Below are 144,179 nucleotides of genomic sequence, written 5' to 3'. Positions count from 1 at the left end.
TGTCATTTCCGAAAGTTCATGCACCCTGAAATCAAACCTATTTTGACAAATTACTGACAAGCAACATCCTCCAATCTGACATTTTTGCTTCATTCTGCCAAATCGGTGATTTTTGTATTTCAAAAAGGTGGTTTTTAAAGTTATTTCAAGATTGTAAACATTCAAGAATGTGTTTAAGGGTTAATAAAATCGCAATGTTCCATCTCGAGCTAAATTAAGAAATGTTAATATACAACGATGAGCCAAAACATTATCACAGGTGATGCGAATAACGTTGATAAACTCCTAACAAGGCCACATGTCAAGGTCTGGGTAGATTAGATGGTATGTGAACAATCAGTTCTCATAGTCAACGTGTTGAATGCAGGAGAAATGGGCAGGAGTAAAGACCTGAGCGACTTTGACAAGGGACAAATTGTTATGGCCAGATGACTGGGTCAGAGCATCTCTGAAACGGCAAGGCGTGTGGAGTGCTCCCGGTCAGCAGTAGCGAGTACCTACCAACAGTGGTCCGAGGAGGGACAAACCACAAACCAGCAACAGGGTGTTGGGCGCCAAAGGCTCATTGATGCGCGAGGGCAACAAAGGCTAACACATCAGGTCCAAACCAACAGAAGGCCTACTGTGGCACAAGTTACAGAAAATTTTAATGATGGTTAAGGGAGGAATGTGTCACAACACACAGTGCATCGCACCCTGCTGCGTATGGGGCTGCATAGTCGCAGACCGGTCAGAGTGCCCATGATGACACCTGTCAACTGTCGAAAGCACCTACAATGGGCACGTGAGCATCGGAACTGGACCTTGGAGCAGTTAAAGAAGGTCGTCGGGCCCGATGAATCCCGTATTCTTTTACATCACATGGATGGCCATGTATGTGTGCGCCATTTACCTGGGGAAGTGATGGCACCAGGAAGCACTGTGGGAAGATGTCAAGCCAGTGGAGGAAGTGTGATGCTCTGCTGGGAAACTCTGGGTTCGGTCATTCATGTGAACATCAATTTGACATGTGCCACCTACCTAATGTAGGGCTTTACTGGTCAGTGTTACTATCAGAAATAATTAATAATTATTTCTGTAGTTATTAATCAATATTTAAATTAATTAATTGGATCTAACTCATTAAAACCTCATATAGGACTCCAGTAAATGTAGTGTGCTACGTTTAGGAGCAAGGTTGGTTATTAGCAATAATGAATAATTATCAAAGATAATTATTAATTATTAAAATCAATAGAACATTGATGAGAATCAATGTTAGCTTTTTTTTTAATCCTTTAAAATCAACACTTATCAATTGTTAACATCGATGAAACATTAAAATTAACACTAGCTTATTGATCATTCTAATTCAATCAAAGATAATTATCAATTATCAAAAATCAATAGAATATTAATAAGGATTAACATTGACGGGGCACCACCCTGAAATCAGGGACTAATAACCGAATATTAAAACAGTCTCAATATTAGATTGTTTTCTTAGGAAAATCGACATCCGAAGAATATCGATTTTCGAATAAAAAAAACAATGAATGAAGGTTTGAATCCGAGCACTGACATCCCGTCAGCACGACACAGGCGTATGCAAAACAAACCAAAACACTTCTCTTTGTAATATAACAAAGTTTATTTATGCAGTAATATCAATTAATAATTAATACAATGCAGTCAATAAACTTCCGACTTACAACTACAAACTAAACAGTGATATGATTAGATATGGAAATAAAAATAATCCTACACCACAAGGTGTGTGTGTGACAGTGTGTGTGTGTGTGTGTGTGTGTGTGTCAGTGTGGTTAGTGAGAGAGAGAGAGAGAGAGAGATGATTAAGTGACAGCCCAAAAGCTGATTTCGCTATAGCTGGAGATGAAGCAGCCGTGTTCATCACTCAGAGACGCGGTTTTACCAGCGGGGCTCGTAAAAGTCCCTTGTTATTTGACTCTTTAATGGATGAACTCAGTTGCTGTCTCACCCGCGATGGCGAAAATGCACAACAGTCCAATTTGGTTGGACTACAATACAGCAAAACAAATTCGTGATAATTAATACCCTGAGTATTAATAATTAGCGGACATGGCGGTCCGTAAACTGTACAAGCAAAAACCTTGAAACACAAGAATAACACGCTATAATATTCTATCTCTGCCCAGACGTAAACCTCTTACTTGAATCGCATGAGGACACATGTAGAATGTGTTTTCCTCCGTTAACTCTGACCTGGTTCCTTGAGGCTCGGGTGATGACTAGAGCCGTTTCCTCGCGCTGTCGGCGGCCGGTACGGCTGTTGATTCTCAGAGGGCGGTACGGCTGTTGATTCTCGGCGGGCTGGCGGAGAACTCAGAAATGTCGACTTGATTGAAGATGGAAGAGAAATCTTTAATCTCTTCACTTCTGTAGGCCAACGGATGAAGATGCGAATTGCTCGGCGGTCTCCTTCGGATCCGTTAGAGTGTTTGGTTGAACACAGAGTAATCTCAACTCGTCCAGCGAGATGGAGATTGTATGGCTACAGTTTCAAGTCGGACATTACTTCCTTATGCCACGAGGTTACACCGGAGAGCAGCAAAAAGCTACGTCCGTATTCGGTGAACGAAGTAGCCGGAAGCCACTTTGGAAGCATTTCAGAATTATTTGAAGTCCTGATGATGTCATGTTTGAGGGACGTTCTGTTGTGTGCCTCATCCAATAGGAGTTGAGAGCTCAATCCTTTAGAGGGCAAGGCTTCATGGATCTGTAGTCTGTTTTGGACTCCCTTTGTTTGATTTTGGCGCGATTTTTATCAGTAAGATTTACGACTTAGAAGGTGGGGGTTTAAGTTATGTTTTTACGACTGTGTTAGGCCTGCCTTTGTCTTCTATCTGAATACATGAGGCCCAACACTAATCATCGTTGAAGACCAGGTATACCCCTTTATGGCAATGGTATTCCCTAATGCCTGTGGCCTCTTTCAGCAGGAGAATGCACCCTGCCACACATTGTTCGGGAATGGCTTGAGGAACATGATGAATATTTCAAGGTTTTGCTCTGGCCTTCCCCAGATCTCAATCTGATTGAGCATCAGTGGTATGTACTGGACCAACATGTCTGATCCATGGCTGCTCTACCTCGCAACTTACAGGACTTGAAGAATCTGCTGCTAATGTCTTGGTATCAGATACCACAGAACACCTTCTAGTAGAGTCCAAGCCTCAGCGGGTCAGCACTGTTTTAGCGGCAAGCGTATTAGGCAGGTGAAACACAGGGCTGATGACTGGTTGAAAGGCATCCTTGTAAAGAAAGACGATAAAAAACGTAAAACTTAAAAATAAAGTTACTGGATATCTGCTGATATGTTAAGAAAATGTCCTATTGTCATAAAAGTTGGCATCAGTTTTTCATTTTTAAAGTCATTGTTTACACATAAGTTAATAAGGGACACAAAAGACAACAATTTTGTGGAATGGCCACTTTGCATTTATTCAAACATGTTTACCTTTACTTATGGCGCTTTTGATAGCACATTGCATGAACAGCCTCACAGACACAGCTGATGGTCCCTTTGATATCCAGGAAGTAATTGGGTTCACATTAACAGTGGTGAGTGTGATAAAAGTCTTTCTAGCAAGTCAGTCCACTGTCGGCAATCTTTGGAACACTCTTGGGAAGCTACAGTATTTCCAGTCAAGACAGTGCAGCTTCTATCAACTTGAATGGGGAAAGACCTTAAAAATGGTTGCTCAAGATTACAATAAATAAACATATCTCAAATCAGAAGTAAAATTGGACAATACTAGAATCATAAATTGTGCTTCCTTACCTCAGATTATGCACGAAAAAAAAAAAAAAACATTCCCGCAATTTTCCCGGCTTGTATAGCTAATGCACATCCACATTCTTGAGTTGATTGACAGGCAATGTCTGTATATAAAAGGTGATTGGCTCTTTTACCTGTAAGGCGGGGCTTCCTTTTCTACATCCATTGACCTTCAGGAGTTCCAATTTCTCCCATTCATTTTAATAAAAGTGTCCCATCTCTGCTAAATAGTCTCTGGTGTGATTCAGAGGTTGCATTTTCCCTCTGAGATTATATTTTTACTCCATTGATGTTTAGGTTTAGGGGTTAGGGGTTTGGCTGTAGAGTTAATAAATTAGGCATTTTCTATTTACTGTTTTACATAATTTACAACTAAAACATTACAACATTTCACCCAGAAACTGGAGCTCACATTTTCCCATGTGTTTACAAACACTTCCAGCTTTAGCCATTGGGGGCAGTGGTTTAAATTTCAGTAAGCACAAACCGATTTCAGCAGAAGAACTTTCGACCTCCTGTCACAGAATTAAAAGTGCGATTTGTCTGCACTGAAAGTACAATGTATTATACCCTGTAGCTTTAGAAGACCACAAAAGCTACAGCTGTCATCTCACATCAGGAAGATGAGCAAATTATGATCTGATCACCAAACCCAGACAACTTTCAGTTCCACTTTGACACGCAGATGTTATGATCAGAATTTGGATCCATCCTGCATCATGTGAACAGTAAAGCCTGCCTGTGGTGAAATGTGGTGAATGCCATATCATGAGTGTTATTCCTGACCAAGCATGTCCCTATATACTCTATAGTCCATATGCCACAGTCTGCAAGATAATGCACCACATCACTAAGCACATGGAAGATACATAAGTAAATGCAAAAAATAAAATGCAACTAACCATATACGTATAATTATGATTATAATAGTAAAATAAATATGCTTATCAACTGTTAAAAGGTAGAGAAAATGCTTCCTATACAGTATCTTTTGTTGTTGACAACAAATGTTGTTCGTCTAGTCAAACTCTACTGTATTCTGGTGCAAATTCAGTCACTTGATAAAAGCTGACAGATGCCACGTCTGATATGCACTCACCCTTGAAAACTATGAAAAAAAGTTAATAAATAAATAAAATAAAATAAAATAAGACAGACAGATATAATTAAATACAGGTTCACCTGTAGTGGATGTAAACATGGTTTGTTCGAACCACAATGTGTTTGATGTGCTGAATTATTGGCTGCTGAGAGCATGAAACCATTGAAATTCAAGCAACATTTAGTTAGAAACCAAGACTGTCAATTCTCCAATTCAGCCTGTCATGTCATATGAACAACTTTGCATTTTTTTGAGCCTGTGTTGTTTATGATGGCATTGATCATTTTTAAAGTTTGATTTTAAGAACATTTTTTGTTTACTTTTGTTAAATAAACAATTTTGGTAGTGAGTTTTGTCACCACTAGATGTTCTTTTTTAAATCTAGTTCTTGAAACAAAACCAGTTGAGAACTACTGGTCTAAAGCTCATTTCAAAAACATGACAGTGACTTTAGTTTATCCCAGTGGCCTGTGCATAGGTTTCAAACCAAGAGAGCACCTTGCAGCATAAACATGTCAAAATGGTGTATGGTCCACTTACTCTACATTGAAAATAGCATCAGCATGAGCATCAGAGATGTCACACTGAAAAGCAAGTTGTTACACCAAAAACTGTAAAAAAGCATACTGTCGACAGTCACTTTTTCCTTCAGCACAGATGTCGGCAGATTATTGACAACAAATGTGTTGCGTCCTCTGTGCTACTAGCTTTCAAAAAGGAATGAAGTTTGCATTGATTTGCAGTGACAGTACAGCCACCTCAGGCTAAGCTACTGGAGACTGCTTGACCTGAAAATACAACACAGCTGTGTACTCTTTGATTCTGTGAATGCCCTTGCTTTTGCATCTTGATAATGGTAAATTGGTAAAAAATAAAAAATAATTTATTATTTTTTTTCAAGTAAACAAGCATTCCAGGATATATGCTTCCAGTAGTGCTTAAAGACATTTAAATATGTTCATCCAAGCTCTTTGTGACTTTAAAGTGAAAAATCCCATTTATTGCCTGCTTTTTTGCAATAACATATAAACCTTAGACAGACCTACCATGGTGGCTAAGCAATAGTATAGCCTCTGTAGAAGCCAGTGAGGCAAGTCAGCGGGATTTTAACGTAAATAAAAAAATCTTAATCAAAATGTCTAATTCCCAAATTTCCAATGAAAAACTAAATTCCCCATAATCCTGAAGAGATATCCACCAATCAGAGAAGTTTTGAACAGGAATTACAGCAAAAGAGCCGTACTCGAGACATCCCCTACACTCTCAAACTTCTTATGTGACAACTATATGCATATTTTCGAAAATATTTGCTACAAATTAGAAATAAAAACTTGTAGTAAAAATACATTGTATTTTACACATATAATTAATTACATTCAGTCTATGGGTTTATATTGTACTGTTGTTTATGATTTGATTATGTAATTTGCAATGCTTTAAGGAATTACTAGTTTTTGCCTCATAAAATATGTTAAGTACTCAGTCTTAAACCATGGGTGACACTGAGAGGAGGATTTCCCCCCAAGAAAGTGTAACAGTACCCAGCAAATTAGCCTATTCAGAAAGGCAAGAAACATCACTATCATGCTAAATCAAATGCAACATTTGCATAACATTAACTAATTCAATTTACAAGCTTGTTCAGGCACAATCAATTTGTGCAGTAACTCAACTTATAGAGCGCTGCACTTGTGATGTAAAGGATTGTGGTATGAGTCCTGTAGAGCACGCAGGTTGACACAGTGTCATAGAAGCAAATTGAAGTTGTTGCTTCATCCACTGTGTTTTTCATGTCACATTTGCTTTTATGACATTATCGGATAGGTTTAGGTTATAGGTTTAGGGTAGGGAGGTCGGTTTTGTTGATTTTGATCCAATAGAGCAGAGGTACTAAATTACATTTCCAAGAGGTCCGGTCTCTACATTTCCTTCCCAGCAAAGGTCTGAATAGTATGTAGCTTACATGGTGTCAGTAGTTATATGGCTAGGAAATTATGTATCTTTTTTAATAGTTTTTATAACTTGCCATGTTGACAGCAGTAGTACTTTGTAAACTCTGGGTCCCAGAGAATAGTACTTTGGGGCCCAGAGACCCCAGAGACCACTTCATCAGTCGAGGGCACTTGGATGTGAACATTAAAAGATAAGATCAACAGTTTGTTTTGAAGCTGAATGACAGCAGTCCAGTTTTGTTGAAACTGGAAACTTGAAAATGTTTGTTATTTTTACATTCAGAATCTATACCTATGTATGGGACAGATAAAATACTGTGGGTTCAGGGGTGTCCCCTGAGAGAAAATATATAAATCGATCCCGGAGAATAGCATGAGCCTCCACATGCGGAGTCTCCGCAGTGTCATGCACAACGAACCATGTGATAAGATGCACGGATTGACGGTCTCAGAAGCAGAGGCAACTGAGACTTGTCCTCTGCCACCCGGACTGAGGTGAGTAGCCGCGCCACCATGAGGACCTACTAAGTAGTGGAAATTGGGCCTTCCAAATTGGGAGAAAAGGGGATACATTTAAAAAAATAAAAATAAAAAATAAATAAAAAACCTCACCTGTTTGGGACTAAATTTAACTCGCTTTTAGCGCCACACAGTGGACATTTTACATCGGAACTACTGCAATATGTGTAAGAAGCCACGTTACGTAATTTTCATGACTCACATTTTCACCTCAAATTCAATGGTGCCTGTTCTTCCAGGCCTTGAACTTATTTAGCCATATGCTTCCTGGATCGTCATTTCAGAAACATTTGTGAATGGTGAAATTCCACTCTGGAATCTGTTGTAGAAGTTGAAAGCATGTGCTCACACAAGAACCGCATGTAACAGAAAGTCTGCCTGCCTTATGATAAAGCCATTGTATATTTATCTTCTGGAATTTGTTCCAATACAGGCCTGGCCAAGGTAACCATCACATATTCACACTACAATCTTCACAGTGTGCTCGCAAGCTTTCAAACTCAGAAATTCCTGCAGCATACCATGTGTACCAGACATAACATGCATTCTGATTAGGGATGTGCCAGAAGCCAAATACCTTATTTGGAAAGGCAAGAATAATGACTTAAAATGAATAACGGATTCATCAGATTAATATTTTTTTTTAAATATTCGTATGACTGATTATCTAAGAGGCACAAGGATAAAGCGACATTTTAAATAAATATATCCAAAATTACAACGAATTTATGAATCTGTGCAGCCAATATTTCTAAAGTGAAAAAAATGTGCATGGTGTGATTTCAGATCGGATGGGCACGGTCTCTGTTAATTGTGCGTGTCTGGAGCTTATCAAGTGTAACATTAATTAAGATACGACATCATATACACTTTCCACTTCTTGAAATGTCTGTGTTAATGTATCACACAATTCACACATGATTCTCATGTAAACTCAGCAAAAAAGAAACGTCCCTTTTTCAGGACACTGCATTTTAAAGATAATTTTGTAAAAATCCAAATAACTTTACAGATCTTTATTGTAAATGATTTAAACAATGTTTTCCATGTTTGTTCAATGAACATAAACAATTAATGAACATGTACCTGTGGAACGGTCTTAAGACACTAACAGCTTACAGACGGTAGGCAATTAAGGTCACAGTTATAAAAACTTAGGACACTAAAGAGACCTTTCTACTGACTCTGAAAAACACCAAAAGAAAGATGCCCAGGGTCCCTGCTCACCTGTGGGACAGGTACAGGATGACAACAACAACTGCCTGAGTTACACCAGTAACGCACAATCCCTCCATCAGTGCTCAGACTGTCCGCAATAGGCTGAGAGAGGCTGGACTGAGGGCTTGTAGGCCTGTTGTAAGGCAGGTCCTTTCCAGACATCACCGGCAACAATGTCGCCTGTGGACACAGACCCACCTTCACTGGACCAGAAAGGACTGGCAAAAAGTGCTCTTCACTGACGATAACAATAATTGTTATTATTATTATTATTATTATTATTATTAGGCTATTATTGTGAAAAGGCATATACAAGGCATGTTTTATTAATAGAAACTATAACTGTAAGAGTGATACCTAAAAATGGGTGTTTAATTTAGTTTTGCTGCACTTCTGGTTTAAGCCCTGCACACACCTGGTTCTATCCGAATACAGAGACAGATACAGATCATTTTATCATATGAACAGATACAGATACAAATATAGATATAGATAACGGCTCCGCTGCACACCCCTAATTCTGATGCTAGTGCTGCTCAAATGGAATGAACAGAACACCTGAAAATTGAAGAAGTGAGAGAAAAACCTCAGATGAAAAAGACAGAGAAGACCTGTGCCCAAACACTGATGTGCTTTCAAATATGTTTGTTATTGTTTATCATTACATTTTCAGGTAACAATGTTTTTCAGGTGAATATAAGTCAGGGGTTTTTATGAGTAAAACGTACCTCCCTAACCTAAAAATTTAACCTAAACCTAAAGAACAGTTTTAAAAAATCAAATGAGTGAACAAAAAAAAGACAAAAAAAACAAAACAAAAGTATAGTTAAGGGTTCATAATGAGGTTCATTAATAGCTAAATTTACAAATCCATTATCGATCATTGATAAGTGGTGAATTTCATGGAATACTTGTCAAATAGTGAGCCAATTTACCTCACATGTTATAAATGCTTAATGACACTTATTCAGCATTAGTAAACTATGAAAATCTACCTTAATGTAAAGTGGACACATATGAATAATTTATTAGGGAGTTGCCAACATTAGAAACCGGTACATAAAGTTCATTTTAGTTTAATATTCAACAGGCTTTATTATAATGATTTAAGCTGTGAATAAGCGTGAAGACCTGAAAAGTGTTTTGCAGAGGAATTTAGGTAACTGGGACTAGTTAAGTTGGGACACTCTGAGTAGCACCATTCTTTTGACATCAATGTGACATGGAAACTGACAACATAAGTGAGTCAAGACATTACAATAATGGATATAAACACAGCGCGGACTGTAAAAAAATGACAAAATCCCTCATTTTAATCTCACTATATTTATTTATTTATTTATTTTTTGCTGCATTGTGACATAAATCATGAATATTATGCATTTTTATGTTTTTGATTAATGTAAGTAGGATTAAGTGTATTTATTAAGAATTTCTATCATGTAAGTTAAAACGCTTATTATTTAGCAAGTATTGCATGAAAGTCTGCCTTTATTAATGTTGTTATAACCACATATCAATGATTTATAATGCTTAATGACTTATTCATGACTCATTAGTCCTTAATTAACCTCTTAAAGGAATATGCTGGGTTTAATACAAGTTAATCTCAATGAACAGCATTTGTGGCATAATGTTGATTACAACAAAAATGTAGTTTTACTTGCCCCTCCTTTTCTTTAAAAAAAAAAAAGAAAACTGCATTCCAGTGAGGCACTTACAATGGAAGTGAATGGGGCCAATCCATAAACATTAAAATACTCACAGTATAGCCACAAGACATAAACAATATGAGTGATAACATGATTTTAGTGTGAAAATCACTTAATAATCTTTTCTGTGTAAAGTTATAGCCAGTTTTACAACTTTGTTGCAATGATGATGTAATGTCAACAAACCCTAAAACAACTGTAAAAATGATGATTTAAACAACTTTACAGCTCAAATAATACACAAGTCTTCACTTTTCTGGCTTTAAGCCCTCCAAGAATTGGCCTCATTCACTTCCATTGTAAGTGCCTCACTGTAACCTTTATTTTATTTATTTATTTTATTTTTTTTAAAGAAAAGGACAGATGAGCCGAAATTATTTGTTGTGCTAATCAACATTATGCCACAAATGCTGATTGAGCTTAACTTGTATTGAACCCGGAATATACATTTAATAAATCCTTAACAAATGGAACATTCATGTAACGTGTTACCAATTCATAGTTACGTATATGCTCAAATATATAATGATCATTCAAAAAAGATAGATGGATGGATAGATGGGAAGGTAGATGCAGAACATTACACAATTTACATGCTATTCACAGTATATATTAGAATAAATACACAAATTTAAATACACATATTTTATACATATGTAATATTTAAAAAAAAATAAGAAGTTCATTTAGTATACTGTCTTCCTGGTATCCCTTTCATTTCACAAGGAATGAAATAAGGTTGCTTTTCTGAGTAAAATATTCTTTGTCATATAGCAGGATTTTTCATTAGTAATACAGGGAAGACCTGCGTATCAAATTACTGCTGAGTTTAAACCAAAATGCTCATTCGATATCTGTGAACAATGGCCAGTCAGTGTCTGAATCTCCAGACTTCGCCTGTAACAACCTAAAATTCTTCCCTGGCAGAATGTTCCTGAACAATTTGCTCTGCATCCTCCCAAAATGCATAATGCATCTGTGATGTATTTTTAAGACACCCCACTGTGTAATTCTGCACTCAGAAACAATGCGCACAGTGATCAGCGTTATATAACACAACCCTTGTGTTCTGTTTTAGAGGGGGGCTTTGTTTTGGAAATCGAACTGAAAAAGCGGCAGGTTCCACTGTCTAAAGCGCTCTTGATGTCTCTTGAGCTGCCTCTGCCCCCCTCCGCAGTGCAGTCTTACTTACAGAGACGACCCACATTCCCTAATCCTCTGTATTGTTCTACTGTGCTGCCGAATTATAGGAGGCACCGGTCTGAAACAATGGCGAGCCAAATTTCTCATATAAAGGAGACCAAACAATTTTTTTTATTTTTTTTTTTTATTTTTATCTCTGTGCAACCGGAAATCCTGCCCCAGATGACGTGACATCACTCACAGGAGAACTCATTATACACTAGCTACTCTTCAACGCAGTAAAGCTCATACATTCTTTGTCAAGATTGCAACCTGCAGTTCTGAGAACACAGCCCAGTGTTTTAATTTCAAATTAAAAGTTTAAAGGATCATTCCTGTTATGCACTTCTGCATCATTTGAAGTTTTTCTATTAGACTTTTCAGAAAAATGCTCTGGCCAAGCTTAGGTAGTTCAGCTTTATTAATCAACCTAGTCTCATAGACTGAACATTATTATAATAATATTTTTGCAAACTAACTTTTACATGCCAAATTATAAGTTTCTCTGCAGTTTCCGGGTGAAATGAACACTAGACAACTGTGTGTCTTATTTACTTTCAGACAAGTCACGAGAACTACGGCTGTTTATGACTTTATAAACACGTATTTTTCGCACTATTACTCACACACATCTTTACAATAATGCATCTTTTTTTAAAAACAATACATTTTAATGCTTGTATTACTGACTCGCCTACATTTACACACTTATTCCAAAGTGGTTACCTTGCATGGTAGATTGTTGGACTTTAGACTCGGAAGACCTCGGTCGAGACCAGTCAAATGACACATCAGACAAAAGTGTCATCAAAGCGGAACGAGATGTTGTGGTTGCTTCAAAAAAATGTGTTTTTCGTATCGTATTTCATTTTACAACACTATCTGTTAGGTTTAGGTGATGGTTTAGGGTAAGGATGTCTGTTTTGTTTACCTCTTAATTTCTTTTTTTTAAACTATTGATTAGGTTTAGGTTAAAGTTTTAGGTTAGGGAGGTATGTTTTACTCAATAAAACCTCCAACCTATACTCACCTGAAAAACCTGCTCTGATTTTGACACCATTTCACTCACTTTTGCACTAGGAAACTGCAGCTAAACATGTAATGAAGCATGCGATTTCATTTGCAAACATGTTGCCACTGTCACGTAATGTTCAAGAGATCAGGCTGTTATTAATTGTAACTTGATTACTTATACAGTATACACAATGGAAAGACAATAACAGGAAACATAAATAAAGAGCAAACAGTGAGGGATTGACCATTAGCTTAACTGAGGGTGGCAAACTGACATTCATTTTGATATTTTTTAACCACTTTCAATATCATACTGACTTCTGCAATTTTATCAAACAGTATGGACTGTTTTAAAGTGAGACAATACAACTAATAGAACAAAACATTACAGAATTCATTAAATGAATTTCAAATACTTTCTCAAGTTTGTGCTGTTGTTTTCTCCACCAAAAATGATGCCACATCCTAGAGGATGGTATTATTAAGGATTTGGCTTTTCTTAATTTACTCTTAAATGCGTGGGAGTTTCACCAAACATTAATACATACCTCGGGTCTTTAGCGACCCATAACGTACATCTATCACAAATGGATCTACAAAATGCCCACATAGTGTAACATTGTCAAGGGTGTCCGCCATTTTGTAGGAGTGTCTGAATTCTGAGTGAGCCACTCGTTCCCTACTTTTTGTTCACTCATTTTTACCCACAATGCACTCTAATTTCGAGTGTACCTTTGGTTAATTGCACATAATTCACCACGGGGAAGAGTACAAGCTGTGATTTTACTGCTTCCTTCACTCCTGCAATGTTTTATTTCATGCTGAATGTATTAAATTACTTTTTGACAAATCATTACTTGATTAAAATAACAACATATAGAGAGGCAAAAAATACAGATACAATTTAAAATATACTCTTTATTTATATTTATACAGAATTTTGCAATTAGGCTGAAGAATTCTTTATTTAATAAATATAGGTTGGAGGCCTCACGCCCCTCGCTGTGCACGCACAGAAATGCTGTTTGTTCGTGCTCCAGTTGTCAATCACGCGAACGGCAGAGCAAAAGGCATTTACATTTAACTTGGATGTTTTCATGGATTTATACAGTTAATCAGCCTGAAGTAGCTGTGATAGTTGCCAGTGCAAGGGTGCGGGGTAAATGCGTAAATACTGCTCATGACATGCAGGACAAAGCGCACTGATATATTGCTGCACTGATTTTAAAATGTACACTTAAAAACTGTCATAAGAGCCCAGTTACAAAATCACCCTGAAAATGACCATCACATTACACAGAAAAGCCCTCGTTAGCATTAGAGCCACAACTTACCTCAGCGTGCTGCCTTAAGTTGGAGTTGCAGTATTAATCTTGAAATATCCGCTTGTCTTGGTGTTAAATGAAGGCATTGCATGACAAAACTATTAGGCGGAGCCCAGGGAGGCTCGACAAAGGCAGCCAGAGCCAAGGAAGGCGGAGCCATGGGACGGCTCGAGAGGCAGAGCCATGGAGGGTGGAGCCGAGGGAAGTTCAATGAGCAGAGCCAGGGAAGGCGGAGCCATGGGAGGCTCGAGGGATGAAGCCGTGGAAGGCTCAAGGGACGAAGCCATGGAAGGCGAAGCCATGGAAGCTTAAACGGCGGAGCCGTGGAAGGAGGCTTGAGGCGCAGAGCCAGGAGATACCTGAGGGGCAGAGCCAAGGAAGGCGGAGCCATGGGCTGCTCAAGGGGCGGAGCCACAGAAAGTGGAGCCACGGGAGGTTCGAGGAGCAGAGCCAGGGTAGGTTCGAGAAGCGGAGCGAGGGAAAGCGGAGCCATGGAAGGCTCAAGGGACGAGGTCGTGGGAGGTGGAGCCATGGGAGGCTTGGAGCAAGGAGCCATGGAAGGCTTGGAGCAAGGAGCCATGGAAGGCTTGGAGCAAGGAGCCATGGAAGGCTTGGAGCAAGGAGCCGTGGAAGACTTGGAGCAAGGAGCCGTGGAAGGCTTGGACAAAGGAGCCGTTAGTGACTGGGAACTGACTTTCATGGTCGTGAGCACTGGCAGCGAATGGAGAATGACCTCCGTGGTCGTGAGCACTAGCAGCAACTGGGGAATGACCTCCGTGGTCGTGAGCACAGGCAGCGACTGGGGAGCGATCTCCGTGGTCGTGAGCACTGGCAGCGACTTGCGAGTAACCTTCATGGTGTTGAGCACTGGCAGCGACTGGGGAGCAACCTCCATGGTCATGAGCACTGGCAGCGACTGGGGAATGACCTCCATGGTCGTGAGCACTGGCAGCAACTGTGGAGTGACCTCCGTGGTCGTGAGCACTGGCAGCGACTGGGGAGCAGCCTCCGTGGTCGTGAGCGCTGGCAGCGACTGGGAAGCGATCTCCGTTGGTCGTAAGCACTGGCAGCGACCTCCATGGTCGTGAGCACTGGCAGCGACTGAGGAATGACCTCTGTGGACGTGAGCACTGGCAGTGACTGTGGAGTGACCTCCATGGTCGTGAGCACTGGCAGGGACTGGGGAGTGACCTCCATGGTCATGAGCGCTGGCAGCGACTGGGAAGCGATCTCCGTTGGACGTGAGCACTGGCAGTGACTGGGGAGTGACCTCCATGGTTGTGAGCACTGGCAGCGACTGGGGAGTGACCTCCGTGGTCGTGAGCATTGGCAGCGACTGGGGAGTGACCTCCGTGGTCATGAGCACTGACAGCGACTGGGGAGCGACCTCCGTGGTCGTGAGCACTGGCAGCGACTGGGGAATGGACAAGAGGTGTAACAAACAGGTGAGGCAATTCCCCAAACAGGGAAATATAACAATATGCAGATGAAGGGAAAACTCACAAAGTCTTTTGGTCTTTACAGGAAACATAAACGAAACAGGAGAATCCAAATGCTGGGGAACAAACGGAGGATGAACCAACACTAAACTCTGACGAGGGGAACAATGACAGGTAAGTATATAATTACAGGTAAGTCTAGACAAACTAGGGAGTCCGTAGTCTCCGGGAAAACATTGACAATGAGAACAGACAAATGACTAAGTGTGAGAGCGGGGTTTTTATGCAGTCCTTGATTAATCACTGATGATGTGCAGGTGCGTGTGATCAACTCAGGGGAGAGTGAGCGCTGTGTGGAGTGAGGGAGAGGGAGCAGAGTGTAGCGTGAGAGAGGGAGTCCAGTGGATCCGTGACACCACCTCTGCCGTTCACTTATAAAAAAAAATAAAAAAATTAAAAATATAGTAATTAGTAATTTAGTAATTGTATTTATTTATCACACATTATACATTTGCACATATACAGTGAAATTCTTTTTTTCACATATCCCAGCTAAGCTGGGGTCAGAGTGCAGGGTTAGCCATGATATGGCGCCCCTGGAGCAGATAGGGTCAAGGGCCTTGCTCAAGGGCCCAACAGTGGCATCTTGGCAGTACTGGGGCTTGAACCCCTGACCATCTAGCCAGTAACCCAGAGCCTTAACCGCCAAGACACCACTGCCCCTATTTTATTTATTTTTTTAATATATATTATATATATTCTTGTTGCACTCTAATCTGTTTTGGATACTACTATTCGGATGCTAGTGAAACTTTGTAATGCAGCCCTTTTTTGTACCACTGACTCCTTAAGATGAATCGCTTATGATGTATTATTCCACTTTTGTATGTCGCTTTGGATAAAAAAGCCTTTGCCAAATGAATAAATGTAAATGTAAAAATTTAAATGTATATTAAAATTAACAGCATAACAGCAATGACCCTAAACTGTCTGGTATTAGTTTTATTTCTGCATATACAGTACCGTTGTGACTGATTCAAGAATTATTTCTGTTACTGTAAAGTCATTAATACACTGATCACCACCGCATGTTTTCACTCTTCAAAGCATTCCTTTACACATCACAAGGGAAATTAGCTTAATGAAAGTAATAAAGCTCACAGTAATAATGCAGTTATTGTCTCGGGAAGAAAATCTGCATATGTGGTTCCGAGCATCAATATATCGCACTGAAGCAGTTCTGTCATTAGGACATGGACATGCATGCATCTCTAAATTGATTTTTGAAGCATGCAAGCTCCTGCAAAACAAATGATGAGAATATTGTGTCCTAAACAGTACTTTGAAAGTTTTCTTGAAATGGGGAGACTGGGGCTAGTTGTCACACTTTTTTTTCCAGTGAATATTTCTCAGGATAGGTTTATTTTACTGTATGGGTATGTGCACTGATGAACCAAAACATTATGACTACCTGCCTAATATGCTTTTGGTCCTCTGCGTGCAGCCAAAACAGCGCAGAACCACTGAGGAATGGACTCTACAAGAAGAAGGTGTCCTGTTGTATCTGGCATCAGGACATTAGCAGCAGATCCTTTAAGTCCTGTAAGTTGTGAAGTGGAGCCGCCGTGGATCGGACTTGGTTGGTTGGTTCAGCACATCCCACAGATGCTCAATCGGATTGAGATCTGGGGAATTTGGAGGCCATGGCAACACCTTGAACTCTTCATCATGTTGCTCAAACCATTCCCAAACAATGTGTGCAGTGTGGCAGGACGCATTATCCTGCTGAAAGAGGCCATTGCCATCAGGGAATACCATTGCCATGCAGGGGTGTACCTGGTCTGTAATGATGTTTAGGCAGGTGGCACGTGTCAAATTGACGTCCACATGAATGGCCGGATCCAGGGTTTCCCAGCAAAACATTGTCCAGAACATCACACTCCCTCCACCGGCTTGTCATCTTCCCACAGTGCATCCTGGTGCCATCACTTCCCCAGGTAAACGGCGTACACATACAAGGCTGTCCACATGATGTAAAAGAAAACGCCACTCATCGGACCTGGCGACCTTCTTCCACTCCTCCAAGGTCCAGTTCCGTCGCTCGCTTGGCCATTGTAGGCGCTTTCAACGGTAGACAGGGGTCATGGGCACTCTTACGCAGCCCCATATGCAGCAGGGTGCGATGCACTGTGTGTTGTGACACATTCCTCCCATATCTATCATTAAAAAATGTTGTGACTTGTACCACAGTAAACCTTCTGTCGGTTCGGACCAGAGGGGATAGCCTTCATTGCCCTCGTGCATCGATGAGCCTTGGGGGCCCAACACCCTGTTGCCGGTTTGTGGTTTGTCCCTCCTCAGACCACTGTTGGTAGGTACTCACCACTGCTGACTGGGAGCATCCACAAGCCTTGCCATTTCAGAGATGCTCTGACCCAGTCATAGAGTATTAACAATCTGACCCTTGTAAAAGTCACTCAGGTCTTTACTCTTGCCCATTTCTCCTGCATTCAACACGTTGACTACGAGAACAGATTGTTCACTTACCATCTAATCTCCCCAGACCTTGACATGTGGCCTTGTTAGGAGATGATCAACGTTATTCGCTTCACCTGTGGGTGGTCATAATCTTAAAGTCTTGGCTTAAAAAAAATTATTTTGAACATTTTCACTGTTATTACCCAGGAAAAAAAAAGACAGATCCATGAACACTGTTTATAGCAGTGCATGTAGTCATCCTATGGTGTAATTTGTCACAATAGGAACCTGTCATTTAATATCTGTTATTTAGTTTTCAGTGAAATTTACCATAAAAAGCAAAGCAATTAAGTGATGATAAAAATTTAAATTTTAAACTATACAAAATATATATTTACCCTTCAGAAGACAAAAAGTATGTGTAATTTTGGGTTGTCTAACGTTTCTGGAACATGCCCAGAGTTAATGTAATGAACTGCACATGTGATTACTCTGCAAGGACACTATCATTCTGATTAGAAGCCTAAGAACAATAGGAACTCTAATTGTAGAATACTAATTGCTGGTTCATTGCTAGTGTACAATGTAATGCATTTCCCAGAAACTCAATTAATCACTGACAAAATAAGAGCTCTAAACAGCTCTTATTTAAAGGGAATAAAGAGGCCAGTGATATGATCTGTAATTACTGCAAATTAAAAGTAAGCTTTGGTATATGCAAAGCTTCATAAGAAAAAGTCATGTTATTGACATACAGAAAATGCTGACTGCTCTGTAGTACCAGCTAAAATAGATTTATATGCTAATATAAAAAATCGGCCAGTTACAAAGTTTCTGACTCACACATTGTGATTGTGCCATACAAAATCTAGTGCTGTTAGCATAAGCAAAGTAATAAGGTTAATGAAATGCAACCCCTAATGCTTCTTAAATGCTTCCAAACACAAACCATACAAGCTCAGACAGATGGAGTGAGAAACAAAGTTTGTGAGATCAGGGGGTTAACCTTATTACTCAGTAGCATACTACAAAAATAATGTTCAGATCATAGTGGAGAGAATGCTGTTTCTTTTTATGCTGTGATTTTAAGAATAAATATTGGAAACAGTGGCTGTACCGTTAAAGAGAGAACGGCTCAAGTTACTGCTGCAAGGTAAGACATTTCTGTTATTGAAAGATGTGGCAGTGCCAACTGTATCGCACCCTGCAGTAATGCCGGTAAGTAAACCATTTATTTATAATCTTTTATTTTATATATATATATATATATATATATATATATATATATATATATATATATATATATATATATATATATATACACGTCTGTGCGTGTGCGTGTTTTCCCCTTTTGGAATGAGTAGTACTTTTATATACTTATATTTAAGCATTTTTCTTTTATTACTGTATACACAGATCCTAATTTTTCCAATATTTCCTACATTACAAATAATAGCCTATTCTGTTTTATTTCTCACAAAAAGGACCATGGCATTACAATGTTTTAGACATACTGATAAATAAAAGACCAGAAATAAATGGTTTACTTACCGGTGTTACTGTAGGGTGCAATACAGTTGGCACTGTCGCATCTTTCAATAAAAGAAACATCTCACCTTGCAGCAGTAACTTGAGCCATTCTCTCTTTAACAGTACAGTTAATTTCCTTTCATATTAATGTAATCGGGGGTCATGAAATGTTCCTTGAGGTTAGCTTATAATGTTATCAAAGTTTTTTGCACAAAAACGGTCCAATTTTTGAAAAACATGATAATTTTCCATCCTCATTCTGACCCTCTTTCAGAAACGTTAGCTTTTAAAACTTGAAAGAAATCACCCACTGTTCTCATTGCATCAGAAAAATAGTATCTATGTGAATCTTTGTATCTTTGAATTGAATCTTTGTGACACCTGCGCTAAAAACTATCTAGACGCAGTGAAACAACTGAAACAGAGTGCAGGTGTCTCTACATGCATTTTGAAACTTGAAGTTCCTTTTAACTTGGCACAGTGTCTAAAGTTGTGCCGGCCTTGCACGAGACACTGAAACAATGGTAAAACAGAGCAGATACACGCAAAAACACGTTCGGTGTGAATGGCCCCTATCTCATCCGTTCGTGTATGTCTGTGGGTGAGAGCACGTGCGTGAAACAAATTAGCTAGAACTGTTTCTTTTTTAATTAATTAAAAACCCAAACCCACAGTGTGTTTTTATTATACAGTTACCTCTAATATGTCTAAATATCAAGGAAAATCTGATTCTCCATTTCATGACCCCTTTAATATTTAGGACCTTATACCAATAATGTGGCAGAACCAGTAGTACAATGATGGTACCAAGAAAGTAATAACATAGTTCTGAATGGTTACCATTGTAGCCTACATTTTCAAACCATGGTAATTCCATTGTATTTTTCTGAAAGTGATTAGTCTAATGGCTTATTCACTTAAAAAAGTAAACTGGTTTTGGCTGAATTTATGACAATACTCTACAAAAGACATATTGAATTTCTATCTACACTAAAGTGAGAAAATTAATCATTTTTTTCAAGGGCCCTTCCACAAGACTTTTAGCATAGTGTACATTCATACAGTAATGGTGCCATGTTCCTTTCAAAGTACCTACTTCAAAGGCTCTGCCCTTCGGAGTGAGCAGGGCATAGGGATGATCACTTTCGATTGGAATTCGCTCCAATCTGCTGTAGTGCACACTGTTAAAGGCACCTCCTCCTCTGCCTAATGCTTCTGCGTTTTACAAGGAAATATCACATTATTACTGTTATTGTGAGATTATTAAGAGATTTTAATTTTGTTTTATTTAATCATTTTATTTTTAGTAATAAAATAGATAGATTTGTGAATGAAAGGAGTAGGGGTTTGTGCCCCAGCTTTCTTCTTCTGTGCACGCCACTGATTGGAAAGCTGTCCAAAGTTCAATGGTACCCTTGGGTGACCAAAAGCAATTTTATATATAGCCTATAGAAATAAAACTTGCTGTTGTACTTCTTTGAAGCTTTAGTAATAATGTTAAAAATGATAAGATTAAAAAAAACAAAAAAAACAAACAAAAAAAAAAAATCTAGTTGTATTTTTCAAAAATATACTCTCCCCCTGGGTTATTCTCACTCTCACAAACTGTCAGTGCAACATAAACACTAATATTACTGTGTCCACCTTTAAGACACGGTATACTTGCATTTCAACTGAGTTAATCTATTGAACAACCCAAATATCCAGAGTAATCAAATTGCTTTTTACATTGCAGTTTGCCAAATGAACATGCAAAGATTTTTCTTTAATTATTATTTTTTATTTTTATTTTTAATTTTTCAAAAATTGGGAACTTTTTACATTAATCTCCCCCTTTGTTAAGGCTGTATAAAGGGGCTCATTAATGTGTAATAAGTCATTTACAAACGCATTATAAATCATTTTTATGCATTTATAATAACATGTATAAAATGCCAACTTTAATGCAATACTTGCCAAATAGTAAGCATTTACAGTGGCAATAAAAAGTATGTGAACCCTTTGCAATTACCTGCATTTATGTATAAATGTGTCTTAAAATCTGGTCTGATCTTTATCTAAGTTACAATAATGAACAAACACAGTATGTTTTAACTAATAACACACAAATTATTGTATTGTTCTTTTACATATTGAACACATCATTCAATCATTCAAAAATTCACACTGTAGGTTGTAAAAAGTATGTGAACCCCTAGGCTAATGACGTCAAGAAAAGCTAATTAGAGTCAGGAGTTGTCAAATCTGGAATCCAATTAATGAAGCAAGATTGGAGGTGTGGGTTAGAGCTACTTTGACTTATAAAAATCACTCAAATATTTTGAGTTTGCTATTTAAAAGAGATCTCAGAAGACCTACCATCAAGAATTGTTGCTTGGAAAGATGGAAATGGTTACAAAGTTATCTCGAAGAGCTTAGATATTCATCTGTCCACAGTTAGACAATTTGTCTATAAATGGAGACGATTTAGTACTGTGGCTACTCTCCCTAGAAGTGGCCATCCAGCCAAGATGACTCAAAGGGCACACCATAGAATGCTCAATGAGGTAAAAAAAAACCCTAGAATGACAGCTAAAGACTTGAATGAATCACTGGAACTGGTTAACATCTCTGTTCACGAGTCTACTGTATGGAAAACATTTAACAGGCCGCTACTTTACAACAAAAACATTGCTGCGTGCCTGAAGTTTGCCAAATTCCACCTTGACACTCCAAAACGCTACTGGAAAAATGTTTTGTGGACTGATGAATCTAAGGTTAAATTGTTCGGGAAGAACACACAGCACTGCATATGTCATAAAAAGGAACCACATACCAACATGAAAACATCATCCCAACGGTGAAGTACGGTGGAGGGAGCATCATGATTTGGGGCTTCTTTGCTGCTTCGGGGCCTAGACCGTTTGCCATCATCAAGGGAAAAATGACTTCCCAAGTTTATCAAGATATCCTGAAGGATAATGTCAGGGTGGCTGTGCGCCAGCTGAAGCTCAATAGAAGTAAGGTGATGCAGCAGGACAATGACCCTAAACATCAAAGTAAATATATTACAGAATGGCTTCAAAAAAAGAAAATCCACCTTTTGGAGTGGCCCAGTCAGAGCCCAGACCTTAACCCAATAGAGATGCTGTGAAATGACCTCAAGAGAGCCGTTCACACCAGACATCCTAAGAATATGGCTGATCTGAAGCAGTTCTGTAAGGAAGAATGGTCCAAAATTCCTTCTGAACGTTGTGCAGGTCTAGTCCCCAGCTACAGGAAATGCTTGATTGAGGTTATTGCTGCCAAAGGCGGATCAACCATTAATTAAATCCAAGGGTTCACTTACTTTTTCAACAGAACTGTGAATGTTTAATGAGACGTGTTCAATAACGACATGAAAGATTATAATTGTTTGTATGTTGTTAGCTTAAGCAAATTGTGTTTGTCTATACATGTGTCTTTGATGAAGATGAGATCACATTTTATGACCAATTAATGCAGAAAATGGAAAATTTCCTAAGGGTTCACATAATTTTTTCTTGCCACTGTAACTTATATGTTGTAAAAGCTTATAAATATACTTATACTTACATTAATCAAAAACACAAAATACAAAAATTATGATATGTTTCAAGCATTAAAAATCGACTATTATAGTGAAATTAAAAGAAGGGATTATGTCATTTTGCTACAGTCTGCTTTGTGTTTATATTCATTCGTGTCCATTTTACATTAAAATAGATTTTGATAGGTTAGTTGTATTGAATAAGTGTAGGCAGTTATGACATGTGAGATAAAATGGTTCATTATTTGGCAAGCATTGCATGATCCATTTTATGCATGTTGTAATAACCACATATAAATTATTTATTATGCATTTGTAAATGGCTTATTAGCCGTTAATATACTCTCTGGTACTACAGTAGATGTAGCTGCATTGTTGAAGGTCTTTGTTGCAGCATTACAAAGTTAAGAGGCAACATTGTGTCAGTATGTCATTTAAGGGAAACATAATAAGGAAAACATTGTGTCAGTATGTCATTTTAGATTGTCTGGCAGGCAAAAATCAATGATCAATTTCAGACAAGCGTTACATGTGCGAGTGGCGTCCAACTAAATCGGCACATTCACATGAAGCACAAAATGCTTTGCCAGCTGATCGAAGTCTGTCTTACACAACAGTCTGACTGACACCATCAACCAAACCTGTCAAGTACTGTGCTGGAAAAGACTCCTTAGAACAAGCTACACTTGTTGATGTGATTTATCAATTGCTGGTCCTTGACCATACTGTGCTGTATGTCTCTTTAAAACCATACTATCATTTATCAAGTGACTTTGCTAGTATTGCTTGTTTAAGCATATTTTTGACATTTTTAAGGATGTAGACCTGTAAAATGGAGAGCTTAAAGGTGAAGTGTGTCATTTTTAAGCCATGCTTTCCAGCAGAAATCTGACAAATGTTCTAATAGGCACAATTTATAATTTCATGAAATGTAAGTAGAGACCATACTATATCCTTAATACTGCAGCTGGCACCTCAAAACATTTTAGTCAGGTCTCTATGATTTTCCATTACCTTTAATTCACTCTTCATGCTCAGACCAAACACCTAATGATCAACTAAAGTAAAGGCGGTCATTAGGTGCAGCTCTGCAGTTGGTGAGAGCTGAGCACCTGGTGTGGGGGCCCTTTGTTCCTGGAGCATGAGTGCTGTCAGATTGGAGGGGCTGTAACCATGGGAGATTGCACGTAATGGGCGCCAAGCCAGGCCAGACATGAGGACAGCTTTTTCACTGGAAGACCTGGTTAGAGCTTACTCGAGGTGGCCTCGGTGAGTGTTGGCTGGGCGGAGTGGTGCACTCCTGAAGGCACTGCTGTTAATTTCACTCCACTGGGTGTGGTCAGCTCAGGACATGGAGTGTTCTGTTTTCTCCAGCACCAAGACCAACTATAATCAGTAGTAGCCTAAACATGGTTTATGTCTGACTTTATAGCTGCATTCCAATTCTGTAGGGTCTCTACTAAGGGTGTGCAGCGGAGCCATTATCTGTACTTGTATCTGTATCTGTTCATATGACAAAATTATCTGTATCTGTCTCTGTATTTGGATAGAACCGGGTGTGGGTGGGGCTTAAACAAGAAGTGTGTCAAAATTAAATGAAACAATTTCTCTTACATTTATAGTTTCTATTAATAAAATATGCCTTGTATATGCCTTTTCATAATGTTAAATTTCCATAGCGCCTTACCAGAGTTCAAGAACACAACATTTTCAAATTTAGCACAGTTTAAAGAAGAAGAAGAAGAAGAAAAGGATGTTTCAGTTTCTTCATTTTACATAAGGAGGAATATTCCGAATAGATGAATACTCTATGAAGCATTTAAACCTTTAAGGAGCATTTTAACTTTTTTCAGAATAAAGTCTTAATCAGATAATTTCCTTAATCGCTGATGTGAATATAAATGTGGTCAACTTTAAAAAAGATAGACAAGCTATGACGTGAAATCACTTCAGGTCAGGACTTTAACATCACACTCAAGAAAATCATATATTTTGACATTTTTTAATGGAACTTAAAGAAAATTGTTTTTAAGGCAAATAACAAGGCAAGTAACCCTAAGAAAACGTACTGACATTCATGACTCAAAAATTGATAAAAAATAAAATAAAGTAAAATAAAACAAGTTTGAAGCCTTTTTTATAATTATTAAGTTGTGTACACATGTATATTTAAGGTGCAAGAAAAGTACTTACTCATTTTGTCATTATTTTTTTTTCTTTTTTATAAAATGCCAAAAAAATAATAATAATAATAATAATACAAAAATAACCTTATTTATCAATGATCCATATTATATACATTTAAATAATAAGATCCACAGTCAAATTATATCTTTAAATTATAATAAAATATTCAAACCCCCTAAATTTAGTGATAAATTAGTGTATATAAATATAGGTGTTACTTGGTTAATATCCATATGTGCTAATCTTTTTAACTGTTATGTTACTCATTGTCATAATACTTGCAATGGCTTTATATTTGCACATACTGCCTAGTTAACACTCATGAGGTGAAATAAGCTGAATAAAAACAGCAAAGCCTTGACTTTTCACTGTGCTTATTTTAGCCAAACTTCACATACTGAGGAGTTTTACCATGATTTATGGGTATTTTCATTTTCACTTCCTGTGTCCTGATGTACACTTGTTCCCTTCATACTGAGCATGAACGGTCCCGAGAATTTGCAATCTCACTTAAGTACCCTCTAAAGTCAAATTCATAGGGTAATATCCTTTGATTGGAACATACCCAACATCAGCTGGAGTTCAGTACAGTAGATTAATTCATTACTCCAATCAAGAACAGGTGCTCATCAAATTCCACTGATGCAAACAGGAAAAGCAGGAGGGCAAAGCATGACTAGTCCTGCTGGTATGAAATGACATCTTAACACAGATATTTTGCTGCAAAACTAAATTAATTGTTTTAGCACTTAAAATAGACCAAGAATTTACATAAGAAACCTATTCGAATAAATGGGAAAAGAACATAAAGGGGTTTTCATACCAGGGGAAATCATACCTGCATTATATTTGGCTACCATATGGTCAATCAAATATGAAATGCAAATTATCTGTATAAGATGAATCATGCATAATTTATTTGGACTCATGCATGCCCAGTACAACATCTAAACACTGTGCTTTATGAAAGCACCTTTGCTGATGAAAACAGATTTACTGTATGTAACAACACTCAAACAAGGGAAAACATATTTACATGTTCTTTTGATGAAATGTTCATTCAGCTCATTTTTCTCAAATGGCTTGTTTACCTTAAGTTATTCACCTGAAAATCCTCGTCTTGCTACTTGAATAAGGATTTGATATTATAGTAATTAGGTTACTCATGGGTAGTTTTCCGTTTTAGCCCATCATTTCTTAATTTCATAATTAGGCCATGGTTGTAATTTAAGGTTCAGATGCAATTCATAGGTTGTAACCGTGCAGCCTGACAGTATGGCTTCATTTCAGAGAGCAACCTTAAGAATATTTCATTTTAATTCATTGCGCTCTAGTCTACTAGAATCTCAATACAATTTCCTGCAGTAACAATATATTCATTATTTTATACCCTGATATTAATACCTTGATTTCCCACGATCATGGAAACAACATGATTACATGGGAAATCGACATCTTAGTTCCAAATGTTTTGCCACCCATATTCAGACCCAACTTGCCAAATTCCGGATTAGCGCGAGCATGTGGTGAATGTTCATGCCCCCAAAATTCAAGTAGGTATAGCTGCAGACCGGAGATCACCAAATGGGGGCGTAATCTCCAAAAGAGGGCGGAGTTACTCCAAAAGGGGTGAGGTTACTCCAAAAGGGGGTTGCATCAACTCCAAAAAGGGGTGTCACTTCCACAAACGGTAAAGGTTAGGGAAAGGGTTAGGGAAAGGGTTAGGTTAGGTTAGGTTAAATTAGGTTAAGTTAAGTTAGGTTAGGTTAGGAGCTCCCTACAGTATAATCTTTGCTGGCAGTTTTGGAGCTCTGCCTGCAGCTATATCCCTCTCAAAAAATTGCCCGCACTGTGCCTTTTGACATCACATCATAGATATTAGGCTACATTTACAAAGAAGTGGGGAAAAAGCTGTTTTGGTTTCTGTACTGAGGCTAGAAAAGTCATGAAAAATAACATTACATTACAAAAGTCATGGGCAAGTCACTGAAATGTTAAATTAAACTTTACAAGAAGGTGTTTTACATTAACATAACTTAATGCATTAGGCATCATGAACTGGACAATGAACAAAAATTAAGATTAATAAATGCTTTAAAAAAAATAATGCTAATTTATAAATATAATTTTTTTTACAGTCCATTTCAGTTCATAATGCATCTAATTTTAATATATACAGTGTTGCCAAAAAGTATGTACACCCCATGAAAAGTTTTTTCCTTTCTCAACTTACATACGCATATAGTTAACTATTTGGTGATGGGTAAAGTTGATATGATTTAACAAATAACAATAAACATTTTACTTTGAGATCTTTTATTCAATGCAAATATCTACAGAAATCCACTTGTTTTGTGTGTAAAAAAATAAGCACAACCCCTTAATTAACTGTAGTAGCTGCTATTGACCCCTTTCGCTGAAATAACTTTTCGTAGGTGTTTCTTATAATTGTCTACCAGTCGCTTACATCAACTAGAAGAAACTTTTGCCCATTCCTCCATGCATAATTTCTTTATGGCCACACATTCTCCTCAAGGACTCTTTGGTATATTGTGTAATTCATGGTTGACATTATGATGGCCCTGAAGCAGCAAAACAGCCCCAAACCATAACACTCCCAACCACCTTCACAGTTGCTATGAGGTTCTTTTTCTCAAATGCAGAGTCTGTTTTTTGACAAACATGATGTTTGAGGCTGTGGCCAAACAACACCACCTTTGACTCATCTGTCTAGAGCAGTGGTTCTCAACCAGGGGGTTGGGACCCACTAGGGGGCCTCAGCACACTTCCAGGGGGGCCTCAAGATCTCTTAATATTATTTAAAATATGATAAATTATTAAATTTCTATATAATTATTATAATTCAACTTACTGAAAATGCTAAAAATGTAATAACTCCCTTCAACAGCTTCCTTTTTATGAAGAATATACAGTTCTAGACATTTCTGGAATCACACATTTTAAGAAAATATCTTATAATAGATATATCTTATAATATAAATATCTAATATAATAGCCAACATGAAGTCATGTGCTGTTGTAGGTGTTGGATGGCAAACTTCAGTCTTGCCTTGACATTCTGTTTTGAAAGCACAGGCTTCTTCCTTGCTGACCTCTCATGATCAGATTTTTGCATTCTCTTTCTATTAGTTGAATGGCGCACATACATATTGACTGTTGTCAGAGCTGCCTGTAGATCCATTGATGACACCCAATGGTTCTTTGAGACTTCCTGAAGCATCTTGTTCTCTGTTCTTGGGGTGTATTTGGTGGGACGGTCCTGTCTGGACAGACTGCCAGTGGACAAAATGCTTCTCCATTTGTAGATTATTTACAGTATCTAGAGTGAAATTGTGTATTTTAAATATTTTGGAAATGGCTTTGAATCTCTTTCCAGACCCATTGGACCTCATTCCTTCTGAGGGGTTCAGGAAGCTCTTTTGATCTTGGCATGAAGGTAACATGTACTTCAATGCTTAAAACAAAACCAGACTAGGTGATTAAGGTTTATATAAAGTATGTCCTTACTTTTTGACAATGTTCCACTAATTTGCACGTGGTTGTAATTTTAGGTATTTGATCTAGTGATAAAAGTAGAGGTGTCCTAACTTTTTCCAGTCGAGAAATTATCATTTATTTAAGCTCTACAATTTGTAAAACAATTTATATTCCAAGTGTCTTATGTTCCCTATCTGTCACTCACTCTATGTTATGTCGATGTAGGGTCGCGCTTGGGAGCCCCAAACACCTCTGATATATGAAAAAATGCCAATGAGAATTGGTGAGTGGAATTTGTATGCCACTTCCCCGGACATATGGGTATAAAAGGAGCCAGCTTGCAACCACTCATTCAGATTTGTTCTTCGGAGCCGAGCAGTGTTGAAGAAATCCACCAGCGTTCCATTCACCTCTGAAAGCAAAAGTGTAAAAACGGCTGTTGGATATACAACGCATTACAGTGGGTTCTCCCTTTCTCACACAGATAAGTGCAGAGGACCCCCCTGTGCGCTTCAGCAGCAAAAGAATACGTTTTCTCTAAAAGAGTGAGCACTGACGGAGAGCATATTTTTAAAGATGCCTTTCCGTTTATGTGCAGCTCCTGGGTGTGGTCGTTATCTCTCTCCCTCTGATGGCCACGATCACTGTCTCATGTCCCCCCGCCCGAGGCGAACCCCGGTTCATCCTCTCTGAGCGGGGTCACACGGTGCTGTGGGCAGCCGGTGCTGGCAAGGGAAGTGACCTCCGGCGTGACCACGGCCGCACTGCATCTTCTCTCCTACGTGCACCTGGCCGCCGATGCACACCGCCCCCGTAGTTATGCTGAGACAGCGTTCGTGGGTGGCTCATGATCTCACTTCGAGTTTCGGCCATGACAACGTTGTGATCACGGCTTTGTTTCTTTCATAGAAAGAAAGCCACTCCAGCCACTCCCCATCCTGGTCCTTCTGCTTATATGCACAAGGCCGTGGTGGTTAGCACTAGGGGTGATTTGGGGGATTTAATGGGAGCATTTAATGGGAGCGAATCTCCACGGATCTCCCATTCCCCAGCATGCTCGTTTCCACCGGTCGAGTTCATGGATGGCTCATTCGGGGCTCAGGAGGAGGATGAGCTCTCGATGGCAGTATTGGAGAGCGGGCTGCTACAGTCAGACGTGGAGGAATCGGCGGGGCTCCCACCTTCGGGTGTGGTCACCCAGTCTGAGGCCGACACGGAGCTGGCGGCCATGCTTGCCCGGGCTGCCACGAGCATCGGGCTCGAGTGGAACCCTCCACCCTGTCCTGAGCCCTTGCAGCTCGATGACTGGTTCCTGGGCACAGAGCGCCACTCAGAGCCACGCTCCACCCCAGTTCAATTCTTCCTGGAGGTGCATGAGGAACTAGCAAAGTCATGGCAGGCACGTGGTACTCCCTGGTCGAGGCCCCCCTTGGCACGGACGCACTAGCACACAGCTGGCCCTGGCGGCTGCACAAGTATGCGCTTGTGGTCCTGCTGGGCCTACAGAGAGCCCCGTTTGAGCCCCTGGAGTCAGTCGAGCTAAAGGCCCTCTCATTGAAGATGGCCCTCCTGACTGCGCTCACTTCCATCAAGAGGGTTGGAGACCTGCAGGCGTTCTCTGCCAGCGATACGTGCCTAGAGTTCGGTCCGGCATACTCTCACGTGATCCTGAGACCCCGGCCGGGCTATGTGCCCAAGGTTCCCACTACCCCTTTTAGGGATCAGGTGGTGAACCTGCAAGCACTGCCCCGGGAGGAGGCAGACCCAGCCTTGTCGTTGCTGTGTCCAGTACATGCTTTGCATGTTTACTTGGACCGCACAGAGAGCTTTAGATGCTCTGAGCAGCTCTTTGTCTGTTTTGGGGGACAGCAGAAGGGGATGGCTGTCTCCACACAGAGGACTGCCCACTGGATCATGGATGCCATCACTTTGGCATACCAGGCCCAAGGCACGCCATCCCCCCTGGGAGTATGAGCACACTCCACTAGGAGTGTGGCATCCTCCTTGGCCCTGACAAATGGCGCCTCTCTAACAGACATCTGTAGAGCAGTGGGCTGGGTGACACCCAATACCTTGCGAGATTTTACAATCTCCAGGTTGAGCCAGTTTCGTCCCATGTGTTAGCAGGTACGAACAGGTAAGTATGCGGTCAGCTGGCCGGGTGTACTGCTTGCACACAGTGCCTTTCCCCTCCCCGAGCGGAAAACATGCACTTTTTTCATCCATGTGAGTTCCCGGGACCAGTGAACCCTGGATGTCTTTCCTCCTCAGCACCTGCGGCAGGTGAATTCGGCGGAGGAATTCGATGCCAGGCCCAGTACTTGCATTAGTATGCCCTGTCAGGTCAGCCCCTGTAATGGGATAGGTGCTCCATATGTGGTGGTTCCCTGTCGGTAACCCCATGTGACATATTTTCCACTTTCGGTTTCCCTGATGGAAAACCTGTGTCTTCCCTTGGGCAGAGCCTGCTCTGCCACCAGTCGCCACGTTTGTAGAGTTCCTCCCTTCTGGCTAGGACCTACCACAGGGCTTCATTCCATTTGTGGTACTTACTGGTTGGTTAGTCCATGTGATGTATTGTCCACATGTTAACCTCCCCTTCGGGCAGGATGTGGTCTCCACGGTGTCTTTTCCCCGTGGGAAAAAAGAACACCTTCCCCGACACGAATACATATGAATTTTCATTTTTGTGGGAGAAAAAGAAGAGAAAAGGCCGAAGCGGCTGGTGTGGCCTGTTCCCATTGTAAGTATGTCTTGTCACACACCCCCCCCCTCCCCCTTGTGGTACGAGGGACCATGCGACATACGTGGGGCATTGGGAAGGTTACAATGGGGCTGGGTGCACTTGCTACTAGGCACGCAGTGGCCTGCCTGCACCTGCACCGCCGATCCACGTAACACAGTTCAGCAGGTTGTGGCATTTTGTATAGGGACTCCTAGTGTCACTACATCGACATAACATCGAGTGAGTGACAGATAGGGAACGTCTTGGTTACTGTTGTAACCTCCGTTCCCTGATGGAGGGAACGAGACATTGTGTCCCTCCTGCCACAACACTGAACTACCCGCTGAAATGGCCGGGATTCTGTCTCGGCTCCTCAGCGCAAACCTGAATGAGTGGTTGCAAGCTGGCTCCTTTTATACCCATATGTCCGGGGGAGTGGCATACAGTTTCCACTTGCCAATTCTCATTCTCATTGTTTGGGGCTCCCAAGGGCAACCCCTAATGTCACTACATTGACGCAACGTCTCATTCCCTCCATCAGGGAACAGAGGTTACAACAGTAACCAAGATGTTATATTGCCTTTTATCTGTTAACAATGGTGAAATGCCAATCATGTTTTAAAGGAATATTCCAGATTCAGTACAAGTTAAGCTCAATCAGCAGCATTTGTGGCATAATGATGATTACCACAACATTTAATTTAGACTTGTCCCTCCTTTTCTTTAAAAAGAGCAAAAATTTGGCACTTGCAATTGAAATAAATGGGGCCAATCCGTAAACATTAATATACTAACCACTATACATTATACGCGTTAACGAGATTTATATCCTAACCTTTTCTGTGTAAAACTTAAAACTTTGTTGCCATGACGACAAAAAAAGTTTTTGAAATTGATGACTTGGACCAAATAATAATGAAAGCAGCCAATAAGTGCCCAACATAGATGGGAACAGGCAAAGGGTGACTACTTTGAAGATGCTAAAATATATAACAGTTTTGATTTATTTTGGATTTTGTTCATAATTCCCACAGTTCCATTTACGTTATTCCATGGTTTTGATGACTTTACTATTATTCTAAAATGTGATAAAAAATTATAATATAGAATGAGTAAGTGTTTCAAAACTTTTGACCGGGACTGTATATATATATATATATATATATATATATATATATATATATATATATATATATATATATATATATATATATATATATATATTTTGACATTAATTAAAATTATACTGTATATTGACATTAACCATCATTCTTTAGGACTATCTTATATACAGAAGAGAATAGTTCGTTTAAGCCTACTTGCTTTTAAGGCCTAGAGTAAAGAATAAAACTGAATATTTTATGTTTATTTAATTATTCAACCAACCAACAGTATTTCTGACAGCAAAAACTAGGCAACAAGTATGGTATTACCAACAGGGAAATTCAGTTAACAGTGACACTGAGCAGAAAGCTTACATATAACCAGTTTTGACAGAGCAGATCAGCATCGGACGATTAGATAAAAAGAAAATTGGAGATCAGTATCGGATGTTTAGTGAGTCATGGAAGTGGACTGTGGCTGCAGAGCTCTTTTGGTGCACTTTGTTGGCTGCGATTCTCTGATTTGTGGAACTGTCTCTGCTTGAATTCTGCTATTAAACCTGAATAAAAAACAAAAAACAAAATTAAAATATAGATGAAATAACAGACTGATGTCTTCAACAGAAGATCTATTAACAACCTCAGAGCCTTATGGTCAGTTTAAAGTTATCATTAAAAAAATTTTAATTCCCCTATGGAGAAAATGAATTAGGTTTTTTACTTCCAGAATCAGACTCTTTCGCTGTATTGCAATTAATTTCATGTTCATTTTGTGAATTTTCATTTTCCCCCTAAAAGTTCAGCCTTGGGTAAATTGATAGAATCCTCTTAAACGAGTTGAAAACTGCATCAAAGTGACTTTTGAATATTGTATGTATATGGTACAAGAGTGATGATTTGGTGGTGCAGGATAAGAGTGCTCTTTCCTTATGATAGTGTGTTGTTCAGTGACCTCCCAATGTTATTATTGATGAAAGCATTCTCTGTAACGGTGAGCAGTGGATTTAGCTTTTGGGGGACCAGAAATTTAAACTACCTGCAAGGGACTCAGGTTTCTGGCATATTTCCAATAGCATTCTGGGATCAAATCCTGTGGAACTCATGAGGACTGTGCATCACTGAACCACTGTTGATTAATTTCAATTGCTTTGAAATGCAGTTTGAAAGCTACTTGTGCTGCACTCAAAATACATTTGTGGACTGGACCAAAACTGTGCAAAAAAAAAAAAAAGACACTGATGTTATGAATTTAAGATGCTCTCCAGGTCAACATGAGCCATGACATGGCTTTTTCTCTGAAGCAGTAAGTGACTGCCTTATGAATGGTCAGGGTGATTTCATTCATATTCATATGTAAAGAGCACACATACATTTTCGTACATTTGGAGAGACACTGAAACATACAATATCAACATTTTGACAATATCTAAAGGTTGAAAAGTTATGCTGCTGCAATCGATCTGTGTTTACCAAAAATCAAATCACTGCCCCCAGTGGCCAAAGCTGGAAGTTTTGTTGAGTTGAAATTTCCACAAGGTGGTGTCAAAAGCAAGTTGTGTTTTTATTTGTAAATGTTGTAATACAGTCAACAGGAATGCACATTTTATTAACTCTACCCCTAAATCTAACCATCAGTAACTATGTAATTTTAGAGCAAAAATGCAACCTCCGAATTGTGCTCACTGTTGTTTGTGAACGCGATTACTTCCTGTTTTGTTTTTACAGGTCCAGAACCTGTTTACATTTTAGATGTTGCCAATACATTGATACTGTACGTTTCAGTGTCTATACAAACATACAAAAAATGTATGAGTGCTAAAACCATACTTAGCATACAAATATATATGAATACTAATGAGATCATGCTTGAATATTAGGTCTTATGAAACATTACGTCACTGTGTTACCTATAACAGATTCATTTTAAGGATTTAATGAGGATGCTATAACCATTTTGCATCTCGTTCTGTTAAGTGTATTGTCAAACTATACTCCTTTCATTATATGTTCATAATTCCAGTCATTATCTTCTCATTTTCTAAGTTTGCTTGAGTGCAAGCATAGCTTGGGGCAAGAATGGACCTTTTGAAATCAGCTCTCTTTATGTAGTTAAGGAGGGAAAGTCCATCATTTGGGGATTTCATGTGATTAATGAAAGTTTTTGTGGTGTGTCACGATGGTAATTGAGATACGGAGAGACAGATGATTGTCATACACACCTGGAGTTTGGATTTAGAGAAGTGCTTGAGTGATCAAAAGTCTGTTCTGAGAATTCACAGGAATGCCAGTAGAAATAGTAAACATTGTCATTCAGGAATCTGATGTATTTCCATGCAGGACAACACGTGACAAATAAAAATATTTCATGTTTAACAAAGTGCAGGTGTAAAGCTAAATGCATACTCCATAACTCAGTAATATGTGTAGTTGTAATGTGTCATTGTCTTACAAAGTGGGCAATCTGTGAAACTACATATAAATCTCATCCTAATTTTGTTAACTTCAGCCTTCAAATCATGTTTAACCCTTTTATGGTCTTTAATCCTTTTTGACCGGAATCACTTTTGCTGATTTAATAAAATACAAAAAAAATACATAAATAAATAAATAAAATAAAATTCTGAGTGGGACAAGACTTGGTGACTTTTCCTCCACTTGTCATCTGAACATAAAAAATTTTCTTGGCCATGATTCGATTCGTAAAAAAAAAAAAAAAAAAAGTGACACCTTTTGTTTTTGTGGTCAAAATTGACCAACCATTGAAAATGAATGGTAAAGACAATAACACAGAGAATTATTTGTATTTTTTTTATCTGTCAAATACAATCAATAAATCAGCCACAGTGCAGAAAAACACACTCACAGAAATTAAAGGGTGCGACCATAAAACATCCAGAGTGCAAAACATACACACCCACTCACAACACACACACACTTACACACACAAAAAAATGTAACTGGTGAGACTATAACACAATATTTTTTTATAAATAAATAAAACCCAATAAATCAGCCACAATGCTAAACACACTGAGAAATGAGGGGGTGAGACAATAACACACCCACAATGCAGAACGAACAAACACGCACACACACAGAAATAAATGGGTGAGACAGGAGGCAGAACACATAACATAACACACACACACACACACGCACACACACACAAATCCATCTGCAAGGCACATGCCATCATAACTACACAATGCCATGGGTGCATGAATACATAAAGACATTGCATTATTCTTTACTGTTCTTACTGTTTTTTATTGTTTACTGTTTGTTCTTTTTAATGCATTTTTGTTGTTCATTATTGCTGTTCACCTCGAAGACTTGAAAATGTTTGCCAAATACATTTTTACTTAGAAAGATTGAAACTGCAAAATGTTTAGTCTGATTCTTCTGTTTTTATACTCTAATTGAATTTTTAAAATGTTGCAGTTCATTTCTATAAACTGCAAAAATTGATACTTCAAATCAATTTTAAAATGCTAAACTTTGACTAATAATAGTTTGATAATGTCTAAATATATATCAAAATGTATAACTTAGGATACATTTTTTTTTTTTTTTTTACAAGCAATCACACTTTACAGTAGGTGGCTGCATAGAACACAGTGCAGCCATCTACTGGCTATTATTATCACAACATGATTTTCAAGTCATGTTATTTATATTTTGTTCATCAGATGGCAGCAATCTGCCTCCAATATATTTCACATTCTCATTTTTTCTTCATGTTTCAACCTATCCACCTTATTTTTCAGCAAAACTATGACACCACCATTATCAACCTTGAATGTGGACCACATCTGGTATCAGCCATTTCCAGCTATTTTAACGATACAAAACTACTACATTATGCTGCTTTATATCACAGGCTGGCAATAAATGTCAACATATTATTATTATTAATTATGATTTTCATAAACTCATTGGTTTTGAGCACATATAGTTTTACCGTATATCGCATTTTGCCATCATTTAATCACACACTGTTGTACTGGCTGAAAGAATGAAATCAGACGCTGACACGGATAGTCCTCTGACACACCTCCACAAACTTTACACAACCAGCAGAGGGAAGAAAGATGCTGGGAAAATGTTGCTTCAACTTTCGTTGCACCAAAACTGCATCTTATTTCATCTTGGCAAAATAATAAATGCATTTTACTCTCCATTCTTGTCAGAGAGCATTCTCTCTTTCTTAGTGGTGTATAGTAAAAGGACACGCAGATCAGCATTCAGCATGGCTTATGAAACATCGCCTTTGTAAATAAATTTAAAAAAGGCATCATCGGAGGTTATGCAGGTACATATGAACAGAGGTTTACATGGAGACAAGAAACACTACATCGTCACGATCTCGGTAAATAAATAATTTATTACCATCTCTTCAATACAACAACACACGGCAACAAGTGAATGATTTTCTTACTCTTTTACTATAAATGCTGACATTAGAAAATTATCTAACCTTCTAGTTATTTACACTGTGGTCAATGCCAGTGGGACTTTCTCACATTCGCTGGAAATACAGCCGCTGCTTACTTCCGCATTGCAAAATAAGGTGGATAGAAGTGTAGGCTTTTACTGTACTAAAGTTTCATAAATCTGCTTATTTGCATATGCAACTTAATGGTAAAATTGAGAAGTTTACATGTAAAATAAATCCCAAAAGAAGTGCATAATTTTATTGTTATTACTTCAGGGAAGAAGAAAGGGAATCATTATAATCATATGATTTTATTTTAAAAGTTACACCAAAGGTGTGGCTCATTTATGAAGACCATAGGAGGGTTACAGTAATGTAGCCTACCTTCCTGATATGTCAGTAAAAACACATAAAGCTATTAGCTTGTTTAAGTTAAACAGCTCACACATAAAATATGACCTACATTTAAAAGCAGTAGTACACCCCAAAATTACATTCTGGCATTATTTACTCACCGTTATGTTCCAAACTCGTATGAATTTCTTTCTTGGAAAACAAAGGAAAATTCTTCACCAAATAATTAAAGTGAATAGTGACTCAGGGCTGTCAAGCTCCATAAAGGACAAAAAACACCATAACACCAGTTGTATCGACTACTTTATTTATTTATTTTTCTTCTGTGTTGTGTAATAACAGAATTTGTATTTTTGGATGGACTATTTTAACCTTAAAGTGTGCTCAGAATCGGAAATGAACCCTGGCAACCTCAATTCCACAGCACTTCTGCACATTACTAAAGAAAATTAGGGTAAAATGGTCCCAAAACATGTCTAAAAATAACTGACAACACCAGACAGGTACTCAAAACCTCAGAGACCCAAAACCTCATGAATATCAGAATCTCAAGTAATAATGGGAAGCCTGAAATCAACAAGTTCGAGTGACTGTGGTCAACTCAAGTAAAGCTATTAATTAGATCCCCAAGACTTCCAATCTTACTGATATATTAATTAAATAAAGACGTTATGCTTAACTGTCCTATATGTCCTGTCCTAACTTGTTCCTGTTTCAATAGGAAACATGTCAACACAGGGAAGAAACAGACTGATCTTGCAGGAAATCAGCGTCAGGAGGTCGAATTTGTTGACTGCAAAAAACTGTCTTTGCTTTCTGAATTTCCAAACTGCCCCCCAGTGTCCGAAGCTAAAACTACATTTGAACGTATGAGCACAACCCTGCACAAGCACAAGACTTGAGTAAACATTATCTGAGTAGTAATTACAAAAATATACTTCCAACTAACCCAAACCCTAAACCTAATTTGTGCAAGGTGGCCACCTGAGACCCCCGTCCAGCGCCTGTAGGGTTATGTCGTCTCTGGCGACTAAGGCCTGTGGTGCCGCGGGACAGGCCACCTCCACCCTGCACGCCATGGCTCTCCTGCAAGTGCACCAAGCCAAGGTGCTAAGAGAACTGCATGAGGGTAGTTCTGACCCGGGATTGATGCAGGTTCTGCGCTCGGCGACTGACCTCGCTCTCTGCGCGACGAAGGTCACAGCGCAGTCTCTCAGGCAGGCGATGTCCACCCTGGTGGTCCAGGAGCGCCACCTATGGCTCAACCTGGTCGAGATGAGAGAGGCTGATAAGGCATGGTTCCTTGACGCCCCCATTTCCCAGGTCAGCCTGTGCAGCAACACCGTTGAGGACTTCGCCCAGCAGTTCTCGGCGGTGAAGCAGACAGAGGCTATACAGCACATCAAGACCCCCCACCCCATCTGCTCGTCACCAAGGGTGTCTTCCTGTAGCAACAGCAATATATCAGTGACACCCCCCTGACATAGACATTTATGGCCCCCAGTCGGTTAACAAATTCCACTCTTTTTGGGGAGAAAAAAGAGGAAAAGAGGCCACGGCTGGGCTAGCCTGTCCCTATTTGTTGGGGGAGGTTACACGATGGCCTGGTGCGCTGGCTTCGAGGCACACAGCGGTCTGCCCGTCTTGCACCGCCAGTCCACGTAACACTGTTCAGCTAGTTGTGGCGTTTTTTTACAGGGACTCCTAGTGTCACTACATCGACACAACGTCGAGTGCGTGACAGATAGGGAACGTCCTGGTTACTTTCGTAACCTCCGTTCCCTGATGGAGGGAACGAGACATTGTGTTCCTCTTGCCACAACACTGAACTACCCACTGAAATGGCAGGGACCTTGTCTCGGCTCCTCAGCACAAAACCTGAATGAGTGGTTGCATACCATCTCCTTTTATACCCGTATGTCCAGGGGAGTGGCATGCAAATTCCACTCGCCAATTCCCATTGGCCTTTTTACAAAAAACAGAGGTGTTTGGGGCTCCCAAGAGTGACCCCTAGTGTCACTACATTGACACAACGTCTCGTTCCTTCCATCAGGGAACGGAGGTTACAAAAGTAACCAGGACATTATTAGCTTGTAGTGTAGCTAACTACTTTTTTGAAGAGTAGCTTGACTCTAATTTAGCTACTTTAATTAATTATTAGCTTTTAGCTTGGGAAGCTACAGTTTCAAAGAACTTTCCCAACACTGTGGTGTTGGAATTCGGAACTAACATGCAGATTTCTCGAGAGATCATGTTGAAAGAAACTGTGCTTTTTCAATTCACTTAATTAGGTTTTTAAGTCCTAAAAGTTCTTGAAAACTTCTCTTGGTTGGACCAACCGTCTTAGCTAGCATGCTACGTATGTCCTTCGCATTTTTTCTAGAAATATTTGAAAACATATTTGTGTTCACATCCTAACATGCCATAGCACATTTATTTTTATATCTTATCTCTATAACATCTTGAAACATTCACTAATGCAATTGGTACCGACATATCTGCTATGATGAAAGCCATGACTGCTCTTTCTGCTACAACATCGTTCGTTAATTTCACGAACAGTGTATGAAAATTTTGACAGCAAACGAAGCAAAGGCCGGACGTAAAACTGAGTTCTTTAAGATGTAAGTATTTTAATGCATTTTGTGCTTTCAGATGTCCACACCGAATGCACATAAACCCTTCCGTTTGATAGAATAAGTGCTACATGCGCAGGAGAGCTGTGAGAATTCAGGCAGTAAGAGAAGAGGGAAAAAGTTTGAAGGCAACTTTTATTTTTCTTAATAAAAATGTGGAGTAGTGTGAACAGCATTTACACACTCATTTTAGTCTTCTTGTGTTTATAAGGATCTTGACATTTTCTGTTGGCACGGCTTTCTGTTTTTGCTCAGTTCAGTAGAAGCCAGCACATCTTCAAAGCATGCTCACCCACTCTCAGATTATCTGTGAGTGAAAATGTCTTGTGCAGTCAGCAATGATAACAATAGCAAACTTTCTTTACTTCAAAGTATTCTCACATTCTTTTATGTATTATGTATGTATTAAGTACATTTGTGTTGTGGGGTCTCAGGAGGTTCATCAATGAGTTATATATACTTCTTCAATTTGCGTGCTGGTTATTCAGAATGCATTTAGTAGGAAATCGAACCTTTCTCAATGATGCTCTTGTGTGTTGCTTGACTGTGACCTCTGAAACAAAGAACTTGAGTATGAATATGGTGTGAATATGCCATGGAATTAACTTGTCAACTAGGTCTGGGTAATATACTGAGTATTCACAATTCTGCTGGCAATATAAAAGCAACATTGTCAAGCCCCTGATTTAAAGCTGAAGTGTATAATATCTGCGCCACTTGTATCACCAAACCGGAATTGCAAAAGTAATGACTGTTTTCTAACAGATTTCACAAATACTTCCCCCCTCAGTCCTGCCTCAAACAGGGAATGACATCTCTGATGCAACAAAGGGTGTTTCTCAGTGCTAAGAATGAAGAGAATGGACTTGGGTTCTTATGAAGACTAGTCTTGCCAAGCTACCTTGGAAGAACGAACTCGGAAGGAGGATGTAGAACGCATCTATTGCGAGCTTTGAGATGTACTGTGATCATCCTGTTGCAAAATTGCCCATCCCAGCGCATTTGTAGCCAGTGAGAGAACCACCTGTATTATCACACACCAGTGAAGGTATTATTATTTCACACCAGTTAGGTTTTGCAGGACTGCTGGCATGATGAAAGAATGAAATCTGTTAAGACTCATTTCCTCCATGTGTTAATTACAAACAACAATTTTTGACAGAGGATGACAATTCTCATGAGCCATCAGACCTACAAAAGTTTAAAGCAGGAATTTCTTGATGGTAAATGTATGGTAAAAGATGGTACATGATAAATGCCCTTCGTCTGCCACCATAGCGCCTCTTTGACTTCTGAGACTTCAGATGGGTTCTTGCCCACAAGTCACCATCCAATGCATCCTCGATACTCAGCCTGATCAAGAACACATCTGGGTAATTTTATGTATTCTCAGTACTTGCATTCTTGAATATTGGAATTGAACTTCAGCAGTGGATGATGATGTCGACGAGAAGTCCAGGAGAACATAAGAACACTTCAGTCAGGACCACTTCCATGAAATTAATACTTAACTTGAATACTTGAATACAGTTGAAGTCAGAAGTTTACATACACTTAGGTTGAAGTCATTAAAACAAATTTTTTAACCACTCCACAGATTTAATATTAGCAAACTATAGTTTTGGCAAGTCATTTAGGACATCTACTTTGTGCATGACACAAGTAATTTTTCCAACAATTGCATATAGACAGATTGTTTCACTTTAATTGACTATATCACAATTCCATTGGGTCAGTAGTTTACATACACTTAGTTAACTGGGCCATTAAGCAGCTTGGAAAATTCCAGAAAATGATGTCAAGCCTTTAGGCAAATATCCAGTTAGCTTCTGATAGGAGGTGTACTGAATTGAAGGTGTACCTGTGGATGTATGTTAAGGCCTACCTTCAAACTCAGTGCCTCTTTGCTTGACATCATGGGAAAATCAAAATAAATCAGCCAAGACCTCAGAAAAAAAATTGTGGACCTCCACAAATCTGGTTAATCCTTGGGAGCAATTTCCAAATGCCTGTATGTACCACATTCATCTGTACAAACAATAGTACGCAAGTATAAACACCATGGGACCATGCAGCCATCATACTGCTCAGGAAAGAGACGCATTCTGTCTCCAAGAGATGAATGTAGTTTGGTGCGAAAAGTGCAAATCAATCCCAGAACAAAAGCAAAGGACCTTGTGAAGATGCTGGAGGAATCAGGTAGACAAGTATCTATATCCACAGTAAAGCAAGTCCTATATCGACATAACCTGAAAGGCTACTCAGCAAGGAAGAAGCCACTGCTCCAAAACCGCCATAAAAATGTCAGACTACAGTTTGCAAGTGCACATAGGGACAAATATCTTACTTTTTGGAGAAATGTCCTCTGGTCTAATAAAACAAAAATTGAACTATTTGGCCATAATGACCATCGTTATGTTTGGAGGAAAAAGGGTGAGTCTTGCCAGCCGAAGAACACCATCCTAACTGTGAAGCATGGGGGTGGCAGCATCATGTTGTGGGGGTGCTTTGCTGCAGGAGGGACTGGTGCACTTCACAAAGTAGATGGCATCATGAGTAAGGAGAATTATGTGGATATATTGAAGCAACATCTCAAGACATCAGCCAGGAAGTTAAAGCTCAGTCACATATGGGTCTTCCAAATGGACAATGACCCCAAGCATACCTCCAAAATTGTGGCAAAATGGCTTAAGAACAACAAAGTCAAAGTATTGGAGTGGTCATCACAAAGCCCTGACCTCAATCCAATAAAAAAATTGTGGGCAGAATTGAAAAAGCTTGTGCGAGCAAGGAGGCCTACAAACCTGACTCAGTTACACCAGTTCTGTCTGGAGGAATGGGGCAAAATTCCATCAGCTCATTGTGAGAAGCTTGTGGAAGGCTCCCCAAAAAGTTTGACCCAAGTTAAACAATTTAAAGGCAATGCTATCAAAGACTAACAAAGTGTATGTAAACTTCTGACCCACTGGGAATGTGATGAAAGTAATAAAAGCTGAAATAAATAATTCTCTCTACTACTATTCTGACATTTCACATTCTTAAAATAAAGTAGTGATCCTAACTGACCTAAGTCAGGGAATGTTTTCTACGATTAAATGTCAGGAATTGTGAAAAACTGAGTTTAAATCTGTTTGGCTAAGGTGTATGTATACTTCTGTCTTCCACTGAAGCAATCTGTTGGTGTTGGCAGTATGGTTTTGTTCTATCAGAAAATACTCTGGATTATTGGGAATAATACAAACATAGAAATACTTCTATAATTTGGTGGATATTTGCTTGAACCATCAGATCCTGCTGGAAGCGATGACGGCAGGGGAGCGGACCTCCGCCCAGGACGGGACCTAAACTGGTGTTGATGGGATGGAGGGGGGTGAAAACAATGGAAGTATGCCAACAATGAGAGACAGATGAGTGGGCTTATAAAGCGGAGGCTGTATTGTGATGCCTGATAGAATGAATCCCAAGATCTTCCTGCTATAACTATGCTTGCACTTACATTTCAAGGCGAACTTTCCGCTCAGAGCAGGGAGTGCAGTGCATTACGCTCTGTGAATTCACTCAGTTCCTCACATTAAGCTCTTGTATGGTTTGGAATACTTCTATAGTGCATTTTTATCATTTATTGGAAACAATTATTGTGACTGTTCTTGTATCTGCTTGTTATGTATTTTATATTGTTGAGAATTGGTTAGGTTTAGGTGTATGGGTGGGGTTAGGTGCTCAAAAAAATCTATATAATATTGTGAAGTAAATCAAATTATTGTGACTAAATTTACCTGTCTTTTACCTGTTTTATATTGATGATAATTGGTTAGGTTTAGGAATGGGGTTGGGTTGGGTTGGGTTGGGGGATTCAACATATCAGTATGATTGTACAATGTAGCTACACTAATATATTTATAAGTATAATACAACATATTGTGGTTAAACACGCAACTGCTCTAGGCTTGCGTACCACAGTGGGAAAGAGTAGCCGACTCTGATTCAACAATAATCACTCATCAGTATTCACGGAAGTCCCTTTGTGGCATTTTACATATTGCTATGTATTACTATGTATTGCATCTACACTTTCATGCATATAAATGAAATAATATGAAATATCATAAATACTGTATCTTCATTGTGTTCTTTTAGAAAAAATAAAACATGGAAAACATGCTTTGATTATGTTTAGTTCTCTAGTTCTTAAAGTTTTTAAACATTTTTGATAACAAACCTATTACAATGGCTGTTTTCAGAGCAGATACATAAATATCAAAAGGCTGACGTCAGCCGATATATTGTATATACACTCACTGAGCACTTTATTAGGAACACTATGGTCCTAATAAAGTGCCGGATGTGGTCTTCTGCTATTGTAGCCCATCCACCTCAAGGTTCAACTTGTGCATTCTGAGATGCTATTCTTCTCACTACAATTGTACAGAGTGGTTATCTGAGTTACCGTAGCCTTTCTGTCAGCTCGAACCAGTCAGGCCATTCTCCGTTGACCTCTCTCATCAACAAGGCATTTCCATCCACAGAACTGCCACTTACTGGATGCTTTTTATTTTTGGCACCATTCTGAGTAATCTCTAGAGACTGTTGTGCATGACAATCCCAGGAGATCAGCAGGTACAGAAATACTCAAACCAGCCCATCTGGCACCAACAATCATGCCACAGTCTAAATCACTGAGATCACATTTTTCCCCATTCTGATGGTCGATGCGAACATTAACTGAAACTCCTGACCCGTATCTAAATGATTTTATGCACTGCACTGCTGTAACACGACTGGCTGATTAGATAATCACATGAATAAGTAGGTGTACAGGTGTACCTAATAAAGTGGTCAGTGAGTATATATACTGTATAGTTACAGTATGTTGTTCATGATGCATAGTTTTGTGGTTTGCCTTTCAGTGGCAATTCAATGGCATGTTTGAAATGCAATATTAGCTTACACTGTATACTGCCTAATATTATTTTAATATAGTAAAACAGTAACAAGCAACACAAGGTTCCATTTGTTAACCCAGTAAGATTTCAAACAGTAATATGCTACATGGTTGTTAAATTACCTTATACACATTGCATATGGAGTGGTATCCAGTAATGTTTTTTGTTGTTGTTGTTTTTGTTTTTTAACTAAAGTGGTTATTTTGCCTTTTTAATTCAATTTTGTTAAAATGTCTTAACTTTTAGAAGACTAATCAAATAATGACACATCATAGGTCATGTAGGTCAGATGTAGTAGGTCATCCTGGTAGAGAAAACTGCTCTACCGTACTGTGCACAGTATGTCTAGTATGCTATTCCAAACAGCCAAAGTGTAAAACTGAGCCCTGTTATCTGTTGTTGTGTCATTTTTTTTTTTTTTTTTTTTCATTAGGGTGACAGCAGGTTGCAGAGGTTTCATAATAGGACACTAGTGCCACCATGTGGTGTTCTTTCTTAAAGATTCATGCTTCGTGGTCAGGCTGTAGTTATAGCACTCATTGGTCAGCAACAGGAAGTACAACAATATCAATCTATTAGAATTCAGAGCAGATAATCAATCATGCAGGAATGGCATTTCCAAGCTGGTATAGTCAATACTCTTCTGTTGGATAACATTATTTATCACCACAATGAGCCTTGTGACTTTATTGAGATTGTGAGTTGCCATAGAAATGTGCGAGTTCAAAGCAAATAATTCCACTGATTAAATTTTCATGTTTTAATTAGTCACATTTATAACCAAAACAAGTTCAAGTTCCTACATTTTAATTATTCCAATCACATTCTGATTGAACTGAAATAATTAGTCAAGTTATTTCATCAGAAAAATTAAAACATTCTTACTGCTTCTTTGTATTAAAAAGTGAATTCATTAACCATTATAGGAGGAGCTACATGGAAAGCATTATCAGGACACAGCTTCAGCTATTTGCCCCAAAATGTATTTCAAAACTTAAGCAAAACTTAAAAACGTATGTCACTGTGTAAGATAACAATATCAAAGCAAGTGCCATTTATTTTAAAGCACAAGCAAACTTAAAAAAAAGAAAAAAGAAGTAAAATGATAAAACAATAGATATACTGTTCAAAATGAAGACAAAAAGTATTTAGACACTTTCTGGTTGTTAAAGTCATCGCATTTTTTTGCATTTGACACTTGATTCAGTGTTGTGATATCTAATGCAGTTTCATTCAGACAAGTGTGATTTAAGTGTGCAAATGCTTTTCGTCTTCATTTTGAACAATGTTGAGATCACAGATGTAATTATTAGTCCTAAAATGTAATAAAGGCTCTAAATGTAATAAAGCCCTAAATTTAATAACCTTTGGTCCTAAACTTAATAAAGACCTGAAATGTAATAAATGTTGGTCATAAATGCAATAAAGGCCCTAATTGTAATAATTCTTACATTTTTCACGAGTGAGCATTTAACAGAACCAAAAATAACCCTTAATAAATTTAGGACCAAGTATTTGCATTTAGGGCCTCTATTACCAACCTAGTCTCGTCCAAAGTTACTATATTTAGGGCCTTTATTACATTTAGGATATAATATTATTACATTCAGGGCCTTTATTACATATACGACTAGTTTTACATTTGTGCCCTTTACTACTGTATATCTATTGTTTATTTTTATTTTTTTTTTTATTTTTTTTTTTTATTATTTTTTTTTTATTTCAAACATAACAAAGGTCCTTTTGTGAAAAGTGTGCTTGTGCTATCTTTCTTAAAAATAAATGCCACTTGATTTGAATATGTTGTTATCTAATGCAGTGACATTCAAAATGGCTCAAGTGTCTAAATACATTTTGGGGCCACTGTAAATCAAGTGTATTAATTTCAAAAGAGAGCAAAAATGGGTTCTGTACTGTATGGAGAGTTGCCAGGCAATCTGAATTGCAACTCAGGCATTGTGGTGAATTAGGAAGTGCTGGTGCATGCTTGGCAGCAAAGCACCTCAATCTAGGTGTTCCATATACATGCAATGATTTGTGAAGTACAACTGGCCCAAGAGGCGAAGAAAAGTGCTGATGCATTTCAGATTGGCCGGCTTCTCTAATCGCATTCATATTTTACTATCAATGTGTGTGTTTGTGCTTGTGTGTGATGGAAACGCAGAAACGACACAGAAAAGTGATTTCTACCTCTTTTATTAACACAAAACCAGGGGAAAAAGAGTAGAGGTTGAGAGGATATTTATCTAGTGTGCTGATGGGCTCGTGTGGCCGCCGCTGGGGGTTAAGTGGAGGTCCTGCTCTCTCAGACCATCCATCCACCCAGAAAACAAAAGCTTTCAGTTCCACTAGCTAATTGAAAGAGCAGCTCTTGAAGGGATAGTTCACCCAAATAAAGAAAGTTTTGTCATTATAACACCATAAAAAAAACTGTAAAAGTAGTCCTTGTGACTTGAGTAATATATTCCAAGTGTTCTGAAGCCATACGATAGTGTCAACCTAGTCTCACAGAATGAAAGTTACTATAACTACATTTTTGCAAACTGACTTTTACGTGCCGCATTCAACGTTTCGTTGCAGTCTCCTGGTGAAATTAGCACGTTAGAGGAGCTACAACAACTGTGCATTTTATTTACTTACACAGAAATCACGAGTACAACAGCTGATTATGACTTTAAAAACACTTATTTTTCACTCTATTACTGGCACTCTATTCAATGATATTGAAACACTTTACTCTAAAGCATCACTTGAAAAAACAATACATTTTAACGCTTGTATTACAGACTCACCTACATTTACACACTTATTCCAGTATGATTAGCTTGCACGGTAGCTCACCTGATAGAGTGTTGGACTTTGGACTCAAAAGACTGTAGCTTGAGCCCAGCGAAGCACATAAATTGACACGTGATCCGAAAGTGTAATAGAAGCGATATAAAATTACGTGGTTGCTACATTAAATGTGCTTTTCATGTCGCATTTACTTTTTGGACACTATTGGTTAAGTTTAGGTGTTAGGGCAGGGGTGGGGAACCCTGCTCCTGGAGGGCCACTGTCCTGCAGAGATTAGCTCCAATCTAATCAAACACACTTGCCCTTAATTTTTTCAAGTAATCCTGGAGACCTTGATTAGTTTGCTCAGGTTTGTTTGATTAGGGTTGGCGCTAAAGTCTGCAGGACAGTGTCCCTCCCTATAAGATAATTTTTTTTAGGTGAACTATGCCTTTAAAACAGATATGTACTAAACTAATATCAAAGCTTTTTCTCCATGCACCTCCGGGGAGAGAGAGACAAATTCATTAGAGGCCCACTCAACCTAGGCAACCCAGATGACAAACTGTTTCACACATTTTCTCGTAGCACTTAATATAACTTGCCCCACCCACCCTAACACATACTTCCCACTCTCTTTCGTACTAGACAGTTGCTCATTTTGACATGAAGATGCATCTTTGGTGAAAAATGCTATCTACTTTTCAATTATTTCCATTATTACCTGACTCACACTACAGTTTAATAACAATGCTTGCAAGGCAGCACTATATTGATATTCCTCAAACATTATGGTTAGGGTTTTTTCTAAACCTCTAACCCTAACTTTTAAACTTCTGCAGCCAAAAGAGCACAACAGTGCCTGCCTACATTTTCAGCTGTTGTGGCTCTAGAAGTTTTTTTCCCATTAATTTTTTCCATGGGGATTTCATAAAAGAGTTGTAATGGTGCGGTCAAATTTACCGTAATCTTAATGAGAATCCGTGCAATCGTGTATTTTGTGCAATGGACTTCTGGTGGTGAAGAATTTCCCCTTGCTGATTTCGGGTGCAGATCAAGTTTGATGAACTTTGACTGACGATTTTGCCATGTTGACCAATAGGAAGTTGTTTGGTTTGGCATTGACCTCTCTGTGGGTGCTGCTTTTTACGGATTACCATTGAGATGACTGTATTTCGCCCGCAGAATTTTGCCGTGCGAAGGTAAATGTGACCTCGCCTTAAGCCATGAACCAAACCAACCAGCTCCAAGATGAATCACATTACACACTATGATTTGAAGCAAAAATATTTGAAAATCGGACAAAAAAACAAAGTTGACTGTGTGCTAAAAGTCTTTAATGAGGGGATGACCTACAATCCCATGAAGCAGTGCGAATGACCTAGTCGAAATAAAAACGATAGACTCACCTAAACTATTACTATAGTACTATACTAAACTACTCACTATAAAACTATTGATTTAAAGTTTTTTATCATAAGTATAGAATCAATATATTTAACATTTATTGCAAAGTATACAGATATATACTATACACAAGTAGTTTGAGCGTTTAGGGAGACCGATTCAATTGAGTCATTCACAGTGCGTAATGGGAGTCAATGGTCACTGCAGAGCTCTTTTGGTGCACTTTGTTGGCAGTGATTCTCTAATTAGTGGTGCTTTCTCTTCAGGATCAAGGTTAGTATAGTTCTTCACTAGGAATTTTACTATTAAAACATTATTTTTTTTTTTAAACACATTTTGAAATAACATGGACTAATTGTGTCAACAGAAGCATATACCATTGATTAACAACCTCAGATCTCACAGTATGTCTGTCTTTAAATGTTTATAAGTAATTGTTAAAAATCTGTTCCCCTATGGAGAATTTCACTTCTGAAACCAGACTTTTATTCTCTATTTCTGACAGCGATGATGTCATCATAACACTGAATGTGACTGATCTTCGTTCTTGAATCTATTTGCATTCTGAATGGTGACTGGTCTTGTCTTCCTTTCAAATATTTAAAGCTGAAGTGTGTAATTCAGTTGCCACTTCATAATGATAGTTCTCAAACCAGGTTTTCCGAGTACTACCCCCTTCTTTCATTGGATGAACAGATAGTTTTGCCTCAAACTCATGACATTGGTTCAGCCATTGTTGCAATATCAGGCTGGTCAGGGTGCTCAAACAGAGCCATTTGATAGAGCCAAAATGTTTACACTTTTCGGGGATATCAGCCTTCAGATGACTTATTGACTGTATAGGTGTCTCTCTTACTCTGCTGCAATTAAAGAAAGTATTTTAACGTAGAATTACCTTTTTACCATTTATAACAGAACAGCAACTATGTGCAGATTCCTGCAGTCACTATAAACAAGACCTATACCGAGTGTCATTACCGCAATAAGGCTGCTCTGATGTGGCATTTCATTTACACAGAACCAAAACCGAAAACCTTACTTACCTAAACTTACCTAAAACTTTGACACTATTCTTTTGCTGCCTTGCAAGCATTGCTGTTTCCTTTAGGGGATGCAAATCTAGTCATTTCTATGCTGTCAGGGCGATTGGGAGGAAAGCACAAGGGCGTTACTTCTTCCTGGTAGGGGTGGGGGATTTCATGCCGCGGGGTGGGGTGGGTGATTTGCCATTCTGGGCTGGGGCTGGAGACTTGGTGGAAGCAGAAGCAGGGGTGGGGCTGGCAGCCATGGAAGTGGGAATTGCAATCGGACCCGTGGGAGGCACGATTCTTATGGGCGAGACGGAGGGTTTTACTTCTGGAATCTTGTCGCCGTGTTTGTACACACTGACAACGATGTCCACTGACTCGCCACCGTACTTGTTCTGCACGGTCATGGTGTACTTGCCGGAGTCTTCGAGAGACACGCCTTTGATGGTGAGGCTGGCGAACTTGCCAGAGTCTAAGGCGATGACGTACTGATCGCTGGGCTCGACATCATGGTCGTTCTTTGACCAGCTAACCAGAGGTTTAGGGTCACCGCAGACTGTGCAGGTCAAGCTCAGGGTCTAAATAAAGATGAAGGAGAAATAAAGATTTTCTTACAGTTCCAACAGTCATGGAAAATCTAAAAATATCAGAGAATTTATAAATTGGGATTTACAGAACTAGAAAATTAATATTTCCTCTCTATTCACTTTCAAGACCCAGCTGAAAATGTATCCATTTGCAGTACACACAGTTTTTTTTATGTATCTTGTATTGTTTATCATGTTATGAAATTTATTTATGAAATGTACTTATTGTACAGCAACCTTGAGCTTTGGGAAAGGCACTATATAAATAAAACTTACATTTATGCATTTGGCAGATGCTTTTATCCAAAGTGACTCACTTATTACAGGGACAATCCCCCTGGAGCAACCTGGAGTTAAGTGCCTTGCTCAAAGACACAATGGTGATGGCTGTGGGAATTGAACCAGCAACCTTCTGATTACCAGTTATGTGCTTTAGCCCACTATACCACCACCACTCCTCCTTCAGAACTACTTATTCTTCTTGGAAAAGTCCTTGATATTGAAGTCATGAAAATTTATATAGTGGATATATTTTCTAAAATAGCTTAAAAAAATTATAATTGGCTAGAAACTGCTCTTTGTGAGTGCAACTGCTATAAATGTGTTAAAAATCCATGTCCAGTAATCACAACCAGCTTGGAAAGTCATTAAAATTCATTGGTCAAAAAGAGTGGGAACCCTTTAAACATACAGTGGGGTTCAAAAGTACATTTTTCTACTTCAACAGTTGTTGTTGTTTTATTTTTTATAACAAATTGAATTTCAAAATCTTAAACTTCACAATGAATTTTGCTTTCATGACAGCATGCGTTAGAGCTGACTTGAGCCCTCTTGTGAAGGCGCATACTGCTGCTTACTGGATACGATGATTTATAGTTAAAAAGTACTTAAATATTGATCTTTTTCACACCAAAATCGATCGTATCACTTTAGAAGACATTCATTTAACCACTGGAGTCGTATGGATGACGTTAATGCTGATTGTCTGTGCTTTTTGGAGCATCAAAAATCGTGTTACCATCCACTTCCATTATAAGGACCTACTGAGCAGAGATATTTTTCTATTTTTCTTCAAATGTGTTCTGCTGAAGAAAGGAAGTCATATACATCTGGATGGCATGAGGGTGAGTAAATTATGAGAGAATTTTCATTTTTGTGTGAACTATTCCTTTAAGTTACGGTTCGGATGATCCGATCACACGGGGTCTAAAACGTTTTGCGATCGATTTTAGAAACCACATACGAATGTTCTCAAAAATGAATGTGTCCACATCACATTTGAGGTGTAAACGCTAATCCATCCTATATGCGTCCCGGCAGCAGTGAGGCACCACCCCTCACCTGTCAATCAACCACTGCGCTTAAACAAGAGTTTAAACTTTGCAGGTTACGAGGAGCTTTTAAAGGAAATAACTGTCTGATCGGAAAATTGTGACCACAAATTTATATACACGTAAAATTGACAGTCACGTAAAAAGTCTTAAAGGCACAGCAGCAGTGAAATAGAGATGAAAATCAAAATTAGTAATTTTGTGCACATTTTTTTTTTATTATTATTTAGAAAAACTGAATTAAAAAAAATATATGACCCTTTTAAGAATTTTATATTGACACTCCTTAAAAATATTAAGAGCTTCTCCATGACAGCTACTTTAATAATCCTCTGTTTTCAGATTTATATTCTGCCAAAGGTGGCTCATGTGGACTTTTTAGGGAGGGGAATGGCTCTCTAAAAAGTAATAAAAACAGTATGCTTTAACCCCTGTGGGAGCTCTCACTGGAAAACCACAGTGTACATGACCTCTGCAGTGAATGTGAAAGGTCTCCTCTCCCAAATAGGTTCACCTCATCTTGCCTGTAATGGATCTGAGAGCCAGTGACCTGCTTTGTTTATTTGATCTCAAAGAGAATAGGATGTTGGATATTTCCGGAATGAACTATTCAGACGAGTCATAATCCCACCACTCTCCTTTCAAAGGCAGAATGGAGCATATTCCCTGAGCTGGTTTCAAACTGTTTCCCAGCAATGGATTATGAGGAAGTAGACAATGGACATGGATCTCAAGAAGCAGAGGAGTATGACGCCCTCCAGCACACACTCCCAAGGCTCAAGAGGAGAACCGTGGAACAACACTCACCAGCATGTATGCCTGAAGCACCACAGATCACTCATGCAACGGCTGCAGTGCTACAAGGACGATTTCAAGAATGTTTCAATACAAGTTAAGCTCTATTCACAGCAATTATGGCAAAATTTTGATGATCCCAGAAAATAATTTTGACTTGTCCCCTAAACTGTGGTTTGTTTAAAAAAAAAAAAATTTGCAGTTACAGTAAGGCACTTACGGTATTCAGTAAGTTATTAGGGCTAGTTTTACGAAGGGTTTAAGCAGAAATTTGAAGCTCATATGTGCTCGTAAACATTTATTATTTGAGCACTAAAGTTGTCTAAATCATCCCTTTTAAAGTGAGACTACTATTCTAGGGGCATGAACCTCTGGTTATGCACTACATCCAGTTACAGTCTGGAACTTACAATGGATGTCTATGGGGCCAGCATTCTAGAAGGCTTAAAAGAAAAAATGTGAAGCTTGTTTATTTGTGAAAGCAATTCTTTTGTAAAAACAAGTTTTATTTGGGCTGTAAAGTTGTCTAAATTGTGCTTTTGAAGTGGGACTGTTTTTCTAGGCGCAGGAACTCCTGGTTATACATAACAGACCGATACAGTCTGGCACTTACAATGGAAGTCTATGGGGCCAAAATTCTGGAGTGTTTAAAAGCAGAAATGTGAAGCTTGTATATTTGTGAAAGCAATTCTTTTGTAAAAATAAGTATTATTTGAGCTGTAAAGTTGTCTAAATTGTGCTTTTGAAGTGGGACTATTTTTCTAAGAGCATGAACTCCATGAATGCAATTCAGACCGTTACAGTCTGGCAATTACACTGGGAGTTTATGAGCAAGCGTTCTGGAAGGTTTACAAGCAGAAATATAAAGCTTGTATATTTGTGAAAACATGTATTATTTGAATTGTAAATTTGTCTAAATTGCCCTTTTGGCCCCGTTTCCACCTGGTATAAGGTGCGTCTCAGGTGATCCGATCACATGTAGTCAGGTGATACACATCACTGTTTACACCTGGTCACTTAAATGCGTCTCCTGTGACCACTTGTGTTCGGATTTGGAGGGGAGGGTCTCTGTTTCATGAGGACATACATCAATCACTCTGTCAGTGTGTTACTGCATGATTATAATGCACAACAAAGTCAGAAAATACTTTTTTAATCAATATGTTTTGTTATAATGTATATGAATGTAAAAAGGAAAATATAAACCTTAGGTCCTGAAACTGTTCATCACTATTATTTCACACCTTTGTCTTCACTAGTTCATTTTAAATTATTCTGCAGCTCGACAAATTAATTTCTAAATGTGCAAATATTCCATAATAGTCTCTTAATTAATATGAGGTAATTAAAGCAGCATAAATAATAATTATAAAATAATTAGCAAAATGCTGATTTAAAACTATTTCATGTCATATTCCCATTTTGGTGGTGAGTATTGAACATGATTTTCTTCAAAAAGAAAGTCAGATCATTATCCTATTTCTTTATGCATTCTGATGTATTTTTCACTATGTTAAGACACATGCTGAGCTTAAAACAAACCTTCTTTTCCATGATTGTTACAACGTCAGGAAGACCACCAACAACTTTCCCACGATCTGAAAATGAAAACATTATGAAGTTAAATTCAGGAACATAATTACATATCAATGAAGGCCCCCAGAGTGTTGGGAGTGATTGAGCATACTTACTCTTTTCAGCATATGCTTCAACTCTGAAGGGCAGGAGAAGAACAACATTATTATTGAGTTCATTAGCAGACCTTCATATTTTACCCAAACACTGACATGCAGCACACATGCTTTGCACTGCTAAACACTGAGGATGTGGAGAGACTTCTTCCATGCAGCAAAACCATATATATACTTTTTAATTTAAATTTTGAAAGGAAGAAAATACATTTCTGATATCTACGTACATTTTAGATACACATAGAACTAGAACAAACGTAACTTCCTAAACTTCTTTTATGTGAGTGTAAAGTACAGTTGTGTTGAAAAATATTGGCACCCTTGGTAAATGTGAGCAAAGAAGGCTGTGAAAAATATGTCTTTATTGTTTATCCTTTTGATCTTTCATTCAAAATATTCACAAAAATCTATCCTCTAATGGATATCAAACAATTGCAAACGCAACATAAGTTTTATCCAAAAAAAATAATAATAAATAAATAAAAATACTATTATTTTTGTCAAATTTATGTGTGGCACAATTATTGGCACCCTTTTATTCAATACTTTGTGCAACCTCCCTTTGCCAAGATAACAGCTCTGAGTCTTCTCTTATAATGCCTAATGGGGTTGGAGAACACATGGCAAGGGATCTGAGACCATTCCTCTGAACAGAATCTCTCCAAATCCTTCAAATTCAGAGGTCCACGCTGGTGGACTCTCCTCTTCAGTTCACCCCACAGGTTTTCTATCAGATTCAGGTCAGGGGACTGGGATGGCCAAGGCAGGACCTTGATTTTGTGGTCAGTGAACCATTTTTGTGTTGATTTTGATGTTTTGGATCATTGTCCTGCTGGAAGATCCAACCACAGCCCATTTTAAGCTTTCTGACAGAGGCAGTCAGGTTTTTATTTTTTTATCTGTTGGTATTTGATAGAGTCCGTGATGCCATGTATCCAAACAAGATGTCCAGGACCTCTGGCAGAAAAACAGCCCCATAACATTAAATATACGGCATATTTAAACGTGGGCATTGGGTACTTTTCCATTTGGCTACCTCTCTGTGTGCGCCAAACCCATATCTGGTGTTTGCTGCCAAAAAGCTCTATTTTTGTTTCATCTGGCCATAGAACCTGGTCGCATTTGAAGTTCCAGTAGTTTCTGGCAAACTGAAGACACTTGAGTTTGTTGTTGGATGGGAGTAGAGGCTTTTTTCATGAAACCCTCTCAAACAATTTATTGTGATGTAGGGGACGTCTGATTGTAGTTTTGGAGACTTTCCGACCCCAAGACCCAACTAATTTCTGCAATTTTCCATCATCATCTTCACTGTGCGCAGAGACAATATAGACACACGTCCTCTTTCAGGCTGATTTGTAACATCTCCATTTGATTGGAACTTCTTAATTATTGTGCTGATGGTGAAAATGGGTATTTTCAATGCTTTAGCTATTTTCTTATAGCCACTTCCCATTTTGTGAAGCTCAACACTCTTTTTCCGCACATCAGAATTTATTCTTTGGTCTTACCCATTGTGATGGATGAATAAAGGAATTTGGCTTGTGTTACCTCATATTTATACCCCTATGAAACAGGAAGTCATGGCTGAACAATTTCATGTTCCTAGTCACCCAGGTGTACTAAAAAAAAAAAAAAAAAAAAAAAATATATATATATATATATATATATATATATATATATATATATATATATATATATATATACTGTATATATATGAATGGGAATATACTTCAGATACATTTTACTCATAACAATTTCTAGGGGTGCCAATAATTTTGGCTAATGTGTTTTGGAGAAAAATATTTATCAGCCTTTTTTGCTCATATTTATCAAGGGTGCCAATGTTTTTGGCCACAACTGTAGCAACAGCATAAGTTGATTTATTTTAGAATATTATATGAAAAGTTCAAATGTTTTAATTTAATATTTAAGCCATGAAAATCATTTTACTTAAGATAATATTAGCAAACAATGCAGAGCTGTACACTTACTTTTTAAGGTGTAAATATTCATTAGCACAATTTTACATTTATTAGCACACAGAAGAGTGTGTCCAAAATTGTTTTATTGTTATAAAAAATTATGTAATTCTATTTTATATTTATATTTATATTTTTATTATTTACTAATACAATTTACTACTACTACGATTTTGATAAAATTTCATATTTCTTAATGATTTATTTGATATGATTCATCTCAAGATAATGGTGCAGCAATGCCCTTGGAATTTCCTTGACTGGGCATTTGCCTTCACCACCACAGAATATGTATTTCCTTATTTCCAGCTATGTAAATAATAATAATAAAAAATAAAACTTTGATTTTTAATAATTTTATTAGCATATTAATTGTATAGACCACTGAAAAACTCACTGCATCTGTCAAACCATTTCATGGGGTCTTTAAGCATCTGCCACATGAATAAATGTAGTTGTGAGTTAGTGTAAATGAGTAGATATAATGTACCAAAAACAGTCAAAACAGTGGGAAAAGGCAATACAAGGGTTTTATTCTGAAATGTATTTTTAAATACATTTTGGACAATATATTAATATATATTGTTTTTAAAATATATACAAAATGGTCAAAATACATCAGTAAAAATTGTCTAAATATTTATATAAATATGTTTTAAAATATATATTAGCAATATTTCCCTGATACATTTTTGTCCATTTTTGTATATATAAAAAACACACAAAAAACTGCCGTATGGGGTTGTTTTAGATGCAACAGTTCTCTTACTTGAGTCTCTGGAATTCTGCATAGGCATTCTCGTAGACTACGAGGGGAAAACACAGAAAAGAGGAATAAAAGTTAAAGCAGATAAAACAAAAATACAATATAAAAAAAAAGGAAAACTGCGCAGGCTCTCTCTGCTCTCCACTTCTTGTCCCGGAGGCACATGGCATAAAAAGAAAATCGTGTCTCATTATTTTAATAGCATTGTTTTCCTGCATTGCTGGAAATAGCTCTCCTTCCCCTACTCATGACTGTCACCATTCGGCAAATCGCATGACCCCTCACACCAGCCCTTGATTATGTTTGTCATCAAACGGTCTGTTGTCTATCTGCCAGTATCTGTATCGTAGAATAACTTTGATACTATAACAGCGTAGTTTCATCCCTGGATTTCCCTAAATACATGACCTGTGTGTGCCGCTGCAACAATGGTCTTTACTTTCAATTATATAAAGCAATATTCAATGTCAACAGGAAAATACATGGAACAGGCCATGTTCCGGGTGCCCATGTAGGTAATAACAAATTTGGTGCAAAGCTAGTTTTCTTTTTTTGTTATTTTGATCTTCTTTTTAAGCGAAAGGTGAGCTGTCTCTCATGACATTCTTTTAGCTGCCTCCAGCGTTGATTTTGTGCTTGTCATTAATGCTGATAATGGAGGTGATTTGGAGAACTATTTGAGAGGCGTTTGAAAATATTCATTTGATAATCCATGAACTTCAAATTTAATTGGGTTTAACTTTTTTATTTTGTGCCAAAACAGTCATTATTTAATTTATTTTGATAATTTTTCCACCCTTACTTTGATTCTTCGAATTAAACAGGCAGTTTGTTGCTGCTGTGCCTTTAAGACTTCTTTGTAAACGCCCTCTTCACATGTGGAATGAGATACAACGCTTTGTTGAGCTTACACAACCACAGGTTTATTGCCGAGTCCTATAAATGCCCATTAATATATCCTTCAATAACAGCATCTTTGTAGCTCAGTGTGTAGAGTTGACTTTCTTTCTTATGCGGAACACAAAAGGAACTTTTAATGAATATCCAGGTCTGTCTTTTCAATACAATGACAGTTCATAATGCCTCACTTTAAAGCATAAAAAAGGAAATAAAGATCACAAGGTAGTCCATGTGATTAGTGCATCATATTTCAAGCCTTCTGAAGGCACATTAAATTTAAGTCATTTTTCAGCTAAAACCTTGACATCCTTAAGAAAGTCATAAGAGTTTGGAAAGACATAAAAGTGAGTAAATTCTGATTTTGCATTTTGATTCACCATTCCTTTAAACACTTCAGGATTTTAACAGATTAGGGAATGACCAGTTAGAAGACAATCTCTGGACAACCTTACCTTGTCCAGAGAGGTCAAGGGTACGAGCGTGTGTCTTCTCAGGATCCACAATCTCAATGGTGTACATCCCTTTATCCTTATCAGTAGGCTCAACTATCTCCAAAGTGGCCATCGCTGGATTCCCACCAATTCGCATCCTGTCTGATGTGGTGATTTTAGATTCCCTTTAAGAACAAAGAGCAAAGTGATGCCATGTGCTGCATTTAATTGTTAGGAGACATGTAAGGCATGACAAAATCAGCGCAGCACATGCAATAAAAGGCACGTTCAATAGAGCACAACAGTGACCGCCCACTTTTTCAGCCATATTGATTCTGGAATTTTCTCCATAGGCATTTCAAACAACTTGTTAATAAATAGAGTTTTAAGCCATGAACTAAACTAACCAAATCTAAGATAAATCACATCATTTGATTCCAAACAAAAAGTAGTTAAAAATCACCAAAAAAATAAATAAATAAAAATGCAAAAAAAAAAAAAATACAAAACTACAAAACTGTCGGGGGCCTGGGTAGCTCAGCGAGTATTGACGCTAACTACCACCCCTGGAGTCACGAGTTCGAATTCAGGGCGTGCTGAGTGACTCCAGCCAGATCTCCTAAGCAACCAAATTGGCCCGGTTGCTAGGGAGGGTAGAGTCACATGGGGTAAACTCCTCGTGGTCACGATTAGTGGTTCTTGCTCTCAATGGGGCACATGGTAAGTTGTGCGTGGATTGCGGAGAGCAGCATAAGCCTTCACATGTGGAGTCTCCATTGTCGGGCCTCATGTATTCAGATAGAAGACAAAGGCAGGTCTAACACAGTCGTAAAAACCTAACTCAAGCCCCCACATTCCAAGTCGTAAATTATACTGATAAAAATCACGTACAAAGGGAGTCCAAAACAGACTACAAATCCCATGAAGCCTTGCTCACTAAAGGATCGAACTCTCAACTCCTATTGGATGAGGCACACAACAGAACATCCCTCAAACATGACATCATCAGGAGTTGAAATACCTCTGAAATGCTTCCAGGATTTGCTTCCAGCAACTTTGTTCGTCCTGTATAGATGCAGTTCATCGCTGTTCTCCTCATGTAAGTATGCTCATGCAACCTCATGGCACAAGGAAGTAACGTCCGACTTGAAACTGTGGCCATAAAATCTCCATCTCGCTGGACGAGTTGAGATTACTCTGTGTTCAACCGAACACTCTAATGGATCCGAAGGAGACCGCCGAGCAATTCACATCTTCATCCGTTTGCCTACAGAAGTGAAGAGATTAAAGATTTCTCTTCCATCTTCAATCAAGTCGACATTTCTGAGCTCTCCGCCAGCCCGCCGAGAATCAACAGCCGTACTGCCTGCTGACAGAGCGAGGAAATGGCCTCTCGTCATCACCCGAGCCTCAAGGAACTGGGTCAGAGTTAAAGGACGGAGGAAAACACATTCTACCTGTGTCCTCATGCCAAGTAAGAGGTTTACGTCTGGGCAGAGATAGAATATTATAGTGTGTTATTCTTGTGTTTCAAGGTTTTTGCTTGTACAGTTTACGGACCGCCATGTCCGCTCATTATTAATACTCAGGGTATTAATTATCACAAATTTGTTTTGCTGTATTGTGGTCCAACCAAATTGGACTATTGTGCAATTTCGCCATCGCGGGTGAGACAGGTAAACTGAGTTCATCCATTAAAGAGTCAAAGTACGCGGGACTGTTTACGAGCCGTCCACCGCGTCTCTGAGCGATGAACTAACAGCTGCTTTCTCTCCCACGATCGCGAAATCAGCTTTAAGGCCGTCACTTCTCTCTCTCTCGTACTAACCACACATACACACACGCACGCGACCCCTCACGAACATACTGGCACACATTTTTGGCTCGTAGATAGCTTAAATGCTAAAGCCCAGCTTTGTCCCTAAGCTATCGTACAAGCGGATACACGCGGTAACTGGTAGACGCCATTGACTGGTTTCTCTCCGCCCCCATTCGTGGTCATAGTCCCTGGCCGGAAGTCTTGCGTGACATACTGTCCATGAGAGTCACGTCCACCATTTTGTGCACGTCCCTCCTTACACACACACACACTGTCACATGCACACCTTATGTGTTATAGGATTATTTTAGTTTCCATATCTAATCATATCACTGTTTAGTTTGTAGTTGTAAGTCGGAAGTTTATTGACTGCATTGTATTAATTATTAATTAATATTACTGCATAAATAAACTTTGTTTATATTACAAAGAGAAGTGTTTTGGTTTGTTTTGCATATGCCTGTGTCATGCTGACGGGATGTCAGTGCTCGGATTCAAACCTTCATTCATTGTTTTTTTCCCGAAAATCGATATTCTTCGGATGTCGATTTTCCTAAGAAAACAATCTAATATTGAGACTGTTTTACTATCTGGTTATTAGTCCCTGATTCCAGGGTGGTGCCCCATCAATGTTAATCCTTATTAATATTCTGTTGATTTTTGATAATTGATAATTATCTTTGATGATTGTTGAATTTGAATGATCAATAAGCCAGTGTTAATTTTAATTAATGTTTCATCGATGTTAACAATTAAGGATTATCTTTGATAATTGTTGATTTAAAGCATTAAAAAAACTAACATTGATTCTCAGCAATGTTCTATTGATTTTAATAATTAATAATTATCTTTGATAATTATTAATTATTGCCAATAACCAAACTTGCTCCTAAACGTAGCACACTACATTTACTGGAGCCCCATGTGAGGTTTTCATGAGTTAGATTCAATTAATTAATTTAAATATTAATTAATAACTAAAGAAATAATTATTAATTATTTCTGATAGTAACACTGATCTAAACAACCAGTAAAGCCCTACACCGTGGTATCATGCACAACGAGCCACGTGATAAGATGCGCGGATTGACTGTCTCAGAAGCGGAGGCAACTGAGACTTGTCCTTCACCACCCGGATTGAGGTGAGTAACCGTGCCACCACAAGGACCTACTAAGCAGTGGGAACTGGGCATTCCAAATTGGGAGAAAAAGGGGAATAAAAAAATAAATAAAAAAACTACAAAACAGTCTAGTTAAATTATTTACAAGGGAATGGACTACTAATCCCAAGAAGCATAGGAGTGTAAAGATGTATTTTTCAAAGAAATTTCGATGCATCGATTACGGAATTTAAGAATCGATTATCATTACTATATTAATACCCAATGTGACGTCTCATATTAGACAAACCTTTTCGCAATAGACACAGAGTGGAGCCGGCGAGATTGAAGAGAAAGAAAGCACTCTTTGAAATACAGAAAAGTTATGCTGCTGAGTTCACCACGCGAGCCTACATAAGATAAAATGGATAAATTGATGAATGCTGACGAGTTCGCCTATCTGTGTCATTATTCAAACACTGTACACATCCATTTGACCAAAGTAAGTTCATTGTTGTTGCCTTCTTCCCCTATTATGATATATTATATTAATATTGCTTTATATCTACATAACGTGTTATTCCTCCGTAAAACATTTTAACCACGAATAGAAATTAGCTTAAATAAATGTGACTGGTGGGCAGACATTGGCTGTGAACGAAAAAACACTCACTTGTTCATCCATTCTCTTTATAGTGAATGTTACAGAATATAGGGAATAGGGAGCGATTTCAGACAGTTCGGAAGGGAACTAACCAGGGCTGCGTTTCCCAAAAGCATCGCAAAGCTTAAGTTGATCGTAGAGACCATTGATGGCAATGGTTTCAATGGTCTACTTAGGCTTACGATGCTTTTGGGAAACGCAGCCCAGTTCATTCCAGTCACCTGTGACTGGTCAATGACACGCGGCAGCCGCAAAACTTTAAAACATTTTTATCTTTTGTGGTGTGTCGCAAACAGGTGAAGGTGCCTCCATTTAGCCCCCTGGTGCCTTTCTCCCTATCCCAAGAAGAATAGGGAACTCACGGTTACCACATCCCGTGTATAACCACCTTTACACACTACTAATAGATTCATACATATTCATTCTATGACCCTGCTCAATTTAAACATGGATCTTATATGCCTGCACATGACATTTCATCTTTAATTACTGGTTCAATAAATCTTAATGTTATTTGATATGCAAATCTATTACACTTATTTCATGGTTTATCGTCTGTTTGTGTGTGTTTGCATTAAGTCATTATGTTAATAGTTATAAATAGTTCTAAAATAATCAAATCCTGACACAATTTTAGATTTTGCGATGCATCGTAATCGAATCAGTATCACAGCGAATCGTTACACCCATAAAGAAGCACTGTGAATGATATAATCAAATCATAAACTATGATAAGTATTAATTGATTATAACTATACAACTAATTTGTTGTAAATTGTTCATTTATATGGGTGTTTCTTCAACTTCAGCCGCTTTTAGCATTGTGGATGTTTAGAAAGTAAAGTCTCCCTAAAACATATTTAACACTCTTCTATAATTTGTCTTCTAACAATATCCAACATTGTACTGTATGTACTGTACATGCATCACATGAGATTTATGTCATTTTTTGTCATGAAAATTCCTATCACATTGTCATTTCCAGCACATCTCAAATTCTGTATTGTGTTTAATGGGATTCTGTGGTGAAAATGACGCTGATGGAATTGACATTTTTAATGTTTCTGAAAAAAAAAGTGTTCACACTTTTTGCATAATTTGGCAAAATTACAGCTCAACTGGAAATGACGACCATTAAAAATATTCTGCACACAAGAGATACAGTATTTACCTTGATTTTCTTTGTTTTCTTCAAACATTCATTGTCTCAAATTTCATCTTAAGTATGCTCTTCACTTTTGTTGACTTGGTTAACAAGTAGACTAAGTTTTGAAAAAAAATGAATTATAAATTATATAATTATATAAATATTCTTTGGTGTGGTGGAAATGATGCCACAACTGAAGGACAGCCGTAATTTTTAAAATATTTACAGAAATCATTTTCACACACTTAATATTGAAATGCTTTGTTTATATCTTGGTTTCAAACATGATTCAAACTATCAAATGTAATAATTTGTATTTTTATAATGGATTTTCATAGTTTAATGTTAAAAGTCTGGGTCTGGGACATGGCTAAAATAGTAAAAATCTATACATAAAAGGGATTTGCAAAAATTTTCCAATCCGGTTTTAATGAAACCATATAAGAAGAAAAAAAGTTGAAATCTGTTTGTTTTAATAAAAAGCAACCCCTGAGGCATGAAATTGCCCAAAAGTTCACCCATTTACAAATATACAATAGTGTATAGGGAGATCGACTGGATTACGTAATTCACAATGGTGTCTCAGTGGTCGCTGCAGATTTTTTTGCTGCTGTTTCTGTTTCAATGATAACAGCGACTTCTGTCATTGGTAGATACTGCTTTAGTATTATGGGTAATGTAGTTCTTTGCTGAGATTCACCATTTCAATGTTTTTTTGTATATAAAGTTGAAATCACACTGACTTGTGGCTTCTACAAAATCATTTCATCACTTAACAATCTCTGAGCTCATAGCAGGTCAGTTTGGGAAGGTTTACGCGTTAGTGCTAATATCATAAAAAATCTATTTCTCAATGAAGAAAATAAATGTGTTTTTTACTCGATTCCAAATCCAAACACTTTTTAAGCTCAATTGTTTGTTCATTTTCCCAAAGAGAGTAAATGCTCTCAAAATGTTAAACATACCGCTTTTTTTTTAAAGTGGGTGTATCAAATTAGCATGTCCCTGGTGTAAAATTAGACACGGCGGGTGTTTTCTTTTTGTGTTGCCACTGAATGTCGAATTACCCCTGCATTAATACCTTCTCTGTGTGTGATTCAGAACGTGCACCGGGGGAGGACAGACCCAAAGTAGCACTTCAAAATGCTAATACAGGGATTTGAGAACCGATGCGTGCAGGAAAAGGCTTTTCTCACAGCATTCGTATTTCACATGTTACTGCATCACCTCCAGGACAGAGCACTGGCTAACTACAAATCACAATGATTTGTTTTGTGTTGACAACAGAGCAAATAACAAGGCATATTCTCTGTTCCTGTCATTTCCTGTAGTTAAAAAATCATTCATTTTTTACACCTCACTCTATAGCAACATAATTATACACCAAAATCTGATAATTATGCATGCAGTACACATGCAGTTGTTATGCCACCGTACATAAAGAAGAATGTGCATTTTATTTGCACGGGTATTTGTCTCATTTTATGTTCAAGGAAATCTTTTCAAGAGAGAGTGGATCGTGTGCTTACTTCTGTTTCCACTGGATGTTCATCTCCTCTGTGTAATATTTCATATGGCACTGAAGCATAATGCCCTCTGCAGTGCTCTGAATAGACAGCTCAGCGGCACTGGATCCTGGTTAGGGACAAGTGAGTAGTTTTATTATTAGTAGTAGTATTTCTTTTCATATTTTTTATTTATTTATTTTGGATGAAAGAAGCTTTAAATTGAGCAGATCAAATTGATTTGGTACAACAGAAATTGAGCACATGTGATAAAAGAGTAAAAATCTGTGAATCTCATGAAACATGTCAAAAACATGTCCAGGTCATATTTCACCCCAAAATCAAAAGAAAGAAAGAAGAAATGTTAACATTTTACAAAACGTTCCATTCGTTGACATTAGTAATGCATTAGGTATCATGAACAAACAATGAACAATATTTTTTTTACAGCATTTATTCATCTTTGTTAATATCTGTTAATAAAAATACAATTGTTCATTTTTAGTTCATGTTAGTTCATAGTGCATTGACTAATGTTAACTAATACAACTTTTGATTTTAAAATTAATTACTATATGTTGAAATTAACATTAACTGAGATTAATAAATGCTGTAAAAGTATTGTTCATTATTAGTTTATGTTAACTAATGTTGTTAAATAATGTTAACAAATGGAACCTTATTGTAAAGTGTTACCAAAAAAAATTATATAATTGTTAAAGAAAATGAAACTTATTTTAGGCATTTATTTCATGACAGTTAAGTTTAAAAAATGTGAAAACTGTTTTAACAAGACTTTATAGAAATCCACAGTGTTTAAAGTGTGTGAAGTTGAACATATATATGTTTGTTCAACTTCACACACTTTAAACACTGTGGATATATATATATATATATATACAGTGGCAATAAAAAGTATGTGAACCCTTTGGAATTAGCTGTTTTTTGTTTTGTTTTTTTTGCATTAATTTGTCATAAAATGTGATCTCATCTTCATTAAAGTCACAAGTATAGACAAACACAACGTGCTTAAGCTAACAACACACAAACAATTACAATATTTCATGTCTTTATTGAACACATACCATTAAACATTCACAGTGCTGTGGAAAAAGTAAGTTGAACCCTTGGATTTAATAACTGGCTGATCCTCCTTTGGCAGCAATAACCTCAACCAAGTGTTTCCGGTAGCTGCGTATTAGACCTGCACAACGTTCAGAAGGAATTTTGGACCATTCTTTCTTACAGATCTGCTTCAGCTCAGCCATATTCTTAGGATATCTGGTGTGAACGGCTCTCTTAAGGTCATTCCACAGCATCTCTATTGGGTTAAGGTTTGGGCTGTAAATGGGCCACTTTTTTGAAGCCATTCTGTAGTGGATTTACTTTGATGTTTATGGTCATTGTCCTGCTGCATCACCCAACTTCTACTGAGCTTCAGCTGGCAAACAGCCACCTTGACATTATCCTGTAGGATATCTTGATAAACTTGGGAATTCATTTTTCCCTCGTTGATGGTAAGCGGTCCAGGCCCCAAAACAGCAAAGAAACCCCAAATCATGATGCTCCCTCCACCATACTTTACCATTGGGATGATGTTTTAATGTTGGTATGCAGTGCCCTTTTTGCACCATACGTAGTGCTGTGTGTTCTTCCCAAACAATTCAACCTTAGTTTCATCAGTCCACAAAACATTTTCCCAGTAGCCTTGTGGAGTGTCAAGGTGGTCTTTGGCAAACTCCGGGCATGCAGCAATGTTTTTGTGAGAAAGCAGTGGCTTACTTCATGATGTCCTGCCATGGACACCTAGCCTTTTTAATGTTTTCCATATAGTAAACTCACGAACAGAGATGTTAATCAGTTCCAGTGATTCCTTCAAGTCTTTAGCTGTCACTCTAGGGTTCTTTTTTGACCTCACTAAACATTCTGCAGTGTGCCCTTTGAGTCATCTTGGCTGGACGGCCACTTCTAGGGAGAGTAGCCACAGTACTAAATCGTCTCCATTTATAGACAGTTTTTTAACTGTGGACAGATGAATATCTAAGCTCTTAGAGATAACTTTGTAACACTTTCCAGCTTTATGCAAAGCAACAGTTCTTGATCGTAGGTCTTCTGAGATCTCTTTTTTTGTGAGGCATGGTCCATGTCAGCATTCTTAAGATTCTTTATTAAAAAAATTTTTTGTTTTTCTTTAGATTTGGGGGTGAATGAGACCTGGATGGACATTTTTATGAGATTCGTGAATTCGTGAAATCCTGTTGATTTCAAATCTATTGGTGGTAACACAATGAAAGACACGTGTCATATGTTATACATACCAGAGATATGAGACAGCTCATTAATGATGTCATCAAAAGCTGTGGGTGAGAAAAAGAGTTCTAATTTTGCAGAACATTTTGTGTATACGTTTACATGTTTCTATTTTTGATAACACAAGAGACGTTACCTTTCCCAGAAATATCAATTTGTGACACATCCTGGCCTCTGTCATCTGTGATGGTTGCTTTATATAGTCCCACATCCTTCTTGGAGAACTAGAAGATCAAGGAAGAGAAAAATACAACATTTCACAAAAAAAGGCCACCATAGTGATGCTTTTTATAGAGTAAAACCAGCGGAATAGATTCAGTGCTTCATTGTCTTGGAAGTAAATTATAGCTATTTCATATAGTTTTGTAATTTTACAAAAATGACAAGGAATAGCCAACATTACATAAAATGACTACGCCAACTCCAATTGCTTCAGAACCTCTGGTTGAAATCATTTGGGTGTCATATATTCTAAAGGTTATTTCTCATGAATCAACTGTTCTTCTGGTTATTTCTCATAGCACTATATGACACCAAGAGCCATTCTAACAAATACTGTATAATTTTGTCATACATCAAGTCTCTGTTTTTATGGAGGTTGTAGACCATGGTTGTACAAGCTACAATATGGAACAGTGAAAAGACTAATTACCCTTAACAGTCCAGAAGGCATTATGTCTTTTCTTTGAAATAACCTTAGCCATGGTATTTAGTGCTAAGTATGCTTCGATACACTTCTAAAAAATGGTAATGCAAATGTTATTCTGAACCTCTATGAGTTTTTGTTACAGATTATTATTTTTTTTTTTTTTTTATGTGCTGGCATTCTAAAATGTGAATTCGAACTGTCAACCCTCAAAATGCCAAACAACAGCTTAATGTGAGGAACAAACAAAAAAGTAAGTTGTAAGTTACAAAGTAATGAAAGTAATGTTAAAAAATCCTGCCCTTCACCGAAGCTCTTAAAGGACTAAAACATTGTATGTGTGGAGGTCATTTGACACCAAATACCACTGATTTCTGTCCTGTGACCAAACATCAAAGATGTTAATGGTACCATTTTTTGAAGATTTTCAGTAAATAATGACTTAAAGGGTCATGAAACCCAAAAACAAATTTATTTGAGATGTGAACAGGATACAGGATGCACATCACTGAAAACAATGAGAGCACACATGAAGTTTATTGTAAAAGTTGTTTTTTTTTTTTTTTTTTTTTTTAATGAGCCATTTCATTCTTCCGGTTTCAAAAGGAAAGTTGAAGCAATGTCACAAAAATTAGGTGTATGCTTGAACTCCGAGTTATTATTGGTAGGACAGCACAAAACGAGTACTTTTAGTAAACTTGCATGGTTCTTTTTAGCCATTTTTGAGCTTGTTGGACCATTCACTTGCAATATAAGGAGAGGAGTATTCAGGATATTATTCAAAAATGTACCTTTTGTGTTCCACGAAAAAAGATAAAGGTGGTGGACAAGGCTGATAACCGATTAATCGGCCGATAGCTTTTAAAATCGATTTATAGAATGTTAATAAAACATTTCTTAGTCTTTCCTAAGGAGGCTACAAGTTACCAAATGAACAGAATCCCAGATTAAGTTTATTGTTCAACCAAAATCCCAATAATAACTAGAAAAAAATAAAGATTTGGTGCATAACACGGCACGTTTAGCAATAAACATGCCTGGAATACACGTACTTAGTTCAGGGACTCTTATTTTGAAAGATTGAAAGTTTTTATTTATTTATTTTTTTTAATTATTATTATTCACAATATATGAAGTTGGAGACACTGACGTGACATGTTTCTGTAAAGTCGCTTGTTTCTTTAAATGCCCTTGCTCCAATTTAGAACCCTTGATTATCTAATTTAATAACAAAATATGCAATGAAGTGAAGACATGAATATTTAAAAAAAAACAAAAAAAAAAACGGCATAGATTTGGACCAATACTTCCAAAAAGCAACTATCGGCACAGATTAATCTGTAAAACCGATACATCAGTCTACCTCTAGTTTTTGGTATTTGTTCATCACGAAACAAACAAGACTTATATATATGATATTATGACATTATGTATATAAAAAAGGAATTAAGTATGGTGAGGATCATAACTACCGCTGCTAGAGTGCTCATTCTGAGCAGTCTGTGATCAGAGTCTCTTTTTTATTCAACTTAATTTTTAAATAGACTGGGATGCTGGTGTTCTGAAAATGCATGCAGTACCGTACTTCAAACTCCAACTGTTGTTTTGCCCTAACATTGGCAAAAAGGTCTAAACCCATGATGAATTTGCATCTAGCAGTGCAACAAGAAATTTCGCTTTAGTTACAGTTTTCAACAAAGGTCAAAATAAAGGAGGAGAAGCGCTGTAAAAAATAAAAGACAGCAATTACCACAGTAGGTAATCTGCTTTATAATTTTTACCGATGTTGCTACTTACAGTGCAATTATTAGAAAGACAGACCCCCCCTGGAGCAACCTGGATTTAAGTGCCTTGCCCAAGGACACAATGGTGGTGGCTGTGGGGATCAAGCCAGCAACCTTCTGCTTACCAGTTCTGTGCTTTAGCCCACTACACCGATTTTGATTCAAACAAGTGACTCAAGTCTTTTCAACCCATTTACCAAAAAGATTCATTCAGATTTGTTCATTGATTCGTATGTTGGCCATTTCTGCAAATAATGCCTTTGCGCCAGTAGATAGCACCAAATAACCGTCTTTTACATTTTGAACGAATAATTCACACACAGAGTCATTCACGACCAGAACAAGTCTAATTATCCTTTATTATTACATGGCTGTCTGGAATACTCGATTCTGATTGGTAAATGGTGCCACCTAGTGGTCTGATATTGATCTGTAACAACCGCACCTTCACGTATCAGACCACTCATCCAGATTCTGTGATCCTTCTCTCCTGCTTCTCGGATCACTATGCGATCTCTACCAGTAAGCAATAAAATAATTTCAACTCAAATCAATGTTTCAATGTCCATTTATTTGTTTATTTGGTAAGTAGTCTTGTAATAGCCTGAATAATGTGAATACAGATGGTCATTTTCAACAGAACTCAGACGCAAACCGGAGGTTGATTTCAGCTGTTCAGCGATTTATTTCTTCTCAAATTAAATAATTTCAACGCAAATCAATATTTTATGACCATGTATTTATTGATTTATTTGTTTGTTTAGTAGCCATGTAATAAGCGGGAAAATATACTGTCAGCCAGTTTTTATCGCAAAATATACCCCTGACAGTACATTATCCCTTACTTAAAATTTGTGTGTCTACAATTTTTCTACAAGAGTCTTCAACACTGCAGAGTGTTTAAGCATCATAAGCGTTTCCTTACAAAGAATATCTATCATATTGTGAACTGCTGAGCACAACTTTTTTATAAAGCTATACAAAAAAGACAACAATAGTAGCCTAAAAAATAATTATGATTTTCAATAAAGTCCATATGTCATTGTAATGGATGAATTATTTTATTAATAATTACTTTGGCCCCTTTTGTTGTTAAACGAGATTGCCGAACTGAACAAACGACTTGCCACATCCTCTCGTTCAGCCAATCAGGAGATTCTCATTCATTAACGAGTGTATCAGTACATTCGGTTTGTTCACAAACAAGATATCTTTTTCATTCAGAATCAAATGACAAACTATTAGTTCAGTAAAGGGGGTATTCGTTCAGTGGGTCAAACCAATGATTTCATCCTTCACAGCCCGCACTCGAATGTTATTGGCTCATGCTATAGTCAGACTTTAAAAGCAGGACAAAGTAAAACAAATGGAATTTGCATGTCTACAAATGTATGAAGACACTTACCATAACTGTTTTCGTCACAAATGACAAGAAAACAGGTCTTATTTTTCATATAATTTGTCAAATGCTGGTGTCCACTTTTATCAAGTCCAAGAAAAGCCTAAATATGTACACTGACTGTGCACCAAAGCACAACATTTCCATTTGTTATTCATGTAATTGTAACTGTATGATCTTCAGTCATTTTTCACATTCATAAATTGCATACCTATAAACTTGACTAAGTGAATTTCACCCCTTTCTCTCCTTGTTGAACACGACTGACTCACATGTTGAACTGAACGAACGACTTGCCTCCACTCATTCAGTCACTCAGCAGATACTCGTTCATAAACAAGATGACTGAGTGATTCATTCATTTAGTTCACTAAACAGTATACAAGCACATTCAGTTTGTTCATGAACGAGACATCTCATCTCGTTCAGACTCAAATGACTGATTCGACTGGTTCTGTCAGTGAAGGGGCATATTCGTTTAGTGGGTCAAACCAATGATAAGTCTGTCTTTAAAGGCACAAAAAGCCACCAAAGTGCTGAGTTCCAATAGGGATAGACATCAGTGAACAAGAAATATGAGTGCATGGAGGTGAACGAGAATTTTTCGATTACTTAAAAGATTCCCGAAGGAAACATATTTGATTTCCTCTGGGAAAACTAGTCCCGCCCGAATATAGCTTATCCCTTTAAGACAAGTGCTCACCTGAGTGATGGGGAACTTGCAGACTCCTGAGCTCAAGTCAGCAGGCACATCAGGGATCACCTCCACATCGTTCTTGTACCACTGGAACACAGACTCCTTCTTCAAATTAGCCACCTGAAGAGGATCGGAAAGAGGAAGCAAGAAAACACATCAGTACATCATCAGTCAGTCTGAGACATTCAATATGATAGAAAAAAGAAATTATTGGCTTAAACAATGCAAATTTCACTTGCCTTGCAGACAAGAGTGACAGAGGCATTATCCGCAACACTGACGGACAGAAACTCCATGAAATGAGGCCCTGTGGAACGAGGTATGAACATGAGTGTGCACTGAAGTGGAAATACTCAATTTGGAAAATTTGAGAAACTACAGCTTTACTATAGTAACTCCAAGGTTAATTTGTGTTACTCATGGTTTCTGCCAAAAACAAAAAAAAAACTAACCATGGTTTCACTTTAGTAAATCTGCAGTGACCATTTTTTTGTGGTAAGAACCGTGGTTTTAAAAACCATGGTGCATGTACCACAAAATAACCATGGTGTTACTATAGTAAAACTTACCATGTTTTTTCACAGATTATGATTTTTCTTATTGTTTTGGTTTTCCTGTATTATTACTATGATATTATCACAAAAATCATGGCTATATGGTTACTTTAGTAAAACCATGGTAAATGCTGTGGTTATGGTTTGACTACAAATAGCATACTTAAACTATGTATTAAAACAATTATTAATTTAGGGATGGATAAAGGTATTGCAAAACATTTTGCGAGGGAATGCAAAACTATTACAGAAAATAAATTCCCTCTCTGTCCTCTAAGGGGCTCTGTAATTTTCCTATTATGTCTGTCATTAATACTACCATTATTTGCATAGGCCCAATAATATGCAAAATTGTTCATGTATTTCAGTGTTAAAATGTGATTTATTTGTTTGTCATTTGTACAATAAACAATTTTGCATGCTAATGTTGGGTCATCACTTGATGCCCAATGTAAGATCTGGGTACTGAAGCAAAACCAGTTGAGAAAAAAGTAATACCAAGAATGCATTACCAAACCACAGGGTCTAATTCGAGTTTATTTCAACAGCTACATCAACATCATGTAGAGAGCAGTACCCTCTTTCACGCGAATGTACTCCCTCCTTTGGTATTCCGCCTCGGCCAGTGCTGCCTTGAAGGCTGAAACAGGAAAACAAAGCAGGAACCATGAGAGGTCAGTGAGTAGAGTTCAAGAGAAAAGCACAATATCCCAGATGAGAGCTGTAAAAGCCCTGGAGCGACGCTGGCACTCACCGTCTCCGATCAACACCAGAGAGGACTGGGCCTTGCCTCTGCCATCTTGAATCTGCACGGTGAAAGTGCCCTCGCTGTCCTCTGTGAAATGGTCCATTACCATCTCAATAATGCCAGTAGCTGCATCGTGACTCATTTTAGTTTGCTGCGAAAAAGCCAGAGAGGTAAACATATCTCTCCTGGGCTTTTCTGAGGAGACTTACACAAATGGAACAGAGACACAGCAGATGGTGGTATCGCAAAGGAGATGAATCAGTTTATTTGTATTAGTTATGTTTTCTAGCATGCCGGTGTTTGGAAAAGTTCACCCAAAAATGATGACATAATTTCCATTTTTTGGGTGAACTTTAATATAAACCGTTGATGTAAAACTTCAATGTAGCGTTCCCTGATTTGTGTTTTTTAAATAGTGAAAGCTGTGGCTGTCTGTGCCATTTCATTTAACAGTTGTTTACCTCACAGTTGACAAGCTCCTTGTTATTGGCAAAGAATTTGTACGTCACAGCAGAGGAGATGCCTTCAGCTTGCAGCCAGAAGCGCATACGGCCTCGCTCGAGAATCTTATAGGCCAGTTCGGTCTTCAGAGGAATAACTGCAACAAGAGAGAGAGGTGACACATGATGAGCTGACATATCGCCTTGTGTGTTGTCACAGTTCATACCCTATATCAAAATCTTAGAAGCCTACAGTATAGCATACTGAGATTCAGGGAACACACTGGAGACTGCAATGCAAACTAAAGGTTGTGCTTTACAGTGATTTTACCATGGTTAAAGGGCATTTTTCAGGCACAGTGTGAAACTAAAACTCCCTTCACTGTAACACACAGCCTAGAATGGCTTACTGATTATATAGTCACAAGTGGCAATTATCGGGATCCAAGCAGTCTGGAAAAGTGGAGGAAAAAAAAATCCAAAAAATCTACTTTTTCGAACTCCTAAATTTTGCATGTATCATTTAGTGACCCTCATAATAAGTAATCAAAATAATTTTCATTCATCAAATCATTTTGAAGCCAGTTAGTTTTTAAGCCATTGCCCAAATGTACTTATCAAGCTATATCTTATGAACGATTTGACGAATCAACATAATTCATGATAACTTTTTGTCATGAGGATCTCTAGATGGCACATGCAAAATTTTGAGCAAATCGGTCAAACGGTCTAGGAGGACCATAAGTTTGGGAAGATATTTGTGAAACCATAAAAATGTGTATTATAGCGCCACCTAGGATAGGATGGGGGTATGTGTGTGCACCTAATTTGGTGTTTCTAGGACTTATTAATATTATTCTTTCTCTGCACTAAATGTGTATGGGCAGCCAAAACCATAAGTAGAAAATCAGTACAAATACAATAGGGTTCCAGCATCTTCAGTGATTTGATCCCTCAAAAACAATTTTTCATCAATATTATAGTTCAGTAGCCTAAATATAGGGAGTTTACAGTTTCCAAGCAACAAAGCAACTTGGCAAATTAATATACATGTTTTTAACACCATTTGACCAATTAATTTACATGACTTTTTCAGTTAGTTGTGATTACAGGATAAAGATTTTTAGAAATTTTTAGTATTTTATAGAGATTACACTTACAAATATTTCCAGCCGATTTAATAGCATAAAATCCAAAACATAACAAGGTATATTAATGTGGCTGGGTGAGCAAGAGACAGACACAGTAGGGTGTGGCATCAGGCCTCAAAGAGCCATTTATTTTCTAAATAATTAATAACAGAAAAAAGTCCAAAAGGGGGAAAATAACATGTCCATTGGGAAAGTGTCCAAAACAAAAGAGGGATCTGGCATCCTCGCAGTGCAAAGGGGCTCTGTGTAGATCAGCAAGTGCCAAAGTGGTTGGTCCTGGCTTTAGGGAAGGTGCCCAGCTGCGCACTCACTCCCCTACAGATCTGGGGTGTGTGGAGTGGCAGCTACTCCGGCGGCTTATCTTCCCTGGGCCACGATGCATGAGGGGAAAGGCAGCCTGGCTTCCTGCCCCGTTGGCCACAACACGTGCTTTTCTCCACAGGCAACTCATCTAAGTTCTGGGGAGCGGGTCTGGCGGCGCATCTACCTCTGTCAGAAACCCTAACCATTCTTGGACCTGTGAGGCACCAGCGTGCATGCACTATGGGGAGGAGGCTGGTCTCCTGAGGAGAGGTGTTCTCTATGTTTCAATTGCAGCGGTGATGAGACTCTGTGCACATCACGTGCGCCTCATCATCCGCAGCCAAATGAGCCTCTCCCCTGGCCACTCCAGTTGTGAGCCTGGCTAAAGGACGGCCCTCAGAAGAGGTGGGGCGACGTTTGGCCACTATCAACTATATAAATGTTCATGACATTTTAAGATTTTATTCCATTGATATTTCCCTGATATTTTCTAGGTTTTCCAGGGACCGTCGGAACCGCTGGAATATAGAATTCAATGGATGTGCGCTGACAGGTGTATATCAAACATAGCTCTTTTCATCCAATCAGATTTTTAGAGTTTGAACACTCCATTTTAGAAACCTGCTGGGTGAAACTTTAAATTGCCACAGGTAAAAGTAACAAGATACACTCCTATATTCAGGAACACTTACTTGGGTTGCGTATGTCATAGCTGAGGGCCAACATTTTCTCCAACTCTGAAATGCAGGACAGCAGAAAAAAAAAAAAAAAAAAAAAAAAACATCATTAATATTTGCAAAGACATTATAGCAGAGACTTTCAAAACAAATCTTTCCAAAGCATTAAAAACTAACTACCTAAAGGCACTCTATTTATATCAATATAACACCACTGTTAATAATGACATCCTAAGGTTCTTTACATCAGTGTTGGGGAGTAACTAAATGTAGTGAAATTACCAACTATGCTATTTTTTTTTTTTTTTCAGTAGCGTGACAGTAGCTTTGTTGTTTTCATGATATGTGTAGATTTTCCAGTCAGCGAGTAGCTGTATAGAGTGACAAAATGGTACATCACAGTTTTATATGTTGCACTGTATTGCACATGAATCTCTACAACAGTGCAAACTGAGGTAATAATCAAACGTGCAGTCCTTAAATGTCCCCCTTCTTTTGTATGTTGTGCTTGGAACTCCGATTAATTCTAGTGAATTGGTTTGTCCAGACAATTAATTAAAACGAATTAGTAAAAAAAAAAAAAAATAACCGATTCATTCAAGTAGCCTACCTCTTCAGAAGTCCCTACTTTACATCTTCATTTTACTTTATCTTCTGTATAGACATATTTAGTAAAATACTGCTGTTCATCACTATGTAAACAACAGTGTTTTCTAGATTGATTAGCTGTATTTAGTGTAAATATATCTGTTTTAGAGTAAAGCTGTCACCCTAATTCAAATCTTCACTGTTTTTGTTGTTTTTTCTGCCAGATAAATACTGCTCTTATTTTAATAATATACATAATTATATCATCTAATAGTTATACAGTGGCAAGAAAAAGTATGTGAACCCTTTGGAATTACCTGCATTTACATATAAATTTGTCTTAAAATCTGGTCTGATCTTTATCTAAGTTACAATAATGAACAAACACAATCTGTTTCAACTAATAACACACAAATTATTGTATTGTTCTTGTACATATAGAATACATCATTTAAACATTCACGGTGTAGGTTGGAAAAAGTATGTGAACCCTAGGCTAATGACATCAACAAAAGTTCATTAGAGTCAGGAGTTGGCAAACCTGGCATCCAATTAATGAAACAAGATTTGAGGTGGGGGTAAGAGCTACTCTGATTTATAAAAAGCACTCAAACACTTTGAGTTTGCTATCCACAAGAAGCATCTACTGATGTAGACCATCGCAAAAAAGAGATTTCAGAAGACCAACGATCAAGAATTATTGCTTTGCATAATGCTGGAAAGGGTTACAAAGTTATCTCGAAGAGCTTAGATATTCACCTCTCCACAGTTAGACAAATTGTCTATAAATTGAGATGATTTAGTACTGTGGCTACTTTCACTAGAAGTGGCCGTCCAGCCAAGATGACTCAAAGGGCACACCGTAGAATGCTCAATGATGTAAAAAATATCCCTAGAGTGACAGCTAAAGACAAATGAATCATTGGAACTGGTTAACATCTCTGTTCACAAGTCTACTATACGGAAAACATTAAACCATGGCAGGACAACACAAAGGACACCGCTGCTTTCCAACAAAAACATTGCTGCACTCCTGAAGTTTGCCATAGACCACCTTGACATGCTACAACTCTACTGGGAAAATGTTTTGTGGACTGATGAATCTAAGGTTAAATTGTTTGGGAAGAACACGCAGCATGTATGGCGTACAAAGGGCACCACACACCAACATGAAAATATCATCTCAACGGTGAAGTATGGTGGGGGGAGCATCATAATTTGGGGCTTCTTTGCTGCTTCGGGGCCTGGACTGCTTACTATCATTGAGGGAAAAATGTATTTCCAAGTTTATCAAGATATCCTACAGAATAATGTCAGGGTGACTGTGTGCCAGCTGAAGCTCAGTAGAAGTTGAGTGATGCAGCAAGAGAATGACTCTAAACATAGAAGTAAATCCACTACAGAATGGCTTAAAAAAAAAAAAAGAAAATCCAACTTTTAGAGTGGGCCAGTCAGAGCCCAGGCCTTAACCCAATAGAGATGCTGTGGAATGACCTCAAGAGAGCCATTCACACCAGACATCCTAAGAATATGGCTGAGCTGAAGGAGTTGGTCAAAAAATAAATGGTCCAAAATGCCTTCTGAGTAGTGTGCAGGTCTAATTCGCAGCTACCGGAAACACTTGGTTGAGGTTATTGCTGCCAAAGGAGGAGCGACCACTTATTAAATCCAAGGGTTCACTTACTTTTTCCACAGCACTGTGAATGTTTAATGTTCAGTATGTTCAGATATGTTCAGTAAAGACATGAAAGATCATAACTATTTGTGTGTTGTTAGCTTAAGCACATTGTGTTTGTCCATACTTTTTAACTTTGATGAAGAAGAGATCACATATTATTGCATTAATGTAGAAAACCAGCTAATTTCAAATGGTTCACATACTTTTTCTTGCCACTGTATATTCAAAGAAGTGTTGTCCCTTTAAATAGATTCAATGTATTTAACTACTTTTTGTAAGCAGTTTATAGTGTGCTTAGCTACTATTTTAAAAAGGTAGCTTGAATGTAGTTTAACTACTTTAAATTATGAGTACTGTAGCTTGTAGCTACAGTTTCAAAGTATTTTCCCCAACACTGCTTCATATCAACAATTTAATATGTTATATTGTTCTGTACTGACATTGCCTTTGCATTAATTTTTTTTAAATGCTCTATGAAATAAAAGTAAACAGTGCTATAAAACCACCATTTACATCTACCAAATAAAATGCAATACTTCTCCAGTTATAAGAAACATATCTTCTTGAATAATGATAACAATAATAAGTATAGCTACAAGCAGGATTGATCGGGGCAAAGCCCTAAAGCCATTTCCTAAGTCACAATGTTAATACCAGCTGAAGCAGGTATCAAACCAGGGTTCACCCAGTCCTTTGAACTGAATCACAGAGCTCTAACCACTGCGCCACACAATCAACAAGTCTGACTGATGTCAAAGAGACATTCTTGGTTGAGAGTATACAACTATTTCTGAGAAAATAGTTATAGCTTAGTTTTTTTTTTTTTTTTCTAAAAGGAATGTTCTGGGTTTAATACAAGTTAAGCTCAATCGAAAGCATTTGTGGCATAATGTTGATTACCACAAACATTTATTTTGACTTGTTCCTCCTTTAAAAAAAGCAAAAATCGAGGTTCCAGTGAGGCACCTCTAATGGAAGTGAATGGGGCCAATTTGTTTACATTAAAATACTCACTTTTTCAAAAGTATAACCACAAGACATAAAGGACATGTGTGTAAACATGATTTTAGTGTGATAAAATCACTCAATAAAACCTGTGTAAAGTTATAGCCAGCTTCATCACCATGATAACTAACCCTAAAACGACTGTAAAAATGGAATTTGTTCAAATTATAGAAGAATTATTCTGAATTTTTTTCCAAAAATGTGCTTATTTGTATATGCAAATTAATGGTAAAATTTAGAAATGTATATGTAAATAAGATCAAAATAGCATTAAATCCCAAAAGAAATGCATAATTTTATTGTTCTTACTTCAGGGAAGAAAAAATTGTATCATTATCATCATCATAAAAAAAAAAAAAAAAAAAAAAAAAAAAGGGTTACACATCTAAACCTTCTGGTCAAAAATTACCACAAATACCAAAGGAAGGTGCCACTTTTTAATATCATAGGAGGTTACTTTTTCAGAAAATTCAAAATGGCTGAGAGGTTATATGGCTGATGTCGGAAAAATGTAAAGAATACTTTTTTTTATTATTATTATTGAAGTAGGAATTACACAGTAAAGTACAGTCTGCATTGTAGTAAGCACAATATGAAGACTCAGAGATCAGAACAGAAGTACACATTTTAAAACTGCTCTTTCCTGGACTTAAACTCGCAACTTTTTAATTTGTGTTCCAATACATTAATCACTGGACCATTCAGTTGACACAGCTCAAAAGTACCAAAGATACATTCCAAACTGAGAGCAGCAGGTTTTAAATAATATATATATATATATAATAAATACATTTAGAAATGTATCTCCGCCAATTTCAGAAGACTTAGAATAATGAAGCAATGATACATTTAAAGTTTTATTTAAATTGACTAAGTATTTTGACCACTATTTGGCGCCGTCTCCAAACTGTTAGGTACCCTCAGGACATGATGTTGAAGACCCCTTCCAATTTTCATTCAAATCGGACAAAGCGTTTTAAATATACATTACTTTTTCATAACATTCAAAATGGCGGAGAGGTTGTATGGCTGATGTTGGAAAAATCCTCATGACTCCAGGAATTCAAAGACACCAAACTCATAATTTATGACAAATGGTTCAAAAGTTACAGGCAAAAATAGCCAATTTTGAAATTTCTTGACCCATAGGTGGTGCTTTCACCAAACTTTGCATGTTATCTCGGATCATGGTCCTGATGAAGAATACCAAACGTTGTTTTGATAGGACAAAGCATTGCCGAGATACAGCCTCAAATCCATTAACTTCACATTGACATAATTTCTGAACGGTAGCACAAATTAAAATTTCTGTTCAGTTCTGTGCGGCTCGGTCTGGAGATTATTTTGAGCCATCGTTTGGACAAAGTTTAAAGAACGTGAATAGTTTAAACTGTTAATGTCATAATGCAAGATGGCAGCCACTGTAATGGGCAGAGTTTTAATGGAAGGGGTCCATTTGAATAATCAGGAGGAGAGTAATCAGACAAATAAAAGAATGGTGTCTCTAGGACAAACAGTTCAAAAGATACACGCAAAAAAAGTGAATTTTTGAACTGGTGGTGGTGTTATAGAGTATGACCTAGAGACTCCAAATTTGGTATGGGGTTATTCATTTCCACCTCACCAGTGTGCCAAATTTAATCATTTACTTATGTACGGTTCATAGGGCTGCCATAGACTCCCAACCAGAATAATAATTATAATACTAATGGATACAATAGGGCCTACGCACATTCGGTGCTTGGCCCCTAATAATACTATATGAAGCATCTTTAAAGTATGTGATTTTATGTTGAACTCCAAAAGATGATGCACTTAGTGTGCTTTGAATATTTGGGGTGTTTAATAGCATTTTGTACTCCATATAACTTTGAGGAATTGCATTAATAATGAAGTCGATGGTCATAATATATTAACAGGCCTCACCTTCTGCTGAGATCTTGTAGCTGGCAGAGACACCATCAGTATGAGTAACAGACACAGAGAATGTACCCACATCTTCTTTGTCAGGGTTTTTAAAAAGCAAAGTTGAGCTAAAGAAACAAATGAGCAAATAGTATGTTCAAAGGGAAAACAAAAGCAAATCAAATGGAATTAAACATGCACTGCCCTAAAAACACTTTGAGCCAATATTTTTGGGGACCGGATCTATTCGGGACACTGTGTGCACTGAAAGTGGTTTGCTTACTGGCTGCCTGAAGTCTTCACGGCAATTCCCTTGGAAAAGTCAGTTATTTCTTGGTAGGACTTCTTCCACATAAACTGTGATTTCTCTGTGATTTGGCAGCTCTCGAAAGAGAGATAAATGTCGCCTGATTCCTCATTGACGCCACACTTGATTTCCTGTGCACCTTCAAAATAACACAGAAGCAGGGAACCATTCACACATAAGCTGGCATGTGGCAGAGAATATTAAATAGGTATGTCAAGATATGCAGGATTTATGGTTGGAATACAGTGGGATTATTGGTCAGTTTTCTTCCATAGGAACAATCTGAAAGTTTATCAGCTTTTCTCATGAATTTTAATTGCATAATGTGATGAACACCCAGTAGTCCTTAAAGGCAGTTGTTGTTTGTTAATGGTAGGATTACCATTTACTGCTTGCGAAGTGGCCTTTGCATAGTTTTAAATGAATACTTCACCCAAAAATAATAATTCTCTCATCATTTACCTGATCCTTATGTTGTCTCAAACTTGTAGGACTTTCTTTCATCGCCGGAACACAAATTAAAACATTTTGAAGGACATATGAGGTTTTTTTTGTCCATACATAAAGGCAGCATAAAAGTAATCCATATGACTCAAGTGGTTTAATCCATGTCTTCTGAAGTGATCTGATCACTTTGGCTGAGAAACAAAGCAAAAATTAATTCCTTTTGCCCCAAAACACTTCACTTCCACCAAGCTCTCCTTTGCAGGTTTATGAGAGAATTTCGTTTTGTGCTTTTGTGATCCAAGAAAGAAAGTCATACAGATTTGGAACAACATGAGATCATTTTTATTTTTAGAAGAACTATTTTGTGAATGATGGGCATTTCAATTTTGTGGAAAACCATGGAGCTTTCTACAGAGTTCTGCAGGCACAGATTCCATGTTGATCCACTTATGACCAATCAACCTATTCAGGGCTTCCCTTTTCCTCAGCTGTGCTCTGTGGAGAACATCTCACACATATACACACACATGAAACCACAGTGCACTCTACTGGCTGATACAGAGTTTTATCAGCCCTACGGTTCCAGGCCTCTCCAGATGAATCATCTCAGCTCATCCTCTGCTTTCTTCCTTATCGGCAGCCGAGCAGACAGCTGCTCACCAAGACTCTTCAGAACAACTCCAATAGTGCATACCACTCTCCTCCGCACAGCTCTCTCTCTCTCTCTCTCTCTCTCTCTCTGCCCCTCTCTCTTCTTAAGAAGATCCTTCAACTATGTGGATCACTTCTTTAGAATGCACTGATATGCAGCTTTGTAAACTGCCGTCAAATCTGAAGGATGGTTGTATAATTGAAGTAAATATGAAATCGCAGTTTAATTGTTGACCCTATTTACATGCAGTCTCATCAGAGCACATTATACCAAATGAAATAAAATAAAAACTTTCAAAATGTAATAACTTGCTCTGTCTCAAAAATTACTTTCCTTTTCAGCTTAAGTCGCCAAGCCCACCTACTACTCAACCCCTCCCTGGTTTTTTTCTGCTATGTAACAATAACTTTTCACAATCTAATCAAAAGAGTGCAGGAGTCTGGTTCCAGAGGTAAAAATACAATTTATTTTCTCCATGTGGTAACTGATTAGTAGCATATAAACCTTTAAAGACAGACCAACTGTAAGCTCGGAGATTGTTAATCAATGGTATATGCTTCTGTTGAAGCCATCAGTACATATTATTTCAACTTAAATTTTTACAAAATGTGTTTAATAGGATACTTTGTGCTGAATAACTACACTGCCCATGATTCTGCAGATAAAGATCCACCAATCGAAGAATTACAACGAACAAAGTGCGCCAAAAGAACTCTGCAGCCTCAATCCACTCCCATGACACACTGTTAATGACGCAATCGAGTCGGTCTCCCTACACTCTCAAACTACTTATATATTTGTATATATCTGAATATTTAGCTAAATAAACTTAAAATATATTGTTTCTATACTTATAATCAACAATTTAAATCAATAGTTTTATATTTTTCCACCGTTTATAATTTGATTGCGTCATGGTATGGTGGTTCATTCACTTACAGTATGTTAAGTACACAGTCTTGCATCTTTGTCTTCGCTTTGTTCTAAGCTTCGCTTAAAAGTGCTGTAAGCGATTTTAGCCGTTCTACTTCCACGAGACTGAGCCATTGATTTAGCCACTCCCTCTCTTTCCAAAACCCTGCACTCCCAAGATACCAAATGAGCTTTATTGAGAGCAGAATCTGTTGTTAAAAACATCAGCAGCATAATAGCGCCCTCAACTGACAACTGTTATGAACAGAATGGCATAACAATTCGCTGCAATTACAACACTATGAGAACGCGCAAAATGACTGACAGGTAGAAAGCGTCAGTGACTGCGGCCCGCAGACACATTTTTATTTGCTGTTTTACAGAGTCTACAGCTGTCACAGACACCGGAGAGATATTTCAGGACAATTATTTCATTAATATCTTTCAGGGAGTAGGACCATTTTTGCATACCTTGCCATGAAAAAATAGCTTAAAGCACCTTTAAAATCAAAGTTTGTAGTGTGATTAATCTCAGAGCTGGTTTCTTTGGCATGATTTTTTTATGAAGTACTTTCCTATGGAAACAAAATAATAATAATAATGGGAAAATACTTTTATAATCAAAACTGCTAAAAAAAAAAAAAGTGGGCAGGCAGTGTTGCACTCTATTTCTGATGGATAAAATCAAGCCCTATATTTTTTCTCATTGACTCTCCAGTTTCATTCAGAAACATGTCAGATTTGCAATCGTCATTTTTAAAAATGTACAGTATGTCATGTATTAGCAACATGTCAAACCAAGTGTCATCTGCAAACAAATGATGCTATGCTTTAGATAGTCTCCAGGCTTTACACTCCTCCTTGGTCCCGCCCTACCTATGTTATCTCATTCAATATCCTGATTAACTTGGAAATGAATGAAATTAATAAAAAAACTGAAAAAGATGGGTTGTGAACAGCCTTTGATTTTGACCTTTAAATGCTTGTTTTTATGTTCTGTGTGCATGTTTGTTTTAACTGGAACTGCCAGGTGTGTGTGTGTGTGTGTGTGTGTGTGTTTAACCTGGCACTGCCTTGGCAACCACAGGGTCAGAGGGTGCTGAAGCCATGCCAGCACCCTTGCCGTTCTCTGCCCGCACACGGAACACATAAGATGCACCCGTCTCTAGACATTTGACCTGCAAACACAGACACCACATGGTTGATAAAGCAACTCAGAACTGAACCAGCAAGCAGTCTATCTCCACTTGTACATCAAGGACAAATTCATGAATTTACATAGTAAGGAGGTGTGTTAGGGCTGGAAAGAACGATAATGAATTCAAATATTCAACTCCAGCGCTATTTCAGCATTGATTGTGTCTGTTTAAACTGGAATGCAGGGTGTAAGTGAATAAGATGCAGGATTTTACACACACAGATCAATACCTTGAGATAGCAGTGATTGACTGGAGCTTCATTTACTTTGCTCCAAGTATCAGAGTCTTTCTTGGACATCTCAACAAAGTATCCTGTGATGGCACTGGCCCCGCTGTAGACTGGAGCCTTCCATTCCACCACCAAAGAATCATCTCTTATCTCAGTGAACGTCAGGTCATAGGCTGGACCTGCCAAAACCAAACTCAAGGCTTAGGGCTACTGTGGCCATTCTGTTTTTAGAGCTGTTTGGGTGAATATCCCGAAAACATGCTAAGAGCATAATCCAGGTCATACAGTACCCCAACATATTTTTTTTTACATAATTTACTTTAAAACTACAGTAAAAAAATTATAATAATAATAATTATCAGCAGCATATTTAACGAAGTTTAACACAACATACAGTACCATGATATATAAATATTTTACAATTCAAGCAATATTTCATATCAAAATCAAATGTATTTACGGTAATAATGTTGTAGTAAAAAATGTTTGGTTGTGTAGGTAGTGAATGGGAAGGTGGTGGAAAATCAAAATAGGTCCTAAAAATAGGCTTTTTTTTTTTTTCGTGTCATTTGTGCACCACAGAATGGAATTGCAAAAATAAACAGAATACACCCCCCACCCTGTCTGTCCTTGATCGAACAAACAGATAGCCCCACCCCTAACTCACGTCATTGGTCGAGACAATGTTGTTGTGTTGGGCTGGGTGGGTCGATAAAAATAAAAAAAAGGAGAATTTTCATAGTGCTACAGAGGTACAGTGTTTACAGTTTTCAAGAAAACTGACCTACGAATGGATTAATTATAGTTGTCTCTGCATATTAAGCTAGGATAGGAGAAAGTGTTTTAACACCAAAAAAGTTAAATACTTCAGCTTTAAGCAAAATATTCTTTTTCTTTTCATTTTGGTGTGTACTATGATTTGCACGTCTTGACCATTTTTGTGAAATTCACCCATTTAAGGACTTTTTGCCTTTAATGTATAAGACAATCAAAACCAGACAAGAAAGCAGAGGGAGGCCAATATATGAAAAGCATAAGAGATTGTCTATAACCATTGTGCCCATAAACAAGGCATCTTGCTCAAGAGGAAATGGATTTGCAATAAGTATACAGAAAGTACCCAAGTGATGTTTGTCAATAGTTGTGGGTTGTAAGTCTCATGCATGAGTGTGTTGACAGGACTTTTACTTCCTCTAAAGTGTTCTTAGGGCACCACACAATGTAAGCATGTAAATAATTTGCATAATAGAGATATAAGGAATAGTCATTCGAAGCCTGAATGCTGCTATTTTAGGGACAACAAAGACCACAGATGTCAAGCTCCAAAAAAGACAAACAAATTTAAAACCACCTCAAAAGTAGTCCATATGACTCATGCACTACAGTACATGTATATTCCAATCCTATGTATGTGCATGTTAACTGTTTGTAATATTCGTTTACAAACAGCTATTCCACTATTTGTTGGTAGTGAGGACTCAGGAATAAAAAACGTTTTTTTGCAATGAATATGATATCAAACACTACTCAAAACAGCAGGAAATAAAGTGCACAGTGAGCTATGAGCCTAAATAGCACAATACATACATCTTCAAATGATAAAATCACCTTCAAGTCAAACAAAAATAGTCAAATGTCACTTCCTGCAACATATTATTTGTAACCAACGGGAAATGCATAATTCAAGCGCTAAACCTGATATGTGCTCTGTCTGAGCAGATTCACATTTCTGTCAGACAGCAAAGGCTAATATTGCCATGTGCGTGGAGTTATCCTGCTGCAGTTTATTAGGCTCTTCGGGACGCTTTGATTTTTAAATGGTTTAGCATTGAACTTCTGGAATTATTGTCTGCACACCAGAACAAAAAAAAACAACAAAAAAAAAAACATTCGCTTACCGTTTATCAGAGCTGAAACTATGACAGGTGAAAAACAATCTGGAATCATGTGTAATGGTGTAACAATCACATATAGTCCTCTTTGCAACCTTAAATTCTTCAGAGTGTCGAATCTTTGTGACACCTGTGCTAAAAAAGCTAGATGCAGTGCAATGAATGATGAAACAGAAGGCAAGTGTCCAGAGATGAGTTTCTTGAAGATAAAGTTCTTTTAAACTTGACACAGTGTCTAAAATATTTGGTGGTCCTGTGCGAGATGCTGAAAAAAAGTGAAATGCTGTGCAACAGTCGAAATCGTCCATACAGCACGTTTATGTAGTAAACAATTCAAAAACAGTGCAGACGCATGTAAAAAACACTTGTGAACAGCTCCTAAATTGCCTTATACTTAAAAAAAAAACTATCCTGAACCTGGCCCAAAACTCAATGGTTTTTCAGGTAGTGTCCGGCACGGATTGGATTAAGACCTTTATTGCACGTTTATAACTGAATAGTGATTTTAGTATTCAAATACAGGTGCATCAAACAGTTAACTATCGACTATCCATGCACATCCCTAATTCTTTGTCAGCTTTGTGTGAGGAACAAATCAAATTCAAGTTACTCACTAAAAATCTTTCCCTCCTCTCAAATCTCTTCCATAATTGCATCCAAATTCAAAAGGATAACATATATGTGGAATGAAGAATGAGATTGAGAGCTGCAGGGAAGATTTTCATTTTCATTTAAGCCTGTTCCTCACACAGAGCTATCATATGTCTTCAGAAGACTTGGAATAAAGTCATATGGACTGCTTTAATAGTGTTTTTATGGTGCTTTTTGGACCTTCTTGGAGCTTTCCAGATGTGGTCACTATGAACTGTCATTGTCTGGAAAAGACCTGTGTGATGACTCTTAAAAAAAAATCCTCCTTTTGTAGAAAAAAATCCCAACATACTGGTGTGGATGACACGATGATGAGTAAACAATAAAATAATTTTCATTTTTGGTGAACTATTCCTTTAATTAATGTAAGGTAGAGTAAACTTAAATAAAAGTGTGCACTTTTCCATACCTGGCTCAGGCATGGTCCATGCTTCACATGTGAAGGGAGCACTAGGGGTAGAGGCATTACCCAATCCAACCAAACTAGCTCCATAAACCCTAAACTGATACACTGACCCAGCAGTCAGACCCCCAACCTTCACAAAGAAATATCTCTTTAGTAATTACGGCATGTTACATGATCAATTCTGAAAGACCCCTTGAAATCAAAACTTAAGTTTTGTGGCTTTTACTTCAAGTCTGTTAGCTATGACGCAATCTATATTCCAGAGTACTTCTAAAAGTTGACAAATTAACACATTTCAAATTTACATTATTTATCTTCCAGGAAAACATACAAAATATAGATGACATGATCTTGCACTCACAGGCGTGTCCAATAAAATGTTCTTTAAAGTGAAAAGCCCCTCACCTAATACCACCTACTTCTAATTAGCAATAGCAAGTAGTGTATATGGTTCATGACTGTGACATAAAATAAAGGCTATTGGCTAATGAAAAAAATAAAAGGGTGGACCCTTCGATATGTCCCGCTCTAACTTCCTGTTTCAAAAGAAAAAAATATCAACACTTTACTCGTCAAGCCATTTCATGGGGTCTTTCAATACAATATTCACATTCACAGAATGCTGCAATAGAACAATACCTTGTGCAATCTTTCCTTGATGGGTGGGATGTTGACCTCTCTCCACACCTGCCTGGCAACATTGCATTTGTCAATGTAATAATCAGTGACCTCTGCTCCTCCAGAATGGATGGGCTGCTTCCAGTTGAGCACCATGGATTCCCCATCACAATACAGAAGAGAGATGTCATAAGGAGCTGAGGGCAATTCTGTGGACAAGACAGATTACTTTAGCTGGCCTTCCCCATTACTCAGTGTCTACAACAGAGGGGAACATGTGCAAGCCATATCTCTGGTGTGTAATATGCACATTTCATGGGGTAGTGCTGTGATGGGTGGTGGAATACATCTTTATTTTGCTCTTGATTTAAGCCTAAAATTGTGGCAATGCCTTTCAAGCAAGCATGTTTAATTAACTTTAAAATTTTAATACACCGTGCATTACAGTTATTTTGTCAAAGTGCACTGCCTAAAAATCCCTTAAATGTGGTAAAATCACAATAACACATGTACTCTCATGGCTTATTGCTATTATAAATCGGCGGTAACATCAGTATGATAAAAGACAAATATCAAAATTAGCTACACATATTAACAATAATAAAAATCTGAATAAACCATTTTCCTGCCATGCAATATAGTTCACTACCCTAAATCTATGCTGTTTGTGGTCGCCAAGCATTGTTCTGTAGCAACTAGGTCAATAAATAAAGAAAGCACAGTCACATGTGCATGTATCAGCATTTTACGTTGGATTCAAAGATGGCTCAACAAATCAAAATAAGAGATGGTTTAATAATAAGAATCTGTTTTTTATAAAGCTGTCAAAGTTAACGCATTAACGCATGTGATTAATTAAAAAGTTTATCACGATATTTTTTTCTAATTGCTATTAACGCATTTACTGTTAATAAAGCATAACTCAGCATGTATACTGGTCAGAGTAGAGCAGAATCTTTGTGATGTGTCTGCCCGGAGACATTACACAGACACACACACTACAAACATACACACAACAGCCATGTCAGTCATTAAATGATGGAGAAAGGACATCTTAACGTTATTTGTTGTACAAAACAAGCCCAGATGGGACTTGTGACAGAAATCAAGTACTTTGCAGCCTCTGTAAGGTGCAGTTTGATTAACAAAAAAGCACGTCAAGTCTTAATTGTCACGAAACACAGAATGAGATGGTGTTTGCAAACGCTTTCATGTAGAGTTCAAAGCGACGCTTGATGCTGGCGTTGACGCCCTGATGCTAATCATAAATACGGCTTCATGATTGCTGTAGCAAAGTGGATAGCCACAGTCTGTGGAGGATGAGAGTTTAAGAGATGTAATGCGCATTGTAATGAAAATGAAACCTATGGGGATACTAGTTCTTTCAATTAGTCAACATCCCTCTTAGACTTTGGGAAACGTTTAAAGTTACTTGAATTAGTGCTATTTTATGCATTTCTATTTTTATATTGTGGAAGGCTTTGTTTGGAAAATGTTAATAAAGCATTATTGTTACACATTGTTTTGTTTTCTTTCCTATGAAGGAAATAAGTGCATTTTGACAGGAAAAGAAGCATATGTAATTAAAATGTCAGCACTTTCAAAATCTGCGATTAATCGCGATTGACTATGAAAAATTATTCGATTAATCGCGATTGAAAAAATTTAATCGACTGACAGCACAAGTTTTTTAACTAGAATTTTTACATTTCTGAAGAATACGAGCAGTACTAGTCATGCAAAACTTAAACCACTAACCAGTGAATGCTAAGACCATATAGGTATACTACTCCATAGTGGCTTTCATTGAAACATTCAGACATAAATCATATAATGATACTGTAAATATACACTGCCTGGCCAAAAAAACCTTATGCAACGTCACAACATTTATTTCCATCCAGAGTTGCATTCATTTTTGGCCTAGATCTTCTATTGATGACAAGAGAGTCAAACCGATCCGTAACGTTTTCTCCAGCACATCCCAAAAACTTAAAGGGGGTTAAGGTCAGGAATCTGTGGTGGCAAATTCATGTGTAAAAATGATTCCTCATGCTCCCTGAACCACTCTTTCTTTCACAATTTGAGCACAATGAATCTTGGCATTGTCGTACTGGTATATGCCCGTGCCGCCAGGGAAGAAAAAAATCCATTGATGGTCATTCAGGACATTCAGGTAGTCAACTGACTTCATTTTATTGACACATAACTTTGCTGAGCCTAGACCTGACAAATTTAATCAATCCCAGATCATAACACTGCCTCCAGAGGCTTGTACAGTGGGCACTATGCATGATGGGTGCATTGCTTCATGCACTTCAATTCTTACCCTGACGCGCCCATCACTTTGGAACAGGGTAAATCTGGACTAATCAGACCACATGACCTTTTTCCATTGCTCCACAGTACAATCTTTATGCTCCCTAGTAAATTGAAATACATTTTTCAGATTAGCCTCACTAGCAAGTGGCTTCTTGTGTCACACAGCTGTTTAGTCCCAATCCTGTAAGTTATCGTTGCATTGTGCACGTGGAAATGCTCTTACTTTCACTATTAAACACAGCCATCAGTTCTTCTGTCGATTTTTTATGCAGTGACTTCACTAAACGTTTTAGTGATCTCCGATCACGATCATTCAAGATTTTTTTCCGACCACATTCATTCCGCGAAGCTGACGGTTCACCACTATCCTTCCAGGTTTTAATAATGCGTTGGACAGTTCTTAACCCAACTCCAGTGATTTCAGCAATCACCTTAGTTGTTTTCTTTGCTTGATGCAGGCCAGAATAATTTGCCCCTTCTGAAACACAGTAACATCTTTTCCACGACCACGGGATATGTCTTCCGACATGGTTGTTTAAGAAATGAGAAGCTACACACTGCATCAGTTAGGGTTAAAAGAATTGTTGCCAGTTGAAACATATTAATCACTGCCACAATGATCCAATCATAAGCTCTTAAGTATCTGCTTATTTAAATCCAAATAGCGACTTTTTTTTTTTTTTTTTTTTGGCCTGGCAGTGTAATTTCAACTATTTGTTTACAGGGTGAATTATATTTTTAATTAACTTTAGTCTACGCTGTATCCATTCATCCACACATCTAATTTAATTACTGGCTACTTACAACAGGCCTACACTCTGAAGACAAAAGTTTGGCTTCATTTTTTGAAGTCTCAGAATATGGAATGGCCCTGAGTCCAAACAGAGGATTGCTGTGAGCAAAAAGGAGTTACAAAGCAACAGCTCCACAAATCATCCAGATCTGTGAAGATCTGTAAAGTGTCCCACAGAGATAAGAAAAGATAAAACGTTCTGACTAATTTGGTATAAATAACTAAACCAATTTAGAAAATGGTTAGAAGTTTGAAGGGGAATAAGAGATTTTTACTTCTTGCATGCAACTGTCTACAAGGATTTGGCAGTATCACCAAAATCTGAAATATAAAAGTTAATTGTATTACAATAGCATGCATTATATGTTATACTGTATATAAACTCAGCAAAAAAAGAAACGTCCCTTTTTCAGGACACTGTATTTTAAAGATAATTTTGTAAAAATCCAAATAACTTTACAGATCTTTATTGTAAATGATTTAAACAATGTTTTCCATGCTTGTTCAATGAACATAAACAATTAATGAACATGCACCTGTGGAACTGTTGTTAAGACACTAACCGCTTACAGACGGTAGGAAATTAATGTCACAGTTATAAAAACTTAGGACACTAAAGAGACCATTCTACTGACTCTGAAAAACACCAAAAGAAAGATGCCCAGGGTCCCTGCTCATCTGCGTGAACGTGCCTTAGGCATGCTGCATGGAGGCATGAGGACTGCAGATGTGGCCAGGGCAATAAATTGCAATGTCCGTACTGTGAGACGCCTAAGACAGTGCTACAGGGAGACAGGAAGGACAGCTGATTGTCCTCGCAGTGGCAGACCATGTGTAACAACACCTGCACAGGATCGGTACATCCAAATATCACACCTGCAGGACAGGTACAGGATGGCAACAACAACTGCCTGAGTTACACCAAGAATGCCCAATCCCTCCATCAGTGCTCAGACTGTCCGCAATAGGCTGAAACAGGCTGGACTGAGGGCTTGTAGGCCTGTTGTAAGGCAGGTCATTACCAGACATCACCAGCAACATCATCGATTATGGGCACAAACCCAGCTTCGCTGCACCAGACAGGATTGGCAAAAAGTGCTCTTCACTCATGAGTCGCGGTTTTGTCTCACCAGGGGTAATGTTCGGACTCACGTTTATCGTCGAAGGAATGAGCGTTACACCAAGGCCTGTACTCTGGAGTGGGATCAATTTGGAGGTGGAGGATCCGTCATGGTCTGGGGCAGTGTGGTCATGGTCTGGGGCAGTGTGTCACAGCATCATCGGACTGAGCTTGTTGTCATTGCAGGCAATCTCAACGCTGTGCGTTATAGGGAAGACATCCTCCTCCCTCATGTGGTACCCTTCCTGCAGGCTCATCCTTACATGACCTTCCAGTATGACAATGCCACCAGCCATACTGATTGTTCTGTGCATGATTTCCTGGAAGACAGGAATGTCAGTGTTCTGCCATGGCCAGCGAAGAGCCCGGATCTCAATCACACTGAGCAAGTCTGGGACCTGTTGGATAGGAGGGTGAGGGCTAAGGCCATTCCCCCCAGAAATGTCCGGGAACTTGCAAGTGCCTTGGTGGAAGAGTGGGGTAACATCTCACAGAAAGCACTGGCAAATCTGGTGCAGTCCATGAGGAGGAGATGCACTGCAGTACTTAATGTAGCTGGTGGCCACACCAGATACTGACTGTTACTTTTGATTTATATATTGACACATTATTCCATTTCTGTCACGTCTGTGAATCTTGTTCAGTTTATGTCTTAGTTGTTGAATCTTTTTATGTTCATACAAATATTTACACGTTAAGTTTGCTGAAAATAAAAGCAGTTGAAAGTGAGAGGACGTTTCTTTTTTTGCTGAGTTATATATATATATATATATATATATATATATACACTATATTGCCAAAAGTATTCGCTCACCCATCCAAATAATTGAATTCAGGTGTTCCAATCACTTCCACGGCCACAGGTGTATAAAATGAAGCACCTAGGCATGCAGACTGTTTCTACAAACATTTGTGAAAGAATGGGCCGCTCTCAGGAGCTCAGTGAATTCCAGTGTGGTACTGTGATAGGATGCCACCTGTGCAACAAGTTCAGTCGTGAAATTTCCTCACTACTAAATATTCCAGTCAACTGTCAGTGGTATTATAACAAAGTGGAAGCGATTGGGAATGACAGCAACTCAGCCACGAAGCGGTAGGCCACGTAAAATGACAGAGCGGGGTCAGCAGATGCTGAGGCGCAAAGTGCGCAGAGGTCACCAACTTTCTGCAGAGTCAATCGCTACAGACCTCCAAAGTTCATGTGGCCTTCAGATTAGCTCAAGAACAGTGCGTAGAGAGCTTCATGGAATGGGTTTCCATGGCCGAGCAGCTGCATCCAAGCCATACATCACCAAGTGCAATGCAAAGCGTCGGATGCAGTGGTGTAAAGCACTGCATCCGACGCTTTGCATTGTACTTGGTGATGTATGGCTTGGATGCATCTCTAGAGCAGTGGAGACGCGTTCTCTGGAGTGACGAATCGCGCTTCTCCATCTGGCAATCTGATGGATGAGTCTGGGTTTGGCGGTTGCCAGGAGAACGGTACTTGTCTGACTGCATTGTGCCAACTGTGAAGTTTGGTGGAGGGGGGATTATGGTGTGGGATTGTTTTTCAGGAGCTGGGCTTGGCCCCTTAGTTCCAGTGAAAGGAACTCTGAATGCTTCAGCATACCAAGAGATTTTGGACAATTCCATGCTCCCAACTTTGTGGGAACAGTTTGGGGATGGCCCCTTTCTGTTCCAACATGACTGCGCACCAGTGCACAAAGCAAGGTCCATAAAGACATGGATGAGCGAGTCTGGTGTGGAAGAACTTGACTGGCCTGCACAGAGTCCTGACTTCAACCCGATAGAGCACCTTTGGCATGAATTAGAGCGAAGACTGCGAGCCAGGCCTTCTCGTCCAACATCAGTGTCTGACCTCACAAATGTGCTTCTGGAAGAATGGTCAAAAATTCCCATAAACACACTCCTAAACCTTGTGGAAAGCCTTCCCAGAAGAGTTGAAGCTGTTATAGCTGCAAAGGGTGGGCCGATGTCATATTAAACCCTATGGATATATATATATATATATATCACAATATAATAATTTTTGCTGGAAAATTTACCCCAAAAATATTTTACACATTGCTAAATTATGTATTTGTGCAAATTAAATACTACAGACTACTGTACATAATTAATTTTACTGGATGAGCAATGTTTAAAGCCATTGTGAAATAGCTGATATCCACATAAATCTATGTTAATCTGCTGTATTAAGTTGTGACACTGCGAGGTAAACTTGAACAACTTAGTTACACTGTGTTTAAACTGTGTTTCACCAGACAAATCTAAGTTACTACGATTATACAGTATTTATTGAAGCTGTCTAGACCACAAGCATTAATCTGAGACACAGTTTGCAGAGTAGACTTTCGCAACATGGATATACAATTATTTAAAATGCAGAGAGTTCCTACTAAATTCTGATTGGGCGAGTTTGAAGTCATTGTAAATTCAATTAAAGGAACTTTTATCTTATTTTGTATTGTCATTGTGTAGCGACTTTCCAAAGCATAGGTGCTGAACATTCTTCCTTAATCCTAGTCCTTTTTCAGCCTATGTTTATGAAATTAAGGAAGACTTCTTTTTTTTATCTTTTTTTTTTTTTTTAGCATTTAAATTTCTTCATATTTAATATTAAACACTTCCTGCAGAAAAATACAGTAGCGTTTGAGCTTTTTGGCAAGAGGAAATTTTACTGTCAGGTGCCACAAAATAAAGTGTACTTTGTGAGTTGGTGTGTAAATAGAATATCAAAATAGCTTTGGTTGTGTGAGTCTGTGGACAACCATACTTACTAAGAGCAGCTCTCACAGTGAGAGGGGCGGATTCCTGCGATTCGTCACTGAGGCCCAGCTCATTGATGGCTTGCACTCTGAATACATACGTCTCGCCAGTGGTCAGACCGTGCACAACAAATCTGCAAGAACCCAGTGACTCAGCAGTGAGGTTGTGAAAGAGGAAGTTTTATTCCATTATTTTTCTTTTACAGGGCATAACACACTCAACAGACACATGTCAGCAATGCAAAATCCTTATGTAAGTGGTCTGGTTTTCCTGTTCTGCTTGCTGTTGTAAAATGTGATCACATTTTGATTACGTTTCAATTACCATATTCACGATCATGCACTTCAAGGCATTTCCCATAACTATGGTACACTTTGGTGTCCCATTACCTTTTTTTAAATCAATAGATGCACAAAATCCTAGATTTTTTTAATGTTTTATATATATTATATTAGAGATACTCAGGATTTTTACAGCCAATACCGATAACAGATTTTCTTGTAATCTGATTAGTTGATGTCGATCATTTAACCTTTCATCAGGAGCTCTGTCATAACTGGTAATTTTGGTAAGCTTTCTGCTCACTGTCATTGTTATATGAATTTCCCTGTCCGAAACATGGTGGCTCCACCTCGCAACTTACAGAACTTGAAGGATCTGCTGCTAATGTCTTGGTGCCAGATACCACAAGACAACTTCAGGGATCTTGTAGAGTCCATGCCTCGGTGGGTTGGCACTGTTTTGGCGGCACGCGGAGGGCCAACAGCATATTAGGCTGGTGGTTATAATGATTTGGCTCATCTGTGTAGTTTTTGCTCACAAAAATACTTTAGGTTGGTTAATTGAAAATCAAATACAAACACAAAATTATTCATTTAAAAATATATATATATATATTTTTATATATAAGCCTATAAAACTTACATGCCTATGGGCACAAACCCCTATTTTGTGTAAGGCTTACACCAGATATTCTCTATATTAGGATGAATAGCCCTATAATGAACAAGGCTTAGTGTCAAACTGAAGTCGAAATGATAACCCCTAGGTGTAATTTAATGTAAACTCAATGTCATTTTTTGCTATTTATTTATTGTCACTATTTCATTTATTTAATTATTATTATTTCTTATTTTATAATCTGTTATTTATTTTTGCATCATACTACATTATATTATAGCATCTAAATATTGTATGTAGAACTATTTTATTAAATATGTCACCTGCCTTTTTATTTTGTTGGATGTTGATAATATTAGTTCCTCTTTCTCTTGTTTCTACAGGAGCTTTAATGAGGGGAACACACACTCTGTCTAAGGAAGCGGAGAAAGAGCGTTGTTTTGCGGACTGAACAGGTTCTAATGTTAATGTTGTTTACATGGGAGTTAGTAAATATAGATGTTTGAATTATATCTTATCTTTTAACTTGAGTTATTATTAGGATACCTATGACCGGCAGAGGCCTCGGACGATAATAAAGACCGTTTCACAGCGCGCACTGGTTTTCCTTTACTGTGTTGGATATGAAATGCCATATATACTGAACACATGCTTTTCATATCCGCTACACCTCTCACACTTCATTGTTCTAAACAGCTAATTCAAGTTTGTTTTTACAACATTCGGACAGTGTTCCCCACACTCCCGTGATGATATGACGGTGATGCTGAAGTCTTAAAGGAGTCACGCATCTTATTATACATCATCGCAAAGCTGAGGATGTCAACTTCAACAACCACTCAGAGGCAGACACATTCAACAAAACACTGGGGAATGTGCGTAAGACCACAAAATAGACTGAATGCCAATGGACGAGCACATGGCGAGTACTCGGCTGTGTTTGAGCACCACCTGCATTTCAGATCTGTATATTTTGATGGAAGTTGATGGAGGATTTTTTTGGTAACACTTTACAACAAGGTTCCATTCGTTAACATTAGTTAATGCATTAGGTATCATGAACTAACAATGAACAATATATTTATTACATAATTTAGTAATCTTTGTTAATGTTAGTTAATAAAAATAGAATTGTTCTTGGTTAGTTCATGTTAGTTCATAGTGCATTAAGTAATGTTAACTAATACAACTTTTAATTTTAAAATGGAATTAGTATATGTTGGAGTTAACATTAACTAAGATTAATAAATGCTTAATAAGTATAGTTCATTGTTAGTTCATGTTAACTAATGTTGTTAACTAATGTTGACAAATGGAACCTTATTGTAGTGTTACCGATTTTTTTATTAGTACGTCTGCCATCTAGTGGAAATAAATAACACTTTTTGCAGGGACATAGAGCAAACAGAGCTTGAATCACAGTCTTTCAAAGACAGGATAAATATACTGTATATATACTGTTTGTATATATATATATATATATATATATATATATATATATATATATATATATATATATACTACCGATCAAAAGTTTTGAAACACTTACTCATTCTTTATTATAATCTTTTTTTTTTTTTTTTTTACATTTTAGAATAATAGTAAAGTCATCAAAACTATGGAATAACATAAATGGAACTATGGGAATTATGTTGTGACTAAACAAAATCCAAAATAAATCAAAACTGTGTTATATTTTAGCATCTTCAAAGTAGTCACCCTTTGCCTAGAATTTGCAGACATGTACTCTTGACATTTTCTCAACCAACTTCTTGAGGTGTCACCCTGGGATGCTTTTTAAACAGTATTGAAGGAGTTCCCATCTATGTTGGACACTTATTGGCTGCTTTTCTTTATTATTTGGTCCAAGTCATCAATTTCAAAACTTTTTTTTTTAATTAAATTTTAGTTTTATAATGAAATAAATTAATATGGTGGCACAAATATATTTTTGTCTACAAAACTAATTTCAAACATTTAAGCATACGCCTTCAGATCAAAAGATTTTTAAGATCATGAGAAACATTTCAGTCAAGTTTCAAAACTTTTGACCGTAGTGTATATATATACATTGAAGTCAGAAGTTTACATACCCCATAGCCAAATACATTTGAACTCAGTTTTTCACAATTCCTGACATTTAATCATAGAAAACATTTCCTGTCTTATGTCAGTTAGGATCAGTACTTTATTTTAAAAATGTGAAATGTCAGAATAATAGTAGAGAGAATGATTTATTCCAGCTTTTATTTCTTTCATCACATTCCTAGTGGGTCAGTACATACACTTTGTTAGTATTTGGTAGCATTGTCTTTAAATTGTTTAACTTGGGACAAACATTTTGGGGAGCCTTCCACAAGCTTCTCACAATAAGTTGCTGGAATTTTGGCCCATTCCTCCAGACAGAATTGGTGTAACTGAGTCAGGTTTGTAGGCCTCCTTGCTCGCACTCGCTTTTTCAGTTCTGCCCTCAAATTTTCTATCGGATTGAGGTCAGGGCTTTGTGATGGCCACTCCAATACCTTGATTTTGTCATCCTTAAGCCATTTTGCCACAACTTTGGAGGCATGCTTGGGGTCTTTGTCCATTTGGAAGATCCATTTGTGACCGAGCTTTAACTTCCTGGCTGATGTCTTGACATGTTGCTTCAATATATCCACATAATTTTCCTTCCTCATGATGGCATCTATTTTGAGAAGTGCACCAGTCCCTCCTGCAGCAAAGCACCTCCACAACGTGATGCTGCCACCCCCATGCTTCACAGTTGGGATGGTGTTTTTCAGCTTGCAAGCCTCACCCTTTTTCTTCCAAAAATAACGATGGTCATTATGGCCAGACAGTTCAATTTTTGTTTCATCAAACCAAAATAAAAGATCTTTGTCCCCATGTGCGCTTGCAAACTGTAGTCTGGCTTTTTTATGGCAGTTTTGGAGCAGTAACTTCTTCCTTGCTGAGCAGCCTTTTAGGTTATGTCGATATAAGACTCGTTTTACTGTGGATATAGATACTTGTCTACCTGTTTCCTCCAGCATCTTTACAAGGTCCTTAGCTGTTGTTCTTGAGATTTGCACTTTTCGCACCAAACTACAATCATCTCTAGGAGACAGAATGCGTCTCCTTCCTGAGTGGTATGATGGCTGTGTGGTCCCATGGTGTTTATACTTGTGTACTACTGTTTGTACAGGTGAACGTGGTACCTTCAGGTGTTTGGATTGCTCCCAAGGATTAACCAGACTTGTGGAAGTCCATCTTTTTTTTTTTTTTTTTCTGAGGTCTTGGCTGATTTCTTTTGATTTTCCAATGATGTCAAGCAAAGATGCACTGAGTTTGAAAGGAGGCCTTACAATATATCCACAGGTACACCTCAAATTGACTCCAATTAGCTAATTAGTCTATCAGAAGCTAATTGGCTAATTGCATAAAGGCTTGACATAATTTTCTGACATTTTCCAAGCTGCTCAGTTAACTTAGTGTATGTAAACTTCTGACCCAATGGAATTGTGATATAGTCAATTAAAAGTGAAACAATCTGTCTGTAAACAATTGTTGGAAAAAATTAGTTGTTCTGTAAAATTAGACCAATATTTTGCAGTTAGTCCACTGTATGTGTGAGGTGAGCTTTTAAATTTAAGTGTGTAAAATTGTGGGCAGCCACCAAAATATGAAACTTTAAGGGGTTAAGCACCTCCTTTCACTTACTATTTGATAAAAAAATAAATAATAAATAAACAAACAAATTAAATACTATATATATATTGTTTTTAAGTTTCAAACCTTATTCTTGGTAAGTGTCTCAAATGATTTTGCCAAGATTGAACACATACTTGGTCTTCTTATGGGGCTTGTGATTGGCTGAAGTCCAGTCTTTAGAGCCTTTCACACAAGAATCAATGTAATATCCAATCAGGTTATTGGGATCCTTTGGAGGCGCCCACTGGATGAGAACAGAGGTGTCGGTCTCCCTCGTCGCAACGACTTGTCCAGGAGCTGACGGCACACCTGAATGAACACACAACTTCATTTCAGGGGTGACTTCACCCAGCGGCCGACTCAATCTCTTGATGACCTATCATGTATGAATTAGTTCCACTACAGAAAGGCACATAAAAATGCATTACTGCCTTAATAACAACATCAAAATGTCATTACAATCCTGTATATATTTTTTTTCTACCATGAAACACAAATAGATGTTTAGCAGAATGTCAGAGCCTCTTTTTTTCCATACAATGGAACTGGAAGGTGACTTAAACTGACAAAAAAAAAAAAAATGGACAAAAAAGCACCATAAAAGTAGTCCATATAAGACATTACTCACTCATAATCTTCCCCTCTACGATCTCAAATCTCATTTGCAGTGGTATTTGCCATCAATGACATCTAACCTGATGCAACATATCCAAAAGCACAATTTTTTAACTGACATCAACACAAATGAGATTTGCGAGCTGTAGCAGAGGTAAAAATTACCAGAGAACAAAGGCTTAAACTTTGGTCTGGTTCTCACATAAAGCTATTTTATGGCTTAGGAGACTTGAAATATAGCACGAGTCACAAGGAATATTTGTATGATAATTTTGATACTTTTTTAAACCTTGGCAGTATAAATCACCCTCCACTTTTGTTGTACAGACAATAGAAGCTTAGACATTCTGCTTAAGATCTCCTTTTCACACAAGAAATTAAATAATGCAGTTTGGAATGTAAATCTAAATGCTGACAAAATTTCTGGTGAACTATTCCTTAATCTGAATACATCAGCCGTGGTGACCTTGTTGTGACATGCAGATGTTTAGGATGTTTACCCTTGAGTTGCAGTGTTGTTATAGATTTGGTGGGTTCTGATGGATCGCTGGTGCCGTATATATTAGCAGACAGCACACGGAACTGATACTCTTTTCCCTCAGATAGGTCAAAGACAGCATAGCGAGGAGATCTGATGGGAACTTTAGTGTTCACTCTCTGCCAGGATCCACTTCCAACCTGAAGCTTTATGGGATCAGACACATTAAAAACACCATTTAACACAAATGTATCCTGTGAGAAATGACTGCCCTTTATATTTCAATTGTTTCTCCTGGGCAGCAATGAGATCACAGTAAATAGCGAGTAAAAAGACACTTTTGCTACCCAGTAATCTCACATGTCTAGAGTTTAAGAAGTGATCTCAACAATGTCTCAAACTGTGCTAAAATTGGCAAAGATACAAAGGTCCAAGATCTCAGTATGAACATTATCGATATTTGTCATAAAATTCTCCCAAAACCAAATGATCTGATCTATACTATACAAATACATTTTAAAGCTCTATACAATTACTGTCTCAACAACTGTGTTTCTATTTTTGTCACCAAAGATATTTAGGAGAAACATCTCAGACAAAGCTAATACTGATAAAAACATAACTGATGACTCTATAAAGTTTCTGAACATTTCTCAAATTCTCCCAAGAGAGAAATTCTTCCATTATCTGAGCTACTGTCAAATTTGTGTCTATTTCAATTTCTCTTAGGAAGAAACATCTGAGATTAAGTAAATAAGCCTCAACTTCTGAGCAGTAAAATGGTCCTCTTTGCTGGACTATATAATCAAATTCAAAGTGTTAGCTTATTTGAAATGTTCTTAACAGTAAATGTTTGTAATTGTCTTGTAAGGTGCCCTGAGGATAAATGTAAATTGCTGGAATAAACTTTTGTCTGTTCGGCTGGGCAATCGTCTGGCAGTGAGCTGAAACTAACCTTCTCAATGTAATACCACATGGGGGCTTTGCCATGGTAGACTGGAGCAACCCAACTGAGCACAACATATGTTCGGTCCGTCTCTGAAGCGCAGACTTTAGAGGGAGGTCCCGGAGCTTTTCCCTCGGCTGCAGGCAAAGCACATCAAACAGAATTACTGTCTACTCTCAACACACACATCCACAAAAAAAAAAAAAAAAAAAAAAAAAAAAAAGACTCCAGGAAATGTCCCGCCAATTTCACCAGCTTTTAAAGCAACTTTAATATCATGGATTGATAAATGAATATCATCTATGGTGCTGTTGCTGCTAAAAAAAATAAAACACACACACACACACACACACATATACACTGGTGACACTAGTTGATGTGTTAATTTAAAATTGAGAAAGAACCACAGATGTTTGTGCATTCCCTTCCTGATGGAATTCTCATCAAAAACTAATCAGTACCTCTCAGAAGAGAACCAATTATGGGCTGGATAATTATTGTTAATTTTGAAAGCGAAAACCATGAAACGAATAGGAGGAAAAAAACTAAGCACAGAGTGACAGCTGCTGTCATCTAGTACAGATTACAAATACAAAGACAGGCACAGTTGTTTGAATGACTGTATATATATATATAATGTATAATGTATAAATACAATATCTCGGTCTCACAATAGTTAAGGGTGCACTTAGGGCAAAATCCAAATTATTAATGTTAAAGGCCTGATGTGTAATACTGAAGAAAGTTATACTTCTGGGTTCCGAACGGGGGTTCGTGAAGCGGATGTGATTGGTTGATGTATAAGTCATACCTTTTCTTCCGAATTAAGTTGTACGGAAGTATTGTGAAGAATTCTCATGGGACTATGTTGGTTATTATTGTTTTAACAAATAATACATTTTTGTCAAATATAACTTATTTGTGTTTTTAATTCAATTTAAACACGTCAATCTGTATGCTCTCACTTCATGTGATTCATGGTATGCTTAAAGTGTTTACAATACCACTTTACCGCAGTACCCTTCAAAGGTGTAAAAATGCTGTTTGGAATTCACCCCATGATAGTTCCACAGAGCCAAAGTGTTTACACTTCTCAGGGAAATTAACCTATGAATAATACAACAGTGGTCTTGAACTCTGTACCGACACCTATTGGTGCCACCACCTTTTTTCCATATAGATTTCATAAAATCCTTTATAAAAGAGTTCTAAGCCATGAACCAAATCAACCAGCTCTGAGGGGAATGAAAACATTACAAATTTCGATTTGAAGCAAAAAAAATATATATTTGAAAATCTGACAAGACTGTGTACTTAACGTCTATAATGAAGGAATGTGCTGTAATCCCATGAAGCATAATGTAATAAGATTTAAAATTATGGAAAATTCCTGTAACAAACTATGAATTTAAGGTTATTGATTATAGTTCCCTATCTGTCACTCGCTCAACGTTGTGTCGATGTAGTGACACTAGGGGTCACTCTTGGGAGCCCGAGACACCTCTGGTCTTTGATAAAAGGCCAATGAAAATTGCCGAGTGGTATTTGCATGCCACTCCCCCGGGCATACGGGTATAAAAGGAGCTGTTATGCAACCACTCATTCAGATTTTCTCTTCAGAGCCGAACGGTCATGCTCTCTGAGCTGAATTGCCACGACTGTTCATTCACCTCTGCTGGATCTGACGGCGCATTTCAGCGGCTTCTCCCTCCTCTGCACTGGTGCACTGCAGAGAATGCCCCTGGGCGCTTCGGCAGAAATAAGAGTATATTTCTGTAAAAGAGTATATTTCTCTAAAAGAGTATATTTGTCTAAAAGAGCGGCACACACGGAACATCTTTTTAAAGACGCGTCTTTTTAAAAATGCCTTTCCTTGTGCGCTATTCCTGGTTGCGCTCATTATCTCTCGCCTTATAATGGTCACGATCACTGTCTTTTGTGTCTGGGCACTGCTCACATGGAGACAGCATTCGTGGATGGGTCATGTACTCATTGCAAGGACATGTCCATGGCAACGGTGTGGTCACGGCTTGCCTTCGTAAGAAAGCAAGCCACCCCAGAGGCTCCCCGCCTCGGTCCTTTTACCCACGGGTATGAGGCCAGCGCGGCTAGCACTGGGGGCGATTTGGGGACCCCAATGGGACCGCCTCCGCTGGGTATCCCCCCGCGGACCTCCCATTCCTCAGCACGCTCATCTGCCCCGATTGGGCTTCCCCTTTGGCCCAGCCCCGGCGTGGAGCCCATTGCAGGAAGCAGATGCCATCCATCTCATGGCCACCAAGAACCCATGAAAGGCTTCAAAGCACCCCTGAGATGGGCGACCCAGGGATGACGAAACTCGCTGCTCTGGAGCTGGTAAGCAGACCTCTCCATCCCCCGGTCAGGGCCGGGAGGAGAATCTTTTTGTTACCTTTGCATTTAATTGCGCTGCATGCCAAAGTACCCAAGAGTTCAGCAAGAGCGGTTTCCTTGTTCCCTGGGTCACGTATCCGGTGTGCACGGCCGTCATCATGACCACCGTCCACCACTCTATTTGGCAGGTTTGGCGCTCCAGCGGCGGTCTTCCACCCCTGAGCACCCAGCTGTGGCACAAATCCGCCCCCGATGTGACAGTCTCCATGGGTCACGAGGACAGGCCTCTTCCTCCCCCATCACAGGCTGTTCTGGGGGTGGTCACAAGGAGCCAGGTAAGTGCTTCGATGTCCCTAGACTCAGCACGGCCACAACATGGTGTGGCACCTCGAGCTCCGCCCCGCCGCGAGGCCCCACCTGCCAGTACGTCTGACGACGTTGTCCCTTTGGTCCCCCTTACACGGTACTTTGATGCGTGGCTTGAGCTTTCCAATCCGTCGCAATGGCTGGTACGGACCGTCCGACTCGGCTATGCGATTCAGTTCGCCAAGCGTCCGCCCAGGTTCAGCGGTATCCACTTCACCTTGGTGAAGGACGAAAACGCTGCTACCTTGCGCGCGGAGATCGTTACCCTCCTACGGAAGGGTGTGATAGAACCTGTCCCTCCAGCCGAGATGAAGAAGGGGTTTTACAGCCCTTACTTCATCGTACCGAAAAAAGGCGGTGGGTTGCGGCCAATCTTGGACCTGCGAGTACTGAACCAGGCTTTACACAGACTCCCGTTCAAGATGCTGACACAAAAACACATTCTGGTGAGCGTCCGGCATCAAGATTGGTTCGCGGTGGTAGAACTGAAGGACGCGTATTTCCACATCTCAATTCTACCTCGACACAGACCTTTCCTGCGGTTTACATTCGAGGGTCAGGCGTATCAGTACAAGGTCCTACCTTTCGGCCTGTCCTTGTCTCCTCGTGTCTTCACGAAAGTCACAGAGGCAACCCTTTCCCCATTAAGGGAAGTGGGCATTCGCATTCTCAACTATCTCGACGATTGGCTAATCCTAGCTCAATCTCGGGACATGTTGTGTGCACGACCTCTCGTTTCTACGGGCAGGTGTTCCACTATAGCAGGTCTCCAGGTGCGTCGTGGTCATGACAGACGCCTCCAAAACGGGCTGGGGTGCTATTTGCAACGGGCACGCAGCCGCCGGCTTGTGGACGGGCCCATGACTGCATTGGCACATCAACTGCCTCGAGTTGTTGACAATTCTGCTCACCCTGCGGAGGTTTCGGCCGTTGATCCAGGGCAAGCACATGTCAGTTCGGACAGACAACATGGCAATGGTAGCATATGTCAACCACCAAGGCGGTCTGCACTCTCATTGTATGTCACAACTCGCCCGCCGTCTCCTCCTCTGGAGTCAGCAGCACTTCAAGTCGCTGCAAGCCACTCACATCCCCGGCGACCTCAACACTACAGCGGATGCACTGTCATGGCAGGTTACACTCAGGGGAGAGTGGAGACTCCACCCTCAGGTGGTCCAGCTGATTTGGAGTCTATTTGGACAGGCACAGATGGACCTGTTCGCCTCCCAAGAATCCTCCCACTGCCTGCTCTGGTACGCCCTGACTGAGGCACCCCTCGGCATAGACATGCTGGCACACAGCTGGCCCCTTGGCCTGCGCAAATATGCATTTCCTCCAGTGAGCCTACTTGCACAGACTCTGTGCAAGGTCAGAGAGGACGAGGAGCAGGTCGTCCTGGTAGCACCCTACTGGCCCACGGACTTCTCGGACTTCACGCTTCTCGCGACAGCCACCCCCTGGCAAATTCCCCTGAGGAAGGACCTTGTTTCTCAGGGATAGGGCACCATCTGGCACCCACGACCAGACCTCTGTATGTCTGGCCCCTGGGTGTGATGTGGAAGACCTAAGCGGTGGTAGACACGATCACTCAAGCTAGGGCCCCCTCTATGAGGCGCCTGTATGCCTTTAAGTGGCATCTGTTCACTAGGTGGTGTTCTTCCCGACGGGAAGACCTCCAGAGATGCGCAGTCGGATCAGTGCTTTCCTTCCTGCAGGAGAGGTTGGAAGGGCGGCTGTCCCCTTCCACCTTGAAGGTGTATGTTGCTGCTATAGCAGCACACCATGACACAGTAGACGGTAAGTCCTTAGTGAAGCACAACCTGATCATCAGGTTCCTGAGAGGTGCCAGGAGGCTGAATCCCTCCAGACCGTGCCTCATTCCCTCATGGGACCTCTCTGTAGTTCTTCAGGGTCTTCAGAGAGCCCCCTTTCAGCATTTACAGTCAGCTGAGTTTAAGGCACTCTCTTTGAAGACTGCCCTCTTGACTGCGCTCACTTCCATCAAGAGGGTAGGAGACCTGCAAGTGTTCTCTGGCAGCGAAACGTGCCTGGAGTTCAGTCCGGGCTACTCTTACGTGATCCTGAGACCCCGACCAGGCTATGTGCCCAAGGTTCCCATGACCCCTTTTAGGGACCAGGTGGTGAACCTGCGAGCACTGCCCCAGGAGTAGGCAGACCCAGCCCTGTTGTTGCTGTGTCCGGTGCGTGCTTTACGCATCTATTTGGATCGCATGCATAGCTTTAGGATCTCTGAGCAGCTCTTTGTCTGCTTTGATGCACAGCAGAAAGGAAGCGCTGTCTCCAAGCAGAGGATCGCCCACTGGCTCATTGACGCCATAGTTATGGCATATCATGCCCAGGACGTGCCGCCCCCGGTAAGACTATGAGCCCATTCTACCAGGGGTATAGCGGCCTCCTGGGCCCTGGCCAGGGGTGCCTCTCTAACAGACATTTGCAGAGCACCCAACACCTTTGCAAGGTTCTACAACCTCCGGGTGGAACCGGTTTCGTCCCAGGTAGTGGCACGCAATACAAGAGGATAAGCCCAGGATAGCCGGCCGGGTGTATCGCTTGCACATAACACCTTTCACCTCCTCTGAGCTGAAGACGTGCGCCATTAATTCCCAGTAGTGTTCACAAACTATGTTCCCTGGTTGACTTCCTCTGAGCCCTGTGGCAGTCCAGTTTTCGGAGTACACATGCTAACTAAGAGCTCTGTTCTGGGGTAGGTGCTCCGCATGTGGCGGTTCCTGTAAGGTAACCCCATGCAATGTATAGCTTCCGCTAATTAGTTTCCCTGTTGGCAAACTGCGTCTTCCTTCGGCAGAGCCCCCTCTGCCACAGTCTCCATGTTTGTAGTAACTCCTCCCCCATTGGGTAGGATCTACCATGAGACTCTCCACATGGTCGGCAAGACCATGTGACGTATTTTCCACTTAAATATCCCCCCTTCTCTTTGGGCGAGGTGTGGTCTCTGCAGTGTCCTCCCCTTGGGAGGGATACCCCCGACTAGATCTGGTGGCCCAGTCGGATAATCCCCTTCTTTTTTAGGGAGTGAAAAAAAAGAAGGGGAAAAGAGGCCACGACTGGGTTAGCCTGTCTCTAACTTTTGGGTAGTTGACTTTTCCCAAAGTGACGATTGACACTCATAACTATGTTGGGGGAGGTTACGTGTCGGCCTGTTGTGCTGGCTACAAGGCACACAGTGGTCTGCCCATCACACACCGCCAGTTCACGTAACACAGTTCAGCCAGTTGTGGCATTTCGTATAGGGACCCCTAGTGTCACTACATCGACACAACGTCAAGTGAGTGACAGATAGGGAACATCCTGGTTACTTGCGTAACCTTTGTTCCCTGATGGAGGGAATGAGACGTTGTGTTCCTCCTGCCACAACGCTGAACTACCCGCTGAAATGGCCGGATCTTGTCTCGGCTCCTCAGCATAAAACCTGAATGAGTGGTTGCATACCAGCTCCTTTTATACCCGTATGTCCAAGGGAGTGGCATGCAAATACCACTCACCAATTTTCATTGGCCTTTTATCAAAGACCAGAGGTGTCTCGGGCTCCCAAGAGTGACCCCCAGTGTCACTACATTCCCTCCATCAGGGAACGGATGTTACGCAAGTAACCAGGATGTTTGGAAACATTATATTTTAAGTTTAATTGAAAATATTTGTATATACACAAATATATAAGTAGTTTGAGAGTGTAGGAAAGATCAGTTGCATTATTAAAAAGTGCATAATGGGAGTAGGTGGTCTGCTGAGCTCTTTTGGCGCGATTTGTTTGCCGCGATTCTCTGATTGCTGGATCTTTTCCCCACAGGATCATGGGTCGTGTAGTTCTTCACCAGAAATTTTGCAATTCAACATGATTTTTTAAAATATGGATGAAATAATGCAGACCAATGACTTCAAGAAGCATATACAATTGATTAACATCCCTGTCTTTAAAGGTTAATAAGTTATCATTAAAAAGTGATTCCCCAATGGTGAAAATGAATGGGATTTTTACTTCCAGAACCCAACTGTTGTGCTCTGTATTAAGGTGGTTATCGGCTGGTCATTTGATCTCAACATGGTGGCCACCATTAAGTAGAGTAAAACAGAATTATCTAGACCAATTTTTTATACAGTGGGTAAAATTGCTTAATGCACCATTAATACCAGTACTATAATGATTGGAAACACACTACCTTCAAGATCATCATAGTAAGTCACAACGTTGAGTCTTCCACCAAGTTTTGTGGCTGTTGAAATAAAACAGTAAATACAAGAACCATTACTAATCTGACACTAAAATACTGACCAATAAATGTATCTTCATAAAGACTTAGTTTGGCTCACCATGAAGTCTCTCAAACTCTGTAGGGTCCAGAGCAGCAATGGGCTCGGATATTCGGGAGGGTCTGCTGATGCCACGCGAGTTGACAGCACGCACACGGAAGTAATATGAGTGTCCTTCAAAGAGCCCCTGCACAGGGTATTTGCAGATCTTCACAGGGGAGTCATTACACTGCACCCAGTTCTCTGTTCCTACTTCACATCTGTTCAATAAGAGTGAGAGAATAAACAAGAGAGCAAACAAGATTATCCTATCATTACCTCCACAGCGCTCTGAATGAGTGAAAATTATAGTCCACTTTCACGTTCTGAGGAGATGATATATATGATGAGGCACATTTGTAAATAATATTACAGTTTCATGCATCATTTAGCAGTCTGATTACCGTCCAACGAACTACCGTAAATTTCAGCTTGATACTAGTGGAGCTCAAAGTGGCAGAAACAAATCACAGCTTTGATTAGCATATGCAAAATACTATGTTACAGGCAAAATGTGTGTTGTAAGCAATCACAGAGACCACACTGAAAATCTGCATTATTATTTTTTTAACCTGGAAATTAACATAAAGTTTTGAAAATTTTCAAACGCAGAAAAGTTATGATGTTATATTCATAAAAAAAAGAAAGAAAGAAGAAAGAAAAAAATAATTCTGCACTATTTTTGTGTCAGGATTATCACGAAATCTGTCAAAAAAAAACAAAAAAATCATATTGGTCACATCAATTGATAAAAAAAAAATTAATCACAATTAATCACAGGATTTTTCATAGTTCATTGCGGTTAATCACATATTTTGAAAGTGCTGAAAATTTACTATTTACATACTATACTTTTCCTGTTAAAATGCATGTATTTCCTTCTTAGGAAAGAAAACAAAACAATATGTAACAATAATGTTTTATTAACATTTTCCAAACAAAGCCTTCTATAGTATAAAGATGGAAATCCACCAATTCAAGTAGCACAAAATGTTTTCTAATGTCTACTACATTTTTTTTAAGTATATGTCCTTCTGTACACCATAACTATTCATAACTAACATCATTCTTAGTACATCCAAACAGTAACACACTGCTATAAGCAGGGTTGGGGAGTAACAGAATACATGTAACAGGATTACGTATTTAAAATACAAAATATAAGTAACTGTACAGTTACAGTTTAAATCATTGGTAATTAGAATACAGTTACATTCAGAAAGTATTTGATTACTGAAGAGATTACTTTGCCTTTTATCGTAATTTGTTTCATTTAATATTCAGTCCTTTCAGATGAAAAACATTTATACATATAAATGATGTGATCCAAAGTGCATTTGAACAGCGGTGAAACACTTTCTTATGATGTATTACATTCATACGAGCAGACAGAGAAGTAAGTTTGAAGTAAGTTTGGAGCAGAAGAAATAGAAATAAACCTTGTGTAAATTGTCAGCTTTACGCTAAGTTAAAATGCTATTTCTAGCCATTTTACATGCACGTTACCAGGCACGATCATATTTTTTTATCAAGAAAATTCACGTTGGAACATAATTTCTTTTTTGTAGTAAGACCTTTGATATTAGTGCAAAAATCGTATTCTTGATAATTATTTTTTTATTGTTTTCCTGTAAAAATATCCAAAAATCCTTAAAAAAAAAAGTTATTAGATTTATCTTGTTTCAGAAACAACACTGCATAAGATATTTAGGTTTTTCAGAGAATGTATTTTTAACGTGTATTTTGTCTTACTCTACTGGCAGAGTTTTTATAGTCAAAACAAGTGAAAAAATCTCCCAGTGCTGAAGAAGTAATCCAAAGTATTTAGAATACATTACTGACCTTGAGTAATCTAACGGAATACATTACAAATGACATTTTACAGCATGTATTCTGTAATCTGTAGTGGAATATTTCAAAAATGTCAAAAGTAACCCTCCCAACCCTGGCTATAAGGAATGAACAAGACGTTCCAACATACAGTTTTATTACAAAGCTTAACATTGTCCTCTTTGAGCGTTCAAGAGTATAAAAAGTCTTACATTACATTTACCTTTAAGGTATAGTTCACCCAAAAATGAAAATCCTCTTATTATTTATTCACCCTCATGCCATCCCAGATGTGTATGACTTTATTTCTTCTGCTGAACACAAACGAAGATTTTTAGATGAATGTCTCAGCTCTGCAGGTCCATACAATGCAAGTGAATGGTGATCAGTCCTTTATAGCTCCAAAAAGGAGATAAAGTCAGCATAAAAGTAATCCAAATATGGGGCCTGGGTAGCTCAGCAAGCAAAGACACTGACTACCACCCCTAGAATTGCGCAAATCCAGAGTGTGCTGAGTGACTACAGCCAGGCTTCCAAAAGCAACCAATTGGCCCGGTTGCTAGGGTGGGTAGAGTCACGTGGGTTACCTTCCTCATGGTTGCTATAAGGTGGTTCTCGCTCTTGGTGGGGCACGTGGTGAGTTGTGCATGGATGCCACAGGGAATAGCATGATACTCCACACATGCTAGGTCTCCATGGTGACGCACTCAGCAAGCCATGTTATAAAGATGTGTGGGCTGACTGTCTCAGAAGTGGAGGCAAATGAGATTTGTCCTCCGCCACCCGGATCAAGACAAGTCACTGTGCCACCACGAGGTATTGGAGTGCTTTGGGTAATGAGCATGCCAAATTGGGGAGAAAAGGGGATGAAATAAATATATATATATATATATATATATATATATATATATATATATATATATATATATATATATATTCTTCCAAATGACTCCAGTGGTTTAATCCATGTCTTTTGTAGCAATCCAGTTGGTTTGGAATGAGAATAGACCAAAATGTAACTTCTTTTTCACTGTACATTTGACAGCAGTCTCCTTGGCGATTATGATTTCAAGCTCTAGAGCTCTGTGCATGCATCAAGCACTAGGAATTGTAATCAAGCTTGAAATCATGATCATACCTAGAGACTGGACAATGGCAAGATGTACAGTAAAAAGGAGTTACATTTTGGTCTGTTCTCACCCAAAACCAAATGGATCGCTTCAGAAGACATTGATTAAACCACATGGCCTTTAGGTGTTTTTTGGAGCTTCAAAGTTCTGGTCTCCATTCACTGCATTCTATGGATCTACAGAGCTGAAATATACTTCTAAAAATCTTTGTGTTCAGCAGAATTAAGAAAGTCATACACATCTGGGATGGCATGAGGTTGAGTAAATGATTAGGGAATTTTAATTTTTTTAGTGAACTATACCTTTAAGACCATTAATTTTTTAAGCCTTATTATTTCTATGTTTCGATGATTTCCTTCTCTGCTGGAACAAAAGAACACATTTAATTTTAAACATAATCTTGGACCCATGCAGGTGCTCATCTAGCTCTGACCTGTCTGCTAGGCTGAGCAACAGGTATGTGTGGCAATGTACTGTCAAAGTCATGGATGAAAAAGTCCCCTTGATCCATCCCCCTTTCTCCAACGAGAAACAGGCGCCAACTGTGTCTATCAGACAATTTGTATATGTAAGGCCCATTCTTTTCCAGCTCTTTCAATGGATTGTGTTTTAGGGAGAATACCAGGTCATTTCACCCATATAAAAGACCCCTGTTTAAAAAGACACATCCTTTGCTCCACATCTGTTGTCTGTGTAAGCTTTGTATTTATCCTGGGAGTGTGCTACACAAACGGCAGTCTCCTGTGTACAAGATTGTTGACATGTTTGCGAGGTGTGGTGAAATGTTGAGTTTAGTGTGCATTGTTCTTCCTTGCAGTAGCTCAACAGTGGAGCGCTTGGTGGTAGAATGATGTGTAGCATGGTAATCTGGTAGAAAGTCCTTTGTTGTCCTTAAGTCTACGGTTAAACTGTTCAACTTCACCTTTCGCATGGGTAATGCAGAGATTAGGTTTGATGAGATTTGAGAGTCATGATCTGATATCAGTTCTATTGGGTTGCCCTCTCTGCTGAACACAGATGACAGAAATTGAATCACAGTCTTTGACTGAGGTATACAGGCTTGCTCTGGCCAATTGCTGAAGTAATTAACTAGGGTAACAGTGAAACGAAAATTCCCAAGCTGGTCTAAGCTGGTCAGTGCTGGTTTAGTGCAAGTCTAGCTGGTTGACCAGTATAGCCATGCTTTGAACCAGCAAACCCTATCTGGTGAAGCTCATTTAGCTAATTAAAAAGCCTGGTGGTGACACCAGCACACCAGCTTCCCATGCTGGGAGACCAGAAAACAAAACACAACATAAGCTGGTGACAAACAAAGCTGGTCTTTTCAGCAGGGTGTCCTGGTGAGTATCAAGAGCCAGGGTAATGAACTGTGATTGATGAGATGCAGATACCATGAGTCTGTGTGTGCCTCTTCCCATATTATCATCCTAAAGAAAGAGATCATGTTGAAGTCTACAGTGTGGAAGCAGGTCAGGTCCAAGACCCTTAAAAGATTTCAGCCATCCAGAGGTAAGCAGTTTACATAGTTTTAACAGCACTGGGCAGGCTGCACAAGCATATTTAAACTCAGCAGCCAACACAGTGGTAATAGTTGAAGTAAGAGCAACCACTTTCATATCATCCTCTGAACTAGACTCACAACTCGGCAATGGTATGTGAGACAAACAGTCAGCTGTGACATTTTTATACCCTGGTTTGTACTGAATGTTGTAATCTAACATCATTAGTCTAGATGACCACCTAGCAACCCGTAGTCACGCTCATTCTTGACCCTGCCAAGTGAACAGTGTTGTAAGTGGACTATGATCCACGCATAATGTGAAATGTCTATCCCAAAGGTAAGTTCTCAACTTCTCCGTTACACACTTTATCAAAATGTCCTTTCTTTTTGCAGGGGTTACAAGTTGCATCTTTAGCAGGGCATCTTTGGGAGTTGGCTGTGTGCTGCTTGGAACCACACCTGTTGCATGTTTTCCCCTGTGATGATATAGAGGCCATTGCTGTCGCTTCCCGAAATGGCTGTGGTGTTATCTCTGCTCTGCTGCTTTTGCCGTGTCGCTGCTGAGGCTGTTGAATTACCACTGTGCAGTCTGCTGGCACACTCATAACTTTAGCCTGTGCCACTTCCCCCTTTATTTAAGTTCTCAACTTCTCCGTTGCCCACACACACACATTCCCTGATGCCTCCTTCTTAACTGTACAGTACTTCCTTTCAGCCTTTGACAAAGTACATGATGCTGGGTGAGAACAGTGCCAATGCCAGAGTTAGAGGCATCATTAGTGACAATAGTAGGTAACTGTGGAGGTGAGGGTGTGGCCGAGCGCCCATCTGGAGAGAGAGAAAGTGGTAAGGACATCCACCTGAGATTAATTGTGACTTATTACCATATCTATGTTCACAGTGAGAGTCAGGGAGAGATAAAAAGACTTCCAGTTCACAGAGAGAGGAGAGAGAGACAGACAGACCAGAGTCTTCATGTCTGACCCCTGAGAGAGAGTCTTGTGTTGTGTGAAGCTGAAAAGCGGACTGTTTATTTGAGTGACGCTGAAAAGCCGGCTTATGTTTTGAGTGAAGCTGTACAGTGATTGCTGGTTATTTGTGAATAAAATGGACTCCAACTTCCTCCTTTATCTGCCTAACCTGAACCTTTTTTACACTGGTGCCAAAACCCAGGATAAGGAGGAAGGTATGCTGCTATAGAGTCATCTTCGCCACTGGAGGAACTGTTTCAATCCCTCACCAGCATCCAGCAGGCACAACACCAGACCCTCATGGATCTGCAGGCAGAGCAGCAACAGTGCTTCGAGGCACTCCTTTGAGGCCAAGAGGAGGACCGATGGGCGTTGCAGAGCTTGGTACCACAGACGGGTGCACACCGTGTCCCCGGCAGCAGCGAACCCCCATGTGATGTTGGCGAATATAGGGGCACAAGATGAGCCGGAGGCCTTTCTGGAGCTCTTCGAGCGCATGGCCCAAGCTCTGGAATGGCCGTGGGCAGTCCACCTCCAACCGCTACTGACCGGGGAGGGCACAACAACTCCCAGTCAACAACTTCCTGAGGTACCCTGAGCTGAAGAAAGCAGTTCCGAAGAGCATCTCCAGCATTTCCGAACCCTGACGCTGAACAAAGTCGGCCGCCCGTTTGCCTTCATTCAAGAGCTCCGCAACACCTGCCGGCAGTGGGTGCTGTCCGAGGAGCCCAGCAATGTTGGGGGTGTCATCGATCTAGTGGTACTGGAACAATTCATCGCCAAACTACCAAAAGGAACTGCGGAGTGGGTCCAGTGCCACCAACCGGCATCGCTGGATGAAGCAGTGCAGTTGGCGGAGGGCCATTTAGCAGCATTCCCGGGGTCCGGTGAGCCCCTCTCTCTCTCTCTCCTTGTTGTCCCTCCCCCTCCCCTCCTTCTTTCTGACCAATCCCGTTCCCCTTGAAACAGTGGAACAATCGCCTGAGACCGGTGCCCCGGCTTCGGGAGTGTGCTAACATGCCACTGGTGTGGGCATGAGGTTTGGGCCGGTCTGTTGGAGTTGCAGGGAGCCGGGACACGTCCACGAACAGTGCCTGGTGATGGAGGTTGGGACGGTGATCCGGGTCCCCGACACTCCACAGGCCACCCCTGATCGAGCCGGGATGTACCAAATACCCGTGAGTATTGGGTGGGGGGGGGGGTACATTCCAAGCCTTGGTGGATTCAAGTTGTAACCAAACCTCTATTCATCAATGCTTGGTTCAAAATGGGGCGTTGGATTCAAATTATCGGGTGAAGGTGAGGTGTGTGCACAGGGATATTAACGATTATCCTGCAGTGACCGTCACTATTCTATTTCAGGGTCAAAACCTTAACATTGGGGCCGTGGTTAGTTCCCGCCTCACCTATCCAATAATTTTGGGTACTAATTGGCCAGCTTTTCCCGAATTGTTAAAGGGGTTGTGTGTGGATGGGTTCTGTAATACAGTGGGATGGTGTGGTGTGTGCAATGCGCTGACGGGGGAGTCGGGCCATCTACGTCAGCTCCGTGCCAGGATGACATAAGGGAGGGGGAAGCCTCGGCTTCCCCAGCCCTTAGGGGAATTCCCGCTGGGGATTTCCCTCTGAAGCAGACGCGAGACGAGACTCTTAAGCACGCGTTTGACCAAGTTAAATTAATTGATGGTCAGTGCCTTCAGCCACGCATTGCACTCACATATCCGTATTTCTCAATTATAAACAATCGGTTGTATCGAGTGACGCAGGATGCTCAGACAAAAGAAGATACAATCCAGTTGTTAGTACCAAGGAGCCGTCGGGAAATGTTGTTCCAAGCGGCTCATCATAGTCCAATGGCAGGTCACTTGGGACAGGGGAAAACACTAAGCCGTTTCTATTCACCAGGCATTCATGGGGATGTTAGCCGGTGGTGTGCGACATGCCACAAATGTCAGCTGGTGAATCTGATGGCCACTCCAAAAGCGCCATTGCACCCTCTTCCGTTGATTGATGTTCCATTTGACAGAGTTGGCATGGACCTCGTTGGGCTATTAGAATGGTCAGCATGCGGGCATTGCTTTGTCTGGTGAACTACGCAATGCGATACCCGGAAGCAGTGCCTCTTTGCAACATCTCAGCACGTAGTGTTGTGGAGGCACTTTTCAGAATAATCTCCCGAGTGGGGATTCCGAAAGAAATCCTCACTGACCAGGGCACTACTTTCATGTCACATACACTACGCGAGCTGTATGAATTATTGGGTATTAAATCTATTCAGACAAGCATGTAGCATCCTTATATGGACGGCTTGGTCGAACAATTTAATAAGACCTTAAAAAATATGATTCTTAAGTTTGTGCACAAAGATGCTCGGAATTGGGTTAGGTGGCTCAAACCCCTGTTATTTGCAGTATGAGAGGTCCCTCAAGCCTCCACAGGGTTTTCCCCTTTTGAATTATTATATGTTATTATATATAAGCCCCATGGCATGTTAGATGTCATGAAGGAAAATTGGGAGGGGGGACCTTCACAAAGCAAAAACTTGACCTGAGAGCAAAACTCCACACACTGGGGCATCTATCACAGGAAAATTTGCTACAGGCACAAGAACGGCAGTCCCGGCTGTATAACAGGGGAGCTCGGCTATGGTAATTTGCACCGGTAGATAAAGTACTTTTATTACTGCCCACATTGAGCTCTAAATTACTCGCAAAGTGGCAAGGGCCCTTTGAGGTCACACGGCGAGTTGGGGAAGTCAATTATGAGGCAGTGCGTATGGATAGGGGTGGGACTCATCAAATGACCACATCAACCTACTAAAACCATGGAGAGAGGCGGTCCCCATATCCTTGGTGATGATAGTTCTGGAGAGGGAGGAGCTCGGCCCGGAGGAGAGTCTAAAAGCCAGTCAGTTCACCCCGGTCCCTTGCAGAGACCATCTCTTGCCGTCACAACGTACAGTGGTTGCCAGGTTGCAAAATAATTTCTCTGACATGTTCTCGCCTCCCTCCGGCCACACTAATCTCATAAAACACCACATCGAGACAACCCCAGGGGTAGTGGTACGTAGTCGTCCCTACCGCTTACCCGAACACAAGAAACAAGTAGTATGGGAAGAATTAAAGGCCATGCTCGATATGGGCGTAATGGAAGAATCTCACAGCGATTGGACCAGCCCGGTGGGTCTGGTCCCTAAGAGCGATGGCTCTGTCTGGTTCTGTATGGATTATAGAAAGGTCAACACGGTGTCTAAATTTGACGCATATCCAATGCCTCGTATTGAATAACTGCTCGATTGGTTGGGCTCGGCTCGCTTTTATTCGACACTGGATTTGAAAAATGGGATATTGGCAGATCCCCTTAACGCCGATGTCCCATGAAAAAATGGCCTTCTCCACACCGTTTGGATTACATAAATTTGTGTCCCTTCCATTCAGTTTGTTATGGACCGAGTCCTCAGACCACATGCTGCGTATGCCGCTGCTTATTTGGATGATATCATTATTTACAGTAATGATTGGCAGTGGCATATGCAGAATCTGAGGGTGGTTCTAAGGTCGCTGTGATGAACGGGGCTCACAGCAAACATGAAGAAATGCGCAATTGGATGGGTGGAGATACAGTATCTGGGGGTTCACTTAGGTTACGGGCAGGTGCGACCTCAAATTGATAAAAACCGCAGCAATCGCAACCTGCCTGATACCCAAGACCAAAAAGGAGCTGAGACAGTTTCTGGGGCTGGCCGGCTACTATCGAATGTTTGTGCCTAATTTTTCCGACGTCACCAGCCCGCTGACTGATCTCACTAAAAAGGGAGCCCCAGACCCGGTCCAGTGGATGGAGTCATGCCAACAATCTTTCACGCAGGTAAAAGCTGCACTTTGTGGCAGGCCGCTTCTGCATTCCCCTGATTTATCACTCCCTTTTATTTTACAGACAGACACATCAGACAGGGGGGCTGGGTGCTGTTCTGTCCCAAGAGGTGGAGGGGAAGGAGCACCCGGTGCTGTACATTAGTCGAAAGCTCCCTATGAGAGAGACATAGTACAGCACCATAGAGAAGGAGTGTTTTGCCATCAAGTGGGTGGTCCTCACTCTCCACTACTATTTGCTGGGACAAGCATTCACCCTCTGTTTGGACCATGCCCTGCTCCAATGGCTCCACTGCATGAAGGATGCAGCCAGTTTCTGCCAGTGCTCTGAATTAGAGCTGGATAAAAGTCAGTGTCTAACGTGATAATTGGCAAATTAGCTAATTGCATTAAAGAAAAATTAACGCATCCGGCACTTTATTAGGACCATAGTATTTCTAATAATGTGCTCAGTAAGTGTATATATAAAATCCCAATAAAATATACTTTATATATATATATATATACCGATCAACCACAACATTAAAACCACCTGCCTAATATTGTGTAGGTCCCCCTCGTGCCAGCAAAACAACTCCAACACGCATCTCAGAATAGCATTCTGAGATACTATTCTTCTCACCACAATTGTACAGAACAGTTATATGAGTTACCGTAGACTTTGTCAATTCGAACTAGTCTGGCAATTCTCTGACCTCTCTCATCAATAAGCCGTTTCTATCCACAGAACTGCCGCTCACTGGATGTTTTTGTTTCTGGCACCATTCTTTTTTATTCATTTATTTATCCCCTTTTCTCCCAAGTTTGGAATGCCCAATTCCCACTACTTAGTAGGTCCTCGTGGTGGCGCGGTTACTCACCTCAATCCGGGTGGTGGAGGACAAGTCTCATTTGACTCCAATTCTGAGACAGTCAATCTGCGCATCTTATCACATGGCTCATTGTGCATGACACCGTGGAGACTTACAGCATGGGAGGCTCATGCTACTATCCGCGATCCACGCACAACTTACCACATGCCCCAGTGAGAGCGAGAACCCCTAATCGTGACCACGAGGAGTTTACCCCATGTGGCTCTACCCTCCCTAGCAACCGGGCCAATTTGGTTTGCTTAGGAGACCTGGCTGGAGTCACTCAGCACACCCTGGATTCGAATTCATGACTCCAGTGGTGGTAGTCAGCGTCAATACTTGCTGAGTTACCCAGGCCCCTTTGGCATGATTCTTAGTAAATTCTAGAGACTGTTGTGTGTGAAAATCCCAGGAGATCAGCAGTTACAGAAATACTCAAACCAGCCCGTCTGCCACCAACAATCATCCATGCGATTATCTAATCAGCCAATCGTTTGGCAGCAGTACACTGTATATAATCATGCAGATACGGGTTAGGAGCTTCAGTTAATGTTCACATCAACCATCTGAATGGGGAAAATAATTGATCTCAGTGATTTGGAGCGTGGAATGATTCTTGGTGCCAGATGGGCTGTTTTGAGTATTTCTGTAACTGCTGATCTCCTGGGATTTTCACACACAACAGTCTCTATAATTTACTCTGAATGGTGCCAAAAACAAAAAAAACTTCCAGTGAGGGGCAGTTCTGTGGATGGAAATACCTTGTTGATGAGAGAGGTCAACAGAGAATGGCCAGACTGGTTCAAACTGAAAAGTCTACGATAACGCAGATAACCGCTCTGTACAATTGTGGTGAGAAGTATAGTATCTCAAAATGCTATTCTGAGATGCAGGTTGGCGCTGTTTTGGCGGCACGAGAGGGACCTACACAATATTAGGCAGGTGGTTTTAATGTTGTGGCTGATATATATATATATATATATATTGAATTGTGACATCAATTTCAGGACACATAAGGACATTTTACAGCCCAATTCTCATTACCGTAACACATCTAGACATTTTATTTCTACTTTTCCCATTGTTTTCAGTGATGATTCTCATTACTGTTACATAATGATTTTATAATTTATTACAGTAAAAAAGATTCTGTTAAATGAAAATGAAAATGAAAATGAAAGGCTGTCCCAATACAGTACTGTAACACTTGGGACATTCTACCTAGTGGCCAATAGAGGTCACTAGAAGGATAAAGACTTTTAGTTTGAAGACTGGTTTTGGTTTTTGTTTTGTCTCTGTTCTCTGTGTTCCCCTTGATTGATCTCAGCTGTGTCTTGTTAACTTTGTTAGTTCTTGTGTATATATTGCCCTCTGTTCTCTCTGTCTTTGTCAGTTGTTACCTTTCATGGATGTAACGGTTTTTTCTGTTGTTGTGTTTTTTTTATTTTTTTTTTATTTTTATTCTTTTTATTTTTTTTATTTTAGGTTTATTTTTCTAAGTTTTAATTAAAAACATAGATCCTCCTTCTCTCGTCTCTTTCCTGCAGATGTTACAGAACAACTGACCAGACTATGGATCTAGTGGCTTGGCAATTGTTGTCTCAGACAAGGAGGTGATACCATCAAGCAATATACAGAGCAGTTCTGCAGTCTCACCCAGGATTTCAGTTGGGGAGATATTTGTCTCAAGGACTACTATCAGTTCAAACTTAATGAGCCTGTGAAATACTGTCTGTCAGGTGGCAGACGTGAACTTCCTTGGTCGAATTCATTGAATATGCTTTGAGGCTCACATTGTCCCCTTACACTTTGGGGTATGGCAGTAATTCTGTGCCACTGCCAGCGCCAACACCTGTCACGGTCAACGAGCCAGAGCCTACACCTGCCACAATCAACAAGCCAGCGCCCATGCCTGCCATGGTCAATGAGCCAGTCCCTGAAGCCTCGTCCGTCCCAGAGCCAGCAGCTGAAGCCTTGGCCATCCCTTGTGCCAGCATCCTTGGCTACATAGGCCATTCCCACAGCAGTGCTTCTGGCCATCCGGAAGAGGAGGAGGAGGAGGAGGAGGAGGAGGAGAAGAAGAAGAAGGGCCCCTGCTCTCCAGTCGCAGCTTGCACTCACGGCCATGGAGGCTGTTTCCCAGTTGCTGCCAGTGCTCCCGACTACTGAGTCTGTTGACGAGCCTGTCCAGTTCCCTGATCCTGTCTGGTTTTCAGAGCCTGTCCGGTTCCCCTGAGGCTGTCCACGAGCCTGTCAAGTTCCCTGTACTCATTGAGCCTATCCAGTTCCCTGAAGCAGTCAACAACACCGTCCCGCCCCCGGTTACTTTCGAGCCTGTTCGGTCCCTTGTGACCGTCGATGATCCTGTCCAGTCCCCAGCAGCCATCAACCAGTCTGTTGCTCAAGTCAGACACAAACTACCAGTCTCTTCAGTGTCCAGTGGCCACCCTCTTCCAGTATGATCCCTGTCCAGCGGGCGTCGTCCAGTCTGTTGACCCCTGGCCAGCATCCGCCATCCAGTCAACTGATCTCTGTCCAGCGACTCTGCTCTCTGAGTCTCCACCTCCTGCCTTCTGTGGCTCCATCTCCGGTGCCTCAGCCTGCTGCTGCTCCACCACCTGAACCCTTACCTCCTGTGGCTCCATCTCCAAAGCCTCCGCTTCCTGCAGCTCTGCCTCCTGAGACCTTGCCTCCTGTGGCTTCATCTCCGGAGCCTCTGCCTCTTGTGGCTCCGTCCCCTGAGTCTCCGCTTCCTATTAACTATTTTTTTGGTTTGTTTTGTTTTATATGTTCTGGAGCCGCTCCTTAGATGGGGGCCTCTGTTGCACTTGGAACATTCTCCCTAACGGCCACTAGAGGTCGTTAGAAGGATAAAAAATTTAGTTTGAAGATTGGTTTTTGTTTTTGTTGTTTCTCTGTTCTCTGTGTTCCCTTTGATTGATCCCAGCTTGTCTTGTTAACCTTGTTAGTTCTTGTGTGTGTGTGTGTGTGTGTGTGTGTGTGTGTGTATGTATATGTATATATATACAGGTGCATCTCAATAAATTAGAATGTCGTGGAAAAGTTCATTTATTTCAGTAATTCAACTCAAATTGTGAAACTCGTGTATTAAATAAATCCAGTGCACACAGACTGAAGTAGTTTAAGTCTTTGGTTCTTTTAATTGTGATGATTTTGGCTCACATTTAACAAAAACCCACCAATTCACTATCTCAAAAAATTAGAATATGGTGACATGCCAATCAGCTAATCAACTCAAAACACCTGCAAAGGTTTCCTGAGCCTTCAAAATGGTCTCTCAGTTTGGTTCACTAGGCTACACAATCATGGGGAAGACTGCTGATCTGACAGTTGTCCAGAAGACAATCATTGACACCCTTCACAAGGAGGGTAAGCCACAAACATTCATTGCCAAAGAAGCTGGCTGTTCACAGAGTGCTGTATCCATGCATGTTAAGAGAAAGTTGAGTGGAAGGAAAAAGTGTGGAAGAAAAAGATGCACAACCAACCGAGAGAACCGCAGCCTTATGATCGATTCAAGAATTTGGGTGAACTTCACAAGGAATGGATTGAAGCTGGGGTCAAGGCATCAAGGGCCACCACACACAGACGTGTCAAGGAATTTGGCTACAGTTGTCGTATTCCTCTTGTTAAGCCACTCTTGAACCACAGACAATGTCAGAGGCGTCTTACCTGGGCTAAGGAGAAGAAGAACTGGACTGTTGCCCAGTGGTCCAAAGTCCTCTTTTCAGATGAGAGCAAGTTTTGTATTTCATTTGGAAACCAAGGTCCTAGAGTCTGGAGGAAGGGTGGAGAAGCTCATAGCCCAAGTTGCTTGAAGTCCAGTGTTAAGTTTCCACAGTCTGTGATGATTTGGGGTGCAATGTCATCTGCTGGTGTTGGTCCATTGTGTTTTTTGAAAACCAAAGTCACTGCACCCGTTTACCAAGAAATTTTGAAGCACTTCATGCTTCCTTCTGCTGACCAGCTTTTTAAAGATGCTGATTTCATTTTCAAGCAGGATTTGGCACCTGCTCACACTGCCAAAAGCACCAAAAGTTGGTTAAATGACCATGGTGTTGGTGTGCTTGACTGGCCAGCAAACTCACCAGACCTGAACCCCATAGAGAATCTATGGGGTATTGTCAAGAGGAAAATGAGAAACAAGAGACCAAAAAATGCAGATGAGCTGAAGGCCACTGTCAAAGAAACCTGGACTTCCATACCACCTCAGCAGTGCCACAAACTGATCACCTCCATGCCACGCCGAATTGAGTCAGTAATTAAAGCAAAAGGAGCCCCTACCAAGTATTGAGTACATATAGAGTAAATGAACATACTTTCCAGAAGGCCAACAATTCACTAAAAATGTTTTTTTTATTGGTCTTATGATGTATTCTAATTTTTTGAGATAGTGAATTGGTGGGTTTTTGTTAAATGTGAGCAAAATCATCACAATTAAAAGAACCAAAGACTTAAACTACTTCAGTCTGTGTGCACTGAATTTATTTGATACACGAGTTTCACAATTTGAGTTGAATTACTGAAATAAATGAACTTTTCCACGACATTCTAATTTATTGAGATGCACCTGTATATATATAATATATATATATATATATATATTGCCCTCGTGTTCTCTCTGTCTTTGTCAGTTGTTAAACTTTCATGGATGTATCTGTTTGTTCTGTTGTCGTGTTTTGAGTTCTTTTGTTTATTTCTCTGAGTTTTAATTAAAAAGCATGCACATAGATCCTCCTCTTCTCGCCTCTTTCCTGCAAACATTACAAGTACTACTATGTTTAATTTTTTTTTTTTTTTTTTTTACTTTATTTCAATAGTGTATATATTTGTTTGTTTTACATTAATGAGAGGCTTTATTTTCTGTAACTATAATTCTTATTTGTTTCTTTATTTTGGAGTAGGACCAGGACATTGTCTTGACAGGTTTTGTCAAAATAACCCAATTTGTAATAAAACATGTAGGATAAAATTAACAAAGAATGTAAAATAGAAGCATTTTCACTTGTTGTTTCAGGCTTTGGACCACACTGTACATACAGCGCTCCCGAAAAGTATTTGGACAATAACATTTAAAAATGCATGAATTTCACTGCATAAGATAACAAATTATCAAACCAATTAGTATTTCATTTCAAAGCAAAAAAATAGTACAAACACAATTTTCAAGCAAAAACAAATCAAATAATAAGTTTATGTTACAAAAGATAAAACCATGTATACTGTTCAAAATGAAGATAAAAAAGGGTATTTGGACATTTTCTGGTTGTCCATAGTTAATATGATGAACTAATGGAATGATATTCCAACATTTTTAAGTGTGGTTTAGGTGTCCAAATACTTTTTCTTTGGCTGCTGTAGCAAGAAAACTTTAATCACTTAATGTATTCCATAAAACACCACCTATTGGGGAGACACCTTAGTCAGCGCAGTCACCTGTCAACAAAGTATCCACTGATGGGGCCTTCAGTGGTCGTGTTAGGAGGTTTCCAGGACACAATGACATAATCTCTGTTAGCATCATGGATCTTGATGTCCATCGGGGCTCCTGGAGCTTGAGGAACTGGAGGTGGACCATCTGTGAAGAAGACAACACATTATGACTCCTAGACATCACTGACGCACAGATGCACTGAGGGATCTAACCCTTCTTTGAGCTCCGCTCGATTTGGTTACTTTGCTCGCTCAGACAAGCTTTACAGAACATCTCAGAGGAATGAATTGGATATTTTTTGAAAAGCCCAATTTTCAGCTAAATGCGCTTGTAATGTGGTTCTAAAAATTAAATGGATATTATTCCTGGAGTAATTTTGTGGGCTGGTGTAAAGTGTGAAATATATATATATATATATATATATATATATATATATATATATATATATATATATATATATATATATATAAGCTTTTATCTGCTAAAATGATTAAATTATGCTGTAACATGATGAAAAACTTCAGAGACTGCAAACTGACATTGAGGCAATGTTATCTAATCTAGACATATGCTAATCAACTTGTCAACAGAAGAGAGAAAAGCCTCATTTAAAAGGGATTGCAACTGATAACATTAGTGTACGTGAACAAAACTTTTCCTACATATTCATGGTACTATGGTACTGTGAACTCTTAAAGGAATGTTCCGGCTTCAATACAAGTTAAACTCAATTAACACCATTTGAGGCATAATGCTGATTTCCACAATACCACAACACACACACACACAAAAAAACTGCAGTCATTGTTATGCACTTACAATTAAAGTGAATGGGGCCAGTCCATAAAAGTTAAAATACACACTGTTTCAAATGTATGGCCACAACATGTAAACATTATACATGTTAATATGACTAAAGTGTGATAAAATCGCTTACTAATATTTTAATTTTAAAGTTAGGTGTTCTTAATGATGTTTTACATGCTCATTTGGGAATGAGGGCTGAGTAGGATATTTCACTATTATAAGTCCCTTGGCAACATAGTTTTACCACATTTGTTAATAATTTAAGTAAAATGCTATTTGAAACTATCCAAATAAACAGGACTTCCATAGACTTTCATTAGAAAAGAGCACAAGCTTGTCTGATAATATGGCGGACAGCAACAGTTGCTAAGTTAGGAGTAGTCAGTTACGTTTTTGAAACAGGGCTTAGAGAAGGGTCAGTTACAGCTCTGAAACTGATGACATTGTCTCAGACGATTTATGCTAATCCAGATCTTCAAAGGCCATTAAAAGTAATAACATATGAAGAACACTAAAACATGAGGGATTTTCATCAAGTCATGGCGAAGTTCACAGCTCTTTTTACCTTCAACGTAGATGTAAGCACTGTGGACAGCGTCCCCTCCCTTGGTCACCATGCGGAGGGTGTAAAGACCCTCATCATCTTTAGCAAGTTGAGTGAGTGTGAGCTGAGCGACACCTCCCCCTGACTCCATTTTCACCCACTTGGACACTTTCAGGAGGTGCTCTGGAGGGACCACACAAGAATATGAGATCTCACTGAAGAGAACATGAAAATACTGCTTTTGTGGAATACTCCGCAGATCTGGAGTGGGAGTATAATCTCATTTTTGAGGAAATTAGTTCCATTATTTGAGGAGAAATAATGAGTCATGAAATATAATGCACTGCTGAGAGCAGGAAGTGATGTTGTAGAAATGGTCGTGAGTGCTTCTTATGGTCTGCATATGATTTAATTGCAAAAAAAAGCAACTGGATCTTATGGAACCTATTAAGAACATGTTTGGGTCATATTTAACCAAAAAATATGTATATATTTTGCATAAGGTAAATGAAGCCTATTTTTACAACCTTTGCTTTTTTATTATTGTTATTTATTTCTCCCCAATTTGGCATGCCCAGTTTCCAATATGCTCTAGGTCCTCATGGTGGTGTAGTGACTCACCTCAATCCGGGTGGTGGAGGACAAACCTCAGTTGCCTCCGCATCTGAGACAGTCAATCCACGCATTTTATCACATGGCTTGTTGAACGCGTTACCGCAGAGACCTAGCGCGTGTGGAGGCTTCACACTAATCTCCACGCACAACTCACCACGCGCCCCACCGGAAGCGAGAACCACATTAAAGCAACCACGAGGAGGTTAATCCAACGTGACTCTACCCACCCTAGCAACCGGGCCAATTGGTTGCTTAGGAAGCCTGACTGGAGTCACTCAGCATGCCCTGGATTCAAGCTTGTGACTCCAGGTGTGGTAGTCAGCGTCTTTACTTGCTGAGCTACCCAGGCCCCCCTATTTTTAAGACCTTAAAGAAATAGTTAGCCAAAAAATGACAATTCTGTCCTTATTTACTCACCATCATGTTGTTGGAAACCCATGATTTTCAATGGAACCCAACAGCTTCCTTCTATTAATCCTATAATATTCACACCACTTTTCAGACATCCCTATGGTCTGAGACTTTATCAGAGGTGATGATGACATTATTTCATGACAATTAAATGCATTTTCCCCCAAGTCTCAGTACTGTAATCTCATTAATGCAGTGCAAAAAACATGATGTAGTATTATGGTTGGGAACTGAGAACTTGTCATGGAACCAAATAAAATATAGCAAACAAAGGATTTAGATTTCAAACTTGCACTTTTTCCGCTGATGCGGATGCAACACCATGCTAAAATACTTTGATAGTGTTTCCTGTGCTACCATTCAGTGTCACTACAACACTGCTACTAAATCAGCAGCACAAAACATGCAGAATGACTCTTATGAGTCTTCTTAATACAACGCTACCTCCCGAACTAATGACTCTTATCAGCCGGTGCTTTTTAATGAATCAAAAATTTGAGAGACTTAAAGTGCACCTATTATGATTTTTAAATGTGCCTAATTTTGTTTTAAAGGTCTCATACAATAGATTTACATGCATCCAAGGTCAAAAACACTTTAATTTGCTCATAATTTAAATTGCAGCATTACCTTTTTTTCCCAGTGTCAAAAACGACTGTTCAATGATCCGTTCTAAAGAGCCTACTCTGCTCTGATTGGTCAGATGTCCCAGTCTGTTGTGATTGGTCTACCGCTTACAGCGTGTGTCGGAAAGGAAATGCCCACTACCATATCCGAGTTTCAGCTCCGTCTGAAAAAATATCTGTTTAACCTTACCAATTTGAGTCCGAGTCTGATAGTGATACATCAGAAGATCAACCCGAACCACCATCGCAAGCACGACGAGAACAGGACGTTTCTCTGTGGTAAGTTTATATGTAGTTTGACAATAACGTGAGTTAGCCGGTTAGCAGAGGCTAATAGCTAACAGGCTAACAGCCTGCACTGGCTGTACATGTAAACAGACCAGAGGTGGGGTTTTTGTTACCAAATTACGTAGGTTAGTACAGGAAGTAAGTCTGAAATTACTAACAACTCGTTTCAGGTGTTCAGAATTGGTTCTTTCTTTTGGGTGTCAATAACTCCATATTTCGTGCACTTTGATTTTTGAAACTTTGCAGAATTTGTTACATTCACAAACAGCTATATAACACACAACATGAAAGGTAATATTTGTAAAACCATAATAAGTGCTCTTTAAATCAGAGTAATTACTGGATGGTTGCTGATAAGATATTGACTACGTTTACATGGACACAGAAAGTGGCTTATTGCAAGAAAGCGGTGTTTTGCAAAAAAGTGGCGTTCCAGTTTATGCACTGTATAAGCGGCGTACTCTTTACTCCTGTACACTGTAAATGCGGCTCGGTCAGTAGCAGCTTTCTCTACAGCAATGTAATTTCCCTCTTACGTAAAACTGGGATTCCCCCAATGTACCAGCGTATATATGCAATTATGAGAGACCGTTGATATTTTACATTGGTATGTATAAATGGGTATAGTTTATATTATATGTGCTTTCCCCACTGTACTCCCTGTTGGTCTTCCCACTGTGTTGACTTGTTGTTCCTATGACTTTGTTATCTGGTCTGTTCACGCACATTCACATTCGTCAAACACCCATCAGAATGCTGCTTATGTGTTTACATGGCCACATATACATACAGGTGCATCTCAGTAAATTAGAATGTCGTGGAAAAGTTCATTTATTTCAGTAATTCATCTCAAATTGTGAAACTCGTGTATTAAATAAATTCAATGCACACAGACTGAAGTAGTTTAAGTCTTTGGTTCTTTTAATTGTGATGATTTTGGCTCACATTTAACAAAAACCCACCAATTCACTATCTCAAAAAATTAGAATACATCATAAGACCAATAAAAAAAACATTTTTAGTGAATTGTTGGCCTTCTGGAAAGTATGTTAATTTACTGTATATGTACTCAATACTTGGTAGGGGCTCCTATTGCTTTAATTACTGCCTCAATTCGACGTGGCATGGAGGTGATCAGTTTGTGGCACTGCTGAGGTGGCATGGAAGCCCAGGTTTCTTTGACAGTGGCCTTCAGCTCATCTGCATTTTTTGGTCTCTTGTTTCTCATTTTCCTCTTGACAATACCCCATAGATTCTCTATGGGGTTCAGGTCTAGTGAGTTTGCTGGCCAGTCAAGCACACCAACACCATGGTCATTTAACCAACTTTTGGTGCTTTTGGCAGTGTGGGCAGGTGCCAAATCCTGCTGGAAAATGAAATCAGCATCTTTAAAAAGCTGGTCAGCAGAAGGAAGCATGAAGTGCTCCAAAAGTTCTTGGTAAACGGGTGCAGTGACTTTGGTTTTCAAAAAACACAATGGACCAACACCAGCAGATGACATTGCACCCCAAATCATCACAGACTGTGGAAACTTAACACTGGACTTCAAGCAACTTGGGCTATGAGCTTCTCCACCCTTCCTCCAGACTCTAGGACCTTGGTTTCCAAATGAAATACAAAACTTGCTCTCATCTGAAAAGAGGACTTTGGACCAGTTAGTCCAGTTCTTCTTCTCCTTAGCCCAGGTAAGACGCCTCTGACGTTGCCTGTGGCTCAGGAGTGGCTTAACAAGAGGAATATGACAACTGTAGCCAAATTCCTTGACATGTCTGTGTGTGGTGGCTCTTGATGCCTTGACCCTAGCCTCAGTCCATTCCTTGTGAAGTTCACCCAAATTCTTGAATCGATTTTGCTTGACAATCATAAGGCTGCGGTTCTCTCGGTTGGTTGTGCATCTTTTTCTTCCACACTTTTTCCTTCCACTCAACTTTCTGTTAACATGCTTGGATACAGCACTCTGTGAACAGCCAGCTTCTTTGGCAATGAATGTTTGTGGCTTACCCTCCTTGTGAAGGGTGTCAATGATTGTCTTCTGGACAACTGTCAGATCAGCAGTCTTCCCCATGATTGTGTAGCCTAGTGAACCAAACTGAGAGACCATTTTGAAGGCTCAGGAAACCTTTGCAGGTGTTTTGAGTTGATTAGCTGATTGGCATGTCACCATATTCTAATTTTTTGAGATAGTGAATTGGTGGGTTTTTGTTAAATGTGAGCCAAAATCATCACAATTAAAAGAACCAAAGACTTAAACTACTTCAGTCTGTGTGCATTGAATTTATTTAATACACGAGTTTCACAATTTGAGTTGAATTACTGAAATAAATGAACTTTTCCACGACATTCTAATTTATTGAGATGCACCTGTATATACATATATTCTCCTGGAGAAACCTGGGTGTGTTAAACAGCTTTCTCTTAATCCCTCAAGCGGCGGGAAAATACTATATTATGTACACGTTAAGCCATCGCACCACTGATGTATACAAAAATGAAATCTGAATTTCAAACCACAGATATCATCACCATGTTAAAGTTGCGCTCGAGAGAGGTACGGAGGCTGCACGGAAGAGAACCAGCAGACGTTGCTCGTTACGCGGGAGCTAGTCTAAGCATCAGATGGCACGCCCACCGAACGCCCACAGTCTGTTCTCTAAACTTCTGATGCTTATAGCACACAAAACTGGAAAACACTTTCTCAATCAACTCAGCGCAAATCTGATTGGCTGGTTCAATAGAACTTCCACGATTAGACACACACATGATGTTTTAACAGTCCGGCTGGAAGACGAGTTGTGTTCACTAGGTTCCACATTGATAGAATGAGCGCTTCTGAGGACAAAATAATCACAGAATTTGCCTAAGTTTGCAAGGTTAGTGACCTCAAATCTTTTAAAGATATTCAGAGTTTCGTTTGAGGCACGCAGAAAAAATGTAAGTGGATATCCACAAGCAGAGCTGCATTTTCTGCTTTGTTTACTTAGTTATTTCTGTGAAATTCTCTGTAATGAGGTTTTCTATACAGCACTTAAACTCTCTACACTCTTGTTCAACGTACTGGTGTGCACCGGCTGACCCTCTTTAATCAAATACTGGATAGAACCACCACTTAAAATATTTTGTTATATTTAATCAATTAAAAACAATTATTACAACATAAATTGGGCATAAATTTGTTAATAGTTTTTTTTTCCTAAGCGTTATAGGATTTGTATGATCATCAGTATGTAAACAGTTATGATATTGAGTTATAATAACCGAATATTGAGAATTTTTTAATGAGAAATAATGCAAGTCATCAATAGGTGTTCTATGTATTTTCTGTTCTCAAAGTCACTTTTTTCACACAATGACAGCATGATGCACAATGCGAATCAAATTAATACCTGCCTTTCATTCATTTTAATTTGCTCTCAAAGTTTCAGTTTCTGAAATAACTTTCAGGCTTTATATATACTTTTTTTGTGGGTGCAATTTAATTCATTTGCATCGACAATTCCCTTTATTATGCGCAATCTTCTGAGTTACATTAATAAAATTAGTCTGTTTTTGGATCCATACTTTCCCGTCTCATCTCTCCCATCAACATTATAGAAGAACCAACCCCAAAAAGATGGATCCAGCAGTACAACTGGAGCAACTCACCCCAGGGTCTTCATCAGTGGAGGACTACTGCTGGAGCTCTGGAGCTTAGCCTTAGCCTTAGAATCCTCAGGACCATGTACTGGCTAAGGTTGAATGAACCGGTGAGGGAGATGGTCCCATTTGACTGTGACGGACTGCCCCTTGGTGAATTCATTGCTAACATCATGATGGCTGGTCTTATGCATTCTACTCCAGTGGCCAACACTCTTGCAGTGACTTCCACGGCTCCTTCCTCCAGGCCTTCCATGGCTCCTTCCTCCAGGCCTTCTCCGGCCAGCGAGCCAACGCCCGTGCCTGTCATGGCCAACGAGCTAGTTCTTGAAGCCTTGTCCGTCCCAGAGCCAGCACTGCAAGCCCGCTCCAGCCCTAGAGGAATTTTCGGGGGGGGGGGGGGGGTCACTATGGCCCCAGTGGTCTCCGAGTCCCCTCCAGCCTCGGTGATCCTGGAGACTTCCGTCGAGCCTCCCACGGCTCAGCTCGTCGAGCCTCCCACGGTTCCGCCCTTCAGGCCTCCCACGGCTCCACCTTTTGAGTCTTCCACAGCTGTGGTCATGGACGTCTGGAAGTGGAAGAGGAGAAGAAGGGTTCCTACTCACCAATCACTGCCTGTGTCCACAACCACAGAGGTCATTCTGCCAGCGGTCACGTCCGCTCTCCCAGAGACTCCTCCTCCTAAGTCTAAATTCCCTGATTCCCCTGCGGCTCTGCCCGTACCAACTGTGGCTCTGCCCCTGACCCTGTCCCTACCTTGTGGCCGCCTCCCAGTTCTACTGACCCAGTCCCTGCCCTGTAGCCGCCTCCCAGGCCTCCTGACCCAATCCCTGCCCTGTGGCCGCCTCCCAGGCCTTCTGACCCAGTCCCGGCCCTGTGGCCGCCTCCCAGGCCTCCTGACCCTCTCCCGACCCTGTGGCTGCCTCCCAGGCCTCCTAACCCAGTCCCTGCCATGTGGTCATCTCCCTGGCCTCCTGATTGTTCGCCAACTCCTCCTTGGCCTCTTAATCATCCTCTGGATCCTTCCTCGGGGGGGGGGGGGGGGGGTTCTGTTACTAACTGCCCTTTGTTTCCCCTTATGCATGGACTTCATTTCCCAGGATGCACCTTTGTTTATTACCCTCACCTGCCCTCCATCTTCCACAACTGTTCCCTGTTCCATCGTCATCCTTCTGTGTAAAAATTCCCTCTGGTTTCCTTCCCTCTTTGTCAGTTCTTGTTAGTTTGTCTGTTAGTTTGTTAACATGTTAATTTGAATGTTACAGACTTATTTAACCAGCAAACTGCTGTTACGTATGATTTTCCCTTTTTCTCAAGTGTTTTACTTTCATCTTTATGTCTTCATCTTCTGAGTTACATTAATAAAATTAGTCTGCATTTGGATCCACACTTTCCCATCTCGTCGCTGCCATCAACATTACACAAGTTTGCACGTTTTGTTTTTTTTTATTAATTTTTTTATAAGAATTTAGTAAATCACGGCCTATGAGTTTTGTTGTAGTTAGTGGTATTTTACAAAAATAATGAATGAATGAAATCTCTAATTTAAAAAGTCTGAGCAAATACACCCTTTGCAAGAATCTGTTCTGTTAAATATGGATTTAGCTCATTATTTGGAAACAGGCTGCTAAGGGCAGTAAATAAAAAAAATTCTATGTTTTTTATTTCTGAATAATTCTTCCTGAAAAGTACTTAAATAATCATTAATGGAACCACTAAGGCACTGTAATCCCCCCAACAATTCCCATCCCTATATATTATGAAATATAGGTATTTGTGCATCATGGTAATTTTTATGTTACTGCCTTTATGTTGAGTTAAATAGAAAAATCACTGTACTACATTAAAATCATGTAATAAATGTTTTTTTTATTCATTAGTAATTGTGTAATAGAGTAATTATTCAGTAGTAATAGAGAATCTACTGTAGCTCTCCATTGAAAATAATTGGAATGATTGGAAATGGCCTTACAGTAATGAGAATTTTAGAGAAATATATGCAAAATTGTCTTGAAAATAATGTCAAAATTAAAAAAAAAATAAATAAATAATGTTTCTCAAAAAATGCTTAATTTTCTTTATACAAAATATCTTGTTATTTTTATTTATTTACTTTTCTTGTTTTGATTTTGGGATGACATGTGACTTTCATGAGAATCACTCACTTATTCAATTTTTATATAGGTTGGTGGGGAAAAAATATTCTACAGTACAGTATGTCACATGGACAAATGGTGAATGCTACAATGATGAATTATGTGCAGCTGTCATTAGATCTATCAACTATTCACTCATACTGTAGGTATTTGTGTGTTAAACCTTTCCTACCATCTCTGTACCACAAAGCCTCAGGCTGCAGGTTGGCCAAGTTGGGGCTGATGGTCATCTTACATGTCAAAGTGACCTTATCACCTTCTTTTCCAAAGGTCACATCAAACGTCTCAAGGAAGGTGATGTTAATCTTTGTATACTTGATTTCAGGTAAAATCGCATCTGAGAAATGCAGAAACAAGAGAAGAGTTACTTTCTTTCAGCATTTGTTTGTCAATTGTACCGAGTCTTCACTCTTTAATGAATAGATGTTTTCACACTTACACTGATAAGGCATCCAGGAATAAGGAGAGGTCTTTTCTTCCTCTTTGCACCCTATAAAGTGAACATGACAGCACTTTTACAATTCAGTTAGTAATCGTAGGTATTTTTACCAAAAGAATAGTTCTAGTACACATACAGGACATTGTCGTACACAGAAACTTACTATATCGAAGTAGTTTAAACAGGGTTAGTGTGTTTGTTAGTCTTACTCTTCACAATGATGGAGGCCTGGCAGGATGCCTGTCCGTGCAAGTTTGAGGCAACAGCCGTGTACATCGCAGTGTCATCAGTTCCACACCTACAAAAGCAAGTATAACTTATTCACAGGTGTTTAATCAATACACTTCTGGATCTCAACCTGTCTTCACCCACTCCACTAATTAATCAGTCAATACATAATCACCATGATTGCTATTTGATTGGATATGTGCCACAGTCATTCCCTAATTGACAACTGGAAAGCACATAAAGTGCTTCCCCATCATGATGGATAAATTGGCAGTTAACTAATGCTCTTGTCAAGAGGATAATTGCTCCAAACTAAATGCTAATGTGGCTAAGCGTCTGCTTTCACGACATGTTCAACACAGGAGGCTCCGAAGCTTGAATGGCAAACACGAGACCAATGAAGGGGGAAGAAAATGAGAAGACTGTAATATGACCTTCAGCGTGACCATACTATATTAAAGCCTGCTCCCCTCACAACCCTTCACAGTCATGAGAGCACAGCTGGGGTTTAAAAGTCTGAGACCACTAGTGAAAATGCTTTTATTTAGCAATTTTTAACTTTATAGGTTTTTACTTTACAACTGTTATTTTTACCATAGCAAACTGAGCAAAAAGTGGATTTTAAAAGACAATCTGACTGTCTGTACAAAATATTTCCAATGTGGACTTTTGAACCCCACTGTCGCTAAAAAATATATCTCAATATTTCACAGCCTTTTGATTGATATTTGAAATACACCAATCAGCCACAACATTAACACCACCTGCCTAATATTGTGTAGGTCCCCCTCGTGCCGCCAAAACACCGCCAACCCGCATCTCAGAATAGGATTCTGTGATGATATTCTTCTCACCACAATTGTACAGAGCGGTTATCTGAGTTACTGTAGACTTTGTCAGTTCGAACCAGTCTGGCCATTCTCTGTTGACCTCTCTCATCAACAAGGCGTTTCCATCCACAGAACTGCCACTCACTGGATGTTTTTTGTGTTTGGCACCATTCAGAGTAAATTCTAGAGACTGTTGTGTGTGAAAATCCCAGGAGTCAGGAGCTTCAGTTAATGTTCACATCAACCATCAGAATGGGGAAAAAAATGTGATCTCAGTGATTTGGACCGTGGCATGATTGTTGGTGCTGGATGGGCTGGTTTGAGTATTTCTGTAACTGCCGATCTCTTGGGATTTTCATGCACAACAGTCACTACTCAGAATGGTGCCAAAACGAAAAACATCCAGTGAGCGGCAGTTCTGTGGACGGAAACGCCTTGTTGATGAGAGAGGTCAACAGAGAATGGCCAGACTGGTTTGAACTGACAAAGTCTACGGTAACTCAGATAACTGCTCTGTACAATTGTTATGAGAAGAATATCATGTCAGAATAGTATTCAGAGATGCGGTTTGGAGCTGTTTTGACGGCACGAGGGGGACCTACACAATTTTAGGCAGGTGGTTTTAATGTTGTGGCTGATCTATATATATATATATATATATATATATATATATATATATATATATATATATATATATATATATATATACACACACACACACACACACACATTAAGAGACCACTGCATGTATGCAGGTATGTGTTTGAATAAAATGAACATTTTTGTTTTATTCTATAAAGTACTGACAATAAATGTCAAATTATTTGGAATTTGGGAGAAATGTTGTCAGTACTTTATAGAATAAAACAAAAATTTTCATTTTACTCAAAAACATACCTATAAATAGTAAATCCAGAGAAACTGATAATTTTGCAGTATATATATATATATATATATATATATATATATATATATATATATATATATATATATATATATATCTTCTCTGAAGTGGCAAATAAAAAACATGCATTTTTCCCATTAGAGGAACCATCATTTTTACCAAACAAACATTGTTGCCAAGTAGATTAAAAAACTAAAAAACAGTAAGAAATCTGGTTAATAATCAAATTATGCATAAAAGAATCAAGTTATATATTTTTCACTCATGGAGGGCCAAATTTCTAATTTTTAAAATCATAGAAAATCCACCAAATCACGAAATAAATTAATAAATGTCCCTTGTATTTTGCCTAAACCCACTTGTCCAAAAGTGACGCCAACTGTCATTGAGTGACATGGCTATAACCGTAACATTAAAAATGAAGATGAAAAGACATGAAGCTCATGCTTAATTGAAAAATAAAAATGGACCCAAACTAGTGCAAAAAATGAAATACAAGGGACATTTATCTATTTATTTATTGATTTAATGATTATTTATTGATTTTATAGTTTTAATGATTTTATAATGTATTTAATGATTTATTAATTCAAAAAATGCATTGAATTATTTCATTTTAAATAATTTGGCACTCCATTTTCACTAAATGAACATGAGGAATAATATTTACTCATTTTTATCTTACTCATCTTTCGCATTTATTTGCACAAATATAACAATACATAGTAATAAACAGAAAAGGACAAGTGGGCATGAGTGGGAGTGTTTGCGCTATCTGTGGGTGAAATGCGTGCAAACAGTGGGTGTATTGAATGTTAATGAAGTGGGGCAAAGCGCAGTTTGCTATTTTCTTAAAAAATAGGTCATTATGCTAAGATGTTTGAGAACCACGTCTAATCTCAACGCAAATTCTAAAATCAATTCCTGCATTTGCAGTTTGGGGATTTAAGAAAAAGTATTTAAGGTTTCTTAAGTAAAGAAATTAAACATTAAACAGAGAAACATATAACAAATATTCATAACAAAACAATGAACAATGGGAGAGAAGCAAAGCATAGCAGGTGAGACACGGGCGAGCAGGATGAGAGCCAATAGTCCCAGAGATAGAGGTCGATAGAGAACATACAACACATACATCGTGGTCTGGAGCAGCGCAGGCAATAAACAGAGTTGGGATGCATTGCATACAGTCCATTTATACTACCAAATTCTTATGAATGGGCTGTCTTCATTTATATCGACATTTATTCAATATATTTATTAATAGGACGCAGATGTTGCAATAACTGAAGAAGAACCTCCAAATTAAATTGCACTTGACCCAGCCAATTTGCACTTTGCGCATGTGGTTTCACAAAACCTACTTGCCTAGACTTAACGCATACTTGCACGAAAATATCAAAACTTCATGGCCAAGCCCAATGACTTTGTCTGTATGACATATTGCATAGCACTGCACTTAAGGCATAGTGCTCTTAAAATAGGGCATGTGATCTCTATTTTAATACACTCAAACTCTGGAGTCATGAGAAGAGGAAGAATTGTAAAATTTGTCTAAAGGCACTTCCCTTAGGAAACTTAATGGCCAAATAAAATCATCACAATATTCACATTATGTTGCTGAATTTATTTATTTTTTTTATCACCAGCAAAATCATTTTTAATATATATTGTGAATATTAAATATATTGCCTTGCCGTTCTTTTGAGGCACGGCTGTTTGTCAGAAAGGTAAATGTATGGTCAATTTTAGAGCAATGCCAAGCTTCTCCTGTGAGGTTTTTGCTCTGAATTCAAGAAGCGGACATAAATGTGACATAAGAGTGAGGGAGAGTGTCTGTTGGACTGACTGTGTGACAGCAGTGAAAACCAGCTCTCTTTAAGGCGCCGGAGTGTCAGATGACACCAAACTTAGAACTTTGGCATGAACAGCTGACAGGAGCTCAAGACAGGGCGGACCTGGACTAAATTGGAAACGTTCTCATGCAATCCCATTGACATGACTTCCTTTTGTGGAAATATACTTTTTTGTGAACTTTTATCGTGTTTCGGATGATTTTGGAGGTTTGGAGGATGAATCTCATGAAATCTGTCAAGAACATGTCCCTTACCAGACTGATTTCCCAGTGAAATCAGAAACAGGAGGTTGGCTTTTCTTGAGCTAAAATCGGTCTGTGCTTATCAATATTGTAAACACTGCCCCCAGTGGCCAAAGCAGTAAGTGTTGTTTGGCATATTAACATGAGCTTCATATTCCGAGTGAAATGTCCACAGAGGGGTGCCAAAAGTGAGCTTAAAAGCGAGTTGTTTTCAGCTGTACATGATGTAATACAGTGAAGAGGAATGCATATTTTATAAACTGTACCCCCCCCCCCCCCCAACCCAAACCCCATACCTAAGACTAACCATCAGTAGAGTGAAAATGTAATGTTAGAGGGAAAAATGCAACCTCTGAATCACACTCGTCACTGATTATGAAAATGCGATTGCTTCCTGGTTTCAATACGGCATCTGAACCCAGGTCTCCTATGCTGCTGATGAGAGGGCGCTTGTCAGTAAGTCGGCATAATGTAGCTGATCCTAGGGTACTGGAACTCAATGAAACAACATGCCGACTTCCCATGTGATTAAGTTGCCCTTACGGTCAAGTTTCACCCCAAAATCAAAGGAAAGAAAAAATATGGTTTGCTTTAAAAAAATTAATCCTGTTTCAAGGGCTGTGAAGATTTTTATGATTTTCATGGCAATGAAGCACTTTTTTTGTTTGTGTGTTTGATCAACTACCTTTAAATGCAGCCTGATCTCATGAAATTTACGTGACAATGGCAACATTTTTGCAAACCAAAATTACGAGTACACATTTGGCTGCAGTTTCCCAGTGATATATCCAGTGGGGGGTGCCACAATCGAGTGAAATGATGTTGTAATCAGATGAGGTTTTTAAGGTGAATATGAGATGGATGTTTCACTGAGTAAAACGTACCTCCTTAACCTAAAACTTTAACCTAAACCTAACCAATGGAGTTTTAAAAAAGCAAACAGACATCCTTACCCTAAACCAATACCTAAACCTAACCGAAAGTTTTTTTTGAAGCAAATTCAACATGAATAGCACATGTACTGAAGCAACCACATCATTTCGCTTCTATGGCACTTATGCTTCACTATCACTTTCATTTCGAGCGTCCTTGGCTGGACTCAAGACACAGTTTCCGAGTCCAAAGTCCAACACTCTAGCTGGTGAGGTACCGTAGAAGTTAATCACATTGGAATACATGTGTAAATGTAGGTGAGTCTGTAATACAAGCGTTTTAATGTATCATTTTAAATGATGCATTAGAGTAAAAGTGTTTTGTTATAATAATATAGCAGGGTGTGAGTAAAAGAGGGAAAAATAAGTGTTTATAAAGTCATAATCAGCCGTTGCGTTCGTGATTTGTGTGAAGTAAATAAAACGCACAGTCGTTGTAGCGCCCCTAGTGTTCATTTCACCAGGAAACGGCAGCAAAACAAAGTGGCACGTAAAACTTGTTTTTCAAAAATGTGGTTATAGTAACGTTCGTTCAGTGAGACTAGGCTGTTTAAATGTATACTGACTTGAAAATTACTGTACAATTACCTCACTATTGAGAATAATGGGAATTACAAAACAAAATCTCAAATGCCCGGTTGTAAGTTTTCTTGCTGTGGCCACTTTCAGGGATAGTTTACACCAAAATGAAAATTAGATTATAATTTACTCACCCTCATGTCATTCCAAACATGTTATGACTCACTTTCTTCTGTGGAACACAAGAGGATAAACTTTAAAAAATGTTCCACACAGTGAAAGTGAATGGTGACTGAGGCTGTCATTGTGCCTCTCCTTTTGTGTTCCACAGAAGAAAGAAAGTCATACAGGTTTGGATCCACATAATGGTGAGTAAATATGAATATATATATATATATATATATTATTATTATTATTATTATTATTATTATTATTATTATTTTATTTATTTATTTTTGTTTTGGTGAAGTTTTCCTTTAAAAACTTAAAGGTAAGCATGTACTCATCATACAGACTGAGTCTTGCTGTTGTATAGTTTATGAGCAAAACAGCACATTGTATCACTGTCAGAAAAGACCAGAGCAAAGTTCACATTACTTGAGGATAGTGAGGGCATGAAGTCCAGCGTTGCTCTCCACAAAGCACTTTCCAGAGGAAGTGTCCAAGATGACGTCATCCTTGAACCTGCCGAATATTTATGATATATTATTAATAGACCTTCTTAGCATTTCTTTACCGTGCTCCATGCATATTATTACATTTTAGATGTTGTTGCATTAGATAACACAATTTCAAACAATGTGGCATTTATTTCAAATAAAGGCAGCACACTTTTCAAACAAAATAATTAGCAAAAAGAAGTTTGTTAGGTTTGAAATGATATACAGTAGATATACTGTTCAAAATTAAGACAAAATATTTGGACAAATTTTAGTGGAATTAGTCCATAGTTACTGTTGAACTCCACTTGCGATTACTCTGCTAGGACACATGTGTGAACTCGAGGGGAACTGACTTCATACAGTACATCCACAAAAAATCACTGCAACACCAGTTGCTTAAAGATTAAGCAAAATGGCTCATAAAAGTTAAGTTCTTTTGTTTGCATATGCCAGTGATTTGAATTTTTTTGTTATCTAATGCAATGAAATGAATATATTTTAAATTTTGACTTCCAAATACTTTTTGGGGGGCACTGAAAATACAGTTATATAATACTAGACATAAACCTGCGATTTCAACTCAAACTGACTGAGAAAAGAGATATTGCACGGAAACCTGGGGTATAGGAAACACAGTAAGACTGTTTGTGTGATGAAGCCTCACCATTTGACGTGTGGGGTGGGGTATCCCTCCACAGAGCAGAACAGTTTAATGGGAGTGTTCTCAAACACTGTGTGGGACCTCAGTCGCACCACGAACTTTGGGCCCCTGATCATCGACTCCTCGCGGACATATTTCTCAGGCATCTTCTTCTCCACCTGATGAAAGAAGATAAATGATAACATTTGTGGTATGTGTGACAAACTGCATTTGTGGCCTGCTATAGGGTTCCCACAGCTCTTGACTCATGAATATTCAGAACTGGAAAACACAATTACCTGAGAAAAAATTCAAAATAAAATTCTCTAAAATTTCAGGTTTTCAATTACCATGAGAACCCTGCCACTACAGGTAACAGCAATTGTCTTTAACATAGAGAAAACCCCTTTTGTATAACTAAGCTTGAACTATGTTTGGGTTGAGTAATTACATAAAGTTGTACACTCAATAACAGCAATGACATTCTGAAATGGACATAAATCAGAAGTAGGTGCTGATGTAAAATGCAACTTTACCACTCCCTTGATTCTTTTCTCTGTCTGGTATTGATATTGAATCTCTTCAGCTGCAGAGCTAAATGCACAAACACACACATTGAAGTACATTAAAATGATAACACTGGGAAAGCTCAAAGACTAACAGGTCAGTGCAATTGCTATGAGAAAAATAAGGAATTCATCAAGCTATCAGTTGGGGTCAAAAGTTCATATGATTGCAGGTTAATAATTAGTTTATTCACTTTGACATGCATCCAAACATATACAAACACATATTTCCCATGCATTTAAACAACACAATTTAGATCAATCCACAGAGGGAAAAAGTGACAAAATATAATTACACTGATCTGCAAGTATTTTGTACTTTTTATTTTTTTATCTTATATTTCCAAATGAGTTCCGAGATGTTTGTACATATAAATATGTATAAATGTATATTTCTTTCTCATCTTTTACCCATGGTTCTCTTGAGACAGCTATGGCCTTGACCTACAATTTGATCTGACTGCAAAACCAAAATTATGACCTTTTGACCCCTCAGAGAGCAGTCACCACAAACACAATTTGCTTGTTTTGGTGTGACGTTCTCTTCACTAATAAAGCAAATCTCTGCTAATCACTGATAAATCAAATTATGACCAATTGTGACCATCTGTCTTAGTTTAAGTCCCATAACTAATTGTAATTGACATTTTACGAACTTAAAATGAATTGAATAGGCCTCTTATTCTGAAATAACATGTATACTCCATTTTGATTTGTTGCTTTCCATCTTAAATTAAACTGGACAGCTTATCAAAGTGGCCTTTTCTAGTTTTCTTTATTAATTATTAAAGTCTCTCTATGTAAAATGCATTAGTAAAAGCAAACTATTACCAGGCATTATTTATCTACAACAGCACAAGCAGAGGAAAATATTCACATGAAGGTGTCTGTTATAGTTCAGTTACTGTTGGTAATATAGGCTTTATTAGCATGTTATTACTATGTTACATTTTGTGTTTGTATTTTATTTCAACAAGTAGTTTTAGTATTGCTGTCAGCATCACGATTAGCTGCAATAATTCAACTCTTTCTGCTATGATTCTTCACCGTGTACCTTACCTTGTGTATTCCCGAACAACATATTTAGACTCAGTACTGCGGTAGTCTTGACTGAAATGCTTGTGTCTGGTAACGACTGCAGCCATATTTGGCAACCTCAAAGGACCTATGAATCAAACCAGGAACAAAAACATGCAACGTCTTTGCACACAAGACATAATGCTTGGATTGACAGATGCCCAAATGCAAACTAGAAGGAATTAGGCCTAGGATTACTCAATGTCCTCTCTTCTCAGTGGTAAAAGTATTTTAATAAATGTGTGGACCACTCCTGATACGATTTAGGTGTTAAGAAAGTGGACCTGTTTGTGGAGACAAGGAGGAGGGGGTGTTCTGGAGCTTTGGGCCTCAAGGAAGCCAAGCGTCATGGCAGTTTAAAATTAGAGGTTGGGGGTTGGGATATCAGACTGTCCAAGGAGATGGATACAGTATTCCAGGGTTATTATTTCTATTGTATAGTGTACATTTGAGAAGCATGTTACTATAGTGTAAATGTTGTGTAATACAGAGAGTTTCGATATAAAAAAAAAAAAAAAATTCAGGTCATTTAATTGGTATAAAGACAAAATTATGACATAAGATGGAATCATTAAGTAACAAGGTAATTTTCAAAGGTTAAATCAAGTGCAAATAACTTAAGGTAACAACTATGCTTACCCACTTATTTCAGTGTACTTTCCATTTTTAATATGGAAAAATTAACTACACTACTGTTTCATTCCACACATTTTTGAGGGGGAAACATAAAACAAACAAAGAAACAAAAAGTCGTGCATACTTAAATCAATGCAACATTACACCACCTAAAACATGAACCCCATATGAACACAGCACGTGCAATGTTTTCATGTTTTAAATATTATAAAGCTCATAGCATCCACATTTCACAAGACAATTTTCCACAATAAAACAATTAAATAAAAATCAAGCAATATAAATGTGTCCTCAGTCCAAATATTCATTCCTCCATCCTCTAACAAAACATATGCTTAAAGAGCACTAAAAATATTTGAATTGCTCATGTTGTAATCGCCTTCAAAGTCAAGTGCAACTCCCACTCAAGCAAACATAATTTAATACAGATCAACATCCTACCAAGTTCAAAAGTCTACTTCAGTCTCAACAGCAAAGAGTATTTCTACAAAAGTAACTCTGTGTTGTAATTTCAGAGAAAAAGTGTGGAAATAAACGGCCAGACACACTGTACTCACCCCTGGAGAATTCAAGAGCGCAACGCAGAGGTAGATGAGCCTCTACCCGCCTAGGAGAAACCAGCTGATGAAAAGCAAAATATTATCCATGTGGAATGCTGCTGCCCCCGCACCCCATTTATGGATGGGCATTGGACTATATATAGCATTTACACTAACTTCTCTCAATATTTCGTATACAGTCATTAAGACACAGACGTTTTCAAATGAGGGTGGATTTGGGGTTACATTCTGTCATTTTAAATATTTGTTAAGTTGAGTGGTATTCATAATATATAAGCATAAATGGTTTAACCCATGTGCGTCAATTTAAAAAAGTTACCCAGAGGTCCTTAGAGGACAAAAATGTCTGCGTCAAAAAACTGCCGTAATAATAGTATATATTAATATTATTTTCCACTTTCAGGTTAATTGTTAATTGTCTTGAGTTAATTTTTTTAACCTACATCAGTCCTGATCATAACTACCAAATATTCATTCATTTTCAGGATTTTAACCCTTTAAATGCCAGTTTGTTTATATAATGCCACTGTTGTTTTTTATGAAAAAAAATAAAAAATAAAATAAAATGAATTATTTTCCACATACTAAATGCTAAGGGGAATTTTTTTTTTTTTTTTTTTGGATTATCATGGTCTGGGATATGTCAATGATTAGCAACAACATTGCTAATTGCTAACATTTTGATGCATTATTATTTTTTGTGCAGAGTCAGATTTTAAAAATAAATAAATAAATAAAAACACACACTCAGTACCTTAGAGGACAAAAATGTCAGCATCAAAAAACTGCAATAAAAATATTATATATTAATATTATTTTCCACTTTCACTGACTTAGATTTTTTTAACCAACATCAGTCCTGATCATAACTACCAAATATTCATTCATTTTCAG

The 144,179-nt window shown here is 38.9% G+C and overlaps 1 protein-coding gene across 2 annotated transcripts; it reads right to left on the bottom strand.

Moving 5' to 3' along the window:
- Window positions 1-46,878: 46,878 nt before the first annotated feature.
- LOC127412306 (myomesin-2-like) lies at window positions 46,879-143,356 on the bottom strand. 2 transcript variants are annotated; one of them, XM_051648553.1, is made up of 36 exons: window positions 143,283-143,356; window positions 142,072-142,177; window positions 140,983-141,040; window positions 140,471-140,625; window positions 139,742-139,828; window positions 133,843-133,931; window positions 133,634-133,684; window positions 133,367-133,531; window positions 125,487-125,648; window positions 124,117-124,258; window positions 108,526-108,725; window positions 108,375-108,428; window positions 101,467-101,594; window positions 100,534-100,717; window positions 99,553-99,727; window positions 94,840-94,961; window positions 87,843-88,030; window positions 87,207-87,333; window positions 84,255-84,433; window positions 83,890-84,004; window positions 80,792-80,954; window positions 80,530-80,636; window positions 75,348-75,392; window positions 73,223-73,359; window positions 72,768-72,912; window positions 72,591-72,653; window positions 71,699-71,766; window positions 71,466-71,579; window positions 67,070-67,157; window positions 66,942-66,980; window positions 64,648-64,753; window positions 58,410-58,573; window positions 57,061-57,097; window positions 54,313-54,335; window positions 54,164-54,219; window positions 46,879-50,486 (listed from the first exon to the last, which is right to left on the bottom strand). In XM_051648553.1, the coding sequence occupies exons 2-36, from the start codon at window positions 142,155-142,157 to the stop codon at window positions 50,049-50,051; spliced, it is 4,260 nt and encodes a 1,419-aa protein (XP_051504513.1). In that variant the 5' UTR covers window positions 142,158-142,177; window positions 143,283-143,356; the 3' UTR covers window positions 46,879-50,048. The 2 variants fall into 2 exon arrangements, with proteins under 2 accessions (XP_051504513.1, XP_051504514.1); XM_051648554.1 differs by lacking the exon at window positions 143,283-143,356 and adding an exon at window positions 142,729-142,739.
- Between the last annotated feature and the right edge of the window lie 823 nt (window positions 143,357-144,179).

Source organism: Myxocyprinus asiaticus, chromosome 21 (genome assembly GCF_019703515.2).
Source record: "Myxocyprinus asiaticus isolate MX2 ecotype Aquarium Trade chromosome 21, UBuf_Myxa_2, whole genome shotgun sequence".
NCBI classification, from domain to species: Eukaryota; Metazoa; Chordata; class Actinopteri; order Cypriniformes; family Catostomidae; genus Myxocyprinus; species Myxocyprinus asiaticus.
Note: the sequence above shows the minus strand (reverse complement) of the source record. Positions and strands in the feature narration are given on the sequence as shown.

Excerpts from the sequence above, each read along its gene's own strand:
- LOC127412306 (XM_051648553.1), bottom strand. The coding sequence starts at position 142,157 with ATGGCTGCAGTCGTTACCAGACACAAGCATTTCAGTCAAGACTACCGC. Across the intron at positions 140,626-140,982 it reads AGAAAAGAATCAAGGGAGTG|GTGGAGAAGAAGATGCCTGA; the intron begins GTAAAGTTGCAT and ends TTCTTTCATCAG. Across the intron at positions 73,360-75,347 it reads CTATGACATACGCAACCCAA|TTATTCCTCTGAAGACCGAA; the intron begins GTAAGTGTTCCT and ends CTCTTGTTGCAG.